The sequence below is a fragment of the Silurus meridionalis genome, chromosome 29 (genome assembly GCF_014805685.1).
Source record: "Silurus meridionalis isolate SWU-2019-XX chromosome 29, ASM1480568v1, whole genome shotgun sequence".
Classification (NCBI taxonomy): Eukaryota; Metazoa; Chordata; class Actinopteri; order Siluriformes; family Siluridae; genus Silurus; species Silurus meridionalis.
In genome coordinates, this window is record NC_060912.1 from 4794371 (window position 1) to 4928373 (window position 134003).

General features: G+C 37.1%; 7 protein-coding genes across 20 annotated transcripts; 4 read left to right on the forward strand and 3 right to left on the reverse strand.

The window, feature by feature from the left end:
* Positions 1-2104: 2104 nt before the first annotated feature.
* Positions 2105-5965, reverse strand: tpbga (trophoblast glycoprotein a). Of its 3 annotated transcripts, none has more exons than XM_046843673.1 (3): positions 5889-5965; positions 4601-5148; positions 2105-4316 (listed from the first exon to the last, which is right to left on the reverse strand). In XM_046843673.1, the coding sequence occupies exons 2-3, from the start codon at positions 4858-4860 to the stop codon at positions 3467-3469; spliced, it is 1110 nt and encodes a 369-aa protein (XP_046699629.1). In that variant the 5' UTR covers positions 4861-5148; positions 5889-5965; the 3' UTR covers positions 2105-3466. The 3 variants fall into 3 exon arrangements, with proteins under 3 accessions (XP_046699629.1, XP_046699630.1, XP_046699628.1); XM_046843674.1 differs by lacking the exon at positions 5889-5965 and having other exon boundaries at positions 4601-4784; positions 4955-5257; XM_046843672.1 differs by lacking the exon at positions 5889-5965 and having other exon boundaries at positions 4601-5256.
* A 1803-nt stretch (positions 5966-7768) lies between these two features.
* On the reverse strand, positions 7769-16620 carry tmem222b (transmembrane protein 222b). Its single transcript, XM_046844422.1, has 6 exons — positions 16454-16620; positions 14952-15036; positions 14408-14439; positions 12186-12282; positions 11939-12069; positions 7769-8916 (listed from the first exon to the last, which is right to left on the reverse strand). Exons 1-6 carry the CDS (start codon positions 16570-16572, stop codon positions 8829-8831), a joined length of 552 nt encoding a protein of 183 aa, XP_046700378.1. The 5' UTR covers positions 16573-16620; the 3' UTR covers positions 7769-8828.
* Positions 16621-17756: 1136 nt separating this feature from the next.
* Positions 17757-28986, forward strand: sh3bgrl3 (SH3 domain binding glutamate-rich protein like 3). Its single transcript, XM_046844269.1, has 3 exons — positions 17757-18040; positions 24729-24896; positions 27115-28986. The coding sequence occupies exons 1-3, from the start codon at positions 17996-17998 to the stop codon at positions 27178-27180; spliced, it is 279 nt and encodes a 92-aa protein (XP_046700225.1). The 5' UTR covers positions 17757-17995; the 3' UTR covers positions 27181-28986.
* A 981-nt stretch (positions 28987-29967) lies between these two features.
* On the forward strand, positions 29968-38092 carry tmem200b (transmembrane protein 200B). The gene is made up of 2 exons (XM_046843725.1): positions 29968-30243; positions 34700-38092. Exon 2 carries the CDS (start codon positions 34712-34714, stop codon positions 35798-35800), a length of 1089 nt encoding a protein of 362 aa, XP_046699681.1. The 5' UTR covers positions 29968-30243; positions 34700-34711; the 3' UTR covers positions 35801-38092.
* Positions 38093-52276: 14184 nt separating this feature from the next.
* epb41a (erythrocyte membrane protein band 4.1a) lies at positions 52277-88966 on the reverse strand. 12 transcript variants are annotated; one of them, XM_046844075.1, is made up of 24 exons: positions 88815-88966; positions 88621-88699; positions 85934-85985; positions 82370-82770; positions 81501-81923; positions 81276-81380; positions 81064-81106; positions 80897-80972; positions 80535-80753; positions 78860-78947; positions 71058-71210; positions 70849-70946; positions 70544-70719; positions 67619-67866; positions 65338-65412; positions 64652-64681; positions 62393-62455; positions 62182-62220; positions 59960-60133; positions 57471-57599; positions 57179-57265; positions 57003-57083; positions 56711-56827; positions 52277-54881 (listed from the first exon to the last, which is right to left on the reverse strand). In XM_046844075.1, the coding sequence occupies exons 3-23, from the start codon at positions 85941-85943 to the stop codon at positions 56729-56731; spliced, it is 2817 nt and encodes a 938-aa protein (XP_046700031.1). In that variant the 5' UTR covers positions 85944-85985; positions 88621-88699; positions 88815-88966; the 3' UTR covers positions 52277-54881; positions 56711-56728. The 12 variants fall into 12 exon arrangements, with proteins under 12 accessions (XP_046700031.1, XP_046700033.1, XP_046700032.1 ...); XM_046844077.1 differs by having other exon boundaries at positions 88586-88699; XM_046844076.1 differs by lacking the exon at positions 88621-88699.
* Positions 88967-102585: 13619 nt separating this feature from the next.
* ctdp1 (CTD (carboxy-terminal domain, RNA polymerase II, polypeptide A) phosphatase, subunit 1) lies at positions 102586-118037 on the forward strand. Its single transcript, XM_046844288.1, has 13 exons — positions 102586-103074; positions 105136-105219; positions 105318-105411; positions 106654-106782; positions 107735-107885; positions 108832-108922; positions 109172-109344; positions 110003-110914; positions 112227-112368; positions 113660-113854; positions 114366-114519; positions 115630-115829; positions 116959-118037. Exons 1-13 carry the CDS (start codon positions 102773-102775, stop codon positions 117113-117115), a joined length of 2784 nt encoding a protein of 927 aa, XP_046700244.1. The 5' UTR covers positions 102586-102772; the 3' UTR covers positions 117116-118037.
* Positions 118038-119798: 1761 nt separating this feature from the next.
* Positions 119799-128104, forward strand: zbtb22b (zinc finger and BTB domain containing 22b). The gene is made up of 4 exons (XM_046844384.1): positions 119799-120198; positions 122240-122466; positions 122622-123515; positions 126390-128104. The coding sequence occupies exons 2-4, from the start codon at positions 122242-122244 to the stop codon at positions 127341-127343; spliced, it is 2073 nt and encodes a 690-aa protein (XP_046700340.1). The 5' UTR covers positions 119799-120198; positions 122240-122241; the 3' UTR covers positions 127344-128104.
* Positions 128105-134003: the final 5899 nt, after the last annotated feature.

Consider the following 134003-nt stretch of genomic DNA (forward strand, 5'->3'; position numbering starts at 1 on the left):
CATATCTCCACAATCCTAATTCATAATTCATTACAATAAACCTGGAGGTTTGTGACACAACACAAAACTAGTGAAAAGACAGGATTTTCTGGTCCATTCATTCTCCAAATGCACTAGTCAGAGGTGATGTAATGAGGAACAAACTCTCAGAGAAAAGAAGAATAGAGGAAGAAAACCATGAGAGGAAGCAGACTCAAAAGGGAACCTGGTCCTCATCTGACACCGGATAGTGCCATTATAAATCATTTCACATCTATAACTGTGTTAGCCAAGCAGTGCTCGATGTTAGCAGTTTTTCATCTCTGGTGTATCAAAGTGATTTTATTAACAGAACATTGGTGAAGACTTGAAGGTAAATGTAGTGTTTTTAGCAGTTGCACTCTAAAGTTAAACAAGAAAGACATTTTTATTGTACCATCTTTTGTTCTCATTCTCATTTTCAATGGTACCATTCTCTGTAAATGTTTTATGATCATTAATACATTGACCATGTAGAGTCATAATCAGCCAGTGCAAGTTTTTTCATATAATAAAACCTCTAAGAAGAAATAGTGCATTAAAATATTTTAGGCAGGTATGATATGGTCTGGAATCACAGGTAGGAGTCTGAATCACTGGTATCTCATGTGTAATGTGTAGTGAGAAAGAAAGAGAGGGAAACTCAGAACGTAGGTTACTGAGCCCCTACAGTTGAAATGCTTGACAGAAGTATCATGGCTAATCCAAAACAAAACACAGCTCTGAAAACGAGGGGTCTGGTTTCCATTCCTGTCTTCATGTTTGAGGAAAAAAAGCTGACCACTCAGAAGACTGAAACGGTGTTAAAACACACTGACAAGAATCTTCGGATTTCTGCTTTTTATCTTGTTAGGGACCAAAGAAAAAAGCTGCCCCCCACACTATCTATGGGGCTACCCATTGACCTGTGCTATTGATATGTAAAAGAGTTGGCTTTGAGGTAAATCCATTCCTCTGCTTCCCCTGCAAATGTGGTTTTCTTTGTGGAGAAGGAATACGAGGGGACTTCAAATCCTGCATGGATTACAAGGGACAGAATGCAGTTACCATCAAGTACAGGTCTCCATTATCACCAGATTTAAATTGGGTGAGATCATAGAGCACCAAGCTGGAAACGGACCTGTAAAGCTTGAAGCTGGAAAAATACTATTGTTTGTATTTATCTGCTTTAAAACATTAAAAGGTTAATAATAATAACCTTCACTCTTCTGGGAAGATGTTCCACTAGATTTTAAAGTGTCGTTGTGGAGATTTATTAAGAAAAATTATGATTCCTTCTCAAATTGTATAACTGCATTTAAACACAGTGTTATAAATATGAGCCGAAGATGTGACGGTATAAATGTTACTGACAACCATAAAACTAGCATGAACTTATTGTTGCGTTATTATTACGGAAATCCATGGATTTTAAATTGTTCTGAATTGATATTCTCGTCTTTTATAACTTTGTATAACTTTTATACAAATGTTTGAAATGTGCAAAGACATGAGGATGTTAATTAATCACTTTAGTTTAAATATTTACATATGGTGAGAGTGAGAGAGATAGATAGAGAAAAAGAGAGATTGATAGCTACCAGCTGTGGGTTTTTTACTAGCATATTTAATCAGTGGCAGCTGTGAGGTTAGCTGTTGAAGTATAGAGATGTTTATGATTTTCTATTTAATACTGAGAGTGCACTTTACATTAAATTCAGGCAGATTGGACTTGCAGGATGTTAGGACTGCTGGTCCCTTGGGTCTTCTGAATCTAAAAGTACATTTCAATGGATTCTCAGACTGTGGCTCTACCCAGATACCACAAAGACCACAGAGGTCCTTGAGGTAGAGGCACAAACTTTAGCAAACAAGACTTTTCTCACCGGAGGGGTCAAGGACACAAGCAATGTGCAATTATTTATATTTATAGACTTATATATTCTTGAACAATAATCAGTGGTATGACCGGGGTCTAAGCGCAGAGTTTGATGCAGAAAAAGAAAATAGAGAAATAATAGAGCTTTCACCCAAAACAAGTAAAAGAACACTTAATACTTATATTTCATTATAAACATTTTATTAAGAATGAGAATGAAAATGCATGTATGGAAACCAGTGTTTATTTATTGTTTGTTCAATGCACAGTGTATACACAGACCCAGTACTGGTCTTTACATTTGCAGTTTCATTTTTAAATTCCCATTACGTCTCAGTTTTGGAGGCCTTCATATGTGATTAATAAAGTACAGTTTGACAGCATGTACTCGTTAAATATGTTGTCAAGATCAAAGCAACTCTGGATCTTCAGGTACATATGAATGTTTGAAATCAGAATTAGTAATAGCACAGCTGAATGTACTATCTAATGCTTATGGAGACAGGTCTGTTTCCAAAATACAGACTAAGACTAGTTCTATATTTAAATGTCATTATGAGAGCAGGTAATGATTTCAGTTTTAAAATATCCTAACTATATTTATATCTACTGGATTTTTCAGTTTTTATAAAAAATAAAATAAGTACAGAACCATGACACCCAAGCCTATGCTTTTGGTGATATTCTCTCCCATAAACCTCCCTTGAGAAACATCTGAACCTAAACGTTCCCAAGCTCATCTGCATCTCATCACTGTAAAAAATCCCCAAAGCACAAAAAAACTGCTTAAGTTCCTAGGAGCCTCCACACAGCCAAGTCCACTTGCTTGTCTTTCGACAAGCCGCTCGCAGGGCTGGTTTTCATCACGCAGACAATAAAAATCCGAGGACTAAAAACACAGAACATTTCTTCTGAAAAAAAGGAAGGAGAAGCAGTCCAGAGATTTCCACAGCTGGTCTCATTTTCTCTAAAAGACCCCCCTACACACACACCCTTTTTCAGTTATTTCATTCTGTTTATCTGGCACAAAGGAAGTGTGTTTCTCTGTGGCTCTGTGGTAAGCTTAGAGGAGGTTATCCTCGCACTGGAATGCTTTGTAGAGAAAGGCAACCACATTCTTCACAAGCTCCCCGTGGGTAGAGGGGCACAGTGGGCTCTGTAGCCTTGCTGATTGTGGGTTCAGCTCTTTGATTCGACAAACGTCTGGAAAAAAAATACAGCCGCAGAAAGCACTAGAACAGATTTAGTATGACAGTTACTTCCTCCTAAAGCAGTAAATGCTGATAGGTCTGAATGGAATAGCAGAATGGTCTTAGACACAGCCAAAACCAAGTCACTTGGACCCTGTTCTCCGAGGATACAATAGGGAAAATGGAGTGGTAATGGAGACTACAAAGCAGTGGGATAACATCATTAGTGGATACTGCAGTTGGAGGAGATGGTGGATGTATAAAAAAAGAACTTGTGTGCAGGCTTAAATAGCCAGTAGATTTGCATATTCTTGTAGCAGTTCATACTTACAACACATGTACAGTTCTATTATAAATTTCCTCAGGTATACATTTGAATTAGAAGAACAAGTAGTACAAATTACACTTCTGCATTGGTGGACAGTTGTGACAACCTGGGATCAGAGTCAATCTCATATCGGTAATGATAGCCCTCCCACATCTCCCTGCAAGTGTCACGCATTTCATAAATGCGCTTCTTGATACCTTTCCGGTTCAGGTACAGCACAAAGAGAAACATTAGGCCCACAAAACCCAGTACTATGCAGAGGAAAACATAGGATGTTTGCAGAGCCAGGTTGTTCTCCTCCTCTGTGTGAGAACACCCCAACACCAACTTCCTTGCAAGCAGTAAAGAAATGTTGCGCAGTTCGGCAGGGAAGACACAGACCACATGCTCCACATCTACAACACGTTCCTGTGAGGTGTTTAGCAAGGCAACGAATGGCTCGATTTCACAAGAACACGTGTATGGGTTCTGCCCGAGGTGAAGCTTTGCTTTTCGAATGCGCTCCAACTCCATCAAGCCTTCCTTGTTGAACGTTTTAAATGCATTATGGCTGAGATCTAGGTCTTCTAAGTGCTCCAGACCCAGCAACGTCTCATTGGTGATAGATACAATAGAGTTGTTGGCCAGCTGAAGCCGGCGCAGATTACTCATGTGAAAGAAGATGTGAGGGGGAAGGAAGATCAGGCCGTTGCTTGACAGGTCCAGCCCATGCAGGCTGTCCAGGCTGCTCCAGCGCAGAGCCGTGTCCAGGTTAGTGATGGCGGAGTGGTTGTAGAGTGCTCGGCTGAAATTCAGTTCTCTCAGCGTGTGGTTGTGTATTGTGAAGGCCTCTGGGTGAATTGACACCAGCTGGTTGTTGCTCATGTCCAATGATCTGAGGTTATGCAGGCTGGAGAAGGTGTGAGACTCCACCTCTGATATTCTAAACAGAAAAAAGGAGGATTGGAGGATCAATGATTAGGTTTTGCATTCACAGATTCAAGGTAGCAGAAAGATAATTAATCCAAAGGAGAAAATATTTAGTTCTTCTAAATATAAATAAGAAGAACCACTCTTCACTCTTCGGGAAAGATGTCCCACTGCATTTTGGAGTGGTTGTGGTTTCTTTTCAGGATGCATTACATCACCAGACCAGACTTGATTAGCTAAGCATGATTTTTCTCAAAAAAGCAACCTTTTTTGTTTAAATATTTCTAAATGGTTTACCTGTTGTTGCTGAGTGATAACGTTGTCACATTTTCCAACCCCTTGAAACCCTCTGGACCAATTCGTCTAATGTGGTTGCCAGTGATGAACAAATTCTTCGTGTAACCAGGAATTCCGATCGGTATGTCCTGAAGATCTTTGTAAACACATTTCACAGTCTGTGCAGCTTCGGAACACTCACAGCCTGCAGGACACGACGCAGAGCCCGCAGCGTGAACGCACAGCAGCGCGAACAGGACGCGCGGCACCAACAGGGACATATCGAGGGTGGGGGACAAAAGTGCAGATCTGAGCCAGATGATGCCTTTAAAAAAACCTTCTCTAAAAAAACTTTAGTCGATTACACATACTAACCAAACATGCTTTAAAAAAAGTCTATCGGTGACTGAAGACAAATTCTAGGAAAAGTTGTCTTCTGCTGTCCACGCGTTCCTCCCCGTCTCTCAGAAGAACGTGGATCCTGCGTGGTGTTCTTCTGAACTCATGAATGATCACTCCGCGTTCTCAGGTCCCTCTGCATCCTGGAGAAGCCACGTGTGGTGGAGGATCTGATTATCATAAGAAAGAGAACCATCTGAACTTCTCTACAACAATGAAATGAAAGCAGCAGCGCTGGACACACGTTTGGAGGAGGGGAAGAGGAGGAGGAGGGGGGGGGGGGGTAAAGGCTTCTCATGTCTAAGAGAAACACAGAAACACAAAGTCAAAATCGACTCATCAGAGCAGCTGAAATACAGAAATGTCTGAGGTTAAATGGGGTGTAGGAGATCAGATGAGTACCATGATTTCTGAACACTACTGTTCTTGCTCCTGAATGTTCTGCTGGAGTAACTACACGTTTTAAAGCACACAGATCTCTGAAGCAGTCTACTAATCCTGAAATAAGCAAATAAAAATGTCCTGAATCAAATGATAGTATTTATATCTGTCTGTTTTTTATCAGTCTGGAGTTCTATGTGTTCTCCATGTGCTTTCTCTTGAGTTTTTACAATTTTCCAAATATACTAGTATTTGGTTTGACTGTATATAGTTCAGAATTGAAGTCGATTTTCCATCACCGGATCCCTCCGTTTTACCTTCAATCCTAACCGGATTCCCAGTCCCTGCGGATAAAAACCACCTTCTTTGCATGGATGATGTTGTCAGGGTGATAAGTACCCAACAAATGTTGTGCCAACTATTTTGCCACATGTTTACTTTGTCAAGAATGATGTTAAGTGAGGAGAAAGATCTTCAAGTTTCTTTACAAATTACAAAAAAACAGATTTAGGAAAAGTCCTGGTTGTACCATAATCATCTTCTGTTTCACAATGATGGAGCTCACTGTGCTCCTGGGAACAGCAAAGGCTTAAAAATGGTTCAATTCCACCATTCCTACAGAGTTCTTTATACTCTGGGTTTTTTTTGTTGGTTTTTTTTGGGCGGGGGGGACTGCAGAGGCACACTGGTTAATTATGTTAAAGCTGTTACAAGTGGACACCAGACAATATCATGATAATTAATGCAAACAGGATGCACTAGAAGTCAGTTTGGAGACCCTTAGCTTAGGATCTAAATGACAAACACATATACATACAATATATGTATTTTTTATAATCCTCATTCTCTACACATATTGTGCACCTTACATACATCTGCACTACTATTTTGTTTATGTGTATCTAAATATATATCCCTACTGCACATATATATATATTTAGTGGACTTGTTTATTCATCTTGCACATTTTTTCAATGCTGTAGCTTATAACCTTGTACTTGTTTTAACTTTACAACAGTGTCTGCACATTTTTCACTGCCATAGACTTATAACTATTTACTTGTACTTTTCAACAATGTCCACACATCTATTCATTGCTATAGCCTTTATATTTATTTACTGTACATATGTTTACGTTTATATATATTACATGCTGTACATATTTATCTGCATTTGTTTATTTGCACAATTGCTACTTCTTGCATTTCTGGTAGATGCTAAACTGCATTTCGTTGCTGTGCACCTGTTCTTTCTTTCTTTCTTTCTGTCTGTCTGTCTGTCTTTCTTTCTTTCTTTCTTTCTTTCTGTCTGTCTGTCTATCTATCTATCTATCTGTCTATCTATCTATCTATCTATCTATCTATCTATCTACACACCACAGACACTTAAAACGAAACACTTACAATTATTTAAGATCCAATCAGTTGGCAGACATATGCCTTATTGAAAAAATAACTGCTCTTCACAACCGTGGTGAGCAGACATGCATTGCAGAATATACAGCTCATCAAAACTGGACATGGATGGTCTGCAGAACCAGAAGACCATAACAGGATTAAATCCTGTCAGCCATGTCTGTTGTGGCAGCAAGTTGAAAGAAAAAAAAATATCTGAAGATGAAACCAGGATATAATTAAAAAGATTTATGATTTTTTTTTTTAATATGACTGTCATGGATTTTTTCCATCTTTCGGTTTGAGAGAAAAATGGTGATTCAGTTGACATCAATAATAAGATTATAGTAATCATCTTCAGACTTATAAAGCTGATGTCTAACGAAACCAACTCCAAAGTTAAACATTGACTAGTAAGAAGTTTTCTATATGAGTGTGTGTGTGTGTGTGTGTGTGTGTGTGTGTGTGTGTGTGTGTTAGAGACCAGCAGGGGCCACTCTGCTCACACACTCGAAAAAATTGAGGCTGTGGTGCAGGAATGTCTGTAGAGCCCAGGACCCCTGACTACCTGCTGTTTCAGAGAAGAAGTGTGAAAAAAAGGGGTTATCACTGAAGCCAAAGTGAGGTGAGGATGGAAAGAGCATGGACATTTTGCTGTCTGATTCTAAACAATGGCAGATTTTTTTTTTGTAATGGGCTGCTGCTGTTGTGCTGGAGGTTTAGGACGTCATTCAGGGATTTGTTTGGTGTTTGAAACCGAATGCAAGGTTAATATGTACAGTGGAGAAAAGCAAACAGCAGAGCTTGGCCTAAAGTCTGTATAACACAAAGCACACTTTTCACATATGTGATGGGTTCTAATATATGAATTGTGCAGATTCATTCAGATGTTTTCAGAAATGGCCAAAAAAAAAAACCAAAAAACAAAACAAAAATAAAAACACATTCATTACATGACACACTGGATGTCATCAAAGCAGAACACATGCAACAGAAGGAACAAATACTACAAATATAATATATTGGGTTTTTATTAAAACCAGTTGTGATGTTCCTCTCCTGCATGAAGAACAAAGTTGTGCTTAGAATTCCATTGTAGACATGAGGCATCACAGATCATGAACCAGAATTGTCATTTAATGGGAAGGAATCCTGCTTTAAATACAAATCGGCTCATTAGAATTGATTCAAACATGTATATAAGAATATATTAATATATATTTTTGGTGGTTTGTTGTTTGGCTTCATCAGTGGTTAGTGCGTTTAACAACAGACATAATTCAGAATCAACACGCAGTTTTACCGAAAGTCAAAGGTGACAGTGATGAGAAAAATAAAACCATAGCTTTAATATTAAATAATCAATTCAATCCTGATCAGTTACGGGAAATCTGGAGGTTATCCCGGGAAACACGGGGCATGATTTCGGCATAAATCCTGATTTGAATGCCAGACCGAATACAGCACCATGCACACACAGAGGGGGTAATTGAGTGCAGCCAATCCAGAAAGGACACAATGAGAACATGCACAGAAATACAGACAGAATCCATGTATGTTTAACATTTTGCTCAGAAATGTACCTCAAAAATACAATAAACCTCATATTTGCATTTCAGTATAGTAATCGAGTGCAAAGACCAAATCTGTATAGAAATAGAAAATGACTGAAATGCTTCCATAAACAGGATACATACAATAGGGATGGAAAAAAAAAACTTATGTACGTAGGATGTGGATGTGGTGTTTGTGCGCAGATAGAAAAATTAGTCGCATTAAATTGTCTACACTGAGGTTATGATTGTGGGACCGAATAAAGCACCACTAATTTTATACCTTAGAAGACATTTCAAGTGAGTATACCCTTTCTTATTTTACAGCAAGAAAAGTTGGTTTTCTCCGTCTGTCCTATAAAAAAACAGGTTTATTGTATTAGCTTTCAAGTGTAAAGTTCCTCTTCTGCACGTGGACGAGATTGCTGTTCCCCTGAAGTCCAGTTGACATTCACTGGAGTCCCACTTGATGGTCCAGACCAGGATCTCCATCAGGTCTTCTTTCACTTCATACCCGTGTGATCAGCGCAGGTTCATGTACAGAGCCAAGGACACTGTGATGCTGATTAATATAAGAAACGGCAGCCAGGTCTTTAGAAATCCAGCACAGCTGCAAGGTAGGAGAAAGAGTCAGATCAGCACCTTTCACACATTCACTGTACTCTTACCATTACCATCCACTACATCAGGAAAACTTGTGCAGTTAGTAGAAGTGTATACAATCATGCAGATACAGATTAAGATCTTCAGGTGATCTTCACAACAAACTGAACAAAATGAAGCAAAAGTGTGTAATAAATAAATAAATAAATAAAAAGAAAAAAATCACATTCACAAGGACAAACAAAGCTAACAAATGAAAACACCCCTCAGAAAGGCTTAATAGGTCTAAGCCTGATGGGAGACCCCCCGTTTTAATATCAAGCACACAAATTGGGGGGGAAAAAAAAACACTGTTGTGCTTTTACTTTTTCTCAATACAGAAAAAATTAATAATTAAAAGTATTATTGCATATATGAATGTTTCATGTATGATACAGCGCCTTTTATTTTTAATTCTGATTGGCCAGTGAACATTATTTTTCTATAACATGATAAGATCATTTTTACTGTAACAGCCAATTCACAGGAACTTGTATGGCAGGATATCAGTTGATTGTAAAGTGCAAGTGTTTGTGGAAGGAGTCTCTAATATCACCACAGTTAGTGGTCCATCAGTCAGGTTCCCCTGCTGATCTTCACCTTCACCTTCACCTTGACTAGACTCTGACTCGAATGAAATTAAATCCTCTTCTACTTCCAGCACAATATATTATTGGATTCTACTCTATTATTCACACTCCATATTAAATCTCTATGTACTCTATGTGAACAGTTAATGAACAGTTAATACACGTAATACTAAATCTCTGCTGCGTTCTCACAAACATTTCCATGTACAAAGTAATTTCCTTTACAATACAAGCAACGCCTGGTATTACACATTCTTCTTAATTAATTTTTTAACCATTACACACTATGCTCTATTGGTGGTCTCTATGACACACTAGAAACACTACTGTGAAGCTCTTTCGTGTCTCTCACGACTATTTTTTTAGTAGGGCTGCAACAACTAATTAATAAAATCGTTAATAATCGAAAATAAGATTCTTTGTAAACAAATGCCGTTACCGATTAGTTGGGCTCAAGTTATGGGTTAGCGTGATGGCAAGATAACACAGGCGCTTTGTGAAATGGCTGAGAGTACAGGGTCAACCGTTAGCAGGAAAAAGCGTGTGTTCCAAGTCATCCAATCCATGGAAACATTTTTTATTAAACAGAACAAAGAAGAGTGCAACCTGCAAGTTATGCAAAACTGAGCTTATGTGGCATGAAGGTACTGTGAAAAGAAAACACACTGGTGTCACGCACGGATGAAGGCAAAACATCAGCTCAGTGAGCAAAAACTGTATAATCATCTTAATGTGAAAATGGTGTAGTTTAATGAAGCACTTTTGTGTAAACTGTTTGTTTGTAACTTCGGGACAGTCGCACTGGATCTGTTCTGTGGTGACTCGCGAGCATCAGGTTGCGCGATCAGCTCGCTTATCTGTTTTCAAACGTGATGTACTGCGGCTTTACTACGTTCAAATGTTTGTATATTTAATGTATGCATATTATTTAATTATCAAACCAAATTTTATTAATTATATATTCTAGATGCTTATATCTCCACAAATGTACAAAATGTCTGCTATTATAATTATTATAATATATTTTATATTGATTTTTAAAGCATGGTTGTCAACTTGCCATCTGCAATTATCATTAAAAACAATACAAATGTCGATACCTTGCGTACTCAAATGTTTTTTGTTTTTTCCCCCCAGAAAGAAACAACCCAGCATTAATGAATTTGTTCAAGGAGAAATCCCCATACACTCCTCAACAAGCAGCTACTGTAACCTTTAAAATAGCAAAATTAAAGATAAACTTAATATGTGGCTCTTGCATTTTTTTAGTACACTTTCATACATAAATAAGGTTTTATAAAGTTATGAATCGTTAGTTGAAGCCCTAATCGAATTCATGTTTGTGACTTCTTTAGAAAACATTTAGTGTTTTTATTTAAATGAATTAGTCACATTACACAACTACATTTATCTTCATCTAGTACTGGGATGTTTTAGCAAATTGACGTGCCATAATAAAGACTTTATCAACGCTAATAGCCTTGTACAGGTCATATAGAACAAATTGATGATTAGGATTATTTATAGTTGTAGTGTGTATTTGCATTAGTCAGTCATTTTTAGTAGATTACTTTCCAGAATGTTCCTTTCTGTGGGTTTCCATTCAACCTATTATGTATTAATCTATTTAAATTTAGTTCTCATTATAATTTGAGCCTCTACAAGAAACAAAATAAAATGCAACTGGCCCAATACAATTGTAGAATGTTAACAAACTAAAGAACAGTATTTGTAAACAGCTTTAATAAGGTAATGGTTCTGGCAAAAAAAATAAATCAAACCAGCTTAATGGACAACTGACATTTTCTTTTCTTTTCTACCATTAAGGTAATTCTACCTTCCATTGTGCAATTTTATTCGTTTAGACAGCAGCTGGCTCATGCACCTGCTGTACACTTGTTGACATTGTGTTTAAAGGCCGCATACTGTTGACACAAGAATCCCTTTAATGTCTATTAACCTCATACAACACAGCTACTATATGGTAGGATGCATTTCCTGTAAAACTGAAGCATCGTTAAACATGTAAATGACAAACCTTCACAATTTATTCACCACTTACAAAACCATAACTTTTCTATTCTCATTTATGACCACTGTCTCAAAACTCTCTGATCAAGTCTCTTAATGAATCGATGGAAAGAAATAAACAAAAGATTATGGTGAACAGTATCAAAAGTTTCCAGTTACTGGAAGGAATTGAAATTAACACTGCTGATGCTAATGCTCAAATTAGAAAAGGGGGGTATGAATGAGTGTTTCAGATAATTTAGCTCTTTAGTCTATGCATCAAGAAGTGGTTAATGAATTACAGGTTGAATTCCTTTACAGGATACTAACAGAAAATCCAAAACGAGTCTACTTTATGACATTACATCAAACACTTTCCATTCCACTCACCTGACATGTTTGGCATTAATGAGGGTGAGCAAACAGAGGTTCACCATGTTCCACGTGGTGCTATTGTCATAGCGCATTAGGTTCAACGCCATGGCGACGTGCGAGTGACAATTGTCACAACAGAGGTTGTGCTGAAAAAAGAACAAAATAAAATGTATATTCAGGTCATTTACTGTTGTCAAGTGAAATATTTGTGTTTAGTCAATACAGTTTCCAGAAATATACACCACACAGTAATGAACTTTACCATTCTGTGTTTGTATTCCTCTGAAGCATCGTGAACTGCTCTGTCCCAAGCATTAGTGCCACTGGCATACACTTTGCTGACATCCAGCATCCAGTACCTGAATATAAATATATGGATTACTGAATATCTACAACTGAATATGTCTAAAAATGTTGCATTCCCAACTACTGTACTGCATTTTGCACAACTGACCTTTATTTTGTACAGAACTGCACAGTATTACACACTCAACCGAGTGGTGAATCATTCATTTCCATTTCTCATCACTTGTACTCGGCTGCATTATTTCAGAATATGATCTAAAATTATTGATCTAGAATATTAATAATGTAGCGGATTAATATTCGGATTTAAAAAAGATTCCGATTATTGTTCTCTAAGGAGATTGCTGAAACTACTCACATTTGTTCAAATCTGTTCAATACGTTATTAAAACCTGAAAGAATAGTGGTGAACCATCATCTCTGAGCAAGAAATGTGGTCCGAAAATAATGAAGAATGATCGGGACTGGGGATCGTAATATGAAGAAGTTATCAGTGAGGCTGTTCGGGGAAAAAAAGCTTCAGTTTTCTAAAAAGCACAAAGATTTTACTCTGGAGCAGTGGGAAAAAAAAGTCATGTGGTCTGAGCTTGGATTTGCAGTGTTCCAAAATGATGGGTGCAAGAATTAGGGGAAGAATGAATGGCGGATGAAACCTGTGGGGGCAGCGTTATGATCTGACGTTTGTTCAGATGGTCAGGTCAAAATTTAGAAATAAATAAAGGTCAGCTGACTACCTGAATATGATCAGGTTTTTTAATCAATAGATTTTTTTTTCTTCCCTGATGGCACAAGCACATTCCAAGATGACAATCTCTAGATTCATTGGATTCGTTCATTCACAAAGAGTTGTTCAGGAAGCAGAGTCCAGACCTTAACCACATGAGAATCTTTAGGATGTGCTAATGAAGACTTTACATAGTAATCAGAGTCTCTTATCACCAATATAAGAATATTATTATTGTTATTAAAAATTAGTGCATGCCTTTTTTATTACAGGTTTTTTTTCCTGTAATATACATTGCCTCGCCAAAAAAGTCACACTATTTTATTGGACCACTAGAGGTGATCCGGGTCGCCCCCTATTTTTATGGCTGTTTTTAACCCAGCTTGAGTAGTTTTAGCAATCTCCTTAAGTTCTTTACTTGATGGTCAATAATTTGACCCTTCTGAAAAAGACATATTTTTCAAAAACACAGGATATGTCTTTCCACTGATAGGTTACTCACTGTATCACTGCAAATATGAATCACTGCACTAATTATCCAATAGAAGCCTCTTGGTCCAGGTCGTGATTTATTTTGGTCAGACGTTACAATTAATCTTTACCTGGAGAGCTGTTTTATGTCATTTTTATTCAGAAATGTTTAGTCCTTATTCTTTTATTTTGTTGTACATTGTGAATTTTGTGTGCACTTTGTAAAGTTGTGTGAAGTGTCTCCCTGTTGCTTTTGCTTTATTCGTGGCTGTTTGTGATGCCAAATTCCTTCCTAAGGATGAATAAAGTATTCAACCCTACTACTATATAACGCTTTCTTTCATATTTAAGTGATCACTAGGGATGTGCATCTTTCTGACTTCTAATGCATTACAGAGGCAGACAGGCCTTTGTAGTGCTAAATAAATAAATTAATAAATAAAACCAAGATTCAACAAATTCAGATGTCCTTAAACCGTTCTGTCTGGAGGAAGATGCAGCTCTACCTCTGCCATGTTAATCTATATTCTATGTGACTCTCAGGACAGGTCTTCTTAGAGACTTCATATTCATGTAGCAGTAGTGGTGCTGAGAACAATTTACATGTAAATATTGGTCACAAAATATCAGTCAGTTTATCACACAAATTATTGCACTTTGTAGTTTGAAAGAAAAAGAAGGAAAAAATAAAAAAAAAAATAAAAAAAATTATACACCAAAAAAAAAAAATTTTTTCAAGTATAGCAGATCTACTAATAAGTATATATATATAAATAAATCTTTTTTTTCACTGAGGCAAATATGTTACAAACGATGCATCTGGATTCATGCCAACTTGTATCCGATGCATCACATCACCAACTTTTATCGGAATGCACAAATGGAAATCATTGAATCATAACATCCCTAGTGATCACTGTCCTGTAAAACAAATTTACTCTGAAAACATGCCCCATCAGGTGTATTTAAATGTATTGACTCACTTTGTTGGTCTTCCAAACGCCATGTTGTCTTCCTGCAACAGATCAGTTATTTAGCAATCTATATGTAATAGCCTTTACATTTTTCAGTATTTCATTTTTCCATTTCAAAGTCTTGCTCCAAAATCCTGCCACCAGTCAGCGTTCTGCTAAAGAAGAGTAAACTGGAAGAAGTGAAGGCTTACACGTGCCTCCTCTGAAATACGTTACTGCATCCTTCCTGCTTTTTCCAGCTGTTGAATTTAATGCTTCATTAAAAGTGGTGTAACACACTTACAAGAAAGCGCTATCTACCCTCTTCTGCTTTTATGAGCTTACAGATAGCCATGATGTGCAATTGTCACTTCGATTGACAGGAGCGGGATTATGCCCCTCTCACCTAGTGAACATGGTCAGTTATACTTCCTGGATCTCTTGGATACACAGAAGACTATAAAATTATTGAAAAGCACAAGACCAACAGGCACTAAACTCTATTCTGTTAATACGATTATTCTTACTATAATTAAATATTTAATTCAATTTCATTTCAATCCTACAAACCCACCGATACGAAGTAAGGCCCAGCAAAGTCACGGATCACCCCTGCCGATGTGCAGATCCCCATGTGTCCGATGAATGGAAACAGCCATCTGAAATATCAACCAAAAGGTGTTTTAATTTCAGAGAATCTACAAGATAAAATTTCTATTCAAACTTGCAGTTAAACTCATGGTAGTTGTTACGTAATAAATAGTTACAGGACCTGTAACATGTCTACATATATAAGATATATGTAGTATACACAAACATATGTATGTATATATATATATATATATATATATATATATATATATATATATATATATACACACACACACACACACACACACACACACATATATAAATAATACATTTAATAGTTGCTGCTATTGGCTAATTTAATCAGTGAACAAAAAAGCACTAATGTGGCAGATTTTACAGAAATGTAATCAGGATGCAAGTTAAATAAGATGAACTCCAAAGTATACTTAAGATTTTCAGATGCTACTGAAACAGAAGCAACACATCTTAGGAGGAAGTGGGAGCTCAGTGGTTAAGGCTCTGGGCTACTGATCTGAAGGTTGGGGGTTCAAGTCTAAGGATCTCTAAGAAGCCACTCTTGAAACCTTAATGCTGTCTATGTGTTATTTCCTAACATCGGTCGGATATAAAGAACCAATTTCTATATGACAAGTAAAAAACCTCTGTCACAAACAAGACACTGCTGCAAGATACATCCATACATAATGAACAGTAATTCACCCCAACAATGATAAACGCAGTATACAAATAAAACTAAATAGAATTAAATAGTGTATATATTCATTGGTTTCACTATTAATTATGAGTCAGAATTTGAATTTGTTGTCTGTCTATGGCTGTTTATTGACAAATTTCCAATGGTAGAAAAAAATATTCAGATTAGTTATGCGAGATCCTGCAGCCGTTCTAACAACAGATCCAAACACAAACCTTACTTTAGATTCATATATGTTCAATATTCTGCAACTTTTTAATACTAATAACTAGTTTTAATGCTTAAATACTTAAAATCCAACAAAGCACCTACAAAACTAATCCCACCCAAACAAGGCTTCAGAAAGACTCGGTGGAACTTATTTCTTTTTTATTATTATTTTTTTAGAACATACAGACACAATACAGATGTTTTCATTTCTAAAGAGGGCGTTCTCCCAGACCAGACACCTTTTATGTACACAGGTGGTCTATTCCATACTGTTCCTCCTGTCTGTTTGTGTACAAGTTCCTCCAGATTCTCCCTCGAACATCACTGTTCGCTTCAGGCTTTCTGCTAATTATTATTTCTGCTATATATAATAATTATTTCTGCTATAATTAACAGCTGGGACATGAAAGCTTGAGGAGACTCTGAGGGACACCAGTTTGTGGTAAAGGGAACAGATTAATGCAGGTAGTTTGTGCTAGCTGAAAGCTAGTAGAAACACTCAGTAGTTTTCTCGTCCTATAAGTCAAATAAAGACAAACTCCACTACTAGGAGAACTCACGATAAAACTGGGATTGGTGTCCACACAATACAGTACGGATATCGACTGGTCTTTAGGTCTATCTTCTCAAACGCTATTTGATAATTCTTCACGGACTCTATATCAGCAACATCCGCCATCACAGAGGAACCCAGAGCTACTCTTCCTGCCTGAGCAGACTGGCGGATTGATACTGAAGATGCAGGACCGCCACTGCGGACATTGATTTTAAAAACTTGAGATTGACATAAAAAAAACGATATTATATGTTTGTTTATCAATTTATTTATTAGTCTGAATATATACCTGCATATCTACATTCATTTTGAGAGGAAAATAGAGAAAAGCTTAAGTAGAAGTAGGAACTATTTAATCTCTCTGACTTCCGCCGCGCTCTCTCTCTCTCTCTCTCTCTCTCTCTCTCTCTCTCACATGTTCACACAGTTCTCTGTCAAGGTTTCTTCCTCATACCATCTTGGGGAGTTATTCCTTGCCATGCTGTGTTGCTCATTAAGGATAAGCTTATAAGGAACAAACTTGTAGACACTAAACTTATACAATCCAACCAATTTGACCTCTGTAAACCTACTTTAGGACAATGTCTGTTGTTAAAAGCACAATACAAATAAAACTAAATTGATCTGAAACACCCATTACTGAACACAATGACGGAACTATTATAAATGGACATTCAGATGAGGATGGATTATGGCTGTATAGCAGACTGTTGATATTAATTAATGGCTTTGGACCGGTGCATAATGAATGAACAGTTCTTCATTTAATGATCCATCACTGAACAGCACACCCCAAAAAAGATTAAACTATGATCAATGAACATTTGGTGTTGAGGATGAAGATGGGATCCCTTTTCAATCTTCTTCCTCTCAAGGATTCTTCCTCATACCATCTCAGGGAGTTTTTCCACTTGCTCATTCATTAGTGACAAACTTATAGGCACTAACATAAATTCACATTTTATAACCCATTTATATCTGTAAACCTGCTTTGGGATAATGTCCATAGTTAAAAGCGAATACAATTACATTTAATATAAGTGAAATCAACTGACTGGTTGAGTGATTTTTGTTGGATTTGTTCTGTGGATGTGATGAGTGTTATACTTCTTTCATGAGAAATAAGAAAATTTCCCCATATCCATTCGAATTTGTTAATTAAACCAACTATTTTTTTTAAACTTTTGATTGAAACCTTTATCTCGCTGTCGTTGGTTTTTTTTTTTTATCTTTTCTGCAAGCGCCGTCGCGTTAAAATGACGTCACCCACGTGCGAATAGATAAACTCTGAGCTCCGGAATGGGGGGGCCGACTTTTCATAAAGGAATTGTTAAAGTCTTCATAAAGGAATTTTTAAAGTATTCAATACGGAGTCACATCTTGGAATTTCGTTACATTCCCAAACACAAACAGGATCCTGTGGCTTTAAATTCCCCCAGCGTGTAGTGGTGAAGAGGGAAGTGGGTGTGGGGGAGGAGGGGGAGCGCGCTAACTGTACTCTCTGATATAAACACTGCAGCCAGCACGCAGGAGAGATCTCTGTACAATGGGCGTGAAACTGTACTACACCACCGTGACCGCTTCGAGAGAGGTGAGAAAGTAGCCACGATGAGCTTTATATTCTGCACACTGACACGAATTTGTAGCTTGTTTTTAGGAGAAATGTGGATCGAAGTCCTAATTAGATGAGGGAGACACACCCAATGCTGGAGTATAGTGTTTCGTCTTTTTCAGATCCAGCAGTAGATGTAGGTTCACACCAGGGTTGAACACCACTGATCATCCAGGACACTCAGAAGGAAAGGAAGGGGAGGGAAAGAATTAATGCGAGATTTTTAAGAAAATAAATAAACCAATAAACAAGCTCTTGGGAAGGTCGAGGAGAAGCGGAAGTGTGTGTGTGTGTGTGTGTGTGTGTGTGTGTGTGTGTGTGTGTGTGTGTGTGTGTGTGTAAGTAAAAAAAGTTCGTGCATGTTGCTTCATGCATCACTGTTGGGTAAAGAGCTGCAAAAAAGGCCAATCATTCATCTGCATCATCCGAATAGACCTCAGTCCTGAAGCATGTATCAGTGTGATGAATGGTTCAAGAACATATGTTGGTAGCTCAGTGGTGAAAGCATTGGACTCTGGAACGTCACAAGTTCAAATCCCTGCACCACTAAGTCACTGCTTGGCCCTTTAGCAAGGCCCTTAACCCTCAACTGCTTGGTTATAAGTTGCTCTGGCTAAGAGCATTTGACAAAATGCCATAAATATAAGTGTATTTCTGCTCTCTCCATCAGCCTGGGTGTGTCAGAGGAACTTGTGCTTCAAGGACTTCTCTAATCAGATTACTCACATACCATTTCACAGTGAATCATTAACTAGGCTTTTTACAACCCAGAGAAACCAAGCATGTGCTTTTTATAGTCGAGCCGATTGTTTACACATCTCACAAAACACAGGTCGATTAAATATTCTACTCTTTTTATTACTATTATCGTTATTTCCCATGCACATCAAGAATTAATGTGCACTCCTCCTCTTGTGCATTCCACTAGATTTTGTTGGGCGGATTAGTGTTCCTTTCCACTACATTAGTTACATTAGTACACTGATGTCGACATGTTTTCAGAGACTTCAGCTCATCTTAAAGGTGTTTAGTGTTGATGGGTCGAGGCCAGGGCTCTGTGCAGGAGACTTCATATGCTTTTTCCATTTCAACCTTAACAACAACCACCATGGAGTGTGCTTTGTGCACAGGGGCATTGTCAGGCTAACCCAGTGCATTCAATGAGCAGTAGATGGTAGCACATAACAAACCCTTGTCCTGAATTATTATGATTATTATTAATAGAGGACTAAACAGTGAAGATTGTAAGCACGCAATTGTAGGAAGCAATAGGTGCTTCCTATTTTTTCTTCTTCTTCTGGCTTGGGTATCTATAGCAGACCATCGAAACACATTTGGTAAGTTGTGAAATTTTGCACATTGAGGGATCTGTTCTGAAAGCAGTATTCTGACCAAAATAATGCTAATACTCTACTGCCACCATGAGGTCAAATTTTAGGCCCAATTTGCAAGTATAATTGTTGTACTGTTTTAATTGTGTTTTCAAAATTGCAAAGTTGGGTAACCCTGGATTTTCTGGGACGAGTCAAATAATAAACATCTTTCATCCGAAACCTTTTACCTCTGGATGGAAATCTCTTCAATTAGAGACCACTCTCTGCAACTGGGGATGGTTCCACACGAACAGCCTAAAGATCCATGGAGTTACTGAGCTTTTCAAGAACTATGAGGAAGCATTTGGACTGTCCTTTATATGAACTGTTTACTTTAATGCTTATGATTGCATTTTGTACAGAAAGTTTCTCATTTATGTTTCCATCAATGAACAGTAGTCAAGTTTATTTCTATAGCGCTTTTTACAACGGACATTGTCTCAAAGCAGCTTTACTGAATGTAATAGTTAAGGTGGACGATGTGTATTTTTCCCTGATTAGCAGCCATGGTGAATGCGGCAGGAAAAACTCCCTTAGATGTTATGAGGAAAAAACCTTGAGAGGAATCAGACTCTAAAAGGAACCCATCCTCATTTGGGTGAAATAAAGAGTGTGATTATAGTCTTTAATCATAATCACACACTCCAGTGCTCATGTTAGTTCTTACTCTCCAGTGTTCTGTATTGTTTGATGTCCTTTCTATAGTCTTTTACAGTCATTTGTGGTTATGGAACCAGGAGCTACTAAGCAACTCATAAAATAGCTCAACATTTGAGATCATCACAGATCCAACACCAGCTTCTCCATGCCAGAGCCTTTAAACACTCAAAGGGGTCCAGTGTCCAAACTCCACATGAGGTGGAATCCAAATGGTGCTGGTACGTCTCTAGATGGTTCAGGATGTTTGCAGGGTCGGCATCTACTTCTTGAAAGGTCCACAATCTTCATGCGGTAAACAGTAAACCTCAACAATGATGGAACTATAATGAATGGACATTCGGTGATAAGGATGTTCCCTTTTGAGTCTGGTTCCTCTCAAGGTTTCTTCTTCATACCATCTTAGGAAGTTTGCCACCGTCACCACTGGCTCACTTATTATGGATAAACTTATAAGGAATAAATGTATAGGCACTAAACTTGTACATTCCAAATTCATAACCTCTTTGTCCCAAAGAAGATTTTTAAAAGTGCCACACAAATAAAACTGAATTGAATTTGATTGTCAAAAACAAAATCTCTACTCTATAATGTTGACAAAGGATCCTGAATAATCCAGATGGTTTGCTCTTAATGAACTAATGAATCTGACTGTGAAGACCCCAAAACAAGATAAAGGAGGTATCTCCGGACTAAATCTGGTATTCATCTCAAAACTAAGACCCGAGTCTACGCATGTTAAATTGAATGCAAACGAACATCTGTAATTTAAGTTTTCTTTCTGTAACCACTTTTGGATTCAGTCAGATTTTCTGCTACGAACAGTTTTGCTGAGACTTTTCCTACAAATTAGTTCTAATTGATACAAAATGATTGCATACATTATCTTCAGACCAACCTGGTCTATGTATAATTCAAATGGTTTGCTTGTAATTGGCCAACAAATCAGACAACCACCAAACAGGAATTGAGGCTGTATCACTTTGCAGTCCAGACAATTTTGGTTGACATTTTTCAGGATCAGGACCTGAGGCTATGCAAAAAAATAGTGCCAGAGCCACCATCTGGGCAAATAATATTAAAACTAACTGCCATAATTTCTACTCCTGTTACGCATGTTGTCCATCTTACAAAAATATTTGACTTTTACTTTTAACTGAAGCCACTCGAAAGCTACATTGCAATAAGGTGTCTGTGGAATAATTTGCTTTGATGTTTTTCTGTTATTTGGGATTATCTTAACTTCCTTACCTTAATTGTCTTTTGTCGTTTGTGATCATTCATGGACAGTGATGCACCAGCTGGCTATCATTTCCATATAGCACTTGCAAGCTATCACTAGACATCAGGCCGGCCTGGGGATGATTTCCCATGCAAATAGGTTGAAAGGCTTGCTAATATATTGAGGCATCAATGTTTGGTATAAGTGTTGGGTTTAGCCGCATTATGATATGTTCCAGCTCTGATCCTCTCTGCAGATACTGTGGGCCAACCAATAACTCCATTATCTGGCTGTAGTGTCTAAAAAATAGTAAAAAAAAAACCTTATTTGCATTGTCCAGTGGTTTGTGGCTGTTGTGAATATCCAGAAATGTTCTAAAATGGGTGGGTTTTAGCTTGTTTAAAAGATTGCCAGATTCCTTACCTATATACTAGTATTCTTGTATTGATTTCTGGGGTTAATAGCCATTATTCTAAGCCGTATACCACTGTGTTAGCCTTCTAGGTGGTTCCTGAATAGGTTCCTGTACCAGAAAAATCTATTAATTTCGGACATAAAGAATTCTTACACTTTGAGGTTTTTTTGGCTCCTTGCTGAGTCATCTGTTACTTTTTTCTCTTTTTTGGGGGACAAAATGGGTGTACATGCATGTGTTTGTCAATAGCACTGACACATGTTGTTGCAATTAGTCAGTGAGAATCCTGGTTGAAATAGAAAGTTGTAATGAAATGTTGAGGTGCACTTTTAGTACTCACCTTCTCTTCCAGATGGAGAAAGTTTATGTGGGCAGAGCGTCTTGTAAAGTTGCCTAGCCACTGACATGGAAATGAAATTTTCTACCCACTGTGGCCCTTCTCCAGTAATGTTGGAGTAAGGATCCAATTTCAGCAGCTTCAACACAGTTTAACGCTACTGCTGTTTTCGGTTCTTGTGTTTTAATTCGATCTTCGGTTTGATTCGGTGTCGGATGCAGTCAATGTGAAATCTCTGCTTGATATGCTCTATGCTTTTAAGGCATTGGTGCATTCCTGTTGTTTGCTATAGTTATAGAAAAAGAAAATGCTGTGTATTGTAATTTATTACTTAGATTGTGTTGCATTTCTGCAATCCCAGTAATAAATCAAGTTATCCATAGCAGTAATAATATTAATGATAGCTCATTATTTTTTAAACATTGTAAAGAAATGTATTAAAATATAAATTCATTAGTTGATATGTTCAATGATTAGTTAGTGATTACTGCAGTATATATCAAATATTCCTTACTAGCAAATACTGTAAATAGTTTTTTCTCAGGTAAATGTATATTTATGTGAACTTTTATACTTGTGACATTAAATAAGGGGGTTTGTGACCAGTTATTTTAGGTAGGTGATTTTAAATTTGATTATATTTCACAGGTGTGATGCATAAAGTCATATTCACAAGTTTTTCTACTGTTAGATAAACATAAAATTAGCTAAATGAACCAATAATATACCTATTTTATTATATACAATAATTGAATAGCATTGTTTTTTATGACAGTTTTATGAACTAGTCTGAAGGGATGTTATTGTTTGCATGACAGTTTTGAGACCACATGAATTAAAAATGGTCTAAATGCCTTTGACTGCTGTAAGAAATGGATTTATGGAATGGTGTTTAGGTCAACATTGTAATAATCAGTCAATTTTACCTTGTCTTTGTTTATACATTGTATTTTGCTGATACATTTGAGAAGATTTGTCTTTATAGCAAATAAATTTGCTTTTAAAATTGAGAAAAAGCTTACACATAACAAAGTGCAATAACAGGCTTAAAAAAAACTAGTACATATGTATTTAATTACCAACTTAATAATTACATATATGATGAAAATTTAACTTAACTCCCCATAATGCATAATCAGTAGAAACCTACTTTATTGATGCATAGTAAAAAACTGTAATTTAAACAAATGTGGGAAATTGGCATAGGTGAAAGTGGCCATTAGAAAAAACCTTGCAGACCATTAAAGCTAATCAAATAAAAATAAAATCATCATCATTCAGCTGCTCTCATTAGGGGTCACCACAGCAGATTATCTGTCTCCATGCTATTGTCCTTTACATCTGCCTCTTTCAAACCAACTATCTGCATGTGTTCCCTCACCACATCCATAAACCTCCTCCTTGGCCTTCCTCTTTTCCTTCATGGCCACTCCATCCTCAGCATTCTCATGTCCAAACCATCTCAATCTCACTTCCCTCACCATGTCTATAAATTGTCAATCATGCGCAGTCCATCTAATAAACTTGTTTCTAATCTTGTCCATCCTCGTCACTCCCAATGAAAATCTTAGCATCTTCAGCTCTGCTACCTCCAGCTCCACCTCCTGTCTTTTACTCAATGCCACTGTCTCTAATCCATACAACATCGCAGGTCTCACCACAGTCCTATAAACAAATCACTCCTGCTATCACTCTTCTCCACCCACTCCACCCTGTCTGCAATCTTTCTTCACTTCTCTAACACACTCTCCATTACTTTGCATTGTTGACCCCAGGTACCTGATCTCCTCCACCTTTTCCACCTCTTCTCCTTGCAACCCCCCACTCCACTCCCCTACCTCTCATTTACACACATGTACTCAGTTTTACTCCTACTGACTTTCATTCGCCTTCTCTCCAGAGCGTACCTCCACCTCTCCAGGCTCTTCTCAACCTGCTCCCTACTCTCACCATAAATCACTATCATCTGCAAACATCATAGTCCATGGAGACTCCTGTCTGACCTCGTCTGTCAACATGTCAATCACCACTGCAAACAGGAAAGGGCTCAGAGCCAATCCGTGATGCAGTCCTTAAATCAGTCGTTCCTACTGCACATTTCACTGCTGTCACACTGTCCTCATACATGTCCTGACTTCCTCAGACAATACCACAGCTCCTCTCTTCACCCTGTCGTACGCTTTCTCTAAATCCACAAACACACCATGCAACTCCTTCTGAACTTCTCTATATTTCATCAACATTCTTAAAGCAAATATTGCATCTGTAGTGCTCTCAGAGTGCACTGGCTTGTGCAACCCTAATGGTTGGGTTCTAAAAAGAAATAGATTAAACATAAAAAAAAATATTATTCTTGTTGTATGGTCCAGTGCTGGTCTGCAGTCAGGTGTTTGAGAATCTAAATCTTCTACAGAGATAAAGTACTGCCTTCAGATCACATTGATTTGAATGAATTCAAATAGTTGTGTGTGTGTAAATTACATGCATATGTGTTCAAAAGTTTAAACGTGCACCTTCCTTCTAACAATCAAACAGAATTCAGGCAGAAACCTTATGATATAAATAAACTTACTATGATATAAATAGAAACTTAGTAAGAATTTTGTACCAATGACTGCAGAATATAAGACTAACAGTCGTTCTAAATGTTCTCTCTTTTCTAGGTGAAATCGCAGCAGGCTGAAGTCATGCGCATTTTAGAGAGTAAGAACATCCAGTATGAACTGATTGACATTTCTGTGGGTGGAGACGTCCGGAATGAGATGAGAACCAAGTCGGGTAACCCTACAGCTGCCCCTCCCCAGATTTTCAATGACGATGAGTACTGTGGGGTAAGCAGAAGGTCTTTTCAGTGTGGGTCTTTTTGACATTCAGCAGTTTTATTCAGTTTTCTTTATATACATCATTATTATTATTATTATGCCGTTATTGTACCAGGAACAGTAGAACGGGTCATGAACATCAAAGATACTGTGTTTCAGAGTTACCCAAGGAATATATGTCCATTGAAATATTAATTATGTATATTATTAAATATGTATACAAACTGTGTGAAGTATCCAGGCCCCCTTCCCTTATTAAGATCCCAGAAATAAACTCAAATAATGCAATTTGCATTTTAATTAACATGTAAGTGTTATTTTCTTTGTCAAATTATTATTTCAGGCCCATAATCATTGCTGTATCACATAAGAATGAAATCAACTGACTGCAAATTAAAAAAGAAACATAAATCAGCTAAAATGTTCAGTCAGATTCCAGCTGTAAGAGCTGAGATCATTGGCGCCACCTGGTGGTCGTGTCCTTTCCATTTTCAGCTTTTCAAGCTCCTTCCCTGCTCCTGTGCCTAAAGAAGACTTGCTTTCTTGTTCGCTGCTGAGCAGCATCACCTGACAAGGTCTTGTCTGGTTGAATCCATTCTACATTAAGTGGTGTGATCTGAGATGACTTTCTGCACTCCACTGATAAGATCTACCAGGTCACGATTCGCCTGCTTGCTTGCTTGCACGGTTTCTTGCCATTCTTTCATTAAATTTTTTTCACTCCCGCTTTTATTACAAACCCTAAAAACACACTTACATTTTAAAAAGGATTATATTATAGCTTCTGTATGTAAGATTTAGCCTTTTAGCAGTTTGCACAGAGAACAGTTTTTCTAGATTGTTAACAACTTTTATTTTGCCATTATGGGGTTTTGTATGTAGAATTTTGAGGGAAATAATGAATTTAATCCATTTTGGAAATGAGGCTATAACATAACAAAATGGGGAAAAAATGAAGCGCTGTGATTAATTTCCAGATGCACTGCATATACAGGAAATGTATGTATAATGTCTGTGGGATTATAAAGGGGTCTCTGTGTGGTGCATAGTGTGGAGTATATTAAGTATTTCGTATTCATACCTGGGCAGACATGTATTTTTATTTATTTTTTTGTTTTTTATTATTCTTTCATGGCATTAACTGAAGCATAAAGAAACGTTTTATACTGTACTGATCACACAGTAAAAATCTTTCATATAAGTTGTAGAGTATGTAATTGTGTGCATGGACTGGACCTCAGATACTTGCATCAATTGTGATTTTCGGGTGTCAGTCAATAACTATAACTGTTTTTTTTCTAAATGAAACACTAAATAATTCAATGAACTGCTTCACCTAATTAACAGCATGCTGTGATGTTGAGTTTGGATGAGGATGATGTTTTCTGAGAAACACACTACTCAGTGTGTACAATGTTTAATAATAACACAAATCTCACTGTGTTATAAGTTAATGAATGCTTTGTGGTTTCAGACAAAACCTGGTTTAATTCATTCCCCTTCCTTTTTGAAACCTGTATGCCTGTTTTTTTTTGGTTATAAATAAACTGGATGAAAGATTTCTGCAAACATCGTGCATACATGCTTTTAAACAATACATTTGCTATTCGGGAAAATCTTACTCATGCTCCTGTGTGTATATTTACATGTAAGAAGAAGAATTAATATAAACTAATATAATCTTTAGATCATATAATTTAGATGTATAACATATTCTGAAATGTATTATTTAATAAATTGTTATTTAAGTTAAACTTTTATTGGTGTAAATTAAATACATTTGTGATAACAGAAGGATATATTACGTAACTGTGCCAACAAACATCCATGCATTAATCCATAAGCCATAAACAAACACCTCACTGATGCAAGATTTACAGCTCGCTTATATAAGTATTATATTTAGATTAAACATTATTCAATGGTTTTATTGTTATGGAAGTGAGTAAAAGTAACTTCCAATTAAATTTTCACCTTTACCCAGTTTATTTTGTGCTCTTTCTGTGTGCTTTACCTTTTTCTGTGGGTGGCACTACGTTCTAATGAACGATGTCATTGATAAACTTGGTATTTTACTGGTTATAGACATTTATCAACATACACACACATGAATATGCAGAAAATCTAGAAATGTAAATTTGGTCCTTGCAATATTCACCTAAAATATTGATGAATGTGACCCATTGTTCAGAAACTCATACTCTGGATATTTTTCTCTTCCCGACAGGATTATGAAATGTTTTCCGAGGCAGTAGAAGCAGATACAGTGGAGAAGTTTCTCAAGATTGCATGAGATTCCTACCTTGTAGCATCAACGCCTTTTTTCCGCCGCTTTGCTGGACCATGAGTTGTAAAAGGGAAGCCCTGCCTTGTGTCCTTTGCCCAATGATGATGTCTACTGCTCTTTATAGCTATGCCATTTTAATATGCCAAACACATATTCCTTTCTGCCATGCAGTGACCTAAAAGCACAGAGTAGTCTGCTGGATTTACCTGAATTCTTTTTCACCTGGTTGATTTCATGATTTCAGTATTTCATTTGTGCATGAATCAGCGTTCTCACTGATTTTCTTTTTTTTTTTTTATTCTGAATGTAATTATTTAATTTTACATGCCTGGAATTTCTTGATTGCAATCAGTATATACTTCATCTAAAACTAAGCTGCACTCAAACACAACATAAAACCTGATCTCCTGTGGACCAAAAAATAATAATCTAGCACTTATCTATATATATATTTTTTTTTATCTGTTTGTCTTTACAGCTGCTTGTCTTATCTTGACAACTATGTTGATGTGATTAATGGTCAGCATGTCGTTACTTAAAAAAACGTGGCTGTTTTTGCTGTTGGAGCAGGTGAATAAGACCACCAACTGATCTGAACACAATATTTCATGGCTCTGTATATGTGGCAAACGAATGTTACTAAGGTTCATCGAATGAAAGCATTCCCCTATACTTAATTGTGCCAATAAATGTCCCTGAAAATGCAGTTTCCACATTAATACAGTCTTCTCTTCTGAAACACAAGCTTTGATGTGGTTAGCTCTTGCTTTCCAGACAAGCCTCATCTACAAATGTACTTTTAAAGTGAGAAATAATTGACCTTATAGTTTCCTGTACCCTTTAGTGTCGGAGAATTTTAATAATGCACCAAATGTCTGTGTCCACAGTAAACTTCTTTATCTTTTAGCAGCACACTAGTTGACATCTTTCATAGAACAGCCTTACATTAATCAGAATATTTTCCACTTTATCTACTCTCTAATTGTAAAAATGGTCTGCTATCTTGCATATCTATTTCAGAGCAAGCATTCATTCGTTCGTTCATTTTCAGTAACCACTTACGGTGTAGTGGATCCATGACAGGTAAACGCAGCCGATCAACCTACCTGCATGTTTCTGAACACATCATATGCAACTCAGACCATAACCAGCTGTGCTGCCCAGAAAAACATCTCTCTGTTTATAACAAACAGGCTTTGTATGAACAATCTTTGTCCCTAGCTATAGCATTTATTACTTTGGGTACTAATAAAGAGCCTGCACCTTATGATCAAAATAGACTTTGCAGACTAGAAATGCACTTGGGTACAGCAGGGTGAGATCATTCCATGCTTTAAATAGCAACAGTAGTATTTTATAATCGATGCAACATTATACTGGTAGCCAATGTAGAGTTATACGTCATATAGATTGGAACCAGAGCTCAGGTAGGAGCTGAGAGATGGTAGTGCTGCTCACTCTGCCACCATGCCAACTTTCAACTGAACGTACTTAACCAAAAAGAAATTAAGTAAAATAATCCAAGTGATGGAGTTAATATTATATTTGATTATAATGATAAAAGTTAATTCGGGAAATGTGCCACATTTTCAATCTCATCCAAAAAGTAGTGCTTTACATTGCCAGACCTGTGGACACCTAATGCAACTGAGCTGTTACTTAACCACTTGTGAAGTGTCTCAGGTACATCATACAGCATACAATCATGTAACAAGAACAGAGATTAACAAACACATTGGCCTTTCTTATAATGACTGTATCTGTGTATTCTGTAGTCTTGAATTGAAATAAAACTTAACTTTCAACGATTAATTATGGCTCGTTTTTATTTTCATCGTCTATATATTCCAAGAAATTTTTTTTAATTATTTCTGTTGGACTTCATGGCTTTTGGACCTAGGACCTAAAAAAACAAAAACAAAAACCATTTGTAGGATATGGCATGTTTGTGTTTGGATCAAATAAAAGTAAATGACAAAGCTAACAATGTGTCCAGTATTTTTTTTTTCTCCAGTCTTTTCTTTACTTCATGTTTTTGTACTTTAAACTTAAGTTTATTGTTAGTATTACAATTTTTAGGGAACTGTAGATGAGTTGACTATTTACCTGTGGATCCATTGCCATCTTATGACCTTTAACATCTGGACATGTTCTTGTGCATTTGTGTATTATGCTAAGATCTCCTTTCTGGGTCTTGTAAGGATTTACACGTGATCAGTGACCAGTCGTTTAAAAAAAAAAAGTATTTTATCTTTATATTTGTAGATGCTGCATGGGGCAAACACAGCACTAGATTCAAGGAATAACTCAGTAAATACAATACTTCTCCAGGAGATGTCGCCAAAACAAACAAAATAATCACAAACTAAATAAAGGAACAGGACTAATCTTTTGGTTCATTTAGGGACTAACACTGATAATTATTTTAGTGGAAGTTGCTCTGGCAGTCTGCTTTTATTCTACACCTGCACCTTTTGTTGACACAGTTCTAGTAGAAAGTGTGTATAACTACAAGGGGCTCATATGAAGGTATCATGTAGATTCTTGTACCAAGATATGGTATTAGATGTTTAGTAATAATTTGCTATGCTGTTTTCTACATGTGTGCTAATTACAACTAGACATAGTACACTGTGCAGTCCATAGTTCATATATCCTTAACACTTCTTCATGCACATCCTTCTTGTATTTCCACTTGCACTAATGATCTGAGTGTGAAGGAGGAGAGGAGGTCTCTGGCAGGGGAGGCGCTGTATACCTTCTTTATAATCTGTGCTGCCAAGAGCTGTTTGCCTCAACCACCTCCAGACTGTATGAGAGTGCTTGTGTGTTTTGGGTAGATGTGTTTTTTTCTCCCTTCCCCCATTTATTTTGAATTATCTTTAATACATACTCATTCCTCTGGAGTGGATGACTATGCAACTGGATTTTTTTTGGGGGGGGGGATTTATTGCCCGCTGTGAAACTTGTTTCCAGATGAGATGAGATGAGATCAGATGAGAGACCCTCTGGAGATGCAGTGATCATGTCTGGACACAGTCAACATAGATATAATCCAGCATAGTCAAGGCAAGTATAACATGCTTCAATCACATCTGTTATAGAGCTGGAATTACAGAACAAATAGAGTGTATAGACTGATGCTGCTTAATTAATGGTGTATTGGTGCATTTCATTGTTTTGATTTTAAGGCTGTTAAGTTGTGCCTCATACTGGTTAGTTTTTGGTAATGACTTGAATAAAAGTATTTCTTTGACACGTCACACCTCTCTTCTGCATGTAATAAACTACTCAGTGTAATCAGTCTCCTTTTCAGAACATGATTTTGCACTGAATTCTGAGTGCACATGTTTGGTATGCAGGAATGTGAGGCTGTGACTGAACTACATTAGATGTTTGTTGATAAAGGCTGTATGTGATACACATTCCACCTGACTGCATTACATTTACATTTAATCTGAACGCTGAATCAGTGTTTGGCAAGCTCAGTGTGCTTTTAGCTAAACTAACTCAGTGTGTTCCATCAATGCAGGGATGTTTACTGACATGTAGAGTAGCCGGATAATATATTACAAGTGCACAAATCTTAGTCTTGGTAAAGTCAGTGTGTAGAGTGTTTTGGCTCATTGTCTTTCTGCAGGTTGAAGTTTCTTCACATTAGATTGGATGCATTTCGGTGTAGATTCCTTCTTTTGCCACCATCATAAGTTCAATCGGCAATAAAGATTAACTTCCAGAAGAAGCCCAAGCCATGCTACTACCACCACCATGCTTTACCCATGAGCTTGTATGTTTTAGCTCATGAGCACTTTTCATTACTTTAGCTTCTTTTAGGAGTTTCATCTTGGTTCCAGAAGGGCTGTCGCTCATCTCTGTGTTTCTTTGTGATTTTGTGAATCTGGCATTCTGACTTTTACTGCTGATAAGTTTGTGTCTTGTGGTATTTCTCCAACAGTGGATTTTAATACTTTCAACCCTGCATTGTGGAGATTGGCATTTAAGACAATGTTTTTTTTTTTTTCTTCACAGTTCTTAAGAAGTTTTTCTTAACTGTTTCTGTTGCGTTTGTAAGGCCCAAGGCTATTGCAGTGGCTTTGATTGATTCAGATCATATGATTCATGGTGTGGAAACTTGAGTCATTGCGAATACTAGCCACTCTGTTGTCCCAACATGTGATAAACATTATTAAGCTTTAGTGGTTTAGGTAGGCCCCTGTGAGTGGCTCCATCACTTACTGGCATGCGTAAACTATTACAGACAGGAAATTATCCTCCGAAATGATACCCAGATTTCCACCACGGCTCTTACTTGTGGTTGGAGCTTACTGGGAATCTTTCCACAGGAAGACTTCTTGTCACAGATGAGTAAAAAGGCATGGGCTTTGCCCCTTGATATGAAGACTGATGTGTTTGTCTTAAACAATTCTGGAGCCATAGCACACAGACTTTGTACCCTGCAAGGTTTAAAGCTTATGCATTGTGAATCCCTCAATTTGTCTCTGCATGAACCCACAGAAGGTGTTTGGCTGGAAGGAATGATTATTGCATGTAGCCGTTTGGGATCGTTTCTGAATCACTCAGGACTAAGAGAACTGCATGGCTTGAATATACCAAGGATGACCTCATGGCCTATTTGCTTCAATTCCTGTCTAGAACCTTGTGACTGATTTAAAGACGTTTCATACAACTGTGTTTGGCAAGTTTGGCAAGAAGAAAAAAAAATCACAGTGCAATACACAGTACAAATATTTTCATGTCTTTATAGTGTATCTCTACAATAATTTTTTTTGTCTTAAAATTTCCTTAATTCATGGTTTAAGAAATAAATTAATCATTTAAAGTTTGTTAATCATTTGTTTGGTGTTCATTTTTACAGATACAATTTCACAAAATAAAACAAATACAAGAAACCAGATTTAATTTCATAATGAAATAAGAAAAACAATGGTAATTTTTCTATATTCCATAGAGGTTACTTTGTATAAATTACTGTGCATAGCTCATCTGCACAATATGTTCCACTACAGGTCCCGAGAAGGATGAGATGGTTCATTCTCATTAACACTCATTGACACTGACATGTAAGTGTGTGGTGCTGGTATGAGTCTATCCAACCAAACAATATCTGCTCAGTGGTGGTCCATGTGCGCTGACAGCGAGTACAGGGTGGCTGATACATTGTGCAGAGCAGCAATTAAAGAGATATATATCTAGCCTCCTCTCAGATATTAAGAGGTTCTGTGAATGAACATGAAAAGTGCTAAACTGAAAGCTTGGAAGACATCTCATAAAACACATTTGTATGCTACAAGTTCCTAATTTCTTAAATCATTATTGTTTTTTCCAGCAGAAGTTCATAAAAGCTTATATGTCTTATATTTGTTACTCATCCACCATAGAGGTTAAGGCATTGGACTATGGATCCGAAGGTCCTGAGTTTAAATCCAAACCACGGCAAACTGCCCCTACTGGGCTTCTGAGCAAGGCCCTTTACCTCGTAACTGCTCAGTTGTGTGAATGAGATAAATGTAAGTTCAAGTCAAGAGTCAAGAAGCTTGCTCTGGATAAGGGAGTTTGCCATATGCCATAAATGTAAATGTAAATGTTATCTATTAGAATGCCTTTGATGCCTGCTTCTGAAGAGATTCTGACCAGTCTGGTCTGTTACCACATACACAGTTGTGTATTCAACCTGCCATACTCGAAGATTTGACCAGACCTGTTTAACACCTTTTTTGTTTCTATCTTCAGTAGTATATCAAAATCATTATTTTAGGCATGAAGCAGTATACTTTTTGTTTAAATCAATTATAAAAATGCATACAAGTTTTAAAGTGATTTTCTTTGTTTAGTTTAAGTGATTTATTTGTTAATCGTTGGTTGTTTATCAAACGGTATTTTAATTGGATGCACACAATCACATTTATCACAAATGTCCCATTACATGGAATTTGACCTTGAACACACCAATGGCTTGGGTGGAATTTACACTTTAAACATTTGAGCTTGTTTATCAGCTGCATCTTCTCTCTATTAATGCTGTTCTGGGAGACTGCGTCTGGTCCTCGAACAGCCAACAGCAGCTGCATGCTCAGAACATCTACTCTTCTCCATGGACCAAGATGCAGTTTTGGGTTTAAGTGGGTTGTCTGTTACTAAGAAACCACTCTATAGTTGGGCCCCTGCCCTGTATTGAAGTCTTAGGTGGCACAAACAGAGAAGTAATGTAGTTTAAAACACCCACCAGGTTTACACTTTATTAGGAACACCTCTATACCTGATTATTCATAGTTATCCAATCAGCCAATCACATGGCAGCAGTACAATGACGAAAATCATGCAGATAATTCTTTATTGAAGCACCTTAAGATTCTATTACTCCACTCAATCATAGCATTTGAATTGGCATTCGGTGTTTAAACCAGGAAACACCCAGGATCTAAAAACTGGCCCACTCTCTCCATCATCACCCTTTTTTTTCCCCCTGCACAATCACACTTTTCGTGCTACGGCACATTATACACTGGACTTGCACAGCACAGTGCACTTTACTTTTCATATTTTCATTTTCTTTTTCATATTTATTTCATATTTCTTATATTCTTTTTTTATACCACACCATTCCGCACAAGGACACTTTACACCACACCTTACTGCACACGGACACTTATGGACAATCAAAAACATGCCTAACTTGTTTACTGTTTACTGTTGTTTACTGGTTAACTGCACACTGCCATAAACATTTTCTGTGTATGTGTATATATATGTATATATGTATATGTATGTATATATACATATATATTTAGATATCTTTATTTATCTGCCTTCTTTTTCTTAGTATATTTTTCTTAAATTTTGTTATTATATTTATATTTTTATTCCCCTTTTTACCCTATTTTATTCCCTCATGCCGGACCGTCGTTAAAAGCATTTCACTGCATGTCGTACCCTGTATGTATGTGTATGTGACAAATAAAATTTGATTTGATTTGATTTTTGATTTGATTTTTCAGAAATACACAATCCTATCTACTATCTGCTACAGTTAAAGTTACAGAGACCAGAATTGTATTCTATTGTTTGATGAATGAGCAGATGTTATAGCTGTTGTGTTTCTAACAAAGTGCACAGTGAATGTATAGCAAGTTATCATTAACAATTGAGCAAAACTGACTTCAAGATGAAGTTCATGCCTTTCAGGGAGCTAAAAGATTCACTCTGTTTTATACAGTCTTTGCTTACTTTACTTCAGGGCATTGAATTATTGGGGCAATATTTGATTAATATATAAAATGCAGGCACTGGCTAAATGAGAGAGGGTTTTGTGATGTTTAAAGGTCTAAATAAAAATGTAAGCATTAAAAAGTCATATGAACCTCTTGATAATTGTGCAATTTAATTGCCACTGGTTTTCACTATAGATACTTTACTTGTATACACAATACCCAGCTGTGTGTATCTAAAAAGACTTGTGTGTGGTCTCTGTTAAAACATTTGCTCTTTATTTCATTTTCACACCCAGAGAGTCGGAGGTATGAGGACCCACAAGGCCCAAACCCAGGCTTTAACCTCATCATCTACTCAGCGGTTTCCGTGCTTCAGTCTGAGGAAGAAGAAGAAAGCAGGGGTGGTTCAAGGGAAGTTGCGTATCCGCTCCATGCCAGGGGCATTCCTGGTGCTGGGAATGATAGTGGTGATTGTTGGCACCACGTTGGCAGTGGTGGGGTATTGGCCATACAGGGTGCAACGATCAGCAGCAGGTTCAGTGACTAAAAGCCCCACTCATGGAACCACTTGGGGCCTTGGAGCCAAAGGGCTGTTCTCAACAGCGAGTCTGATTCACACTGACAGGATGAAGCTACTAGGTCCTGTAATCATGGGAGTGGGATTATTTATTTTCATTTGTGCTAACACAGTACTATATGAGAATCGAGACAAGGAGACTCAAATTCTGCTGTCTGAGATGCAGAGTGTGATGTGCACCATGTCTACTGTGCCCTCGGCAGACTTCACCCAAGTAAACTCACTGATCAGGCACTACCACTGGGTTGGCAGCCTGCCTGCAGCCCACTTAAATATCTTGTGCCTTAAAGAACTGGCCTCCTCTGAGCCACTGCTGCAGGACAGGACCACAAAAGAAGAGAGAATGCCACTTCCAAGAGAAGTGATGCACACTAAGGTCCTTCGTCATCAGGAGTCTTTATTCATATCCTCTATTCATCTATCAGACTCCTGCAACTCCAGTAAACGAGATATCAGCACTTACTTGGATGTAGAAAAGGAACTAGTCTGTGTTCAGCAGCCCCAGCTTGAGGGTCACTGCAACCTTAACAAGAACCTGACTTCATCCCTTATGTCTACCCCAGAGAGTCAGGATTGGGAGTTAACCACGGTCCCTCCAAGGCGCTCCCATAGTATGAGTTATAGAACTGACTCACAAACATTATCCAAGCCTTTAGTACAACTTCAGGAAAAGGCAGTATTGCAGATTTCAAGCTGCCCTAAACCAATCCAACAATCCTGCATCTCTGAAGTCTGTGTGAATCAGGAAGGAATTCACATACAAACTCCGAACTCTGACTTTGCATTTGTGGGAGATCAGAAGCACCACAGTTGGCCTTGACCTGACATTGGATATGTTAGAATGCATCTCAGGCTGGAAAGCAATCCAATTATCTGCTGTGTTTTTTTACTCTGGATCTGATTAATATCATTGACCAATCTCAATTAATCTCTCATTGACCAACCGTCAATTGTGCTATAAATTATAAGATCTACAAACATACCTATTGGTCAAACCAACAGTCATGTGTATAGGTTTGGGAATGCAGCACTTTGTCACCGAAAATAACATGAACAATTACATAAAGGACTCATCCTAGCACAGTCTATGCTGTATCAGTACTGATTTTTCACAGCAGGGATTTAGACAGATGGTACTTTTTGTCTTTAGCCTAATGAACTAGCTTCAGGTTTTTTTTTTTTTTTAGAGAGACTACAAACTTAACTGTACAAAACTGTAAGATGCTCTGGATGAGGTGATCTTTCAAATGACATAACTGTATCAATTTGAAAACAATAGATATGATCTAAAAAGAGCTTTCTGTAGATTTCAATGCTACATAGCTACAGGTATGTTCATATAACCAAAGACAAAGATATAAAAAAATAGGGTATGGTCCATTATCAGGTCGTCCACATTTTATTTTACATTTGCAAGGAGGAACACTTTTTTTTATCTCATCCACAGACTTTGATTTTAGCATTTATGACTCATGACTCATTTTCCCAAAGCTACCTCTCTCCCTACTCCACAAGGCAGCAGTAAAAGTACAACATAGAAATTAAGTAAATTATCATACAGTATTGGGTTTGTAACGAAAGTACACCCTGGACATGTTTTGTGGAATTGTTTAATGAGAATATCTTTCAATAGCATCTGTTTTATTCATACTGTATAAAACATTCTTTATACATTAAACACACAACAAAAAATAAATCATAGATCTGTTTTTAATCTCACAAAATATTGAATTTGATATTAATGATTTGTTTTGTGCTTTTAACCAATCGCCATTTTCATAAATCAGTTGGATGATACCAGTGATAGTGGGTTTTTATAAATCATTACTCTTTGGCTATAAAGTCAGACAGTATGGAGTACATTAAAAGTAGAATTTGCAGATGTTAAATTTGCAGATTAGCAGATGAGAGAATTAGAGTCCTGGAATAAGCACAGGAACATCTTTATGATTACAGCAGATCTGTTGCAGGGTCAGAATATCCAATAAAGAAATAGGGAGAGCTGAACTGGCATGTTTTTTTTGGTGTGCGATCTTTAGGGTGTCCGTGTGGGATCAATCAAAGCATCAGAAGAATGATTCAGAAGTGCAGAATGGTCTAATTAAGATGTAACAGAAGTAATTAGAAAGGTCTGAGTGGAGAGCAGAGCGTCATCAGTAGAAATGTGTCAGGACATCACTCTATGCAGCATAAGTAAATGTAAAGAGAGGGAAATTAGGATGTGTTTGTATTATTTATAACCATTTGATCACAGAATACTAAAAAAAGGCTCAAAACTAAAATCTTACTGAATGCCTACCCAAGACCTGTGACTTGACGCATGACTTTGCATGTTTGTGCAGCCTCAATGTAACTGCCTTCTCCTGTGTACTTTATGTATAACTGGAGGATTGAAAGCATCTGCTAGATGGTACAGCAGAGCATCTCTGTGCATCTGGTTTCTAAGTCGAACTGTAATGTTTAGCAATTTGATGCACACTAAGAAGCCCTGCTATAATGTCATGAGCTGTGTCCCACCTTATATGGAAAATCCAGCCACCAGCCATGTACACATATGAAGATTTCAAAGCAAGTTAAATTGAGGGTTCTTCAAGGTTTATGAACCTCATCTCTGGAACTCTTTTAAGGGGAAATGGGTTTAACAATACAATCTTTAAGGATTGAACCCTGTAAGCTTGTTGTTATCTCTTAGGGGTGACAGGAAAATGTGCAGTATTTAAAAAATGTATAATGTCTCTGTTCATGTATGTTCAGGCACTAAAACTGTAGTAAAGCAGTTGTAATAGTTTTGTGGGCATTAAACCATTAATTATTATATTACTCTGATTACTCTTATTGAAATAAAATGCTTTTGCATGCAGAAATGAAGGATATGAAAAATATGAACACCTGAGATTTTTCTGTCTAGTACACAGATTACTTCATTAAAAACTCCTGTTTGCTGGGGAAGGATCCAAGTCAGCTTTGATTATTAGTCCATCTCGGTGTCTGTTGTTCCATGCGTTCTGTATGCTGCATGTGCGTTTTGATTGTAACAACAGCTGTTTTGTAATGGACGGTACCTGTGCACCAACCGCTAAACTGACTTTTCATATCTGTGTTCCAAATAAATGCAAAGCCAAACAAATAAAAATATACAGTTTTTTAATGATCGTTCATTTTAATCACCTGACCATTATCTGACATTCATAGAGCTCACTTTGTGAACAGAGGCATGAAGTGAAATTAAAATTCTACTGCATACATACACATTCTACACAATTGTGTGCTTCCTTTCTGGGAATGTACAGAAAGTATTCAGACCCCCTTCACTTTTTTCCAATTTTGTTATGTTTCAGACCAATGCTACAAAAGTTCAAATGTATACATTTTGGTTTTTTCAAAACCAAAATAAAAACAGAATTTCAGAAATGCCTGTAAATATTTAAAAATAATAATAATAATAATAATAATAATAATAATAATAATAAAAAATAATAATCAGACCCTTTACTCAGTACTTAGTTGAAGTATCTTTGGCAGCAATTACAGCCTCAAGTCTTTTAGAGTCAACAAGCTTTTTTTTTTTTTACTATTTTACATGGCAAATCCTTTAGGATCAGTCAGGTTGGATGGGGGCTGTTGGTGGACAGCCACTTTCAGGTCTCTCCAGAGATGTTCAGTAGGGGTGTAGTCAGGGCAGTAGAGGTGTAGTCAGGATTGCTCAGTTTGCCAGGTTTCTAGCTCTTGGGAGAGTCCTGGTTGTGCTACACTTCCACCATGTGAGAATTACGGAGGCCACTTATGCCTTTTGGGAACCTTCAGTGCAGCAGAAATCTTTGGTAGCCTTCCCTGTGCCTTGCAACAGTCCGGTCTCTGAGCTCTGCAGGCAGTTAATTTGACCTCATAGCATCAGCATTCTCCTACCAATATACCCCATGTCCCTCCTCTGCACATGTCCAAACCATCTTAATCAGGCCTCTCTCACTTTGTTTCTAAAATGTCCTACATGCACTGTGCAACAAGTCCTTAACATCGTTTTATGTGCCAACTACCTTCAAGCAAGCAAGGGTCACTCCTATCTTAAAACAGCTAGCTCTGGATACATCAGACCTCAACAACTACAGACCGGTATCACTTTGCTCTTTTTTTTCTTAATCTCTGGAACGCACTGTTTTTAACCAACTGTGTGCTCACTCACAGAACAACCTCCATGATCGGAGACATGGGCGGAACAGCATGGGATTGGTTTGCTTCCTACCTGAAAGGTCGCTCATACCAGGTAACATGGAGGGGATCCACATCTGTCCCATGCAGACTCACCACTGGTGTCCCACAAGGCTCGGGACTTGGTCCCCTTCTTTTCTCCCTCTATACCCACTCCATTGGTGAAGTCATATCCTCACTTGGGTTTTCTTACCACTGCTACGCAGATGACACTTAACTCAGCTTTTCTTTCCCTCCCTTAGATACCACAGCTTCTGCTTGGATCTCGGCATGCTTGACCCATTTGATTAAAATGATGAATTTGACTCAAATCAGCCTGGCTTCCACTACTCTTTCCCATAACTTCATGGTGTGACTGATCAACTTAATTGGTACCAGCACACTCCTTCTTCATTCCTTAAGGCATCTTCTCACCTTCCAGAATTTTGTTAAACAATCTTGTTAAAAACTCCACTGCATCTCTCCTAAACATCTCCATGCTTCTACCGGTATGTCATCTGGTCCTAACGACTTTCCAATCTTCATCCTCTTAATAGCTGGTCTCACTTCCTCTTATTCCTACTATATACTATACTAATCCTATTCACTTCCTGCTTCACCATCCCCACACCATTCATCCATCAGCTTCTCAAAATACTTCCTCCACCTTCTCAATACACTTTCCTCACTAGTCAACACATTTCCATCTCCATCCTTTATTGCTCTAACTTGCAGCACATCCTTCCCAGATCGGTCCCTCTGACTGGCCAATCGGTATAAATCCTTTTTTCCTTCTTTAGTGTCCAACCTCTCGTACAGCTCCTCGTATGCCTTTTCCTTGGCTTTTGCCACATCCCTTTTTACCTGATGCCACATCTCCTTGTACTCCTGCCTGCTTTTCTCATCACTCTGCCAATCCCAATTATATTTCTCCGTAAGGAAGGGGTCTGAATACTTCTAAATTCAAATGAAAGAGTTCTGAATGCACTGTAACTGGATTAGAAGCACATATGCTGTTATGTTCATAGGTGCACATAGTTTTGGACAAATAGGCATAGGGCCAAATACAGTATATACAAAATATATACTTTTACATTTAAATTAATTTATTTGCATTCAGCACCATTTATAAAAAATTTTTTGACTGATTTTATTGATTTAGAACAGTTTTTAAAGCATTCTAATCTTTATTTAAAGTTTTAATTTACAAAAATATGCAGAGGTAAAAGAAGAAATTCCTCCTCTGTTATTGCCCTCAGTAGTGTACTTCTTTGAGGCCAGCTTGTCCCCTCTTATTTAACTTTATAGATTCTTCCAGGCATTTAAGCCGCCTCTTATGATCTTTTTTCATTAAATCAGTCGTTCATAAGATGGCTTCAGCTGTTCTTACAGCTTGTAAAGCTGACTTGCTAAAGAGTGTGCCTAAAGGAAGATACAAATCTGTGAATGAATTCTCCCACTTATTTCTGTCTAAAAACATGCTAGCTATTGTTCTGAAATATTGTTTGAGTGTTTGAGAGTACCTAATATGGAATACATATTGTCTATCAGTTCTTTTAGATTATATCCAAACCCTAAGCTTTATTCTAGTTCTGTGGGTCATGTAGATCGGTGCATTGGGTGTAAGGATGGTCACATTTATTTTGTAAGTGTTTCTGTGTGTGTGTGTGTGTGTGTGTGTGTGTGTGTGTGTGTGTGTGTGTGTGTGTGTGTCTGCATCTGTGAGCTGGAGATTTGTGTCCTAAAGCTGGTTGTAATTTGTTTTTACTGCTGCCGGTCTCCAAGGCACAGTTTTATTCCCATGTATTTAGCAGTCAATAGAATCCAGGTGTAGACACAAGACACAGCAACAAACTGAAATGCTGAAATCCTGAAATGCTGAAATGCATAGCAAGCATGGTGGATTTTAAATCAGACTTCCTACTTCTGCAACAATATATAAATTTGTGTTTTAGATTCTAGAAACACAGAAGTTTTTAGATATGTAAGTTTCCTGCATCAAATGTCTGAGATGCATAAAGCTTCATGGGAAATTAACCTTACTCTATGGCCTTGAAATAACAACTTATCAATGGAAAACGTTTGTGTGAACATTTTCAGAAAAAATGAAGAGAAAGGTGCTCCAGGGAACAAGCTGCCATTTAAAGAGACACTTCAGACATACAGTGCCCTCCACAATTATTGGCACCCCTGTTTAAGATGTGGTCGTGGACTTCTAAAAATTCTCCTTTTTTTTAAAACAACATAGAACCCAAATGCAAAAAAAGAGAAAAATCCAACCTTTCATTTAAGTACATAACTTTGGTGGTAAAAAAAATCATACATTTAGAAAAAAAAAACTTGAAATCATGTGTCCCACAATTATTGGCACCCCTAACAATTCCTCTGAAAATTTTAATTGTTTTTTTTTTTTTTATATATATTTTTTTGTAGTTGCTAAGGTTGGTCAGGGTATCTAGGGACTTTTAATTAGTAATTCATGATTTCCTGTTTCCTGGGGTATAAATATGACGTGACACAGAGGCCTAATTCTCTTACCCATTTGTCAACATGGCAAAGACAAGAGAACACACCATTCAAGTAAGGCAGATGTGTGTCGACCTTCATAAGTCAGGCAATGGCTACAAGAAAATAGCCACTCGCCTTAACTTGCCGGTATCTACAGTCAGAGGAATCATTAAGAAGTTTAAAACAACTGGAACAGTGACAAACAAGGCTGGAAGAGGTCCCAAGTTTATCTTGCCACAACGCACAGTGAGGAGGATGGTAAGAGAAGTAAAAAAATTTCCCAAGCTCACCGTCACAGAATTGCATCAAAGAGTGGCATCTTGGGGTCACAGAGTCTCCAAAACAACCATCAGACGCTCTCTACATGCCAACAAGCTGTTTGGGAGGCATGCAAGGAAAAAGCCTTTTCTCACTAACACTCACAAACGTAAACGCCTGGAGTTTGCTAAGCGGTACTGGGACTTCAACTGGGATCGTGTGCTTTGGTCAGATGAGACTAAGATTGAGCTTTTTGGCAACAAACACTCTAAGTGGGTCTGGCGTAAAACAAAAGATGAGTATGCCGAAAAGCACCTCATGCCCACCGTGAAGTATGGTGGAGGATCTGTGATGCTGTGGGCCTGTTTCTCTTCCAAAGGCCCTGGGAACCTTGTTAGGGTGCATGGCATTATGAACGCTTTGAAGTACCAGGATATTTTAAATAAAACCTGATGGCCTCTGCCAGAAAGCTGAAGATGGGTCGTCATTGGGTCTTTCAGCAGGATAATGATCCAAAACATGTGGCAAAATCTACACAAAAGTGGTTCAGCAGTCACAAACTCAAGGTCCTCCCATGGCCATCTCAGTCCCCAGACCTCAACCCAATCGAAAACCTGTGGGGCGGGCTAAAGAGAAGAGTGCATAAGAGAGGACCCAGGACACTGGATGATCTAGAAAGATTGTGCAAAGAAGAATGGTCAAAATCCTCTCTGTGTTCTCCAATCTTGTGAAATGTTATAGGAGGAGATTAAGTGCTGTCTTGTTGGCAAAAGGAGGTTGTACAAAGTATTAACATCAGGGTGCCAATAATTGTGGCACACATGATTTCAAGTTTTTTTTTTTCTAAATGTGTGATTTTTTACCACCAAAGTAATGTACTTAAATAAAAGGTTGGATTTTTCTCTTTTTTTGCATTTGGGTTCTATGTTGTTTTAAAAAAAAGGAGAACTTTTTTGAAGTCCACGACCACATCTTAAACAGGGGTGCCATTAATTGTGGAGGGCACTGTAATTCGCTCGCTCGCTCGCTCGCTCGCTCGCTCGCTCGCTCGCTCGCTCGCTCGCTCATTCATTCATTCATTCATTCATTCAATCCAAAGGGCACACCCTGAATCTCACTCTATGTGAGAACATCTCAGTGCATTATGGGCACCACATACTTTCACACACTGTTTTACACTTTGGGGCAAAGTAGATAATTAGATTTTTATCCAGAGCTAACCCACCTGCAATGCTACCGTCATCATGCCACCCATGTTCTTATTCCAATTAACTATTTTAACTATGTAAGGAAATGTGTCCTTTCTTATATTTCTTGTCTCCTGTCTGCATAAAACATGTGATTATAAAGGAGCTGATTGGTGCAAATGAAACAGAAACAAGACTGAACAAGACATGGTGTTGAGGCTGAATACGGCATTTATTCTTTAAAACGGATATAACTAGCTTGTGAACGATTTGAATGAAGTGGTAATTGCCAGTTGTGAACGAAATGAACAAACCAATCATCCAATAAGAGCAGAAGGGGCGGAGCTATATGACATGTAGCCCTGAGAGAAGTTTTATACCATTGCATGATGCAAAATCCAAATGTAGGAATATATAATGAGATTGATTAAAGGTTTAATGCATTATGCAACTGTGACTTCTATGTATTTATTTATTTTTTTAAATCAGGCCATTAACAAAATATAGTAAAATATAATACATTATCATTTTCCAAATCTCAGTATATTTGCTAAACACCTCAAAATTGTATAGGTCCTTCCTGAATGAACTGAATGAGAATAAATAAATTAACAATGATCTGCTGACTCACTGATGTTTGGCTCGACTGATGGATGCATGTGGTACTCATTTGTCCACTCTGATGTAGCAACAGAACATTTAAAAAGTGATTAAGAAAAAGCCTAATACTTGACTAACCTCATGTGGTGGTGTTGTGTTATTCTAAATGAATATGCAAAATGTTTTTTTTATTATTGTACAGTTAGTCACCAACTTACAATGGAGATGCATTACAATGAGACAATCGTAACATGAAAATATCGTAAGTCGAGAATGGAGATCAGTATGGGGTATTATACTGTAATTTGTTAATAATGAAAAAAAAATTATACTGCGTAATTTAGCAAAACAGATCAATTTACAGTACCATAATGTATAAAGTTTATAGTGTATATATGTATGTGCAAAAGCACCGGTTTCATGAGTGGAGGGAAAAGCCGGATGTGCTCTGTTCAGCCGGTGATGCAGATAAATAGGAGAAAACACAAGAGATGAAATTCGCCATTGAAACGCCAAAAACACATACTCTGGCGAGACTAAGGCATCTCACAAGGCAGGAGAGTGGTACATCCTGGCAGTCCTAACGAATCATACGAAAATGTAAATGCTGAGCAAAAATCATAAGATCCAAAAATTCGTTGGTCGAACCATTGTAACTCGAGGACTATTATTATTAAAGTACTAATATTATTAAAAATTACTTTATACAAGTATGTACATTTTTTTAATGTTTTTTTTTTTCTTTTGTGCCCACTCTTTTAAAACTAGCCTCTAATGATGTAACTTATGAAAAGAGTTGGACTGAACTGGTGAACAGAATCAAAATATTCACATTTGCCCCGGTCCCAAGCAAATTTTCAATTCTGAGCAAAACTGAGAAGCAAATCCTCTCTGCTGGCCTAAACACTGCTAAGCTCTGAAAAAAATACATTGACCATCAATATCCAATTAACCAAGACAGGCTAGTATCTTCACAATCAAGTTGTGACTAATGAGGAAGTATTGCACGTGCCCTCGAGCGTATGATATAAACGAATTCTCAGAGAGCTATCTCTAATCTGGACGATCCAGTGAGGATCGTATGACACTCAGGTTGGCTAATAAAATGCTGTAAGGTACATGTAGTGTAGAAGATTGAGACTGCATTATGAAACCTTCTAGTTAATTTGAATTAACTTTATATAGATTTAAAGATTAGTCTGTATGAGTCCTCCAGAGATTTCCTCCTCAGAAGAAGCTAATTAGCGTTGTGAATTGAGAGCAGTACAATTTAAATGCTGTATTGTTTTATTATGATGGTGGAAAATACTATTGAATTAATTTCAATAATTGAGGGATTCTCAAAATTCTGAAGCAGCTGACAGTCAGTGATTAAATGCAAATTGATTGCAGTTTCAGTCCTCATGGACTTACATGAATAAAAAATAAACATACAAAGAGTAAGGCCTCACATCCTGCTGCACTTCTACAATATTCAGGGTGATTTCTTTCAGAACTTTTTAAATGTTCCCTTTTGTTCATATCAATGGAGATTAAAAGTCAGCACCTTGACTAAGACTTCACATGGGTAGTCTAAAAAAATGTATCTATCTTTTTTCTATCCTCATCCTACATTTCATTTCTTTCTTTCGGCTTCTCCCGTTAGGGGTCGCCACAGCGGATCCTCCGCACGTTTTGATTTGGCACATGTTTTTACGCTGGATATCCTCATCCTACATGAAGGGCATTAAAAAAAATATTAATACATAGTAGTAATATTGCTGTTTGGTTCCTCTTTTTTACAGCAGACTCTCTACTTTTGTCAAGAACAAATGAATAGATTAATGCCATAACCAGTTCCCAACGCATTTCCGACAGACATTATGGAGCTGTGCCATAACTTCGGCATTATAGCTGTTCGAATCTTCCAGACTATGAGAATAATGATCTACTTTCTCCTGATTGTCGCAGCATGGAGTTTTTCCTACAAAGAAAAAAGGTAAGTGCTTTTGCTGCAGCAGAGAGCAGAGAGCTTGGCAGCTCAGCCTTTGACAAAAAAAATGAGCACTTTTACTGCATATTAAAGAGCAATATATAGGAATTGGCAGCAGGTACCAGCCAAAAGCAAACGTTGTTCAATAATTCAAAAAAGTAATGCATAGCAGAACTCAGGGAAGCTTAAAACTGCTTATGACTAGCTGGGATGCCAAGCACACTCTGGAAGTTACACAGAGACGTTCCTGTCTAAGAGCTGCCTACCTGACACGAATAGTGGGAATGTTGTTTTGCAGCAGTCCGGTTACCAAAATTGTATCTATAGAAGTACTGAAGCTGAACTGGCAGCGAACAGACGGCTGACTGTCCAATATTCAACTTCCATTACTTTTTATTGAAGTATTTCCAATGGTTAATTTACATACCTAGTACCAATCTGCAAAACTATCTCTTGATTATGACTGGGTAAAGTAAAATTTTACTTATATAAGGGAAAAAAGCTTTAAAAAACAGATTTAATATATAGATTTAAATGTATCCATAATTAACCAGCCAAAGGTAAAGAAAATAGTCTATGTAGAAAAAAGAACGAAACCTGGAACCAGACCCTGAAAGGAACCTCATGTATCTGGGTGACACTGGATAGTGCCATCAATAACTAATTTCTCATACAATTGACACATATCTTTATTTCTAATTTAATATGAACATTTTTAAGCTGCAGAACCATCTGCAGGACCTCCCTGTGTGAGTAGACCTTTAGTCTGATCAACTTTAACAAGTGTAAACGGAAAAGTAAACTAACTGACTCTCATCTAAATAATATCTGGAGTTTGCCAAGTCAGCTGCAGCCCAATGTAGAAAAACATCTGCAAAATAATGACCAGGTTTGTGTCTCATCAGAAATGACTGATATTTGTTTTCAATTACTAAATATTTTAAAATTATAAATGAGGGGAAACATGCCAACTGAAATATAGTTTTATATAATGTATTATTTCAGCCCACAGCCCTAAGTCAAGTCTGTTTTTTGTTCATTCATAGAATAAAGTTATTTTCTGTAAGCTACAGAAGTCCTATGAGGCCATGCATTATAATATGTTTTCTTTCTTGTTTTCTCATGATCACAACTTATATATTGTTGCAGAAGAATTTTCTCATTATCGCATGATCTGAACGTAAAAACCAACAGAATGACCTTCTCAAGTGCCAGACACTTATGTGTAAGTTGTCAATCACTGACAATCACAAAGCTATTTCACTTTAAGTGAGTCCCTGATCAAAGTAAAAGCGAATGCTATCATCCATGATGCTGTGATGATGCTACCTCTAGAACGTGCTCTTATGCTGAATATACAGAAAAATTAAGTACTAATCATGAGGAAACAATGTTTTTTACAGGAAGATCATTAGAAAATTAAGTTGTGATAATGAGAAAAACAACTTTTGTTATGTTAAGATCATATGAAAACAACTCATGAGAAAATTAATTTGTGTTTACGAGAAAGCAAAAAAGAAAGAAATATTAGAATGCCTGGTAATTCTTTACAGGTAGCAGAATAGATTGATTGGATTAATGATAGGAAGGCTGGGAGATGTATTTTCATAGGTTTAAAATGCTCACTTGCTCCATATGAATGTTCAAACAGGAGCAGATTTACAGTGCTTTGGGCAACCGAACTCCATTTGTCTGACACTTATGAGAAGCAAGAGTTGAGTGCTGGTACTGTGAGAAATCTTCTGATTAGTGATATTTCACTATTGATTTTTCATGATGCTAATATGCTGGTATGCAGTTTTCTTCAGAACATAGTGTTGCTGTTGTTTACATGGGCAATCAAGACACTCTGCTTAGGAAGTACAAAGTTTTACAGGAACATTTTCAAACTTAGGTAAAGATTGTGCTGGGTCAAGTTTTAAACTTGATGGTGTCTGGCTCATTGCCCTGTCCTTAAAAGGCCTGTGGAGTCAGTTAGTAAACAATCCCACCCAGGGGGAACCTCTGCCTAATACCCAGTGTTCCTGGGATACATTTACCATGTCCTTGATCACGATTAAGTGTTAACAGTAAAGTGAGTAAAGTTTAGCTTGAAATAAACAAAAGCTGCATTTGTAAGAGCATGAATGACATAAATGCGTAGAATGTCGAGAGTAGGGTGTAGAGAGTAACCTTTATCTTTCTGATAATAAGCATAGATTTAATAACCATCTGACTAATTTCTCTGTTATGGATAAGTAACAAAATTATTTTTTAATCATATTAAAAATAAAAACTTGATCTATCTCTCTCTCTCTCTCTCTCTCTCTCTCTCTCTATATATATATATATATATATATATATATATATATATATATATATATATATATATATATATTTTTTTTTTTTGTTTGTTTTTGCTTAAAAATATAAATTAAATATAGATTTTGCCTATTTATTTAATATAAAACAGCAGTTAGTTCTAAACAGTTATTTCATATACAGGTTGATTGGGTTAAAATTCCACTGCTCTAAATTCATTCACAGAGATAAATTAATGGCAATAGATTATAGATTTATTTGAATGTATTTTAATAAATAGTTATTCGAGAGAGTGTGTTTTCTGAGTGTGTGTGTTTTGTGTGTGTATGTTTACATGAGTCTGTGCTGTGTTATATTGCTCATTGTAATGTTCTCTTTGCCAGGTTTGTCAAATTCATCTTGTGCCTTGATCCATTTATGTCAATCACCATATCAACATATAAATTAAACAACATGCAGAAATCCTCTATTCAGCTCAGCAAATCTATTAGGAAATGTTAACAATTGCTATCACTATGTATGAAACTGGTTACAGTTGTTTATAAGATAGCACATTAATATGAACCCTAACATTAATGAATGATAAAAAATGTCATTAAATATTATTTAAAAATGCACAAGCTGACAACCGCATGCCAATCGTAATTTAGGGCTTCTAGCCATGTTTATTCACATAGAAAAAGTTGTGTATGAGGTTAGTTTATAAATTACACATGGATTTTTTATTTCTAGTGTGATTTACAAAATGATCCTCAGGTTCATAACTAAACAGTGGTTTCCTGCTTCGATTGACATACATCTCTATGGCTTTTGTGGAATCGAACTAAGGAATTAAGGCGCGAGGCGCTACTAATTAAATGCCCTCGATTAACTGATCGTCAATGATTGTAACCACCTCTATAAAAGCCAAGGAGGATCGACATCAGCAATGAGCTCAGAGAAACAATTGTTACTGCCCATAAATCTGAGACCTGTTATAAGGCCATTTCCAAACAATTTTAACTCATTCTACAGTGAGAAACATTATTTACAAGTGGAAAATATTCAAGAGAGTTGCCAGGTCCACGTAAATTTACCCCAAACCCAAAAGTTACATCTCAGACTCTACTGGCCTCAGTTAGCATGGTAAATCTCATGACAGTACCATTAGAAAATAGTTCATTTGGGAGGGTTGCCAGGAAAGCCTTTTCTCTCTAAAAAGAAATGGGGTCATGCAACATTACAGTAATCCCAATCATGCCAGGAAGTCAACAACAGAGTGGCTTAAAAAAGAATCAAGGTGTTGCAATGGCTCAGTCCAGACCTTTATCTGAATGAAATGCTGTGGCAGAACCTTCAAAGAGCTGCAGGAAGCAAAATGCCTGCAAATCCCAATGCACTGAAGCAAACACTATACACTGTGACAAGAGTGAACCAAAACACAATGACTTGAGAAAATGATATTATGACAGACATATAGAATTGCACACACACACACACACACACACACACACACACACACACACACACACACACACACACACACACACATATTTCTAGAAGCTACTGAATCATAAGGTGTATAATGTGTTGTGTTGTTATTTATCTGAGGTTGTATTTACCTAATTTTAGGACCTGCTAAGGATTTTTTTATGCCCTGGTATGTAAAGCCATATAATTCTAATAGGGTGTACTTTAATTTTCACATGACTGTACTATATTTTACTTATTCTGCTTTAAATGTATTTAAAATTGCTTATCTTATGCTGGTGTTTTCACATGCAGCAGTCTCTAGAGTTTATACAGAATATTGCAAAAAACATCCTGTAAGCAGAGAATCTGTAGTTTGAAACACCTTGTTGATGAAAGAGATCGGAGGAGAATGATCAGGTTAGTCTGAGCTGACAGGAAGGCTATAATAATCACTCTTTATACCATGATGATCTGAAAAGCTGTAGATTTCCAGAAACCAGATTTCACCCGAACTGAATGGGTAAAGACTGACAAATAAACAGTGTGATTTTTTTTTTCCTTTTGAATTGGTGTGCATTGTATAGATATGTAGATATTATATCTTAAAGTTACACAAGTGACCAGATTATGGTAAAGATCAATATGGGCACTACATGTTTATAATTTTTTCCATTCATTAATTGAGCTATTTGTATATTGTTATCCATTACATGTATAAATCAATCTGATTTTTACAGCTCTTGGTAAAGGAGGAGTGAGGAATTTTCTTCTACAGATTTATAGAATGGATGCGATTGTCAAGCAGTATTCCATGTTTGTGGGTAAACCACCTTGAACCTTAGAATCCAGTGCGAGGTGTTTGACATCTTGGTGTTAAGCTCTTGCAACTTTGCTCAAAACTACAGAATGCATTATAGTTTTCTCGAACTCAAGTTCAAAATGAACTGACCCTGGTATTGGAATGGTATAATTTCCCTGTATAAATAATACAGTAGATGTTTCAGTAGCCTCTGGCATTTTTTTCTATTAAAAAAGAGAGATTTCACAGCTTCTCACAGCATACTTGTAAAGATAATAGGAGTAAACAGTTTGCAACACTCCTACAGAGAAGCCTGTTATCAATCAACATGGACAAGGTCTGGCTGCACTGATCTTTGTGACGAGAAAGCTGCAAAAAAATTGATGAATAGGGCAAGAAAAAAGTTAAAGAACAAGACAGGGTGCAGAAAGCTTGATGATGATGAAGAGATGGACAGCTCTTATTAACATTTAATTGTAGATTAAGTGTATTGTTTCTTTAAAGGGTTCCGGAAGAACGTTGTCTTGTTTTTACTGTGTACTGTGTACCACTGTGTATAGTAGAAATGACAATAAAAGCCTCTTGACTTGACTTGACTTGACTAAATTCAGACGTTACATAAAGTGCTTATAGTTAAAAAGAAAACCCTAAACGAAAACACTAATTGCACCCCAGAACTACTTACCTACCTCCAAATGAAGACTAACCCCCAAAGCCACAATCTTGCTAAAGACCTTCCCAGAAGAGGAAAGTTGATATTATTATATGAGCAAAGCGAGAATAAATTTGCAATGAGGTGTTCAACATTCGCAATGAGGTCATATGGGTGTGATGATATGGGTTGCACCTACATTTGCTTATAATAATGCTCATAATGTCATAATACAAAGAATAAATATAAGAAACTAAAACTTAATGTGATGCAGACTTTCCTCAGGACTGTCTGAGCCAAAATTCTAATGTTTTCAAATTTTATATGTAGTCCTAGATCAGACACATGTGGACATGTAGCCTGAAAGACAATGCTTGGATTGAAATTCATGTGGTTATTTTTTCTTCAAAAAGCACTTTATTGCAAACACACAAAGCAGCATTAACTGTGGGAATTCGTGGAAATCGCTCATTTTACTTGATATTTGGGAATTGATCCAAGCAAAAATGAAAAAGAAACCAATTGGCGAAAAAATTTCCATGTGCTCTTGTTTCAGGAAACAAGTAAACCACATTAAAGACTGACATGGATCACTTGCTGTTATGACTGTGTGCTGAAAGCTAAATTTAAAACAAATCTGATTTAAAAACATGAGATCATAATTGTGCTCAAAAACTTGAATGAGATGAGAATGATTATATTGGCACTGGATATAGGCCAGCATTTTATCCATTTATCGACAGAATTATTGTATTTTTATGATAGAATTTCATTTAACAGATGTAAATAAAACGTCTCACTCAAATGTGCTAAGCATTAAGGCTGACTTCTTTTTTTTGTCTCCATTCAGAACAATTTATTTGCTATTTTTTATATAAAAATGTGAATCATTCTATACAACATCACAGAGCAATCAAAACACATTTATGGGAAATTTAAACAAAAAAACACATGAAAATGTTTAGGATTCTTATTAAAATATGAAGTAATAGGTTTCAAAGTAATAAAAGAGCTATATTTACAATAAGCTGCAAGTATTCAATAAACCTGCATGAGATTAGCTTTCAGATGAGCTTCACATGAAGAGAAGAGGATCTGATGTATATCTGTGTATCACATCTATAGGGGAAAAATACAGGTTTGTTGTGTGAGAAAATATAGACCGTATTTATAAGTCAATAGCTGTACAGAAGCCAATCAATAAGATAAATCCTTCTTCAGTCAGCTCTTACTGCTCCATTACAGCATTAAATATTATGTATACATGAGGTCAGTTTATAACCATATAGGAGATGTCAACTTATTGATTTGTAGACACGTGGACAGCAGTGAAATGAGACAGTCACACTGTTGGTAACAATATTTAACACAGAGACATAGAATGGGACTGAATTTGAATTTATTCAGTGTACAAGCTAAATAAGAAGGAATAGAAAAATTACATTAAAATTGTAAAATACAAGGAGTGGAAAGGTAGGAGCATCACAATGAAAAGACAAAACACTGAAAAGTACATAACACTTTTTTAATACAAAATCCTATTTATATCATAATATAAAAAAAAACTGTGTTGGATTTTAATTCATTTTCAGGGGCAGCAACAGAAAGGACAAAAATAGAGGATGTCAGAATAACAAGTGGCCAAGGTGTGTACATAAATTATAGTGGAAAAGATTTTATACACAAGGAACACTGAGCACCATTGAGTTGCTTTAATCAAAACACGACTCTAATTCTGCTAATTTGAGGTTTAGTGAACACATTTTTTGATCTCTAACGCTCAGGGGCGGTCAGTATAAAGTGTGCATGTGCACATGCTAGGGGTTGAACAGACCAGAAATGTTCATAACAAAAAAAAACACTGAGCTGGTTGTGTAGTATTTGTTCATTGAAAGTATTTCAAAGACGATAAAGCCAATGCTAAACATTTTTTTTTTTGCTTTACTGTAATGGAAAGAAAATGCAGCATTATGATGTAAACAGTACTGTGTGAAAAAGTACTTTTGGAGCCACAGGCTGCTCTTGACTTTATCCAATCCCGTAAGCCGTTTTTTGAGTAAATTCACTGGCACATTAGCTTAAAGAGTGATAATCCACTGATCATCCAAACTCCTAAGAAAGACTAAGATTCAAGCTCATTTACTGCTGCTACAGGCCTGAATCTCCCAGGCCCTGCTATAGATATTACATCCAGCATTGTTCAGAGCTTCCATTATGTAATGAATCAACATTTTCAGCTTGTTCACAAACTGTTACACCATTCAAAACAGAATCAATTCGTGAATAAGCTAAAAACGTTGATTCTATATTATGCACAGGTTTTACACATTAATTGTAGCCATCAATTTTCTAAACAGTAAAGCCAAAAAACACTGAATCCTGAAATTCCTGAAATTTGCTCATTTATTTTGTAATGACAAACTATAAGTAAAATATTGTATTTGAATGAATAAATGAAACTATACCATTTGGCCAGAAGCATATGCATGAGTACTCATTCAAGTCCCTAGCACATCACTGCTGAGACTTTCCAACACAGACATGAAGACATACAGCCATCATTTCTTTGATTCTTCTTCCGAGCACAGAATGAAATCTCCGAATAGTAAAATTCAGAAAGTGTGCGTCCTTGGGGAGCACTGTCTTAGCATGCAAAAGGGGAAGGCTTTGAGGGACCTTTCTGGCCTAGTCAATTTACAAAAAGAACAAGATTCTGGACAATACAGAATACAGATGAGAACACTTTGTCCTGATAATATATTCTACTGCCAAACTGGGTAAGAGGGGTCAGTTTCTAATCATGCAAAAGTGGTCAGAGGGTCACAGATTAAATATTTTCAGCTGTCTCATCAATGGCCCCTGCCTTTAATGGGCAAATTCTGTGTACCTAGTGGTGTGGGGCAATGTTTAAGAGGTGAATGTGGAGGGCTCAGGTGTACGAATCATTTGATTTATACGAGGTCAATGGCAAAAACTGTCCCAAAGACACCTGGATTTGTACATGAACCAGTTCCTATGGCTGGTGAAAAAGTACACTCTTGCGCAGCCGACGTTCACTTGTCTGTCATCAGCTTTAAAGGAGAGAGGACATGTATGTAGCTCTGAATACCTTCATAATGTTGATGATGTCAAGAAGAAGAGATGAAATGATGGCTATACAACAATTATATAGCAAATATTCACATCCTGAGTGTTGGAAGGTCTCAGCGTGTGAGTGTGTGTGCACATGCACACTGGTCTATCCAAATGATGTTCATCGCATTTGTTAGTTAGGAGAGGTAAAATACATCTTACATAAAAACTGCATGTAAAAAAAACAGAGGAGAATCTAAAGCACACACAAATGGGTACAGAAAATACACAGAAAAATAGTTTCACTGTTTGTCTGCTTTCTTCTGTCCCAATAAACAATACTATTTGTGACAAAAGAGTTTGAGTTGACGTGAAGTGAAACCTAAAGAGAAGACATGTTTTTTCAATGATCATAATTATTAACAAGAAGAAAGAGAAGAAGAAGGAGAAGAATGTGTTCACAATAATTAATAATCCGTAAAAGAAGAAAAAAAGACACAAAATTGATTTCAGATGCTGCTGTCCTGTGAAGAAGCCCACACAAAACCCCACAGTACATGTCTCGAAAAATTGTTTTAAAAACCTACGGTATTATCAAACCCACTAAAATCTACATTTAAAATGTCAATAAAAGCCACGTCGGCGCTTCACTAGAACAATTTGAGAACAATGAAAGAACTAGTTGCAATCTGGAGAAAGAGAGGGAAAAGGAGAGAGAGTGGGGTGCTACAGAAAAATGGTGCTATAGGAAAATAATTCCAGTAGACGGTCAAATGCAGTGGAACAGGCAGGAGATGTGTCATCAATAATGCTCATCCTGCTGGTTAATCTGCTGTCCTGTCAGGGGGAGAGGCCCGGAAACAGTCTGGATATTCAGCATGCAGTCTGGTGAGTGTGTGAATCAGGGATGGATTTCTACGGGGGAAAAGAGGCAGGACGCTGAGGTCACCGGGGCCGTATGTTACTTACCATTCTATGGGAAAGGTTTCAAAATGTCCTTGTACATTAACAAACTTAAAACACTGTTCTCAGACATGTAAGGCACTGGAGCTAAAAAATGCGACACATCTGGAAACAGAGGATGAAAGTCTAGACGCAAGACTTGCTCCAACAACAGGAATGATAAAATCCTCTGCACATCCTGAGACTAAAGCACTAAAGTAAACAACACATGTTTGATTAAGAGTAGAAGTCATCCAAAACCATGTCTTTGCACGCACAGCAGAGCCAGCCTCTGCGATCAGCCTGAGACACTTAAGTGTATACAAACCACCATGGCAGGGCACTAAACCATGCCAGACACACCGCACCTCACACAAACAGTTCCGCAATTACACACACATGGCTCTACTACCACCAATTTCTTTCTTTCTTTCTTTCTTTCTTTCTTTCTTTCTTTCTTTCTTTCTTTCTTTCTTTCTCTCTTTCTTTCTTTTTCTTTCTTTCTTTCTTGCAATTCATGCACTTGTTATTTATATCATCACAGGACCCTGTGAGGCGTTCATATAGCTTTCTTTACTGAGAGTCAGTGAGGGAGTCAATGAGTGAATCAGTGAGCGAGTCAGTAAACAGGGGAATGAGAAAGTCAGTGAGAGGCAGTGAGTGAATCAGTAAGAGCGTCAGTAAGCAGGTGAATGACGGAGTCAGTGAGGAAGCCAGTGAAGGAGTCAGTGAGAGAGTCAATGAGGGAATCAATAAGAGAGTCAATGAAAATAAATGTAAAAGTGGAGTGATGAAGTCATTTAGAGTCAGTGAGTGAATTAGTGAAAGAGTGAGTGAGGAAGTCCATGAGAAGCAATGAGTGAATCAGTGAAAGAATCGATAAGTGAGTCACTGAGTGGGGAGTGATGGAGTCAGTGAAAAGCAGTGAGTGAAAGAATCAATCAGCATGTCAGTGAGTAAGGGAGTGAGGGAGTCTGTGAGAGGCAGTGAGTAAATCAGTGAGAGTGAGCAAGTTAGTGAGAGTCAATGAGTGAATCAGTGAGCGAGTCAGTGAGAGTGAATGAATTGGTGAGAGAGTCAGTGAGGGAGTCAGTGAGAGAGCCAATGAGGGAATCAGTGAGAGATTCAATGAAAGTAAACGTAAACGTAAACGGTGGAGTGAGGGAGTCAGTGAGAGTCAGAGAGTGAATTAGTGAAAGAGTGAGTGAGGAAATCTGTGAGAAGCAGTGATTAAATCAGGGAAAGAATCAATGAGCAAGTCAGCAAGTAAGGGAGTGAGGGAGTCTGTGAGAGGCAGTGAGTGAATCGGTGAGAGTATGCAAGTTAGTGAGAAAGTCAATAAGTTAATCATTAAGAGAATCAGTGAGGGAGTCATTGAAAGGTTCACTAAGAGTCAGTAAGTAAGTGGCTCAGTGAGAAAGTCAGTCAATGAGTCAATTGGGGGGTCAGTGAGGAAACCCACACCTCACTCAAACAGTTCCTCAATTACATGCACATGGTTCTACCATAAATTAACTTTTTTCCTTTTTTTCCTTTTTTCTTCCTCCTAGAACATTACACATTAACATTACCTGCCTTAACACAAACCATGTGACTTTAAAGCTCAGTAATGATCACAGATGTAAAACGTGTTGTTTAAATCGCCACAGAACCAAGGCACAGCGTTAGGGGTTTAAAGAGATTTCTTAACTTGTAATTTGGATTTCTAAACACACTGTGTACAATATACAACATTTTGTGGTATTGTATTAAAAACATTACAATCATGAGTCAGTGATACAGGAATATAAGACAATTCTGACCTGCATGAAGGTAAAATGTTACTCTGGAGTGATCTCAGTTTCCTGATGCACTACTACTTTAGTAACAGACATGTCTGGGTGCTGTTCCTTCGCTTCCTTTATCGCCTGAGCCAAAGCCTGGAGACCAGAGGGTAGATCATAAACAACAGGGTTAATATTTTACATATATATTAATAAATATTAGCATTGCAACAGCACTTGGATTCACATGAGGAGTAATTAAATAGTAACTTGTGTGACACAACACAGATACATGATCATGACAGAAATGGATCATAATCATTCCCTATACCTTATCATGGTCGATTTCAGAGTCACCAGTAATCACAATTCTCTTCTCAATCCGGGTTTCTGAGATTCCTCCTTTCACCATCTGAGAAAACAAGGAGGTTATCTACAGAAAGAAATGGCCCTAAAACAACAATATCCTGTGATTCCTCACTTCTAAAAACAAACGAAGCAGCTCACTTTTGTGATCTGTGTAGTGGTTGTGGTGCTCAAAGTCTCAGAGGTGATAGTTTGGGCATTGAGCAGCATCCCAACATTCTCATCTGGCTAAAAGACACACGTCATATTTCTTCTCATAGTATTCGCAAAAAAAATGCAAAAGCAGATATATTGACCAAACACACTCACAGCCTAATGAGGCACACAAATCTAAAGAGAACAGCCACAAACATCTGTCAATTCTCAAACAAACACACAAAAAATAAACACAAACCAGGCGAAAAGAAGGAAAAGATATCAGAATTTCTCTTACCTGAGCAGATTCATATGTAATGGTTTTCATTTCGGTGTGCACTATCGGGCCCTCATTGGTGGCAGTTTCGCTGACTGGGGAGTGGGTCACATCAGAAACTGTAATGGTATGTGTCTTCACAACTGGAGTCTGGAGAAAACAGTCCACAAAGTATGAGATGCTGTGAGCATCATATCACCTCATTACAGTATCTTTGCCCCAACACTGAAACACCATTTTTACATTTACATTTATGGCATTTGGCAGAGGCACCTTATCCAGAGCATTTGATAGTTCAGATCCTTGCTCAAAAGCCCAGCGGAGGCAGCTTGGTGATGCTGGGATTTGATTTTGTGACCATCTGATCCAAAGCCCAATGCCATCACCACTAAGCTACCACCTCCCTTTTTTGATTACATTGCACACATGTAAACACATGTAGTGTTATTATAGCTTAGATGTTTCTAACACAATGCAACACACACACTTCAAATAAAGAAGGGAAGATAATCAACTTAGTATTTCAGTAAAATGTGCAGATGAGGACATTCTTTTGGACCAGGTTTTGGACTCTACCTAAACAATATTTTATTGCATTTTAACATTCTGGTAACCATAGAAACTTCTGAATGTGTAAAATCATTAAATGTTAAAATACATCTATAATAAAATATGTATATAAAATTTAACATATGTTGCACCAAGCAGTTTCTCTCAAAGAAAAATGCTGTACAATATACAAATGCTCGATACATTAATAAATACAGCGCTTCCCCCAGCTTAGGTCTGCAAGTGGGTTTTTTGGGTTGGGTTTATGAGCTGAATTAACTGTAGAGAACACCCTTTAGGAAGTAAAAGAAGCAAACAACTGAAAGCAGAACCACATTTTGCAGTCTCCGTGCAGTCATTACTGATAGTGTATAAGCCCAGAGGGAAAAATAACTCAGAGGCCACATTTAAGGTCTATACCGCCACCTATTGTACAGCTGATATGAGTGCATTCTGATCTGTGTTTTAAAACTAAGGGGTTAATAAGTGAGTGTCAGTGCAAGGGGAAAGGAAGTCGCAGAGTGAGTCATCTAATGATTGGGAGAGCGAGTGAATGAGTCAGTGAGGGTCAGTCAATAAAAATATAGATGATAGATAGATTTTGTTGCCTAAATAATAGTTCTATGAATTGCAAAGTAATTGAGAGTCAGTGAGTGAGCCAGTGTGTGTCAGTGAGAGAATCAGTGAGCAAGTCAGAGAGAGAGAGAGAGAGAGAGAGAGAGAGAGAGAGAGAGAGAGACTGTTAGCGAAACAGTGAGAGAGACAGTGTGAGAATCAGTGATCAAGTCAGTCAGAGTAAGTGAGCATGTTAGTGAGAAAGACAGTAAGTGTCAGTGAGAGAGACAGTGAATGAGACAGTGAGAAAGACAATTAGAGACAGTGAGAGAGAGTCAGTAACAGAGACAGTGAGAGAGTTAATGAGAGGGACAGTGACAGGGATAGTCTGTTGTGTAGACACATGTAGGTGTTCTATTAAAACTATGGATTGTTCTGTGGGATTAAATAAAGAAAAACACACTAGGAAATGTATTTTAACAGTAAGACACTGTAAGTTTCAGCAAACTGTAAAAAAAACCCAGTAGATTGCCGTAAAATCAAGAAAAAACAGCAAAATACTGTAAACCAGTCAAATTCCTGTTGTATATTTTGTCAGTTATCATTGTTAGGAGAGAAGAGCCTGTGTTTAAGTCAAGGATGAACAGAGACCTATTAATAGAGTTAAAAGAGACCTATGCATGTTCCTTTATATAAAGGTAGTAACTGTGTAACTGATATTATCTACAAGAGATTTGACTTGATTTGATGCTTTTAATGATTTTGCATAATTCTGTAAGTATTTGTGTCATGTACTTAAATAACATACATTCTGAGTATTAATATGCTCACATTATTTAAATATTATAAATATTAGTTTTATAAACAAATGTAAAGTTCCACTTTAACTGTTTTTTAACAGTAGATTTCTGGCAACTACAGCTGCCAGGTTTTTGTTTCGTAAATTTTACAGGATTTATTTTTACAGAGTAGGACTTTTAAGGCAGACACAATGTTAGGAATTATCTTATCCTTTAGGAATCAAAATGAAATGATCCAGATTGAACAGAGAATACATTCTAAATGATTATAAATACAGATGTCAAGGACAGGACAAAAACCCTGTCTGAAAGCATCACACGATAAACAAATAAACAAATAAATAAGCATTTGGGAAGTTAGAGAAAGTACATATACTGTATTAATCAGTGGGTATCAGTATGCTGTTCCTATCTCTGCAGGGCTCTGATTAAAACATAATTATATATATGTAATTATTTATATGAATATTGTGAATTCTGTTAGTCACAATAATAAAAGAGCAACAGTACCTGTCTTCTGCCTCTCAAAATAAACTCAATCATATTAGAATAGCATAATATAGCTTTCTTTATATATGAACTTAACAGCAAAATCATTGTCCTCACCAGATCAGGCTGCATCTGACCATTAATGTTAGCAGTGCGGAAAGGCGAGTGTGTGGACAGACGTTTGTCCCATTCACTGGGCCGTGGTGCTGGGACAGACTCCATGAAGCTGCGCTTGAGCTCGCTGATACTGCTGTGGTGACGCATAATCCCTGATTGAGTCTTATCCAGGTCCTATCAACACCAAAGGCCATTATGAGAAAACAAAATGAAAGAACAACATTTGAAAAGTGGGAGGAAGGGTGAGGAAGAGGAGGAGATGAAGAAGACTGTTCTGGATTGTTAAACTGACAGGGTTGGCAGACTGTGCTAGTTTAAGTAAAAGATTGTTTTGTCATTTTTTTTTTTTTAGAAAAATCATTGGAATTAAATCTGATAAAAAAAGAACAAGTGCAGAGAGCCTGAATGTGATTTCTTGTTTTCCAATGCTGAATGTTTTTAGACTAAGATCAGGTGGGGTGCATTTTTTGTGATGACGAAACCTGGCAACCCTGGTTAATTACTCTATCTTTATCACTTCTGTGTGTGCTTTAATTCCTTTTAGTGTTAATAAAAACAGTCACACAGAAGCAGACACAGAAAGAGACAAAAAATAAATGAGGAAATGTGTTGTATAAGAACATTTTCTGGGGAATTACGGGCAAATCAAAAAACACTCACATACGTTCCACCACTGTGTTTCTCTCCTGCTTCATTTAAATTTCCTTTATCCTCATCATCATCAGTTTTGTTAAAGACTTTCTTTTTAATGCTAGTGTGTTCTGTTGCATTACGATGCAGTGTTTCAAAATATCTGCATTATCTATCATACGTTTTTGTATTACAATATTAAATATGCATCTAAATTGCTTTAATAAAATGCTATAATACGAAGCAGGAGAAGGAAAACATGTAATATGCATGTGAGTGTCCTGGAAGCATGAATGTAAAGACGTCCTCATGCACACAAACCTTGTGCCCTGGCTTTTTAGTTTAACTATGAAGAAAATGTTCTCTCAAGAGATACATCCACAACAGAGTTCTCTAAATCTGTAAAACGGAACCAGCTCACAGATAAAAAAAATTGATTTATTAAAGCACTCCAGGTTTGACAGAGGACGTGTGACTGTAAGTGACGTGATAAAGTTTGGATAAAGAGTGGAAATCTTTTAATTAACTCAGAGATGGGAGCACAATCACAGGGATCAGGCGTGTTGTCAGTTTCATTTCTGTCAATCATTTAAAAAATATATGACTGGGCACAATATGAATAGGCAATATACAATAAGAGAGAAGCACCTTGTACCATGCAACCATGTGCATTTAGATCAGAGATCCCCAAACTAGGGTCCATGGGCCAAAGTTGGCCCTTGGTGTTGATTTGGTTCACCATGCCATACAGTATAAAAAGAGGAAAAAAGCCTGAACAAAATGCAATTTGGAAACACTTTCAAATACTAAGGTTTAGCTTCATGTCCTTCATGAGTCTGCTGAATGGATAAATTATACATCAAACTCTATGGTACTATATACTGGATTGTCTTCCATCATTCAATAAGTTTCACCGAACTAGAACTTTGAAAATAAATCTGCTTTAGGAAGAAGAAGAAGAAGAAGAAGAAGAAGAAGAAGAAGAAGAAGAAGAAGAAGAAGAAGAAGAAGAAGAAGAAGTGGTAGCAAAGGAGTGGTAGCTCAGTGATTAAGGCCCTGGGTTACTGATCAGAAGGTCAGGGGTTCAAGCCCCAGTTTCGCCAAGCTTCCACTCTTGGGCCCTTGAACAAGTGCTACAGGTGTGCCGTATCATGGCTGACCCTGTGCTCTGACTCCAGCTTCTAAATAAGCTGGGAAATGTGAAGAAAGAATTTCATTGTGCTGTAATGTATATGTGACAAATAAAGGCTATATTAAGATTTCTATTTATTTATTTTTAAACATTATACACTTTCATTTCAATATAATGGTTCGGATAATGCAGCATTATTTCTAGTCCATGGTTCTCAATAAAGTGTGGGTTTTGGGCCCCTCTGATTTACATGGTCCATGGTCACTGTTATAGTGCCCTCTTGTGGAAAATAAAAGTTTGCCTCCAATTCAATTAAAAAGTAAAAATAAAAGAAAAAGATTTTTATTAAAATACATTTATTAAATAAGACAAATGAAAAAATCCCAATCAGATATTTAAGCAACTTCTATTTGAGATTTGAATGTAAAATAAATTTTAAGAAAGGAGAAGATATACTTGCTTTGGAATGACTGAGATAAATTGTGCATGCAAAGTGATTCTATAATTGAAAATAGAAAATAAAGAACAAAACACACACACACACACACACACACACACACACACACACACACACACACACACACACACAGATATAGAGATATATGAAATCAGAAATCTCCATGCATTTAAACATGCAACAAAGGGAGAAGTATAAATCTCCATATACAAACCTCCAACATTAAATTACTATGTCTGGTATAAAGAGTTTCACCCTCCAGTTTTTTGGCCCTTTTCTGCAAAGAACAAAAAGAAAAAGAAAAAAAGAAGAAGTGTTAAGGGCTTGTTATAATAAATAAACAGAGTCATTACAGAGAAATCGCTTGCTGTTTGACCTGCAGGAGCATTCAGTGGGATAATGTAGAAGAGAGATGTGGTCACACGTATCAGATGAAATGCAAATGTGCAGGAACGCGGAGTGAAATGGTGTATGGGTGCAGAGGCAGGAGGGAAAACTGGATCATTGTGTAGTGATCAGTGGTGGACAGTTACAAAGTAAATGTAATTCTTTACTGTACTTAAGTAGTTTTTTGTGAATGTGTACTTTACTGAAGTATTTCCATTTTGGGAAACTTTTACTTTAACTTCAGTACGATTCAAAGTCAAATATATTACTTTAAGTAAAAAGTAAATATATTTGACTTTGAATATATTACTATCACAAACATACAGTGTCTGGTCAACACCAAGCAGAACATTTTGAGAGTAATAAATGATGAAAGAATTTACTGACTCTAACTCGCCACAACACCTGTGGTCTTATTTGTGTGTTTTTTTAAAGTAGTTGAAAAGAAGGGTTTTTTTGGGTTCATGATAATTTTATTAGATATCAATCTGTGCTTGACTCATTAATATCATTCTATTAATAGATTGTGTGCTAAGAGTAAGATTAGATTCTTTTTACATAAACTGAATAGACTGTGATGAAAATAATAATAGGAACATTCTAGCTATAATAAATCATAGTACTTTGGAATCTTAAGTACATTTAAAGGCAAATACTTTTGTACTTTTACTCAAATGAAATTTAAATGGTGCAATTTACTGAAGTAATATTTTACCTACTGTATATCTACTTTAAGTACATGGTTTGTGTACTTTGTCCACCACTGGTAGTGATTAAAGTGTCGATAAAGTCTAATTAGGTAGGGATTAGGTCCAGGATAAATGCTAGAGGTGAAACATTTCTACTGCTTATTGTTTAAGGATCAAATGCCTTATTTTATTTATCATTGAACAGATGGTCAGACAGTAGCTAACTAATATTACAGCCCTACTGTGAAAGACTTCTCTTACTCTCTCTTACTTGACTAAAAAGTATGTGCAATCTTGACCATTACACCCATATATGTTTCTTCTTCAACTCTTCAGTAAGAGACCCAAACACTGTTCCAGCAGGACATTGCCTCTGCGCACAAAACAAGGACCATTAAGACATGGTTGTTGGTGTTAAGGTTGGAGTGGAAGAACATTGGCATGTGTCCTGCACAGAACCCTGACCTCAACCCCCATTAACACTGTACATCTTTGGGATAAACTGGAGTCTTTTTAACATTCTCACATCAGTGTCTGATCTCATTAATTGATCAATTAATTAAAAAAAAAGAGTGGAACTTATAATAACAGCAAAAAAGATGATGTTCAACTAGAACGTGATAGTCAAGGGTGCACATACTTTTGGTCATGCAGAGTATCTCATATAATTTACCTAATTCGTTTTTTCTATTAGGTTTATTTATTTCCAGCTAAACACTTGTCAGAAACGAAATAAATTTACATTCTACATTATTGTACAGTTCTACAGTATTATTGATAGGCTGCAAAAAAATGCACATATTAAGTGACTTCTTATCACATGACTGCTTTTCAGCAACATTACGAAGGTAATAATATTAAAGACTTCAAATGATCCTCCTAACCCCAGCCCCAGAAGAACATGCTTAATTTGATCCAAGAACATATCTAGAAGCAAAACAAACATTCTAAGGGCCAACATTTTATATGGAGGCAGGCAATATATATAAGCACATGCAGAGATCATTCCCAGCACTTTTCATTCATTCTTTAATTTATCCATCCATCCATCCATCCATCCATCCATCCATCCATCCGTCCATCCATCCGTCCATTCATTTCATTTTAGCCACAATGAAGATCCATAACGTACCAGCCATGAAGAGTTAGCTTAACACACACACACACACACACACACACACACACACACACACACACACACACACACACACACACACACACACACACACACACACACACACTATACAAGCAATAACAAAGCCAGACACAGCCAGGGCAGATACCAAACAAACAAAAAAGACAAGTCAATTGCTGTATAATCTCAAAGAGTAACAGTAAGGATGTGGAAAATGGCTATTTTGTCATGCTGTAACCCTGAAATCTGAATAAGTTCCAACCTTGCGCATTCGCACCGTCACTTCTGGGGGCTGTGCATGCCCCAAAGAAGAGGGAACAGAAAGTCATATTAGAGCCCCTCACATACATTGAACCATTAACACTTTGTGTACATACTAAGGAGAGTCATGTAGTCAAGATTTAAATTGTGTTAAACAAACAAACGTCGAATAGTTTACAGCACTGTGCAAAAGTCTAAGTCATATATAAAGAAATGCTGTAAATCAAAGATGCCTTTAAAAATTAAGATCACTAAGCAGTAATAAACAAACTCAGTCCCTTGCCTTTAAAAATACATGTATAGCTTCACGTACATGTTCTGTAGTTTTATAAGAAAAATGGCTGATATGGTCAAATTAGAGCATCTTAGAGAACTATTTATCGAGAGAATTCTTTATCTGATTATCCGACTTTATCTTCAACACTCAATTTCTTTTATTTAAAATAAAAATTGGTCTATAAGCTATTATGTTATTATGTCTTTACTGAAATAAAAATATATTACTGCACAAAAATTTCATTGTTGGGAAAAATAAATGCTTGGCCCCAATAAAAGACACTGTGAAGAACTTCTAAGACATTGAATATTAAAAAAAAAATACAAAGGTTTTGGTACAATACTGTATAAAGGTCGCATTGTTAATGCTTGCTCGACATCCGGTGTAGCTTCTGAAACTGAAGCACACACCTGATTCATTTTCTCCCCTTTAGTGGTCTTCACTGCCAAGGCATCACGGTGCCGCCACTCACGCCGGAGAACCATCTGCAGGGGCACATAATTACCCACCCTGGTATAAGTTACCCATGTCTCTCTCTGTTTCTCATATACAATCACATGACTTAAGTAGAACCCTTCCGCTTGATCATTAACTGCTGTGTAGTGTGGATTGAATTTGTGAAGGATGTAGGATATATACAACAGGAAACATGGTTGCTTTCAGAAAAGCTGACTGTATATGAACACTGTCATATTAACTCACTGCAGGTAGGCAGGAACTTGAGGGTCACCCAGGCCACCCTCATTTCATAAGATGTTTTCTTTTTGTAATTAAAAAAAATCCTTATGCCAAAGCTTGTAATCCCCACAATGCATGTAACCTACTGACTGAACCAAGGATTGGTTGCATTTCTCCCTGTGCAATTCCAGGTTTAGTTGCACACACTGGGGATATAATAGCTGTAGTTCAAGTTTTATTTCAAGTTTCCTTCTATAGTGCTTTTACAGTGGACATTGTCTTAAAACAATTATAGAATTATAGAACAAAAAAATGTTTATATAAGTAAATTATGTGTATTAATCCCCGATGAGTAAGACTGGGGTGACTGGTGGAAGAAAAAACTCCCTTAGATGGTATGAGGAAGAAACCTTGAGAGGAACCAGACTCAAAGGATGAGGAACCAATCCTCATTTGGGTGGTATCAAGAGTGTGATTATAAATCTTTACTTCTAAAGAACTACCACAGTTTCCAATGAGGTGGCAGCTCAGTGTATAAGATTGTGGGATTTCTGATTGAAAGGGTGTGAGCTCATTTGGAATGCTTGCTTCTGATAGACAAATTTCAAAACAGTTTTGGCACCTGATAGGTGCTTTGCAAAGATTTACAGAGTCTGTGGTTGAATGATAAAAGTACCCCTTTAATAGCCATATACAAAATGATGATAAATATGTCCACCATCCTTTTTCACAACAAAAAAGTATGTGGAGTTTAGGTTTGTGTTTTGGGGAAGGGGGTCTAATCTTTCCCATTGTGCCTCTGTACAAGTGAGTGAAACAGTGTGGCCTATTGATGGGATTGGAAATTTGCTAGCGCCTCAACACTGTGACCATGAATACGCCTGCAGATTTCTCATCAGGTTCCACTGGTATAATGTAGGTCCCCCACCTCCTAAATTGGTAATGGATTAATCTTTCTTGTTGCTATCAATAAACTATATTAGTGGAGAGCCACCCTGCATCCAGGCCTATGTGTCCCACTACCAGGGCTGTGGTTATAATCAGTTATGTCCCAGAGGCCTCAATATCTGTTAATTGAAGTCACTGCTCTAATGTGAATGGCAAAATATGATAATTGCCTGTGCATTGCCATGTGCTAGACAATCTTGTAAGACCTAATAATGTTACTCTGGATTCCGGTGTTTGGGCATCATGGCGGATGTCTGACCTGAAGGCTAAAGCCACCAAAGACATGCTGCAGTATTCATACTTCGCAAACAAATATGCCCACAAGCCATTATATTAGCTGAAGATTTGGCAGGGTGTGGTAGAGTGGCTGCAAGATGCTCATCAGCCAACCCAGGCCTTTCAGATGGTAGCTATGCCAGGCTGTTTGGAGAATGCCAGCAGCACATGCATTCTGATAAAAGCTAGATCACAATTACTCCTGGATGCTGCAGTCAGAATTGAACTAGGTGTTTTAACTGTTGAATAATTGTCAGAAAATATGTCTTAGATGGGGCTATAACCTTATAGAGCCTCTGATCTCTTTCTTAACCCAGAAGGATCCAAACCTGCCAGTCTGAGTATAATCATGACGAGTATGCATTATACTGTGAAACGAAAATGGCGTTTTAGACCCACTAGTCAGGGGGTGGCAAAAAAAAAAAAGTACAGAAAGTTAATTGTTCAGCAGAGAATGTGGGATTAGCAGAGAATATGTGGTACAGTATATCAATGTGATTTCAAGACTTTTTATGAGTGATCAACATAGTGCAACTGCACACTCTAAATGTACATGTGTAAAGCATTGCATATGATGGTTAAGAGGAGTGAAAGAAACTCTGACTAGCATAAGAATGTAACACATCAACAATTCTACTTTTTATTAGCTAAATAAATAGTAGTTTTATTTTATTTCCTAATGCTATTCCTACAGAATACATTGATTGAAATCCTTTGAATATGCATTTTAAAAAATAAGCATTACACCTCAACAGGAATTTGCATCTAGTGAAACTAAGTTAAATGTACCTTGATCTCAGATGTGTCCTCAAGTGCAACACTTTGCATTTTGAAGCTCCCAGTCACATAGCTCTCTGCTTTTACCTCAACCTTGTTCTCTCCTGAGTGAGATGGTAGACTTGTGGGTGTCACCAAGTCTTTGTGCTCCACCTGTATGGCTGATGTCAATATGGAAGGACTTGGATCACCAATAGAAATAGGAGACATGATTGGAGCACTGACAGGACGTGCTGCCTTGTTCAAGGTGGAAACCATTGCTGAATGAAGAAGGTAGAAAGACAGAGAAGGAAAGAATGTTAAACCATTATTTTATATATTCAATCACATGCATATGTGTGAATTTATTTAGCTTAAGGCAGATCATTGGACCAGAGACTACAACCCCAATATAAAAAATAATTTGTGATTCTGTGTAAAATGTAAATAAAAACAGAATGCAATGGCTTGAAAATTTCATAAACCCATATTTTATTAAAAACAGAACATAGACAAGAAATCAAGAAATAATTTGATGCTGCAACATGTCACAAAAAAGGACAGGGTCATGTTTAACACTGTGTAGTATCCCCTCTTGCTTTAAAAAACACTATGTACATCTGGAAACAGGGGAGAACAGTTCCTGAAGTTTGGGAAAAGGAACATTGTCCCATTCACATCTGGTACAATCCTGGGCCTTTTTTTTGTTTACCTATTTTACATTTCATGGTGCTCCAAATGTTTTCAAAAGTGAAAGATCTGGAATAAAGGCAGATCAGTTCAGCACCCGGACTCTTCTACTACGAAGCCATGCTGTATTAAAAGACGTGTAAGCTGCCCATTTTATAGGCAATAGTGTATAGAATGGGCAGTCATCAGAGTCATCAGTCCCCCTATCATCAGAGAAACAGGCTTTTGAACTGAGTTCTCATAACAAGCTGGATCGTCCCTCTCCTCTTTAGCCTAGAGGATGTAGCATTTATGGTCTGCAAAAAGAATTGAAAATTTGTATTCATCTGACCATAATACACAGTTTTAAAATTTCTTTCAGTCAATTTTGAATGAGCTTTGGCCCAAAGAAGATGGCAGCGTTTCTTGATCATATTCACATATAGCTTCTTCTCTGCATGGTAAAGCTTTAACTTTAATTTGTAGATGACACAGCAAACTGTGTTAACAGACAGTGATTTCTGGAGGCATTTCTAAACTTATGCAATGATTTTTATTACAGAATCATGCCTAAATGTAATGCAGTGCTGCCAGAGGGCCTAAAGATCACGAGTATCCAATATTGATTTTTTACCTCTGTCCCTTACACACAAAGATTCCTTTACATGTTCTAAATCTTTTGATGATATTTTGTTCTGGAAATAATGATTTATTTAGTCTTCACCATTGTATGTTAAGGAACATTATTCTGAAATTATTCTCTATTATACTATTTTTTATACCCAATAATCTTATTGACATTTTGCCAGTTAACTTAATTAGTTGGCAAATGTTCCTTGAGCTGTTTCTTTCAATTTCTTTTCCAGCCTTTTTTCTGTCTATGTCCCAACTTTTTTAAGACGTGTTTTGGCATCAATTTCAAAATGACCTTTTCCCCTTTAAAATAGTACATTTTCTCAGTTTAAACATTTGATCACGTTTTATACGTACCAACAAAATATGGGTTATGATATTTGCAAATCATTGCATTCTGTTTTTATTTACAGTTTACACAGCCTCCCAACTTTTTTGGAATTGGGGTTGTAGTTACTGGGCAAACACCAATGAGTATATATTGATTATATGTACATATGATGTAGGGTCAGCCACACCTGCATATCAGCCACAACTTTCATTAATGCAGGGTTGTTCAGATTTATAATTAGCTGTATTTTTCAGCTGAACAACAAAACAGCAAATGTTTAGCAAAAAGTTGGCTAGAGCTATGGGTTTTTTCCATCCCAAATGAAGCAACTTTTGGAGCACGTTTGAAGATGGAAAAAGAAATTTCATGTACTGTTTTTTGGGCTAGCTGAAAAATTTGGTAACAGCCAAGATTTTGTTTTAAAGCAAATAAATAATAAAGTAAAACTTCAAAAGGAAAATCTTTTTTGTGTTGAGTTTGAAAAGTGTCTCTCCAAAACAGAATATAGTATAATTTCTGTTTGCAAAATTGCATCTGAACAAACCATCAAATTTTGGTAACAAGGTAAAGCAAGTTGGAGATGTTTGGCATGTTTGGCATTCATGCACAGTGTAATGTTTTGTGAAAACCAAACACAGCGAATCACAGCAAACACCCCATACCAACTGGTGGTTGTGTTAGAACAATGGTGATTTGGGTTTGTTTTGCCACAAAACATGGAAAACTTTCAGTCACTAAAACAATGATAATCTCCACTTTATACCAGATTATGAATTTTTTGAGGACTGTCTGTCCTGTGGCTTAAGCTTGACTAAAATTGGGTCATGCAACAGGAGAGTTATTTTCCATGTGGTACCAAATGATGTGGTACAAAAAATGTTGTAGCTATATCATTCTACACTGAAGTATAAAATGTACTTACTTTTTTCATGTACATACTTGAATATGATGCATGCTATATAGGATAACTTTACATTTACGCCATTCGGCACACAATTCATTCAAATGAACAGGTGAGGGTTAAAGGCCCAGCAGTGGGATTTAAATTTACAACCTTCTGATCAGAAGTCCAACATAAACACTGAGCTATCCCTGTGCAATGCATAGTTTTTTTGTTAATATTTGTTTTCCTTACATTTAATTGTTCTCTATCCAATATGTATGGAGATAAAACCTTTTTATTTACCTTTAAAGTGGATCAAGTGTTATGTTACCATATTAGCTTCTTTACTAATTGTTTAATGCCAAAACATTTATAAAGAGGGAGTGAGAGTAAGAGAAAGAGATAGATAGAGACAGAGGGAGAGGGAGGAAAGAAAACAAACCTCCATCTAAGCTGTGAGAGGCCATTTTACCGGCAAAGCGCTTGAAGTGAGGTGCGGGGCGGTTGATCATGGAGCTAGCCTGCCGTGTTTGAGCCTGAGTACGGCCACTATACCTGAATTTGGAACCCAGGGCCAGGAGCTTTCTGGGTGTGGTTGCAGCTTCAGTAGACGTCAACCTGGGAAGGACAGACAATATATATAGTGGCTCCTCTAGCTTGCCTTGTTCATTTATATCCACAGAAAAGATACTCAAGTATTGTGATACAAATAATTAAAAAAAGAATAGTACTAAATTTACTTATTACCTGAAAAAGGTGTGGTGTTCTACACACACCTTCCAAAGCTTCTTAGAAGCTTTGTAACTGGGCAGCTTGAAGCCGATGGCACTCTCATAATGCTCCAGCTAGGACAGAGTTTAAGAACATATCAAAAAGAGTGCAGACCTTGGTGGAACACTAGCTGAACTATATATTATTAAAAAAAAATCATGCAAAAGTGTGCGAACTTGGTGCACCTCAGATGGACGTATCTTGATGAAAAAGCTGCTACGTTTGTAGGAGACTTTCAGCACTTTTGGCCATGGGAAACGATTAATCCGCAGCTTGTCTTTATAAACCATGAGACCACTGGAGCACACACCTAGCATGATATCCACTCCATTTAGATCCTGAAAAACAGACAAAACATCTCTATGTGATATACTCTCTAGGCAGAGGTGTACATATAATCCAAAATGTACATTTACAAAATGTACAAACATATAATCCATCTAGACACTTCATTCAGATTATATTGTTGTTCATAATATAAAATCCATCTTGAGTGCAAATTGATGAGACTTAACAGATCACAATGCATCACAGGAACTCTTTAGCCTGCAGGGTCTAGGGTTAACACCAAACATTGCGGATCTAAAAGAGGGGTGCCAATATGTCAATCGCAATTGGCCAGTGGATTGCAAATGTAGTATGGGTAGATTGTCTGTCATTCAAAAAAAAAGTCTGAGATCTCTTTTAATACACTGGTCACCATGAAAAAAGTGACTTCACTTATTTATATAAGTCAACATTTTCCCAAATAAATTAAGTACAAATACCATTCCACCATGATTGATCATCATTTGGTATTCTGATGGAGGCTGCATCCATTTAGTGCAAATCATCAAAGTAAGTTAAACCATAAATGTATTGGATTGAATTGTATTGTTCTATAAGGTTTCATGCTATTATGCGATATATGCTAATGTATATTAAAGTAAAACTTAAGTTAAGTTATATTAAACTATATATATATATATATATATATATATATATATATATATATATATATATATATATATATATAAGTATACTCTTTTCTCATTTCAACAGATTTAACTCCAGGTTTAGTCATGTCTTTTTCATTTATAAAATCCACTTTGTGAGGGTCATCTGCAAACTTTAATTCAGTTAATTTTCATTTTTATTTGAAAAATGCTTTTAAGCTTTGCATATCAATTCTGCAGTGAGGAAAACTAACACAAAATGGCCTGCTCATATTACTCCTATATTAAGCTTCACTGGCTTCCAGTTGCATCCTGTATCGTCTACAAAATTCTTCAGTACACATTTAATTCACCCCATTGGTCTTGCTCCCTTCTACCAATCTGAGCCAGGTTTTTATATTCCCACCCAAACACTTTCAACTTCTGAGTGTGAAATACTTAGTCAGGGTACAGGAATGTACCTAAAAGAGTATAAATATGTTGTTGCTCCAGCTGTACCCTAGCAGGATACAACAATGCACCTCTGAACATTGGTACATTTATGTACCTTCTTGTTTGTTCCTGTAAAAGAACATTTATGTACCCCTAGTGATAGAAATGTACCTCTGTGTCCTGGTTTAAAATTACATCCTGATCACACATCCTGTGCACAAAACATCAGTAAAATCCTATGGAAAAATATCAGGATGTAATTTTAAACCATACAAGGACACAGGTATAGTAAGAAAAATGGCCACATTCTGACAGTAACATGCTAACTTTTAATAAAACTGTAAAATCCCATATAAAACAATGCATTTTGAATCATTTTGTTGTTTTCAAGAAAGTATAAACAGTGTACAGTATACATTGAATTAAAAGCGTTCGGAGTCGACACAGGCTTAGATTAAATCAACTGAATTACAACAGAAGATGATTAAACAACTTAAAATCTGCATTACCAGCATCAATTATTACAGTTTGACTTTATTTCTGTCATATACCTACAAAACATTAACCAAGCCATTAGGGTTGCACAATCCAGTGCACTCTTAGTGCCGGTCCCAAACTTGTATAAATAGGGAGGGTTGCGTTAAGAAGGGCAACCAGCGGTAAACGTGCCAAATCAAATATGTGTATCACAAACCTCGGTCACGGCCCGGGTTACCAACAACCGCCACAGGTATTGTTAGCCAACAGGGTACCGGTGGAAATTGGGCTACTGTTGGCCAAGAGAGGAGAAAGAGAGGAGTAAGACGTCTACAGAGACGACAGGGAAAAGTGAAGTGTAGGAGAGTGGAGGTTCGGGGTTGGTACTTTAAATGTGGGCTCTATGACTGGTAAAGGGAGAGAGGTAGCTGATATGATGGAGAGGAGAAAGGTAGATATGTTGTGTGTTCAGGAGACCAAGTGGAAAGGGAGTAAGGCCAGGAACATTAAAGAAGAGTTTATACTGTTCTACAACAGTGTGGATGGAAAGAGCAATGGTGTAGTGGTGATCCTAAAGGAAGAGTACAATAAGAGTGTAGTGGACTTGAAGAGAGTTTCTGATAGGGTGGCGAATGTGAAGTTGGAAGTTGAAGGGGTGATTGTAAATATTATCTGTGCTTATGCTCCACAAGTAGGTTATGAGATGGAGGAGAAAGAAAGAATCTGGAGTGAGTTAGATGAAGTAGTGGAGAGTATACCTAGGAATGAAAGATTGGTGATTAGCGCATATTGGGCATGTTGGTAAAGAGAACAGAGGTGATGAAGTGGTGATGGTATGGCTTTAGGGAGAGGAATGTGGAAGGACAGATTATGGTAGATTTTGCCAAAATAATTGAAATGGCAAAGGTAAATACTTATTTTAAGAAGAAGCAGTTAAGACATTCTTCAAGTCTTACCTGAGGATTATATTTGATTTTCTTATATTTGTTTAAATGGTTTGTTTGACCTCACCATTTTTGAGATTAGTGGTTGCTTTAGTTGGGCTCTTGACCCTTGAGTTGACCCTTGGCAGTTTTGGTTAAATATTGATAATGAAATAATCAATAGCTAATGATCTTCTTTAGTTTTGATGTGTGGTATCTAACTAGTTTGAAAAACGATTAATGATTTAAAAAACATTTTATGCACAAATCTTTAGCGCAATAACACCATGTAGACTTAGGAATCAGCACATGAAACTCAATTGTTTGTAAAGTACATTTGTTTTGAAAGGAATAGTCAGAGAAATGGCAATTAAGCGGTTTTGTTTTATTGCAGATGGTGATATAATTTATTAAACATTTTTGCTGATATCAATCAGGATTAGCAATATTGTTTGCATTGATAAACCTCTATAAAACCTTTAGATTTTAAAACTATGAGGAAGCGTTTTAAAAACATTTTATACACAACACCTTAGGGCTACAGCACTATTTAGATACACCAGAGGTGTGAAGTATCGGAGTACAAATACTTCGTTACTGTACTTAAGTAGATTTTTCTGGTATCAATACTTTACTCCACTATTTATTTTTTAGACAACTTTTTACTTTTACTCATTACATTTTTACACAAATATCTGTACTTTTTACTTTTTACATTTTCAAAACCGGCTCGTTAATTTAGTTTTACTCCACTGATTTGGTGAAAAAAATTTTTTTTTATTTTCACTGCGCGCTGATTTCAGCCGAACAACCGATTTCCTGTTACTGCGCATCTTTTACAATCCGCTGGTGTATAAAGTCCTGACTCTCACTCTTTATGAAGATAAGAATCAGCAGTCAGAAGGCAGTGAGAAGTTTGGGGTTAACGTGGATGAGACAGAGGGAGTCAGTGATTAAACATGACTGAGAACAGACACATTCATGATCATCATCATCTTTTCTCTGCTTGTGTTCTATATGTGGATCTTCAGCCTGGACACATTCATTCGGTAACAACATTTTTAATTGGTTTTGTATTAATATATATATATATATATATATATATATATATATATATATATATATATATATATATATATTGCTGTCAAAATTATTGTAAACGGCACTAAATGTTATTAACGCGCTATCAATTCAGCGCGCATTTCAGTTTTTAGGGGAGATTAAAACCTTCAGAAAAAAATAAATTTATCCACGACGTCCTTTCTTTACTTAGATATAAAATAAACTCCACATAAAAATATTTTTAATCAGTAAACTTTTGTTTTATTTATGCGCCAAGTCTCAAATCAAACACTAAATCCGCCATATTTTACACAATTAACCCTCTAGGTGGCGTTTTGTGGGTTTTTCCTTCATAATGGCGACACAAGCTACTTTTTACTTAAGTACATGTCAGAGCCAAGACTTCTTTACTTCCACTTGAGTAAAAAAGTTTAATCAGTACTTCAACTTTTACCCGAGTATTTCAAAACATGAGTATCTGTACTTCTACTTAAGTAAAGGATGTGTGTACTTTTGCCACCTCTGAGATACACACATCAAGAATCAGCACATGAAACTCAACAATGGTGACTATTAACAAACTTCATGTCTCAATGCGGGCTGGGGTCCAAAATACTACACTTTTTTCAGTAAACATTTTTGTGAAGTTCAGAGTTTTTTGTTTTCCATTCTTGATTGTCGCCAATGTTAAAACTCATACACTGATTGTTGATATCTTTGATCTGCTATAAGTATAAAGAATTGACTGAAATCCATGAATTATACTCATGATGGATTTGACATCTCCAACACATAGCAAACCACATTTGACTACACTTATATAAAAAAAAAAAAAAGAAAAAGAAAAAAGCTGTACCTAATAAACACAACTAATTTTAAAGTTCAAGAGCCCAATTAGAACAAACACTGATCACCATTATGGTGACTTCAAATGAACGTACAACAACTAAAATCTCCATTACAGCTTTTGTACAAATATGACAGAAATAAAGTAACATCGGTTGGTAATTGAAGTGAAGCTGGTAATTCTGGTTTGGGGTTATTTAATAATACTCTGCTAAGATCATGAGAGATTTAATATTTTTACTTTTCAGTTCATTTCATTTATGGCTTTGGCTGTAAGTTGTGTTTCTCTGCTCTTGTTTCCCTTTCGTTTATTAATTCTGCTTGTTCACAAATGTTATCACTAACGCTTAATCCTGATTTAATTAATTACTTCATGATCTTATTAACTTCATCACTGATTCAGTGTTACTTCACCACTCTGCAGTGTGAACACATAAGTGCTCTTTTAAAAGTGAGAATTTGCTCTAGGATTAAAGGGGATAAATGTGTGGGGGGAAAATGCACTGAAATGTATTTCAACAGTAACATACTGTATATAAATTTAACAAAAGCAAACTGTAAAAGAGAAATTTAAAACAGTAGATTACTGGCAACTCTGCTCCCAGTAGTTTACCATAAAATCACAAAAAAACTGCAAAGCCTGGACAGAGAAGGAAAGAGAAACAAGAGCAAGAAAAGCCAGAAGAAACCATGGCCAGATAAAGCTGGGTATATGTTTGTGATGTAAACTCTATCATGAACAAATTTACTGCCCTCGCTCAACATCTCTTATTAAAAGTATAAGAACAATGACAGAATTTAAACACACACAGACATCAACAATCAGTGTATGAGTCTAAATCCAAAATGGAAAACAAAAAACTCTGAACATCACAAAAAAAATCTACTTAATAAGTCACAACAAACTGAACACCACCAAAATAAAAGCAAATTAAGAAAATAATAAGAACATTCAGCTGCATATTGTATTCATGCTGCAATGTACAGAATGGTACCATTGTACTATTCTTGCACCCAGCATGCATTGTGACATAAAAGTTTTTGTTAACTGTTACCATTGTTGAGTTTTATGTGCTGATTCTTGATGTTTAAATAGTGCTGTAGCTTTAATAGTTTGGTGCAAAACTTTTTGGAGTCATTGCTATAATGAATAACAAAATTAATTAAAAAATACCTTTAAAATCACAGATTAAACTCTGATATCATGAAAATAAGGTCATAATATGACAATGATTTCATCATGATCAATAGTTGACCTAGAAAAATTAACTTAATTATAATTTCTCTTGACTTTTCTTATCATAAACCATATGTTTTACAAACACAATTAAAACAACCAGAGACAAACTAATGTTAAAGAGTGTGAAGGGTCAAGAGCCCAACTAATTTTCAATCAAATTTTTAATCAAATGTAAACCCAGTGCTAGAATTGAAGGGGGGCTTGGGGGGAATCTGGGACAAAAAAAAATTATTTTATTAAAATATATGATTTACTCATCAACTGGCAACCCTCTATAAAACTTGACTCGATTTGAGCACTGGGTAAACTGTTAATCCTCAAAGAATGTTTTATAGATATATGACAGAAATAAAGTCAAAGTTTAATGGAAGCTGGTGATGCTGTTTTTGGAGTTATTTAATCATCCTGTTTTAATTTAGTTGATTTCTTCTAAGCAGCTGTTTGTCAGTTGTAGTTTTTTCTTGTTCTTTACTTTAGTGATTCTGCTTGTTAACAGCAGATGTTCATCAGTGTCTGAATTTGCTCATTTGTTTTCACTTACTCTGTCAAGTGGACTATACTAGTAAACTAATGTAGGGGAATAGTGTACGAGGGTGTAAGGTGTGATTTCAGATACAGTATTTGAGTGTCGACTCTGAATGCTGTTAAATCACAGTGTACTGTAATCTGTTTATACTTTCTAGAAAACAACAAAATTACTCAGAACGCATTGTTTTATAGGAGATTTTACTGCTTTAATGAAAATGAATGTAGGTGTTTTTCAGTTTAAAATTACATCCTGATATTTTCCATAGCACTTCCCTGATGTTCTGTGTGCAGGATGGGTGATCAGGATGTAATTTTTACCATACCAGGACACAAATCTACATTTCTAATAATAGGGGTGCATAAATATTCTTTTAGAGGTACAACCAATAAGATACAAAAATGTACCAATGTTTAGAGGTACATTGCTTATTCCCCCGATATTATCAGTCATAATGTTTCATCTTCTTTTTGTTTTATGTACTGTTTATTGTGTTTACATGCCTGTATTGCTTATGCTTTAAGCCTCTATATGAAATTGTTTTTCTATGGATTTCATTATCGGTAGGCTTTAATACAACTGCTTCATTCACCTGCATTGACTTTAGTTTTAGTCTGGAAAAAAGGCTATGACCATATGTTTTACTATCTTTACTATCTATTGTATTATATTATTCCTTATTGTGAAGCCAGTTTGTGAATAGAGAGTGGAGCTGGAGGAAACAGGTGGTAAGGAGCACACACCTGATGGTGGTTTTTGACTAATTAGTGTTCCCAGTGAGCAGCAGAGAGGGGAAAAGGCAGAGGGAGACAAAAGCCTGATGGACACGTAGAGCTGTGTGTCTGTCTCTGTGTGTGTGTGTGGCTTTATAAAAAGACTCGCCGAAAAGTGGCAAATAAATCCACAAAATGTTTGGGTTGAACTGTTGCCTGACTTCCATATTCTCTGTGAGCAAGAAAGATCTCTTCATTGCTATATAAATCAATATAAATATAAATTCAACATATTATTATTATTAATTATTATTATTATTATTATAACTATGGGAGTTGTTACAAAGCAGCTTTATAGAAATGTATTGTAGAGACAGAAAATCTGGGATTCTTTTCTTTTTCATGTAAACTTGGAAATTAAATAAAAAATAGTATTAAATATTATTAAATATTAGGAAAGAGATTTTTTTTGTAAAAGAGAAAGAGTATTTATATGTCAAATTTAAGATTCTGCCATTTGGTCTCTATTTCCAATGTAAGCACATATCTACTATGGGCCCTGCTACCTACCTTGTAAAAAAAAAGCTCTGATTTTTTCCCCATGTCCAATTCCTTCTATTGATGTGTGTGCTCATATGACATTCTGATAAATATGTGTATCTATATGCCTTTTTTACTCTTTTTTACTTATGAATATTTATTATTTTTGTAAGCTAGGATGTTTTGTTGAATGTGTTTTGCTGTACTGTACAGAAGGGAGAATTTCTCCTTTGAGCCTGAAACATTGCCTCCTGTATCTTTTATAGAGAAGAGAAGTCATTCTAGGAGAGTACCTTAGCCTGGTGCAGGTCTACACCATACATGGACAGCTTTTTAGCATTCTCCAGGAACATCATGTCAGCCTGAGCAGGACTCATGGTTCTAGGGACAAAGTACACATGAATAAATGCTCATAGTATGGTACTATCAACAGAGGTGGAAAAATTATTAAGATGTTCTAATCAATTAAAAGTACTGTTACTTCAATGAAATTTGACTTAAGTACAAGAAAGTTACAAGGTTAAAAATCTACTCAGGTAAAAGCAAAAAGCAGCTCATTTAAAATATACTCAGAGTAAAATTTTCCAAGTTTAACAGTGGGGGAGTGTGGTGTAGTGTAGTTTAAAAGGGTATATAAATCTCAAACTAGTTGTTTTTATTGAAGGAACACCTTCACAAATTAAAATGTATTAAAACAAAACTAACAAAAAAAACCCCACTACAGTTCATGACTTAAATCTAATGTGAGTTATGCTCTTTCACAGCAAAACATAAAAATCTGTTATGATTTCATTTATGATAATGAGAGAAATCACAAATGCAGATTCAATATTCAGACAAGGAGGACAACCACGTTAAGACAATCAGACAACCACGTTAAATTCGTTTAAAGTTTCTCTTTTAGCTGGGTCTGCATTACTGGTGTACAATACTTCAAACTTAGGTTAAAGTAAAATTACAGAGTTTAAAAACTACTTTAAAAAGTGGAAGTACACAAATAAAAAATACTCAATTTCTATAACTTGAGCAAATGTAATTTGTTACTTTCCACCTCTGACTATCAGTACGCAATATTGCGAGATTGGGCAGTTCACCAAGATTGAAAAAAAGAGGAGAGGGAAATTGTGTTTCTATTAAATAAGTTGGGAATGCACTGATTGTCTGTCATAGAGTTCTCTAACAGATTCAATGTCTGTTTCTACAACCTCATCTTTTTCTCTGATACCAACATTTGATGTTAAGGATGTATATATATTTAATAAATGAGTGTTAATAAATACATTTTAATGTTGGCATAGCTCCAAATATCAGGTACATTTATTTATCCAACCTAAACTGCCTTTTTTTTCTCCTTACTTTCCAAGAAAAAAAAATAAGAAGAATAGAGAGGAAATGACTGTTTAGGATGTAAAAATTAACAGAAACCAAGTTAGTTTATACTTAGAGATATTCTGTATAAACATTCACATTTACAGAAACACTGGAAACAATTTAATTCAAAACATTGTACATAGTCTTTAAATAAACAAAAAATGCTGGTCATTTAAAGGTTGTGTTACATTTTTGCCCCCTGAGTTTATTGTTTTTGTGTGTTTTATTTTTGCTGCTTTCTTGAAAAAAAAAAATCTTGTTGAATGCTTTTGGCATGCTTGCATGCTTGCATTTTGATGAGTGGAAATTCTTGCCTTGAAATACTTCATATCAGCCAAATGATTACATCAAAATTAATTAATATCACATTAATCCGCACAGCAATCTGATGTGTCAATATAAGATCAAAAAATAAATCGAAATAAATTATGGAGATTATGTACCTGGTCTCAGTATAAAAAAAGGTATTGAAGCATTGCCTAAAAGTGTAACTTGTATTCAATACTTTTTATATCCTAGTGTTATTTTAGAAAATTAGTCAAAAAAGAGAGAGAAAAAAAAAAAGCAAATATTGTGTAATGAACACTAAATAGCTACCTGTACGTGCGATGGAGTTCCATGACTTTGTCCTCAAGTTCCTTTGTCTGATTTGGGATAAGTCTGAGCTCCTTGGCATAGTCTGTTCCGTGGACCTCAGGGTCATACTCCCCCAGTTCAGACTGCAGTGCATAAGAACCCAGCAACGTTAGAGTGACGAATGAGCAGGGCAAACGGCCACTCATGATGTCCTTGCGCAGCTGGAGACACACATAATACCTGTAACCCAAAGCAATAACATAAAGGCTGGTAAGTTATACAATTAAAGGCTGATTTATACCATATAACACAGAAATTATAAATATATATTCTAAAAAGTATGTGTGTGTTAAAGAGAGGCAAGAGAGAGAGAGATGAATTACCTTGTGATATCCTCGGATAACTGGGCAGGATCAGGTGGATAAAACTTCACATTGAACGTAAACTCGTAGCTGATTCCTAACAATAATAATGATTACCATTAGATCATTAAAATGGTCTACTTGGCATTAATAAACATATAAATGTTTAATTATTTAAAATTTCTCACCTCGCACTTGCCTTCTGATCTCCTTGGTAAAGTCGAGCCATGTCTAGAATAGCGAGAAAGAAACAGATAGCAAGAGAGAGTTAGTATAACTATCACATTCTCACAGACGTGTAGGGATGTAACAAAGGGACAGCCAGTCATCTCTTACAGTAGCTTTTATTTCATTAAATAACAGTTGATGTACAGTATAAATGAATAAAACAAATTTTCACCTTAATCGCTTGTGTTTCCCAGATAGCAAGGCCATAGTAGTCCTTCTCGAGCAGATTCAGGTGGTCACATACTTTTGCAAACAGCTCCTGACCTTTGGCGTGTTTCTGTATACAAATGCATTGTATGCTTTATCTCCATTTTATGTATCTTATTGTGTGTGTGTGTGTGTGTGTGTGTGTGTGTGTGTGTGTGTGTGTGTGTTTCTGGATGAGAGAGATTCTTACCTCCAGTTCACATTCAAAAAGGGTGTCATCCAGTAGCGTGACTTTGCAGTGCAAGACCCTGGGTCTGCGTTGACCTTTAAGAGCCTTTCCTTCCTCCTCAGCAGTCTTTTCCTTTCTCCCTCGTTCTCCCTCCCTGTCCATTTTTCCTGCTCCTGCTGCTTCCACCTCCTCATCCCCAGCTTCAAGCTGCTCCACTACCTCTTTATCTTCTTCTGAGTCATTCTCCTTTTTCTCTTTCTTCAGCTTGTCTTTGTTCTTTTTCTCCTTCTTCTCTTTTTTCTCAATAGTTTTTGCTTTCTCCATTTTCTTTTTCTTGTCTCTGTGTTTATTCGTCTCTTCTTTCTTTTGCTTCTTTTCTTTCTTTTCCTGTTTCTCCACCTTTAATTCGTCACCCTCGATTGTGTCTTTTTGGTCCACTTTAACCTGTTGAAAAAAATAAACTCCACAGTGTCAGAGAACATATAACCTTTCACCAAGTTGGAACACTTATATAGAAAATTCTTCAACAAAAATGGTCTCAAAAAGAGAGTCGTTAGTTATTATTAGTTATTTTTTATTATTATTACTTTTTTTGTATAATAATAAAAAAGCCCATTCTTTCCAGGCAATTAAACTGCCAAATATTTGAAGTATAAAAAAAAAAACTTTTTTTGATATTGTGCTACACTTTTTGTGTAGAACAGTATTAACAGTTAAATTAGGCCACACAAACTTTTTTTAAGGTTCTTTTGATCTTTTGCAGAAACAAACTAAAACACTAGGATTTTGGGAAGCTTTTGGTAATAGTAAAATTACCTCTCCCTAGCATGAAGCAAAGCTGAGACGTTCCCCCCGATTAAACCCTCTGTTTCTTCCTATCTCACCCTCACCTGGTTCTCAGAACTGCTGATGGAGTGCAGATCCAGCGCTGCATCTCCTTCAATGCGCAGCTCAGGTTCGGGGTCTGCAATCGGAGCTTTGGGGTCCAACTGACTATCTTTCTCTTGACCTTGTTCCACCTTGACCCCCTCGTCATCTGAGCACTGCGATCGTCGCTTCAGGATAGAAGAGAACAGGCGTGAGAGGCCACGCCCACTCGAGTTGTGCTGCCGTGATTTTGACTGCTGAGCTTCCTCCAAGCCTCCCGGAATTAATGGTGGGCTGGAGGGTCTGTCTGGAAGGGGTTGTATAGGGTCAGGCTCTTGCACTCCAGCCTCTCCATCTTCTTGCTGCTGCTCACAGACCTGCTTCTTCTGTCCACTACTTGCTTTGTCTGTCGTCATGGTAACCACTGAGAACAAATGACAACCACACAAAACTATTATTGTGAGACAGTGAGAATCCAAGCAGCACTGTTCTGACAAAATAGTCATGCTGTCAGGGCAGTGTAAAAGTGTGGGTAATATGTTTGCAGTGTGGACTGGTTCATTCCATTTTATGGAACATTTTGTGGCAGCTAATGTAGTTCTTCCCTGTAAATAACTAATGTCAACACTGGCTTGCTCATTATGGATAAACATAGAGACTAATTTTAATTTAAATTTTTTTTTATATTTGTAAAGCTGCTTTGGAACAGTCTACTCTTAAAAGTGCTGTACAATTGAAATTAAATTTAATTAAATTTAATTAAAGTACTGGTTTAGCAAAATATTGGACAGACAGAAAAAAATATTTTGCTAAAAAAGGAAGATAACATGCTAACATGTAATGGCTGAAGCAATCAATTTACTTAATTGGACAGTCGATGCATAATAAACTGTCTACAAGTTTACTGTCAACCCACTCACACATTTGCCACCACTCCTAGCCAACACTAGCCATCTCATCCACTGAGCTACTTCCACTGAGCCATCTTCCACTAAACAGCTTGCATAGAATGCATTTAAAAAAGCCTTTCGTTTTTCTCACATCTTACTTACATAAAAAAAAAAAATTGTGCTAAGTGGAGCATCTGTCCATTCCACTCTGACATAAAGCCCAGACGGGAGCCCCAACAGAATATATTTTGGTCACCTCTTTTCCTGAAGCCTTTCACCAACAATTGCTCAGTTTAGGTAGGGGAATCAGCTCTAGTAAGTGAGTCTGCTGTACTTTCTGGAATGTTAAATGGTGTAGAAATATTGTTGTAGCTTTCCTCAGATTAGTGCCTTAATCCTGACACAACCATGTCTCTCAGCCCTGCAGCTAGTTCCTTTCACTTCCTCATAGCTTTGTTTCTGCTCTGATCTGCATTTTCAACTTTTGGACATTATGTATGTACCTACAAGTATGTACTGCATGTAGACTCCAATCAAAGTGTAGGAAAACACCATCTGGTGACCACCAACAGTATGCAGAGGAAGAGCATTACAGATGCAATATTTGCTTTGAACATGTTGATGGAGAAGTATAGAGGGGGTCAGAAGGAGTTGCAATGTGTGTTTGTGGATCTAGAGAAAGCGTCCGACAGGGTGCAAAGAGAGGAGTTGTGGTATTGTATGAGGAAGTCGAGTGTGGCACAGGAGTATTTAAGGGTGGTGCAGGACATGTATTAGGACAGTGTGACAGCAGGAATGACAGACTGGTTTAAGGTGGAGGTGGGACTGCATCAAGGATCGGCTCTGAGCCCTTTTCTGTTTGCAGTGGTGAGATCAGACTTGAGTCTTAATGGACTATGATGTTTTGCAGATGATATTGTGATTTGTGGTGAGAGTAGGTAGCAGAGAAGAGCCTGAAGAGGTGGAGGTATGTGCTGGAGAGAAGGGAAATGAAAGTCAGTAGGAGTAAGACAGAGTACATATGTGTGAATGAGAAGGTGGGACGTTGAGTGGTGTGGTTGCAGGGAGAAGAGGTAGTGAGGGTGGATGAGTTTAAGTACCTGGGGTCAACAGTGCAAAGTAATGGAGAGTGTGTTAGAGAAGTGAAAAAAAGAGTGCAGGCAGGGTGGAGTGGGTAGAGAAAAGTGGCAGGAGTGATTTATGATAGAAGAGTATATACAATAATGAAAGGAAACTTTTATAGGACTGTGGTGGGACCTGCTATGTTGTATGGTTTAGAGACAGTTGCAGTGACAAAAAGGAAGGAGGCGGAGCTGGAAGTGGCAGAGTTGAAGATGCTGAGATTTTAACTGGGAGTGATGAGGATGGACAGGATTTGAAATAAGTTTATTAAAGGGACAGTGCATGTAGGGCATTTTGTGGACAAGGTGAGGGAGGCACGATTGAGATGGTTTGGAGAAGTGCTCTGTTTGCCAGCTCTCCACCTCGAACTGTTTCGGACTCCTCGCTCTCTCCCACCCCCCTGCTTCGAACTCCCGGTGTCTCGGACTATCGGAATTAATATCATGCAGGCCGGGACCTTGTATTTATAAGTAATAGGACAGACACTTTTTCTCTCCCTGTTATATACATTTTGTCAAATTATTATCTAGACCTGGATGGTAAAGCAAATTTAGATTAAGATTTCACAAATTATTTTACTTAATTTAAGATTTATTTACACAAAATTTTACAGGCTTTTTCAGTGCTACATTCTGAGTGCAAAGAATTGAGCATGTTCATCCACATTGATTGGGAATACATTCAATTATCTGTTTCACAAAAACCATAAACCAGATCAAGCTGAACTTTGGTGTGCATTAGTCGTTAATACCCCCCTAATGCAACCGAAAGAAGAATGAGATATAAAGATAGAATTGTCATATCAAACAAGCCTAAACCAGACTTTTCTGCATGAAGCTAATATAATAGTTATTTTTAATTGGGTTTCTAATTATTTCTTCATAAAATATAGCCACTATTAGCTAATAAACTTTTCAGAACCATTTAGTAAGAAATGTGTATTTGGTATTTAATGATTATAATAATAATTATAATTGATGTCCCCCCTTCCTCGCATAGTAAGTGAAGAATGTGTAAACAAAGTGTTAATGACAAAAAATATCCATCAATCAATGCTAAATGCAGATAACATTAGAAAAGTATATATTCAACATTAGCTATGTTTATTACGGATGTCATATAAAAATGTCATCTGAATAAAGTCCAAAATGACTTTCTGTTTTCCTACACAATTATAATAAAAGCTAATTTCATCTAACAATCTGAAGGCTTGGTTGGTGTGGTGGGGTTGCAAATACACATTACTCCCATTCACATGCATCAATTCTGCACAGTTGCATATTTCTAGTATCTTTAAATTTTCAACAGAAACACCTTGAAACACTGTGACAGCAGAAACACAATAAAAACAGTCTTTTTTTTTTGTTGTTAAAATTACTTTGTCCAAACAGCAATGATTAATGAAAAATTTGACATTTGGAAAGACATGAAAAAAGTGCAAGAGGTTGTGGCAATGCAAGCTGCAAAAATTTTTCCAATCACAGTGTGGCGAAAAAGCTAAGCAGGTTGAGAACTCCATGCAAATTACAAGCGGCAGCCACGCAGCAGTGTCCAATCAGACACAAGACGTCTTACCATTGTCCATACGTGACTGTGTCCTTTCACATCGCACCTCCTACAGTTCCATCTGGACAACATGGACAAAAAAATGACTAAGTGTGACAACCCACTTTTTCTTCTGCTGTGTGTTACAGATAACTCTGAGTGTTTTGTGTCTGTATTTATAGATGGGTCATGTTTTAAAAGAATATTTGAGCTGGATGTTCAGCAATTATGTCATTAGATGCTCCTAAAAATAGACTATTTATATAAAAATAAATGAATAGGACTATTTGTGATCTACCATACCATACTACCATACAAAACTTACTCATGTTTCTTTTTTTTGCATTCCTTGTTTTGACATAGTGACATACCACAAACAGAGATGCATTGGAAAACGCATATATTATTGGATCGATCAATATATATTTGTTTTTGGGTTTTTTTGGTTTTTGGTTACCTTTTTAGACATTTAAGGGACATTACTGTAAAAAACGTGTGATTTTAAAAAGTTTTGCCATTTTTCAGTCTACTAAACTTAATATGGCCCTTTAGCTCACATTACAAAGCTTTAATCATTTTAATGTACTTCAACTTCTATCCCTGAAACAAGTTTGCAATACTGAACAGTGTGGCCAACAACAGACTCTATTAATAAATTTGGTGACTTTGTAGACATCTTTAGCAACTTCATTTAAAGCCAAGAACCTAGTGACAAACCTAGCAACATTTTAAGCAGAAGTGTCCTGAACTTGAACCTTCTCATGGCAAACAATTTGAGAGCAAAGTTTGTTCATAAATTCTCACTGTGTTACACTTACAACCAATTAGCAATCTCTATTGTTCCCACCAACTAAATGAATGATTATTATTCCCAACAACCAATCACTGATCACAATTGTGCCTAACAACCTATCACTGATCATATCTATTCCCAAAACTAATCTCAGATTACCATTGTTTTCAACCACCAATCACTTTATCACCATTAAATCACAACTCTTCCCACCAACCAATTACTGATCAGAACTGTTCCCACCAACCAATTACTCATCACAACTGTCCTAACAACCAATTACTGATCACAATTGTTCACACCAACCAATCACTGATCACAATTGTTCCCACCAACCAATTACTGATCACAACTGTTCCCAACAACCAATCACTGATCACAGTTGTTCCCAACAACCAATTACTTATCACAACTTTTCCCACCAACCAAATACTGATCACAACTGTTCCCAACAACCAAGTGCTGATCATAACTGTTCTCAACAACTAATTACTAATCAAAATTGTTCCAATCAAGCATTTACTGATCACAACTGTTCCTACCAAACAGTCACTGATCACAACCTTTCCCAAAAAAACAATCACTGATCACAATTGTTCCCAACAACTGATCACTGATCATGACCATTTCCACAAACCAATCAATAATCACAACTTTTTCTAACAAGTAATTATTGATCACAATTGATCCCCCCCAACCAATCACTAATCACAACAGTTTGTTATTAAACACTCATTAATATTTGCTGCACTTCTTGCCATATTTACAATTATTAAACTGAGAAAATCCATGTGTAAAATGTCCTTACTATTACTGCTCTTTCTCTTTCTGCATATCCTATAAATGCATAAAAGGTGGGTTTGTCAACAAAGACAATTTCTTTCTGCTACAAATACATTCTAATTTGCTGTTTTCATTTTGGATCAAATGAGATATTTTCTCTAGTTATTATATTACAAAAATTTTCTCTTCAGAAAATCTTATTTCTTACAATTATAGATCACAACTGTTTCCACCAGCGAATCACTGATTACAGCTTCATCCAACAATCACAACTGTTCCCAACAACTATTTACTGATCAGAACTGTTCACACCAACCAGTCAATGATTACAACTGTTCTCAACAAACCATTTACTGATTAACTGATACAAAAAAAAGATTAGTTTGTGACCAAAGACAACTTCTTTCTGTTCAAAATCAATTCTAATATTACCTTTACATAAAAAATATATTTACTATTTTTTATTATATCTCAATTAAATTCTCTTCAGAAAATCTTCAGCGTTAATTTATTTTTATTTTGCAAATGATATCAATAGATCCGTACAGGCCGTCAGAAGACTTCTAGTGAATTCTGAGATGAGGTTTGGATTTACCATCATCAGTTGCGTGAGATCAGTTGTGTCTGAGATGTGATGTACGTGAAATGCGGTGTGTATGAGATGAGATCATGTGTGTGTGAGATGCGGGGAGAGAGTTTGAGACGCGGTGTGTACAGTATGAGATGAGATCAGGTGTGTGTGTGTGTGTGTGTGTGTGTGTGTGTGTGTGTGTGTGTGTGTGAGAGAGAGATGCGGGGGGAGAGAGACGGAGTTGCGGGCGGTGTGTGTAAAATGCGGGGAAAGACGGAAATGTGAGATGAGATGGTGTGTGTGTGTGTGTGTGTGTGTGTGTGTGTGTGTGTGTGTGTGTGTGAGATGCAAGAAGAAAAAGATGCGGTGCACGAGATGCGAGGTGTGTGTTTGTCTGTGTGTGTGTGTGTGTGTGTGCACGCGCGTTTATTATAGCCCCTTTCTTCTGTGTGTCGTTCATGTTTATCCCCGCCGTTTAAAGAGCAGCACAGCGTAAAGCGCATAACCACAACAAAGCAAACCCGGAGACACGAACACGCCCACGGAGGAGACACCGAGCACCGGACTCACTGCTTCACCGGGGATAATCTCCCAATTCATAATCCTCACTCATCACCATCTGCCGAAGTGCAGGCATTGAAAATGGCGCCTAATATGGAAAAAAATGTCAACAGAATCCCTTTCCATCATCATCATCATCATCATCATCATCATCATCCCATCACACAATGCCCTAACCCAGCCTGGAGCACGGTCCGACTTACCTGTCCTTTTAATTCCTCCAGGAGGACAAAAACAGTTCACATAAAACTTCAAAACACTGTCTCCTTGAACAGCTTGAGACACTGGAGCCCAGGTGTAAAACAATCTTCACCCCTTTATCACACTCGGTGTTTTGGTTCTAGTAAAAACAGGACACGACGTGGACAATGACGTGTGGTACACAGTAGTAGTAACCAATCGAGAACGAGCAGGAGCAGGGATCATCCAATCAGAAGCCGAGCTCTCCCTGCAGCAGCATCCTCAACGAAGATACAGAGAAGCCTCTGATTTACCTCTGATATCAGTGTGCTTCTTCTGATTGGTCAGAAATTGTTGAATAATTTTATAATACAGCAGCTTTGAGAATAGTGCAATTTTAAATGACTGCACTCTTTTTAACGACTCTATCTTTATAGAAACAGCCTATTCTATATAAAACCTGTGTAACTGAGTATACTACATATACATACACACACACACACACACACACACACACACACACGCACAGACGCACACACAAAATTAATTTAAATCAAGTTGTATTTGTAGAGTGCTTTTAACAATGGAAATTGTCCCTAAGCAGCTATACAGAAATAAATGGGTTATAAGATATAAGTATATAGATTAGTTCTTATAAGTTTAACTGTGAGTAATGAGTAGGCCAGTGGCAACAGTGGCAAAGAAAATCTCCATTAGAAGGAACCAGACTCAAAAGGGAACTATCTCCAGCTGCGCAGAGTGCTTTAAAATTGACTTGAGCTCCATCCAGAGGTTAAATCAGTTGAATCCAGAGAGAAGAGGCAAAAAACTTTACACTTCTCTTTTTTCAGCAAAATGAAAAGCTTACTAACTTTCTTCAACAGCAAGAAATAAATGGTGGCCAATGTGGAATTAGCTACTATAACTCAAGTGAAAACTTGAATCAGCATAGTAGAATAGACCTGTGTACCCTGTTAAAGTGGTATTGAAATAAAAAAATATATGGACCCCATCTAACCAAATACATTAATTTGAATATTTAGATTAACATTGAAACGTGTACACAACATTTTGCTATTTATTGTAGCTATGTTGTTTTTCATTTGTCAGTTTTCCTTCTTTATTAATTTCTTGAAGTTTGAATAAAACCCATATGATATTACTGACCAATCAGATGTACTGTATTTAAAGAATATCACATACTATAAACATGAGCATGGCCTAAAAAAACATATTACTGTTGTGAAATTACTATTATACAACAACATCTACAAACATGAAATTAATATGAACTTAAAATAAAAAAAAACACATTTCTTGAGTAACTGTGCATTGTAGGTGTACTAAACATTTCATTGTTATGAACCATTGCTAGAACTGAAGATTTATTAAGCAAACAGAGATGAGCAAAAATGCAGTGAACTAGTGCTGTGAAATAAATGCTTAAATATAATTATACACCATATATACCGTATGTACTATATACAATATTTATTCTGTATACTGGAACTATAAGACATGGACAGTCAATACCACCCAGATGAGGATGGGTTATCTTTTGATTCTGGTTTCTCTCAAGGTTTTTTTTCCTCATACCATCTCAAGAAGTTTGCAATAGTCACCACTAGCTCACTCATTAGGGATACATTTATAAGGAATAAAATTATAGCCATTAAACCTGCTGTGGGACAATGTATGGGTATGGAACTGTATACTATATATATATATATATATATATATATATATATATATATATATATATATATATATATATATATATATATAAAATCATAGTGTGGTAACAATGACAGTAACAGTAATGTTCAAATAGCAATGGATTTGTTTATATCTCAAGCTAAGAACTAGTGGAACCCATTTAATTAATATAATTTGTATGTTGAGGCTGTGATCTCAGCTCTTTAATAACATTAACAATCACAGACCGCTTAAGACCCCAATAAATAAATATATTGTACTGTATATTGTCTTGTTTTCATTCCATTGTTGCACTTCCCTCCCCCAAAGACCCTCTATGGCACTAAATGAAAAGAGCAGGTGGTGCACCGTCTGGTAATCCGAGCTGACAGGAGCAACCAGACAGGCATGGTCCCAGGAGATCAGGAGAACAGAAGAGGAGAGCTCACACTCTTTAGCCTCGCCTACTCATTTCCATTCACAGATCATTTACGGCAGCCCCTCCCCTTTCTACAAGGTCCCTATTGACATCCCGGGCACCAACTGGCCACGAGGCCTCCAATTACTGCTCCTTCCCCATCACTAGAGCTTTACACTCACTATAAACAAATTTTAATTATTTCTTTTTTGTTTCATAAATACATTTAATAAATGTGGAGGGTAAAATCAATGAAGAAAGTTGTATTCATTTTGTACAGGACAAATAGAATTTCGTTTTTTAAATTTTTTTTTAATTTTAGCATGCTATTTAGAAAATGTTTGTGATTGCTTGATCTTTAAATATATAATATAATAAATAGATTTTATATACTTGAATCATAAATTATATTTCTAGCATCATTTCTGAAAGTTCTGTTTCATGTACCCTCATAGTACCTGAGTAATTTATCATTTGGCTTCACATAATTATAGGAAGGAAATACTTAAATGTACTTCTTTATTATATGTTATTTCTGTGTTCTTCTGAAATACTGCTTTGCTTATGTGTTATTAAAACTGAATATGTGTACTGATTATGAAAAATATATATAAAAAACATTTGCTCAATTCTTAAATGACAAATTATATATTTTTCAAAATAATTCCAAATTTTTACATTTTACTAAATATCAGCACCTTGAACATTCCCAGAACATTCTAAGAATCTACTGACTAGTTTTACAATTAAGCTGCATCTTCAACAAGGGTCCATGTTTTATTTAAAATTAATTTTCCAGTAAGCTTTTTTACAGAGAAGTAATTATTTTTGTTGGCTCCAGCCCCACCTGGGTCTGGACATGAGTCTTGTCATGAGATGCATGAGTTGATGCATGATTGCATGATTACCAACATAAACAGCAAAAATAAGAAGGAAGCTTGATATTGATATTGATATATATATATATATATATATATATATATATATATATATATATATATATATATATATATAATGTGATATAGATATGATATATTGTTATAATTGTTTTAATCAGTCTACACTGGCTCCCAATCAAATCTCGCATTGACTATAAAATATTACTACTGACGATAAAGCACTTAACGGTTTCGCACCGCAGTATCTGAGTGAACTTCTGTACCAGTATGATCCTCCACGCCTACTTAGATCAAAAGGTGCTGGCTATCTGTTGGTTTCTCAAATAATGAAGACTACAGCAGGGGGCAGATCTTTCTCTTATAAAGCCCCACAGTTATGGAACAGCCTTCCAATCAGTGTTCGGGACTCAGACACAGTCTCAGTGTTCAAGTCGAGGTTGAAAACTTATTTATTTAGTCAAGCCTTTTATCAGTAGATTTCTCTTAGGTAAAGGCACAGATCTGAGGAACATGGATATAGAGTGTTTGGTGAACTGGTATATTTGTATGCTGTCGCCCCTCACATTCACACGCTCACTCAGGTTTGTTGACGGTGGTGTGGTGGGTCGCCTCATCCCAGAGATCCCTCATGTCTGTGTTACCTTCTGGTTCTCCCTTTTAGTTATGCTGCCATAGCGAGTCTTGCCGGAGTCCAAACTGCACAGTGACATTAACTTTCGTACACCAATAGTTACACTTAATAATCCATATCCTTCTCTTCCGTCACCCTCTCTCTCTCTCTCTCTCTCTCTCTCTCTCTCTCTCTCTCTCTTCGGTCGAGTTAAACATGCTCCTGAGGCTCCAGTGACCAGTGTTCCTGCCCCTCTCCCTCCTTGGATCTTCACACTTCTGTACAGCTCGGGACGGTCTCTTAATTCCGGAGTAGAACGGGTGCTTTGAGGACGGATTGACTGTAGTTGGTGTCGGCGGTCTGCTGCACTGACTCGGGAGTGCAGTTTGCTTCTGATCATCATCACTGTACCCCACAACATTGTATATCTGCTTCAAATGGACATTTGGTGCAACCCAGATGAGGATGGGTTCCCTCTTGAGTCTGGTTCCTCTCAAGGTTTCTTCCTTATGCCATCTCGGGGAGTTTTTCCTTGCCACAGTTGCTCATCAGGGACAAACATACTTACAAAGAACATATTTATGTTTAATCACCACATTATCTGTGTAAAGCTGCTTTGAGACAATGTTCATTGTTAAAAGCGCTATACGAATAAAAATGAATTGAATTGAATTGAATTGAATTGAATTGAATTGAATTGAAATTGAATTGAATTGAATTATACTTTACTTTTGCACTTTATAGTTTACTTTCACTCATTACATTTTTCTACACAAATATCTGTACTTTCTACTTCTTACTTTTTTAAAACAGGCTCATTACTTTACTGAATTCTATCTGCTGTAATGTCAATATTTTTTCTTGTCACTGCACACTGTTTTTCAGCCCATCAACCTATTTCCTGTCATTGCACGGCTTTTTCAACCTACTGCTGTTGTATCATTTCCTGGCTCTCACACACCACAGACGTAGACTAGTTTATGAAGTTAACAATGAGCAGGCAGTAGGCAACAAGAAGTCTGGGGTTAACGTGGATGAGACAGAAGGAGTCGGTGATGTAAACATGACTGAGAACAGAGACATTCCTGATCACCTGATCATCATCATCTTTTCTCTGCTTGTGTTCTATATGATGGCTGTTCAGTCTGGATACATTCATTAGGTAACAACATTTTAAATTTGATTTGTATTAATATATTAATATTATGTGAGGTCCAGTTACCAATGTGACAATTAAACAGTTAGTAGTTATGACTACTTGTTACTTAAATACAAGTAAAAGCCCAAACTTCTTTACTTTAACTTGAGAAAAACAGTATAGACAGTACTTTAACCAGAGTCTTTTAAAACATAAGTATCTGTACTTCTACTTGAGTGAAGTATGTGTGTACTTTTGTCAACTCTGCTACATTTTATCTACAAGAATATTTGCTCTTTTCACTATACAGTGAGTCCTGAAGAGACATATTCTTTAGCATTATTGGTGAACATCTGTTAGAGGAGATTATATGAAAACCAAATCATCAATCATTTTAGTCAACCACTGTGGCTGCTTAAATAAAAGGAACACTCCCATGCAATCTTCCGTAAATGCAAACCAGCTATTTTTTAAACCAATGAACTCTGCTACAGTGAAACATAGAACTCTCCAAAAAATTAAACACAGAACTCTCCTACACTGAAACATAGATCTCTCTTACAGTGAAACATGGAACTCTCCTACACTGAAAAACAGAACTTTTCTACAATAAAATGGAACTCTCCTACAATAACAAATAGAATTCCTACAATGAAACACATAACTTACCTACATTGTAACATAGATTTCTACTACACAAAAATAAATGGAACTCTCGTACTTTGAAACAAGAAATGTCATACACTGAAAAATATAACTTTTCTACACTTAAACATGGAACATTTCTACATTAAAACATGGAACAATTTTGCAGTAAAACAGAACAATTTTTCACTGAAATATAAAACATTTCTACACTTAAAGATGAAGCCTTTTTACACTGAAACATGGAACATTTCTCCAATTAAACATAGAACTCTCCTACATTAAAACATTATACTCTCCTACACTGAAACATGGAACTCTCTTACACTGAAATATGGAACATTTCTACATTGAAATATTGAACTGTCCTACATTAAAACATGAAACATTTCCACATTGAATCATAGAACTCTCATGTATGGAAACATGGATCTTACCTACACTGAATCATGGAACTCTCCTACACTGAAACATGTAACATTTCTACACTGAAACATGTAACATTTTGTTTCAATGAAACATGGAACATTTTTCCAATGAAACATAGAACTCTCCTACACTGAAACATAGAAAATTTCTACACTGAAACATGGAACTCTCATACACTGAAACATTAAATTCTTCTGCACTGAAACATGGAATTTGTCTGCACTGAAACAATTTAATTCAATTCAATTCAATTCAATTAAATTTAATTCAATTCATTTTTATTTGTACAAAATGAACATTGTCTCAAAGCATATTTACACATATAATGTGGTGATAAAAATAAATAAGATATTCTTTGTAAGTGTAAGTTTGTCCCTAATGGGCAAGTCAGTGGCAACTGTCGCAAGGAAAAACTCCCGGAGATGGCATAAGGAAGAAACCTTGAGAGGAACCAGACTCAAGAGGGAACCCATCCTCATCTGGGTTGCACCGAATGTCCATTTATTACAGATAAGCGATGTTGCAGGGTGCAGTGTTGGTGATAAGAAGCAAAATGTAGTCCTGAGTCAATGTAGCATTCTGTTGGCGTTAACCACAGTCCAAATCCATCCTCAAAGCTCCTGTACTTAATCCGTAATTTCATGGAGCCCCAGGGCGTTGATGAGAAACCATCCCCAGCTGCACAGAATGGCCTCCAGTTGAAGAGAACACTATACAGAGGCAGGACAGGATAAAAAACATAGAACTCTCCTACACTGAAACATAGAATATTTCTAAACTGCAAAATTGAATTTTTCTGCACTGAAACATAGAAACATGAAACATTTCTACATTAAATCATGTAACTCCCCTACACTGAACTAATGAAACTCTCCTACATTGAAACATTGAACTCTCATATGCTGAAAAATTTAACGTTTCTGCACTGAAACATAGAACTCTAATTTAGCGAAACATTAAACATTTAAATACCAAAACATAGAACATTTCTACACTGAAACATAGAGCTCTCCTACACTAAAACATAGAACATTTCTACATGGAAACATGGAACATTTCTACACTGAAACATAGAACAGTTCTACACTGAAACATAGATCTCTCCTACACTGAAACATAGAACATTTCTACATGGAAACATAGAACATTTCTACACTGAAACATGGAACATTTCTACACTAAAACACGGAACTCTTCTAAACTGAAACATGAAACTTTCCTACACTGAAACATGGACTTTTTCTGCACTAAAACATAGAACTCTCCTTCAGTGAAACATGGAACCCTACTACACTGAAACATGCAACGTTTCTACACTAAAACATGGAACTTTCCTACACTGAAAAATAGAACTGCCCTACACTGAAACATAGAACATTTCTACATGGAAACATAGAACATTTCTACACTGAAACATGGAGCATTTCTACACTAAAACATAGAACTCTCTACACTGAAAAATAGAACTGCCTTACACTGAAACATTATACATTTCTACACTGAAACATTGGAACTCTTATACACTGAAACATGAAACATTTCTGCACTGAAACATGGACTATTTCTACCATGAAACATGGAATATTTCTACCATTAAACATGGAATGCGCCTATATTGAAACATGGAACATTTCTACACTGAAACATGTAACATTTCTACATTGACACATGGAATGTCTCTAGGTTACGTATATAACCCTAGTTCCCTATGGGAATGAGATGCTGCATCGGAATGCTTTGGGAATGTGACTGCGTTGTCCATGCTCTGAATAATGAGTCTAATCAGTCGAAATTTAAAGGCAAGCTGTCACCGGCAGGGTGACATCACGACCAGGAAGTATAAAACGCACATGGCGAGAAGCTGGCTTCAACTTCTGTAACCGAGAAGGAAGCGCTGATGGGATGCCGGAGGTTCCCTTATTGTTCCATTAGAGAACTAGGGTTACATACGTAACGTAGATACGTTTCCTTTCAGGAACTCAAGCTGCGTCAGAAAGCTTTGGGAACAAGAGTCCAATACCACCACACCGACTAGTCAGGGACTAGTAAATGAGAACAGCTAGGGAGTGGCACAGAGGTCAAGGTTGTAAAACCTGACAAAGGTGAGCAAGGTGGACCAGCCTGCAACGTCGCAGAGGTCTTGGAGGGACGCTCCAGAGGACCAAGCCTTGAAGGCTGCCACACTCTGGGTCGAGTGTGCTCTGACCCAGAATGGAGCAGGGAGACCAGAGGACCCGTAAGAAGACGCTATAGTGTCAATAATCCATCTACTGGGCATCTGCTTATGAGCAAGAAGGCCTCTCCTCGGAGGGCCGTAGCAGATGAACAATTGTTTTGACTTCCTCCAGTCCAGGGGACATAACAGTCCAGTGTTAGGACCAGGCACAGCCGGTTTAAACTCTCCTGGTCTGGGATCTGGAATGGAGGAGGATTGAATGCTTGAAACCTAACAGGTCGTTGGAGGACTGAGGGCACCTTGGGGACGTAACTCGCTCTAGGGTGCAGGAAGGCACTGGCCATGCCTGGAGTGAACTCCAGGAAAGAGGGGCCCACAGAAAGGGACTGTAAATCACCTCCTCTCCTCAGAATGCAGATAGCCAGCAAGAACAGGGTCTTAATGGACAAGTGCCTCCACGAAATCTCGGCCAAGGGCTCGAAGGGGGGCTCAGACAGTACCTCCAACACTACGGCCAGGTCCCACCCAGGCACTCTAGATGGACAGAGCCAACCCTTTCACAAACTGTTCCTGCAGAAACTCCAAGACTGACCCAAATGGGCAGTGGACTGGGTCAAATTGGTGCCGGGAGTACCACGGAGTGAACAGGTGCAATCTCGCGGCATACAACCTCCTCGTGGAGGGAGCTCTGGATTGGAGAAGTCCCAGCGGGGCTGGTGGATATCAGGAGAACTCTAAAACACTGAAACATGGAACAGTTCTACACTAAACCAAGGAAATCTCCTACACTAAAACATGGAACATTTCTAAACTGAACATGGAACATTTCTACACTGAAAAAATAACTCTCCTACACTGAAACATGGAACTTTCCTACACAGAAAGATTGAACTCTACTACACTGAAACATTTAACTCTCCTACACTAAAACATAGAAGTCTCCTACACTGAAACATGGAACATTTCTACACTGAAACATGGAACTCACTTACACTGAAACATAGATCTCTCCTATACTGAAACATAGAACATTTCTACATGGAAACATGGAAAAATTTCTGCGCTACAACATGGAACTCTCCGACACTGAAACATGGACCATTTCTACACTAAAACATTAAACTCTCCTACACTAAAACTTAGAACTCTCCTACAGTAAAACATAGAACTTTCCTACACTAAAACATGGAACATTTCTTCACTGAAACATAGAAAATTTCCAAATTGAATCCTTGAACTCTCACATACGAAAACATAAACCTCTCCTACACTGAAACATTTAATATTTCTACACTGAAACATGGTACTCTCTTACACTAAAACATGGAACTCTACTTCACTGAAACATAGAACTCTCCTACATTGAAACATAGAACGTTCCTACACTGAATCATGAACCATTTCTACACTGAAACATTGAACTCTCCAACACTGAAACATGAGACAGACTGAAACATTTCCACATTTAAACATGAAACTCTCCTACAATGAAACACAGAACTCTACTTAACTAAGACATAGAACATTTCTACACTAGTACATGGAACTGTCATACACGGAAACAAAGATCTTACCTACACTGAAACATTGAACTCTCCTATACTGAAACATGGAACTCTCCTGCAATAAAACATAGAACTTTCTTACAATAAAACAGTTATCTCCTAGACAAAAACACAGAACTCTCCTACACTAAAACACGGAAGTCTCCTACACTGAAACACGGAAGTCAAACACTGAAGCATAGAACTCTCCTACACTTAAGCATGGAACATTTCCACATTGAATCATAGAACACACATACACGGAAACATAGATCAGTCAAACACTAAAGCATAGAACTCTCGTACACTGAAACATGGAACATTTTTAAACTGAATCATGGAAATCTCATACACTGAAACATAGCTCTCTCCTACACTGATACATGGATCTCTCCTACACTCAAACATGGGATTTTCACGAGGCTGCTCGGCGGGCACAGCCCCAACCCCAAACCAGTACCTCACACAGGAAAGCCCAGAAGCAGAGTGTCGCGTCACGTACTCCCCCGGTTAGGGATCCTGCGTGGCGCTCTGGGTCGAAGCCCCGGAAAATTACAGATCTGAGGACTGTCATTTTCAATAAAAGGGCTTCAACCAAAAAATCTAAACATACGATGATCTGAGGATTTAGCCTGAAGGGGTGTGGGGTTGCCTGCCGTGTCCTGGCACCCCCCGGGACCTGCCACGGAATGTGTTTCAGGCCACGGCCAGCTCCAGCAAATCTCCTTCTTATTCTTCTTTAAGTCCTCACCCTCCTCCTCTTCTTCTTCACCTCCCAAGCCATCCTACAGACCACCATTCGATGCTGTCTCGCTACACTGTCCCCTGACAACACCTTACAGTTTCCAATCTCCTTTAGGTTGCATATCATACATGAAACATAGTTCACCTGTGTGCACCTTTCTCCACTCTTATACACCATCCTATGCCCCTCCTTCTTTTTTAAATAAGTATTTACCACTGCCATTTCCATCCTTTTAGCAAAATTTTCCTTTATCTGCCCTTCCACGTTTCTCTCCTTAAGGCCATACCTACCCATCACTTCCTCATCACCTCTGTTCCCTTCACCAACATGGCCATTGAAGTCTGCCCCAATCACCAATTGTTCATTCCTAGGTACACCTTCTACCACTTCATCTAACTCAATTCAGAATCTCCTCCATCTTACAACCCACTTGTGGAGCATAAGCACTGATGACATTTATCATCACCCCTTCAACTTCCAGCTTCACGTTCATCAACCTATCAGAAACTCCCTTCACCTCCACTACACTCTTACTAAACTCTTCCTTCATTTTCATCCACACCATGATAGAACAGTTTAAACCCACCTCCAATGTTCCTTGCCTTACTCCCTTTACACTTGGTCTCATGAACATCTATCTTTTTCTGCTCCATCATATCAGCTACCTCTCCTCCTTTACCAGTCATAGTACCAACATTTAAAGTGCTCACCATAACCTTCACTCTCCCACACTTCTTGTTTCCTGCTGTTTAATATCCATATAAATAATTGCATTCATGGTTTATTTGCATAGCACTTTTAACAATGAACATTATAGTAAAGAATACCTGTTTGTTTTAGTCTAATCTTTATGAAATAACTTTGTTAGTAAGTTTCCTACCAAGCCGTTTCTTTCATGTCTCTCGTCTGATTTTTGATTTTGATTTGTTTTGTCATTCATGTTCTAATTTTCATATTTCACATTGTTTGCCAATATCCCAAACTTGCCTGTCTCATTTTGTTTACTTATTTAAAATTAAATTATTATTTAATTTGAATATATTAATAAAACCTTTTAACCCTGCACTTGCATACATTTCTGCTACCATTTCAGTGCCTGACATGACTTCTTTGACATCATTCTGTGACTGATGAACCTGCTATCATGTTTACCTTTTTCTACATGAAAAAATAAGGCCAGACTCCATGACCAGCTCAAGCCTAAGGTCAATTATGAAGATCTTCATTAATCATGTTCCTCAACTGTCCATCACTGTCTTGGTCTCTCTCTCACTCTCTCTCTCTCTCTCTCTCTCTCTCTCTCTCTCTCTCTTTTAATCATTATTAAAAGGTTTTTTTTTTTTTTGCAATAGCATATATGCTATATCAAGAACTAATAAATATGGATTGTTTAACAATTCCAAAAACTTATAATGATTAAGAGAGAGAGAGAGAGAGAGAGAGAGAGAGAGAGAGAGAGAGAGAGAGAGATGGTGATGGAGAGAGGGAGAGAGTGCCAGCTGTTTTATATTTGTCTATAAAATTAAATAAAGACTGTTGTGTGATTGACTGTACTTAAACCTGATATCTAATTTAGGAAGACATAAATTAAAGGATATGGTAAGATATTTTTAACTTCTGTTTCTTGAGTTCTATTCAAACCCGTAGCGAGTATAAATCTATTCTATGTATGTTGATACAAAAGTTTCGATTTGTAAAAAAGGCAAATAGAGTAATTTATTTGTGATCAATGATCAGGCTGGTTGCATTGAATGTGTTTAAATCACTAAAACAAAGTAGTTAATAAGTGTTGTTTATTTAGTCTATGCTTTAGTGGAAAGGAGAGATTTCTTGCAAATTCTTTACGGGTATATGTTTTTTTTTATGTTATCACACTGAAGCTGCTGTTAATCAGTTGTGGAAACTGATTAAATTTACATTTTATACATTATGATACCAGTGCTGGGGCAATGCTTTTTCTTAAGGTGGCAATTGCTACCCCCTGCCACAAATGTAGATCCTCTTCTGGATGAATAGATTCGATGGATTCAATAGATTCGATAGATAGATAGATAGATAGATAGATAGATAGATAGATAGATAGATAGATAGATAGATAGATAGATAGATAGATAGATAGATAGATAGATAGATAGATAGATAGATAGATAGATAGATTTACATTGGATCGATCATATTTCAGCCGTCACATCACATGAAATGAAACAGACAGAAATGAACAGCACAGACTTTTGTGAGCTTCAAATCCATGTTGCTTGAAGATGTTCTTTAAAGAATTAAACTCTTTAAAAAGTTCTTTAAAGCCTCCATTCGAAAGGACACTATCCAGAGGCAGGCCTGGACGAAGTGGGAAGATCCGTGGAGGGAAGAGGGGCAGGAACAGTGGTCACTGGAACCTCAGGAGCATGTTTAACTCATCAGAGAGAGAGAGAGGGAGAGAGAGGGGGGACAGGAAGAGAAGGATATGGATTATTATGTGTCCTTATTGTTGTATGAAAGTTAAGGACACTGTGTTCTTAATCTTTTTCATGAACCGTTTATACTTTTGTGTTTTCTTTCCTATAGTATGTGCAAAAAAAACCCCAAACAATTTGCTTTTCAGATTGTCAGGAAAGCCAGAATGCATATAGAAAATGCACACAAATGCATGGAAAACTGGGGGCCATTTAATGAGGTTAATGTTGATGCCTCTGCTAGAGATGATGTATGTGGGTGGTGCAGGTGTGGGTGCAGTAAACGGAGACTTGGTGAATTGTGTTTATCGGGTTTCTTGCTTTAGTAATGACATTGTATGAGATCCTGTCTGTGATGCATTGCTCTGTTATACTGCATTTATCTATAATATTGATGGTTTCTACAGCCATAGAATCATAATTAAGACTTTAAGAGGTGTTTTGATTGAGGTAGGACACCACTGAAGGCCTGGATGTTAAATTCACGGACCGCCACTGATTAAGTGTAGAACAAGAATATTAGGGCTGGTTTAAATTAAAAGATCACATTAAGAAAGACAGTAAAAGTTTTATTTAATTAAAAACAAAGCATATGCACTGTTTGCAGTAGTGCTTTTAAAGAACTGCACATTAAGGTATGGGATTTATTCAAACATTTGTATTAACTTGGTGAGGTATTTATTAGAATAGGTCAGCAGTATTTGTATAAAAATATCTTGGGGAGAAAACAAGCACAAACAAACAAACAACAATAACAACAACAACAGTAAAAACACGAATACGCTTTTAGATTACTGGATCCACAAGTGCAGCAATAATGTCTGTGATTGGTTGGGCTGGGCTAAAGTATTCTGGGAAATGTAGTATTCAAGGAACTTCCGCATGCTTATTAAAATGAAATAATTAAGCTCAAACTACAACGATTTGCAATTTCATGGCCTGTAAATGATAAGAAAATAATATAATGATAATAATAATTATTGTTGTTGTAAAAAATAAACAACAAAAAAAGAAAAAAAAAGAATGCGTTGTTGACTTCCGGAAACGGACATGTGTGTTTCCGGTTTACGGCGGGAAGAGTAAAGTGATGGTAGGCGCAGTGTGTGGAGAAATCATGTCCCTCAGGTGTCCCGTTTGCGCGGCTTATTGAGTTTGGTTTGTTCCTGGAGCTGTGTTTGAAGGCGACGCGCCCGGCAGCGAGGCTCTGCGAGGGAGTCGCGTTGTGGCGCATGGAGAAGCCCGCGGACTCCGGGGCTGCAGCACCTGCGGGCCACAGGATGGAGGTGTCGGAGATCCGGCTGCCGGCGGGAGCGCGCGCTGTGCGCCTGCGGGAGTGGAAGGTAGAGCCCGGGGCTCTGGTGAAGGTGGACTCAGTGGTGGCGTTATGCGTGGTGATCCCTACAGACACGGAGTGCGGCTCGGAGGACCGAGAGCAGCCGAAGAGGCGGTTGACGGAGAAGAAGGTTAAGTCGGATCGTGCTGGAGTCGTGAGAGAGCTGTGTTACCAGCTCGGAGAGACCATATCTCCCGGGTAAGAGCTGCAGACTGCGACCAAAAAAAACACCAACACATATGACGCACTAACATTTACACACTGCATGCAGTAGTTAAAGCTCAGATCAGAAGATTAAGGGTTCAAATCCCACCTCTGGGCTCCTGAGCAAGGCCCCAACCCTCTCTGCTCTAGGGCTTCTGTATCATAGCTGACCCTGTGCTGATCCCTGCTTCCTAACAAACTGGGATGAGCAAAGAAAAAAAATCACTGTGCTGTAATGTACATGTGACAATTAAAAGCCTCTTGCTTGGACCCCCCCCTTTTTTTGGGCCCCTAAGAAAGGCCCTTAACCCTCTCTGCTCCTGAGGGTGCTGTATCATAGCTGACCCTGCACTCTGACTCCTAAATGTAGAGAAATAATTATGGAGACACATGTAGCATTTAGTAAGATTATGTTGGTCATTTTTGCTTTTCCTGAAAACATTTACGTTTATGCCAATTAAATATGAATCGGGTTCAGGGATCTGCTGCACGTGAGAGTGCACGAGTTCTTTCGAATGCTTTGTGGCGATTTAATTGAAATTTAATCCAGTTTTATTTGTATAGTGCATTTATGTCCCAAAGCAGCTTTCCAGAGATAAAGTGTTTATAAAGTTGTATAAAATGTTGTTTAAGTTGATCAGTTTGTTCATTATAATTGTACGTTTATCCCTAATGAGCGAGCAAGTGGCGAATGTGACAGAGGGAAAAACTCCCTGAGATTGTATTAGGAAGAAACTTCGAGAGGAACCAGACTCAAAAGGAAACTGATCCTCATCTGGGTGTCACCGAATGTCCATTTATTACAGTTCCACTAATGTTACGGTGTTCTGTTCAGTGATGGGCACTTCAATGCAGAACAGTTCATACAAACTGCGGTCCTAAACCATTGTAGCAGCCTGTTGATATTAATTACAGTCCAAATTAAAGGTTGACCGACAGTGGATTTTACCGATAGTCAAGTTTATTTCTATAGCTCTTTTTACAACGGACATTATCTCAAAGCAGCTTTACAGAATTAAAGAGTTTAGGTGAACGATGTGCATTTATCCCTGATGAGCAGCCATGGAGACTGTGGCAAAGAAAAACTCTCTTAGATGTTAAGAGGAAGAAACCTTGAGAGGAACCAGACTGTAAATGTTACCCATCCTTATTTGGGTGATATCAAGAAGGTGATTATAGTCTTTAAACAATACAAACACTGGAGAGTGAGAACATAAGCACTGGAATGTAAGATTATAAGTAAAGTCCTTTTTACAGTCTTATACAGTCCAAAGTCGATAGCTGGGGTGGATCGTAACAGTCGTAATCAATCAATCGATATAAAAAAAAAAAATGGATACTGGATTAAAAAAAAAACAATGAAATAAAACATAAAACTCCATGTAAAATAGTACTGAACTTTATTACAAAAATAAATGTCATTTAAATGCTCTGGACTTTGTGAATGCATTGCCATTTTAAGCATAAATGGATTTATGTGAAATTGTAGCACATTAAGTAAGACTCAGTTTGTAACTGAAGTTAATACATGCTTTAGAAGTGTATATATATATATATATATATATATATATATATATATATATATATATATATATTTTTTTAATTATTATTTCAACATTTACGAATACATTTTTAAGTAAGTTAATGTTAGTTAATGCACTATAAACTAACATGAATAGTGTACAGTGCCCAGTCTCTTGTTAAAACCGACAGCACGTGGTGTCAGTGATTAGCCTCTAGAGGGCGCGCTCTACTAGAATGACAGTGGACCTTCTCAGTCGCAACACTGAAAAACTATTGGTATGGTTTTTTTCTTGATATTTCCAGCAATTAATTCTCAGTGCAGATTAATTGACCAAGAGTCCAAATCCATCCTTATAGTTTTTGAGGTGCTCAGTAACTTTATGGATCTTTGGACTGTTTGTGTGAAACCATCAAGATTACTCAAATACATTTTTTAAATATCTGATATCACGCTTTATCATCAGATCGTTCAAACAAGATGATCCATAATTAATTGCACACACGTTTTTGCTTGTTTTTTGTCTGTCACAGGGACGTTATAGCCAGAATAGAAGAATGCAGCCATCCCATAGTGATGAAGGGTCTGTGTGCTGAGTGTGGCCAAGACTTAACACAGTGAGTAGAAGCGAACTCAATAAAAGCACAGACTGCTTTTACATTTCAGCTGGAGATTTAATACTGTAAGGCTTGTGATGTGTTTCTGGATTTCACAGGCTGCAGAACAGGAATGGGAAGCAGCAAAACCCCATCTCTACTGCCATGGTTTCCATGGTGCACAGTGTTCCTGAGCTGATGGTTAGCTCAGAGGTGAGCTCCATCGTTTTTATGTTAGATTTTTTGTAAGCTGGCAAGAACGTTTTTACAAAATGTGATGAATGAATCATAAAGCATTAACAATGTAGGAATGCTTTAGTACTGAAATGCACAGGCATATTATTAAACGCACCAGAAATTGTTCAGCACATAGTCAACATGCTCCAGCTCATCTTTGAATAGATCAGAGGTGCCTGAACTTTTCCTATATAGAGCCAAATATCAAACTCGGTCGTGGGCCGAAAGTAAATGTTTCATTATACCAAACTGTGTCATATTAAAATTGAAGTCACCTTGTTGTTAATTTCATAATATTTATATAAATATGTTCAAAGTTTTTCAATTCAATGAAACTTATAGTACAATAATATTAATGAAACAGTCCTGTTTATAGAATAATAGAATTTATTGCCTGTTAATGTTTTTCATGCTTTAAGAATATTTATAATAATATATAAGTAAAAATTTTATTTATATTTATATTACCAGTTTAACGGTACACATATTTGTAGTATTTAAAATTTTTTGGTATAGGGCTTTCCTCACATGTACCGAATACAATTCCTTTTTCACGTGCAGAACAGTTACAATCTGAGATCCCTCATACACACATTCCGTAACAAGTTTGTTTAGTGTCTGCCTCACACTGATTTTTTTGTTTATTATTAAACTTAAAAATACACAACAATACAATTAAACAACAATAAAGAAACTAGCGTTAGCGCAGTGTCACTTTGGTTACTCGCTCCGTACTGGAAATACGATTTGTTTTGCATGTGCATGAAAACACTAAAGAATCCAGAGCGCTATGGATTCTTTAGTGTTTTCTGTCCAGCTTCAAGATTTTCACTTAAAAGGAGAAAATCCTGACGATTCCACATATCGAGGGAGTGAATGAATAAAGACATTTGTTGTAGTATGTTGAAATAAGTAGAACAGTTAAGCAGATCATATTTTTAGAAAATTAAATATTAAACACACACACTTACATACATACACATCTATATAACTTAAATTGGGTCAAACGTAAACCATTTAATTTGTAACTCTTAAATTAATAAGATATTTTGCATTTATTTAATTTTATTTAATAAATTTAATTGTGCTCATTTAATTGATGATTAAATTTAAACAATATTTGTGGCAGCTATAGTATAGATAGTACTAATATATGTGTGTGTGTGTGTGTGTGTGTGTGTGTGTGTGTGTGTGTGTGTGTGTGTGTTTCGAGAGCAGCAAGCAGAGCAGCTTGGTCGAGAAGACCAGAAGAGGCTCCACAGAAACAGAAAGTTGGTTCTGATGGTGGATCTGGATCAGACTCTAATCCACACCACAGAGCAGCATTATCAGCACATGTCAACCAAAGTAAGACTATTAACTAAGCTTCCGCCACCACCTTGTGCGCAAGAAGTGTTAGAGTTCATGATGATTAAAATCAGAAAAATCACAATATATTTTAGAGAAGGAAAATTCACTGTGAATGTGTTTTGTGTAACTAAGAGCTAAGAGCCAACACTAAATACATGAAGTCGAATTTACAGCGCAGCAGATGCACAGATTTGTCAGAAATACAAAAAACAAAGATCATTCAAATCAGTTCAGTTTAATTCGTATTGCTCTTTTAACAAGGGACATCTTCCAAAAGCAGCTGTACAGAGATAGAGGTTATACAGTTTGAGTTGATATGTTTATATCAGCTTAGAATTAATTTCTAAAGAGCAAAAAAAAACTTCTTGAGATAGTGTGAGACAGAAACCTTGAGAGGAACCAGACTAGATCGTGACATGTTTTAAAAAAACTTATTCATATGGAATATATTTTAGATACCATGAAACTGTTAAAACTATTGTTTTAACAGTTGACAGACAGACAGAAAGTGCACAACAGTGTGTATATAGAAATAATTTAAACAGACTGTCAGTGCCTGTGTGTCTGGCATGGCTTAAAGAGTCAGGTAGAGCTCTTATGGTTTTCTTCACTACCACAGAATCCTAATAAAAATCCCAAACATCTGCCCAGGACATCTCTATCATCCAAAACCAAATCCAGCACTAATTACAGCACACATTATAGGTGTAGGTCACATTAGATGGAGAATGTGACCTACACCTATAATTTCAATCATGCTCTACCTACATGGTTATTACCATGAAATGAGATCACATATTGTTAAACACGCTCATGTGAATAGACATTTAGAAATTAATAGCATTATGTTAATTGGTGTGTAAACATGCCTCACAATTCCATTCAAAAAATAAGTTCTTATTATACCATGTTTTTATCTGTGCCATTGGTTTCTTTTGTATTATCTCAGGGAATTTTACATTTCCAACTGGGAAGAGGGGAGCCCATGCTGCACACACGTCTCAGGCCTTACTGCAAAGAGTTCTTGGAGAAGATTTCCAAGATGTATGAACTGCACGTGTTTACGTTTGGAAGTCGGCTGTATGCGCACACCATTGCAGGTAACCGCATCAAAACACTGACACGGTAACAAAAACACAGAAAACAAAACACGAGTATCCCTGATGCTGCATTTATAATTTCCTTATAAAAGATGTGAACATTCAGATCTGTGTATATTTACTTTGAAATAATAGTTCATCTAAAAGAAAGATGGACGGATGGATTGATAGACAGACGGACAGACAGATCTTTTATTGTCAATGCATTGTACAGGTACACAGCAACAAAATGCATTTTAGCATCAACTAGAAGTACAAAAAAAAAGAAGAAAAAGCTCTTAAAAAAAAAAAAAAAAAAAAAAAGGGCTAAAAAGCTGCTTTTTACGTGTCACGTGTACTTTACAGCACAGTGAAATTCTTTGGGTCTGAGCACAGCCTTATACAATCCCCCTGAAGCACAGACCAGAGGGTCAAAGGCTCCAAGATTGGCAGCTTGGCTTGAGTTACCGTAACTACTGAGCTACCAGCCCCCAAACAAATAGCAGCTTTGTGCAAATTGACAAAAATGTAAGTTGTAAATGTAATATGCAGATAAATATTTACATACATGTACAAAAAATCAGAATATACAGAATTATTTATCTATATTTATTCCGGCACTTACTCTGTACTTTATTTTGCGCGTGCATGAAAATGCTAAAGAATCAATAGGGCTAGCCGCTAAACAGGAAGTGCATTGCACAAATGGGGTCTAACAAATGCAAACTATTTAATAAAAAACATTTTTGTTTATGTTGATGACTCAATTTAATCAATATATAATATATATATATATATTTCTGGTGCATATGTTCCTATATTTCCTAGATTGAGTGTTTGGCACTTCTGAGAGATCAAAACAGAAACTTTGATCTGGTGAAAAATGTATTGTGTACTTGTTGATCACAATATCAATATAATTCCCAGCCCTATTTCATATTTTTACCTCTTTTGTCTTCTAAAAAAGGCTTTTTGGATCCTGAAAAGAAACTTTTCTCGCATAGAATCCTGTCAAGAGATGAGTGCATTGACCCCTACTCCAAGACAGGAAATCTGAGGTATTGTGAAGTTTTTATTATTTTTTTTATTTGATCCAGTGGCATTGTTTATTGTGTTATTTATTGTCTTCTGTTTTAATTAGAAGTGCTTGCGAAGCAGCACTACTAATATAATCCTGCATACTTATTATTATTTGGTACTACTGTTGCTGGCAAAGGTCACATCTAAATTAGTGTATGTGCTATGAAAGATGATCACATATGATATGTTGAGTCTGTAGTCTATAACTAAACCAACATTTTCTGAAGAAATTTGTTCCCGTGTGGAGACTCCATGGTGTGCATCATTGATGATCGAGAGGATGTGTGGAAGTTTGCCCCAAACCTCATTACAGTGAAAAAATACGTCTACTTCAAGGGAACGGGTGACATCAATGCCCCTCCTGGGTCACGAGAGGCCCAGATATCCAAAAAAAGTGCAGGTAATTGTGTCTGTGTGCATTTGTTTCCAACAAATTTTGTTTCGATTGTTTGTAATTATGTAATAATATAGGATTTTTTAAAAAAATATATTTTTAGAGTAATGAAGTCTAAGTACATTACAATTAGAGGTCAATCGATTAATCAGTACTGATAGTTGATTGCTGAAACTATAAGCTATCAGCAAAAATCCATACCGGTAGTTTTTCCGGCTTCTGGTATGCTGTAATTACAAGAGAAGCCTCTAGGGGCGAATCACTGACGCCACTTGCTGTCTGTTTTTACACACGAGACATGCACTGCTCGGAAAGAGCACAGTGCACAGAGATCGCTATATTATATTTATTATTTATAATTAAATATCAAATTATATTTATTTATTAATATATTCATATTTTTTCCTTTAGCTTATTTTCATGATTCACTATTTATTACTTTTTTTTGTAGCAAAGTTCATTTTTTTTTTCATGGAGTGAGTATTTTATCCAGTATTCATTTTAAAAACAATCGTTTAATTAATTGGTTATCGGCAAGTACGATCCAACGTAGCTATCGGTACAATCCACGATCGGTCGACCTCTAATTACAATTACATTTAAATACAGCACTTGTGTGTGATGTGTCACAGAACTTCTGATTCTAAAGACCGTCTCGCTGTAGGTGGCCTGGCGAGTCAACCTGTAGAAACCACCAATCCATCTGAATCATCATCATCAGACGAGGGGAAGAATAACTGCTGCAAAAAACAGGAGAAGGATAAAAAGTGTCCGCAAGACGAAACATCAGTCTGTGGCTCTGACGTTCAAGGAGCATCAGCCAGTCAGAAAACTTCTGATGGAAAGAGGACAGAAAAGTCACACACGAGTAATAAATCTGACGTTAAAGAAGAGACGTGTGTTTCAGATAAGACGAGGCAGTCAGGTGAAAGCATAGACTGTGAGAATGTAGCCGCAAGCACCGACTCGGGAAAAAACGGCCATAAAAACGATGGTCCTTTAGAAACTGAAAAACTTAAAGACGTGAGCATGGAGGAGGAGTGCTGTGGTACGGAGGAAAACGGAGATAAAGGAGTGCACGCGGTCACCATGTGTGATCCGGATGAAGAGTGTTTTGCCGATAACGGATGTTCTGACAAGAAAGAAACCGAGACCGAGTCTCAAAACAGCGAGCAGTCGGGCGTCACCATGGGGGAGGAGTCTTTAGACCACAGCATGGTGGATGATGAGGAGGAGGAGGAGGAAGAGGAAGAAGACATGGATCAGGACGACCACTTGATTTACCTACAAGAGATCTTGATGCGTATTCACAACGAGTATTACTCACGCTACGAGGTTTACCTGCGAGGGGACTGCTCCGAGATGCCAGACATTCGGAAAATCGTCCCTGAGCTGAAGGGTAGTTCGCTTGCTGGTACCACCATTGTGTTCAGTGGTTTGTATCCTACAAACTACCCCATGGATCGAACACGGGAGAACTACCACGCTAAAGCACTGGGTGCCAAAATTTGCAAGAACCTCATCTTCAATTCTGAAGATCCTGACTGCACCACCCACCTAATCGCTGCACGTGCTGGTAAGTTACATACTTTTTATACGGCTGTCAGTTCCAGTTCACTCGTCTGATTGGGTGTCCAGTGAAAGCTGACATTTAGTAGAACAGCACTGGAACATCTGTGTACCAGTATTTATCCATGGTATCCATTTGCTGTTCTAAGTCTTAAATCATTTGAAACAGGTTTTTATTTTCCAGTGTCCATGTAACTCTAAGGCGAATGTTCATTGAAATGCTTCCGCAGCACTTTGGAGTGTTTTTGTTTGTTAGTTTGCTTGGTGATGCAGATCTTTCTTTTGATAGTCCAATTATAATTTGCTGTATTACGAATACAAATGAGACCGACACGCAACATCCAATTAGCTTTCTGTTATTGGGGCAAATCGAATTAATTGTACTACAGGCATAAAACATTTTATTTTTCCGCCATGTGGAGGTGCAGATTTAGCGATAACTGGCCTTAAAATAATAATAATTTTAGGGCTCGGGTTAAGGCTAACAACATATTTGTGTGTGTCTGTGTTGATGTTGTGATATAGGTGTTAAATTTTACTCTTAAATGTATCTTTGTGAAACTCAAACTCAAACCATTACTATACTTACTGCAGGCTGTCAGTCAACTGAGTAAATATCAAACTAGAAACCAGCTAGAAACAGTAACCACCAAGCAACTATCAAGAAACACCACAACAATGGTTGGCCAAAGATTCATCATAATGCATTTTAAAATAAAATACCAAATACCTTAACTTTAAGAGTATCAAAATAAACTATACAATACAGCAGCCACACCATGTATCAAAATAAACTACTGTATTTTTCAATTTTTTTTTTTAAATGCGAGAAAAAAAAAACTTTAAATCTCGAATAAATAAACAATGTTTGATAGCAACAGCTTTTCTCTGGTCGAGTCATGCAATTATTCTGACATATGCAACCAGTTAACAGAGCAAATATTTACATACATAATCCCTGTGATCTGGCAGATGAAGGTAAGTGCCTAAAAGCTTTTGCACAGAACTGTACAGTGGCTAATTAATGCGCAGTTAGAGGTTACAGTGTTGATCATAAACTAGAGCAGATGAACTTTTTCACTGTTTCATGTCACATATTTGAATTGTATTTATGCTGTAACTGTTCTGAACACAGCTTTTGAGGACGTGTTTTTATGCAATAGTACAGTTTTTGTAGAAGTTTGATTAAGCGCTCACACTGAACCACGTTTTGTATAATAAATTCATTTTTCTCACACAACTGTTCATTTCAGTTTGATATTTACAGCTCTTAATCTCTGTGTGTGTGTGTGTGTGTGTGTGTGTGTGTGTGTGTGAAGGTACGGAGAAGGTCCGGCAGGCCCAGGCCTGTAAACACCTGCATGTAGTGAATCCTGATTGGCTTTGGGGATGTTTGGAGCGATGGGAAAGAGTGGAGGAGCAACTGTTCCCTCTGAAAGAAGACTACACAAAATCACAGAGGTCTTCCTCAACTCCTCTATGTATCTGAACTGTTTTATTAATCTCTCTTCCTCTCTGTCATTTTCTCTCTCTTTTCACTTTATATTTGTCTGTCTATCATTACTCTTACTCGATCTGTGTTTGTCTTTCTCACTCTACTCTCACACAAACTGTCTGCCTCTCCACTTTCATTCAGCCATTGTCTCTCTCTCTCTCTCTCTCTCTCTCTCTCTCTCTCTCTCTCTCTTACACTCTGTCTCTCTCATTTTCTCTCTTTCTCTCTCTTTCTCTCTCATACTCTGTCTCTCTCTCATTCTCTCTGTCTCTCTCTCTCTCTCTCTCACACACTGTCTTTCTACTCTCACTTTGTCTGTCTCTCGCTTCTCTTACTCTCTCTCTCTTTCCATCTCTGTCTACTCTCATGCTCAAGATTTAAAGGTTGCTTTATTGTCTTGACAAATATGGACATTCATATTGCCAAAGCATAGAACATACAGACAAATAACACCAGAAAAACAGTACTCCATTTAATCTCTCTCTCTCTCTCTCTCTCTCTCTCTCTCTCTCAGGCCAAAATGACTTTTGGCCTAATTTACATTAGACCTTCATTTTTTACGTTTTAAAATATGTGGTTATTAGTGTTCAGAAAACCATGAGTTCCCATCTTGGTTCGACTTGCAATTTTTCGATCCTATGATGACGATAGCGATATGACACAATTGTACACATTTTGCGCACCAGGCAGCAGCATACGATGTACGATACGTCGGATGCCCCTGTCGTCGTAACGTATCTCCATCATAAGTAGAGGACTACCTGTTTATAAAATATTATTTAATACACTCTAAAAAGTATGTTGTTCATACGGACAAGCTTGCATTTTAATAACGTGCACCATTCCTCCTAAGTGATACTGAAACTAACAAATCTTTATTCTTTAGAGAGTAGATGAAATGGTCTGTTACTGATACTTTTTAGAATCTTTTAACAAATCATAATTTTTATGAAGCTTTAAATTGTCTGCCGTTTTAAATGTTTACACTAATAATAAGCTTGTATGTGAATAAGTACTCACATTGGCCTGTTCAGTATTTCACATTTCCAAAATTGAAATACTTTTGTCAGCCTCCAAGCTCCATAAACATCTAAGTTTTATTTATATCCAATTTTATATCTGTCATCAGTTACTGTTACCTGATGAGGAATGTTAGATTTCTAAATTATGATTTTAGATGAGTACAAGCTAGTGTTTATTTCCTTTTATGGTTGTTTATTTATTCATTTATTTTTTATTATATATATATTTTTTCAGGAGTAGTAGCCCATCATCATTTCCTGATATTCAAGACTCCTTCCCAGCGCCTGTTATTGACCCTGTTTTCGTCCAGCCCAAAAGCTCACTGGCTCCCGAGGTGCACACGTATGATTCAGTAACTGGGAAGTTGATCCGAAGAGGCCCTCAAGTGCCACGTCAACCCCAAAAATCATCTGTCAACTTAAACTTCAGGTAGCCGAGATTATAGTGTCTGTGTATTATAACCTCTACTACAATTATTATGCCTTTATTAATATATTGTTGCTTATTTTTGCTAATTCATATGTCCAGGTTTAACCTTTTAATGATTTTTCTTGTCTGACTGATACATAAACGAAATAGTAAATTAAATCTCTATTTTTTTAATTAAATGTAACATTCTGAAATTGTTCTATAATTTGTAGACTTTCACGGATTTGTGAAGCTCTGCCCATCATTACTTAGAAAAGACTCTGCCTCTCTCAGATACATTATTTATTCCCAATCATCTTACTGACCTGTTGGGAAATAACCTAATTAATAGATTTTTCTAGAATGTTGTTTTATCAAAAGGTTGAATGAAGGTTGAATGAAGTTTTATCAAAATCCCTGAAGTTTGGCTTCACTCGTTTTCAGAATCACTGTACATTTGGTTTTGCTGCAGTTTCTCTTGTGCCATGTGGAAAGTGTTGAATATTATTATTATAAATTTTTTTTGTTTCAGGGATTTGAGATTTCTGCAGCAGGACGACCCTGACAGCTCAAGAGCTGATGATGAGCAGCCTACACCATCACGCAGGAAACGCCAGCCGAGCCTGTCTGAAACCATGCCTCTCTACACGCTTTGCAAAGAGGATCTGGACAGTATGGACAGAGAGGTGAAACTCTGACCTTTAGATGCACTGACCTTTTAATCCACTGTCATAAAACACTTGTTCGGGTTCTGAAGCACAATGTGTGTGGAGCATTACATCACTTCATTTCCACTAAAACACGCCTGGGACAAAATGCTAGTGCTTTGACACCTCAAGGGACTGAACATGATTTCCATGATTCATTTATTTATAAGAAAAACTTTTTCTCACTTTAATTTCTTCCTTTCTTAGCATATTATTTGTTATCAATTAACCTGTAAATCAGGGTTCTCCAACCACCGGGCTGTGGACCAGTAACATGCTGTGGATCATTTGTTACTGGCCGGAGAAAGAAAACATTTTATTGACTTTCATGGTCTGCAGGGTTTTATTAAAAAAATTGTCCGCTATGCCAATATCCCACAATTGTTTTTGTCAGTTTTTGTTTATTAATAAATTATAAATTAAGCTCCTTCTAAATGTATATTACATATTATTATTATTATTATTATTATTATTATTACAATTATACTTTTATTGTATATGTAAGAAAAATAACAATTGAATCATATATGTATAATATAATAGTAATGGAACCCCTGCTGCCCAGCACTGGTCCGTGAAAACATTGTCTTGAGTGACACTGGTCCGTGCTGAAAAAAAGGTTGGGGACCACAGATTTAAAACCATGGGGATGGGTTCCCTTTTTAGTCTGGCTCCTCTCAAGGTTTTTTTCATACCATCTCAGGGAGTTCCTCCTTGTCACAGTCACCAGTGACTCACATAAAGTATAAAGAACAAACTTATAGGCACTAAACATACATTCTTTCATACAAATTTAGAACAAGAAATAGTGCATATTTAGACAATATCCATTGTTAAAAAAACACCATCAAAAAAAAAATTTATTAAAAGTGCTGAACAGATAAAACCGACGTTATTTTTGTTCAGTATTTTTCGCCTAAATTCAATTCCATTGTTTTACTCAACATTTAAATCCTAACTCTAAACTTGCGCTTTAAATTATTTAATACTTGTAATTGTAATAAATGTAACCATAGTTGTGTATTTATAAACACTTCTGCAGGACCTGACTGACAAGTAAATAGATGTTTTGTATTGTGGGGGGAGCAGGTGGATGATATTCTTGGAGAAGAAAGTGAAAATGAAAGTGAGGGAAAAGAGAAAGAGGAGCGAGTGGAGGGAGAGGAAGATGAGGAGACCAGCAGGCAGAATGCTGAACCAGGACATTCCCAACAGGCCCCGAGTACATCTGTTAAAGACGCTACATCAGCATCCAAAGAAGATAGGAGTCAGCCTGGAAGCATATCGAGGTACTGCTTCTCAATTCCATTTAGAGAAACTACAGAAGGTAGTAATTTGAAGGAACTTTCAATCAAGTTTCACCTTGATTTTTTTGGTTATGTAGTTAACTAAAAATATATATATATATATATATATATATATATATATTTTTTTTTTTTTTTTTTTTTATTTGATTGGCTACAATTTGCTAATATACTGTATGGCCAAAAGTATGTGCACCCCTGACTATAACAGATGAGTGTTAAAATGATGCGGACGTGAACGATTCTGCATCGATGCAGTAATAGACCATAATCGATTATAGTCGTGACACATATTTTGAAATAGTGGACTGAGGCCAAAAACTAAAGCAACTGATTAAAGTTGCACCGGTATGTTAAAATCAGAGAGCTGGGCATATTTTGGCTTATATGAACAAACTGGTAAGCACGAACTGGACAAGATACACTGTGTGTAAAGCCTATCGTGCACAAATAAAATATGTATGGAATAACTTATAACACAATTTCTTTTCACCCTGAGATGCTGACACCTGCCAGTGCCAAGACGGACTTAGTTCAGGCTATATATATATATATATATATATATATATATATATATATATATATATATATATATATATATATATATATATATATATATATATAAAATGTATAATGGAGCACTACAGAATGTTTTGTTTTTAATAATTGACAAGGTGCTTTTAGTATTTTCTAGTGTTTATTCCTTTTAAAGGCTCCTGCTATCCGCTGTGTTCTGCAGTTTTGTTTGAAGTTTGCTACATACAGGAAATGTATTTTCTTGCAGATCAAATAAAAAATTTATAAATGAATATATTATAGTCAATAGAGTTAATATATCTGACTGCTTGTATTCATGGATAAAAACTAAATGTAGCCATTTGCTGTAATATAAAAAATTTGAGGCTGCACAGACTCTGTTTGTGCCTCTTGGTACAAAGGGAGACTGCTGGATGAAGGACGTAGATTTGTGCTAATCAGAGGTGTGAATACTTTTAACCTATACTTTATATTTGTTGCTAGTTGATCATTTGTGGTAAATCCTCATTTGGGCCGATACTGAAGAATACAGAAATGCTTCAATATGTAACCAATACGCACCAACGTTGTTTTCTAGAGGCCACAAGAGAAAACTGCAGGACACCAGAGACGACGACGACAAAGACGGAGACATGGCTAGCCAGTCCAGTAAGGAGTCCAACGAGGACGGTAGCAGCTCAGAAGCTGACGAGATGGCTGCTGCTCTGGATGCGGAGTTAAATGACTTCATTTGATGTCCGTGAGAAAAATGACAATGAACTGACCTTTCGATTTCCATCATTTTCTACGTTTTTACGGCTCGACTCGTGGAAGTCACCTCTGATGTGTCAATAAGCGTGTGTGCTACGTTCGTGCGTGCGTGCGTGCGTGCGAGAGAGTGCGCGTGCATGTTTATTGCACATATGACAGCAGGTGAATATATATATATTTACACAAGGTATGATTTATTAAGGTGTGATGAAGCTGTTGAACATTTTATTGCATTTTATTCGAGCGATGGAATGTTAGATCTAGTTTCACTTTCACTTTAAAGGTTTTACACAAAATAAATAAACAAAAAGAAATGAATTTTTGATAACTGCCAAAGACGATGACAGGCAGCTATATTTTTTTCTTTTTCTTTTTTTTTTTCTTTCCCCACTTTTTGTCTCTGCACAAAAAAAGTCTTTTGGCACATTACAGTGTTTAACGAGAAGATTTTTTTATGGTAAATACTTTGCCAAACTGGGGTGTTCAGTAAACCTTTCTGTTATCAAAATCAGCTTCCTTTACAGTATTTAGCTTTTTTTGTGCTTTTATTTTTCTAAATTTAAAAGTCGATGTATGTTATTATGCTTGTATATGACATTTCATGCTGCCTTTCCTTTCTAAACAAATTGAACAAGGAAATCTACTGGTAGTCACTAGAAATGGGGGAAGGGGGGGATAGATGAAACTTGGACAATGAAAATGCCATTAATATTCTTTAAAACGTCTATGAAAACATAAATCTATTTTAAAAAATGATGAACATTGTTTTTTAGGTTACTCTGCTGTGTATGTTAACAAGCGATGCTGAATGCAGTTTTGCTAAAAGATGTCTAAAATCGTTCTGTACAGTTGACAGCAGACAAAGTTTGAAGATGTTTAAATGACAATAAAAAAAGGATTTGAAAAGCTTTTTTAATGAACAGCTTTTTTAATTTCTACATGGACAGTGACTTAGTGTTACTCCTGGAAAGGAAAAACAAACAAATATACAATATATGAATAAAAGTATTTGGACACCTGACTTTCCAGTCATATGTGTTTCTTCCCCGAAGTTGGATCTTTGGATGCAGCTGGCAGTAAATTTTTCTTTGAAACTAGGAGATCCAAACCTGTTCCAGCATGACAGTATTACAAGCTACACGAACATATGGTTTACATGGGTTGGAGTGGAAGATCTCAAGTGTCCTGCTCTGATCTCAACCCAGTTGAACACGTGACCTGGAATGAATTGGAACGCTGACTGCACCCCAGTAAGTACCTGACTTTTCACTGCATGTCGTACTCTGTATGTATGTGTATGTGACAAATAAAACTTGATTTTTGATTTGACTTTATTAACAACCTTACCAAAAGCTATTGCACAAACATTGGCCAGAATCAATACAATAATTTGGAAAGAAAACAACAACAGCTGATGATAGAGACATTGGTTTAATGCATCAGTCAGTGACATCAACAACAACCTCCAGAGCTCTGACTATAAACTGTTTGGAGAAATCTTTAGAGACATTTAGAGGCCATACTACAAGATACAAACCAATCATCAGCAGTAAGAATCTGAAGTCCAGTTTGGAATTCAAATATTAGACAACATCAGTTTTTCCCTTTGCACTGGTTGCTCCCTGAAAATCATAAATCTATGGATCTTTTATCCAACCACGGATTAAAAACCTGACAAAAACAATTAGCCCTCCTTGGGCTGGGGACAGAGCAAGATCACTCCTTCCGGCCTAAAAAAAGGATTGACTGAAGAATTGATTGATTGATTGATTGATTGAAAGGTTGTTACTTCTCCGCCTCTTATATACTTCTTATAGCCTCGACATCTTTGTGCAGAGCAACAATTCTAATTTAAAAATCCTCAGAGGGTCTTTACTATGAGGTCCATGTTGAAAATCCAGTAGTCGGTGTGAGAGAATTGTGCTCAAAGCACCAGATTTTATCTGCTCAAACACAAGATACAGATTTGTATGGTCCTGTCAAAACATGAACATGATGAATAGGACATGTGGCTTTGCACGGTTACACGACATACAGCTGTCATCACTTAGGGTGTACTCACTTTTGTTGCCGGCTAATTTCACAGTAATGGCTGTATGTTTAGTAATTTTCAGATGACAGTAAATCTGTACTGCTATACAAGCTGCAGATAGACTACTCTAAAATATATCTAAGTTTCATTTCTATAGTATTGTCCCTGAGAAGACACTATACCGGTTGCTAAAATGTGAAGGGTGTACTCACTTTTGTAAGATGCTGTATGTATGTGGCAGCAGGCGAGTGGACTGAAATGTACTCAGTTTTAATGTTCAACTCTGTTGACCGCTGGTGAGACCAAAGCATCCAGCTAGCGTCCCAATGTATTTGTATATTTTCTTATCGCTATCGCCATCATAAGATCGAAAAAGTCAAACCATTGTAACTCTGGGACTACCTGTGTGTGTGTGTGTGTGTGTGTGTGTGTGTGTGTGTGTGTGTGTGTATATATATATATATATATATATATATATATATATGCTTTTGACAATATAGATTTCTTTTTTTTTTTCTTGGCATGAATGATCAGTCTAAAAAGTACAAGATGTGTATAAAAGAATGCATATTTAATACAAATTTAGCTTTTTTTTATTATTATTATTAAGATGATAACATTATAATGTGCTAATTTACTGGTAAAGGTAAAGTGGAAAAGCCCTTTCTGGTAGTGTGTCATTTTCTGTATGAACTTGCCTTAATGATTAGATATAAGACATGTTTATTTAACTATTTGCTAATCCATGGAACCTAGTTCAAATCTAGAAAGGACAAGAACTCTTGAGATGGAGCTCTGGATTGAGATGGTTCTCTCCTCCAGACACCACTCTATCTCCTCGCTTTCTATTTTTAGTCGGCCAAATGACCCCGAATCATCCAGTCTGGGCTTTCTTAAAGGGATCATCCGCAGCTGGGTCTGCTGGAACGAAGCGCGCATTTTATTCCAAATGCTCGCTTTTCACATGTGCTGAGGAGATGGAGATTTTACGACGCGAATATACTCATGGTGGTCCTTGAAAAAGATTTAGCAGGGGTAAGGCTGATCTGATGAATGTCTATTCCCGATTCTAGAGGTTTATAATATTGCTGGCTACTACACTGGGCTGTTTGCATGCAATCGCGATGCATGATAAAGGAAGGAAGGAATGGAAGAAGGAAGGAAGATAGTCTCATCAGAGACATGTGTCTGTCTTCTTCTCTTTACATCCTGTTGATTTTGACAGCCCCACGCCATGTTCCTGCTCTTCATCTGATGTAGACTCGATACGCCATTATTGGCTTCCTGCTTTAAATCACATTTCACAGCAGTAGTATTGTCGCTGGGTTGCTGAATGGGCTAAATTATACTCTTATAATATTTACAGCCAGGTGGAGGGATTGAAAAGGTTTTAAATTTGTGATTAAAAAAATAAAACCCGTCCGTATTTGACTGCATTCGGCTCGAATGTGATCGCGGCGTCTTCTTCCTTGTGATCCGCCATTTTGACATTTGGTCCCTCATCTCTTCCACAGAGCAGGAGTTGGGAAACTTTTTTTTTAGCTAGAAATTGTCAAAGAAACTCCAACAGAAACTTCATGTCCTTGGAACCAACACCCAAAGTTTTCAATAATAACAAAAATAATAATTATTCTTATTTGTGTAGTTACTGTTTAACTCTCCTCAAACACTATACTCTGTATAAAGGTGCGGTGGGCAAATGTTTACTTGCTACTTCACATAACCTGGAAATGATCTGGCACAGGATTTAAAATAATAATATCAATTAAAAAAAATGTTTTAACCACAGCTTTAGGACACATGTTCTGTCTTAGTTTGCTGGGAAATGTGTGTTCCTGGCCGGAAAGCTTGTTTGTGTTTACATGCACTTCCTGTATATCTCAGGGGTGCCAAAACTTTTTTGGGCCATGAAAGTCCACAGAATCAAACGTACATTGATCCCTGCTGTAATCACTGATGGCAAAAAACAACAGTACATCACCTGGCTAATAACATACTGAGAGTGAAGCATGGTGGTGGCAGCATCATGTTATGGGGCTGCTTCTCAGCGATAACAGTTGATGAACCCGACGGAAAAACAACACGAGTGGCTCAGACAAAATAAAACATTAAACATGTGGAGAGACCTGGAGATCAGTTTATAGACATTAGACAACCAATCTGAGGGAGCGTTAGAGCATCTGCTAGGAAAAATGGGAGAATGTGCAAAGCTTTTGAATTTGAAAGTTTGTGAAGACGCATGCGAGATGCCAAATGGGCAGCAGTAACAGTAACAACAGCATTTTAAAATGAATTATTTATGAGATAACAAGTACTTGCTGAATAGATATTATGATCACCATGAGATTTCACCTGGAGAAAGATAAAATAGTTATTAAAAAAATGAGAGTGGGATTTAATGCAATTTATTAGTAGCGAAGTTTTTCCTCAGAAATAAAATAGCTTTATTATTTTATTATTAATATTGAAAACACAAACTGCTTATTTTAAAGATGATAAATGAAAGTACATCTGTTCAGCAAAGAAAACTAAATGTGCAAAAATAAAGTAGAGACATAATAAAAATATATATTTCACAGTGTATAAATGCAAAAAAAAAAAAAACAAACAATACAGTAGTTTCACGTTGAAACAAAATGCACATTGTTATTATTGCACAGTTACAATAAGTGTTAGCAGTGTGTTTTATATGTATATACAGTATATATAATATCTATAATCTTTGCTTTAGGGTGTCAGTGTTAGGTAATGTTTCCATGTGGAGCTATGTTTGTTTAATATTGTTATAGAAATTACTTGTTTGCTCAGTAACACTAAATAAAATAGGAAAACAAATGGATTGCTTCAAGCTGATAGGATGCAGCGGGAATGCAGTTGGAATGCTGGAATGCTACATAACCACTCTTTAAGTTCAAGTTTATTTATATAGCGCTTTTCACAATGGACAATGGACAATATTTACCACTGTGCTGAGCAGAAAAGCGTGCAGTCACTAACCAGTGGATGAAATATGTCAGATTTTGGATGTGTGTACAGGATGTTACAGGGCATTAATTTGTTTCTGGCGTTTTTTTAGGAATGCAGTCAGCAGCGGAGGAGAACAGTTGTGATGGCGCCTCTGGTGTGCCCACGGGTTCGATGGTGCAGGTGTGTTTCCCCCACGTGCAGACATCTGTGCTGGACAGCCTCAATCGCCAACGTGAGGATGGACAGCTGTGTGACCTCTCCATACATGTACAGGGACACGTGTTTAAAGCCCATCGCTGCGTCTTAGCAGCCTCTTCACCTTACTTTCATGATCAGGTGTGTTCACAGAAGTCTCTCTTTTTCTTTTATTCCTGTTAAGAATGAAAAATGTGGAAAAAGCGAAATATGGAGTGGCTTTTAAAGATATAGACAGAAATATAAAGAAACGTTCTATCGTGTAAACTGTAGTCTTACAGATGTCTTTCTTGTAGGTGCTACTAAAGAACATGTCCACAGTGTCCATCCCAGCTGTAATGGACCCCCTGGCCTTCGAGAGAGTCCTAAGCTGTGCCTACACTGGCCAGCTGCAAATGCTGCGTGAAGACATCGTCAACTACCTCACCATCGGGAGTGTGCTCCAGATGTGGCACATTGTGGACAAGTGCACGGAACTACTCAAAGAGGACCGAGGGGGTTCGTCGGGGCCGCAGGGAACGACTCCTTCCTCAGAGAGCACCAGATGCGGCGGTATAACGAACAGGGATTCCTACGGAGGAGAAGGACACACGCTGTCCACAGTGCAGCCTCAGAACCGTCCCTCGCTGATCGAGAGCCAGTCTCCCAGCAGTACAAACTACTTCAGCCCTAAAGATGCTAGCTTTGGTGGCGCGATGACGAGTACTGGGACAGTGGGAGACGTAGGAGTACATTCCACTCCTAACTACTGCATGCCGTCCAGTCGGGACGACGCCTTCCTAATTGACGAGGACGAGGAGGAAGAGGATGACGATGAGCTTGTGTACCCAAGGAAACAGGATCAAGGGAGCGGAAGGAGGAAGAAGTCTGCGGCCACCTCGGATCAAGAAATGGGAGTGAGTGACAGTTTCGGGGTTTCGTCCTACCAAGACATGGAGACCTCTCCACCGCAGAAGCGCCCCATGTACAGTCAGCCAAGCATCATGCCGCGGAAGCAGTGGGTGGTGGTCAAAACCGAGCGCTCCAAGGACGACGACTTCATCGTAGTCTCTGGAGAAGAAGGGGGCGAAAATGAAGACGAGCAGGAGTTTGATATCGCCAAGGAGAGAGAACGGGAGAGGACGTTCAATATTTCAAATGTTAGGACTCTTTCTGCAGACCTCAGCAGCAGGGAGGAAATTGAAGCACAGGTGAGGGTTTGTGTGTATTGCTTACTTTATATCTTACTGCCATTGTTGGAGTTGGTGCTTAATATTCAGTCTGAGCTCCGACTAGAAAAAAAAATCAAAATAAATCCCAGGTCTCCTCAAACCCCAAGTTCAGCAAGTGACATCAAATTAACATAGATGCTCTTTAAATGATTTATATTGGAAATTCTGCTGGTGCCCGAGTTACGACTTCTGATTTTTCGTTCTGACGATAACGATATGACATAATCGTAAAAATATGTAACATTTTGTGCTGCAGGCAAATGCAGGAGCGCATGCTCCACCCTCCACTCACCAACCGATCCACGCACCCACACTGCTGCTCGTCCATGCACCGGCGGTCACATACATACACACGTGGACAAAATTGTTGGTACCCTTCGGTCAATGAAAGAAAAACTCACAATGGTCACAGAAAAAACTTTAATCTGACAAAAGTAATAATAAATAAAAATTCTATGAATGTTAACCAATGGAAGTTGGACATTGCTTTTCAACCATGCTTCAACGGAATTATTTAAAAAAATAAACTCATGGAACAGGCCTGGACAAAAATTATGGTACCCCTAGAAAAGACTGAAAATAATGTGACCAAAGGGACATGTTAATTCAAGGTGTGTCCAGTAATTAGCATCACAGGTGTCTACAATCTTGTAATCAGTCAGTGGGCCTATATATGGGGCTCCAGGTAGTCACTGTGTCGTCTGGTGACATGGTGTGTACCACACTCAACATGGACCAGAGAAGGTGAAGGAAAGAGTTGTCTCAGGAGATTAGAAAGAAAATTATAGACAAGCATGATAAAGGTAAAGGCTATAAGACCATCTCAAAGCAGCTAGATGTTCCTGTGACTACAGTTGCACATATTATTCAGAAATTTAATATCCATGGGACTGTAGCCAACCTCCCTGGACATGGCTGCAGGAGGAAAATTGATGATAAAATCAAAGAGACGGATAATCCGAATGGTAACAAAAGAGCCCAGAAAGACTTCTAAAGAGATCCAAGGTGAACTCCATGCTCAAGGAACATCAGTGTCAGATCGCACCATCCGTCGTTGTTTGAGCCAAAGTGGACTACATGGGAACCGACCAAGGAGGACACCATTGTTGAAAACAAATCATAAAAAAGCTAGACTGGAATATGCCAAAGCTTCTGGAAGAATGTCCTATGGACAGATGAGACAAAAATGCAACTTTTTGCCAAGGCACATCAGCTCTATGTTCACAGAAGGAAAAATGAAGCATATCAAGAAAAGAACACTGTCCCTACTGTGAAACATGGAGGAGACTCTGTTATGCTCTGGGGCTGCTTTGCTGCATCTGACACAGGGTTTCTTGAATCTGTGCAGGGTACAATAAAATCTGAAGACTATCAAGGGATTCTAGAGAGAAATGTGCTGGCCAGTGTCAGAAAGCTTCGTCTCAGTCGCAGACCATTGTGAGTTTTTCTTCCATTGACCGAAGGGTACCAACAATTTTGTCCACATGTGTATATACTGAATAGTTTATACAGTACGGTTCTGTAAAATTACTTTTTTTGCTAAATTACATAGTGTAATTTGTTAAATTATTAATACCCAATGTGCATTTTTTAATGCGCAGAGCAGAGGTGAATAACAGCCATGAGTTAATCCACTTTACTGTTTTTGATATTCACAGTAAAAAAATCTAACTGAATGGATAAAAATAGCGTGCCATTTCTTGTTAAAAAAAACAAACAAAACAAGGTGTAAAACATAGAACATCTGTCCATGTCTCTACTAATAGTGAAGCTGTTTGTGTTAAATCTTTGTGCCGTTTTTCATTCTATTTCCCATTTTAACCTTTTCTTTTACAGTTTGTTAAATCTCTTTTATCTCAATAAGGTCATTAGGAAATGTTAACAATAGCTGTTACTTTTAGAAAACTAATTAAACTGACCACAACTGCCTTTGGGTTCATTGGTTCAAACTCACACCTTCCTTCCAGCCAATCAGAATCCATAAAAAGTTTTATTTAGAAATCTAAGAATCTAAATCAGAAATGTGCAGTGGTGATTAATAGAGTTAGACCAATTAGTGGATTTTATCAACACTGATAGTTTGGATCGTACTTTGCCGATTAATCAAATGTTTTTTTAAACGGATAATGGATAAAAATAAAAATAATATTACTGAACATCATTATAAAAATTAAAAGAAGCACTGAATCATGAAAATGTGCTAAATTTAAATATTGGTTACTTTAATAAATATTAAGGAAAATAAAAGACGCATTCAAAATGAAACAAAAAGTTAACACTCTAAATAAATAAAAACAGTTTTATTAAAAATTAATAAACAAACAGCGCAGTTATTCGCCTCTAGAGGCCGCTCTCGTACTGTATAACGCAACCAGAACCACTGGGATGGATTTTGGCGATAGTTCCAGGTGAAAGTTAAAGAATCGCTCGCCCTGTAATAATTAATTATTTCTACTAAAGACTACGGAGGAAGAAAAATGTTTTTGCTGTGTTTTTATTTGTCTAAATATTTGGTGCCAAGTTTTGTGTCCCATTGCACATTTTTCAACCTGAAAACGGGGTTGAAAAAATGTAGCAACCTTCACTTGAGATATAAAGAACTAAATCAGAAATGTACAGTGATGTTTATTCATTTCCTTTTTGAAAAGACTGGGGGAAAAAGAAGATTTTTTTTTTCCTGTGCCTGAATCAGGCCTGAATTGATGTCAAGTTTAATGTCTCATTGTGTGTTTTTTAACCTGCAAATGGAGTGGACCTTGTGCAGAAACTTGGCAACCTTCGATTGAGACATTTCCTATCACTCATACGTAATCGATTTCACATCTTAATTACACTTTGTGGTTATTTCTACAGGTTGACTACTGCCAATCCCCTGAAGACTACCTCAAGTTTGAAAGTGGTATGATGGACCAAACATCATCGCAGCACTCTATGGAGAACCCGAGCCAGAGTCGAGCGGTTACTGCGTTACTGAGCTCGGTGCAGACAGCTGCTTCTAGGACACAGCTCTTCCCGCTGGATATGCAAGGGAACCAGATTCTTTTGTATAACCAAGCTTCCCCTAGCGTTGGCCTACAAGAAGGTTTGCCTGGGGTGTCGTTAAAAGGCACTTCAGAGCACGGGACAGTCCACTTGCCCGGACAGGGTGGAATGGACGGCGGTTTAGAGGGCTTAGACGGCAGCGGGGCAGGCACCACGGGCAAAGTCTTCATGTGCCACTGTGGCAAAAGGTTTACTCACAAGAGCATGCGGGACCGCCACATCAACATGCACCTCGATTTACGGCCTTTCCACTGCCCTGTATGCTCCAAGAAATTCAAGATGAAGCACCATCTCACCGAGCACATGAAGACACACACTGGTTTGAAGCCGTATGACTGCCTTAGCTGTGGGAAAAAGTTCATGTGGCGTGACAGTTTCATGAGGCATCGCTCTCACTGCGAAAGGCACGGCGGCAGTGGTGGTGGTGGAGGAGGAGGTACGGGCGACTCCCCAGGTTCAGAAGGGGCACTTGTTTCCCCTCAGCACCTGCCTTCCGGGAGCAAAGGTACACAAGGCAACGTTGGAATTGGAGGCAGAAGCGGAATTCCGGTTTTGTCTCCTCACCACTCCAGCAGTAGCAGCAGCAGCAGTAGTAGTAGAAGTGGTTTGAGCATGGCAGTGCCTGGGGCTCTGTTAGGCATCAATCCCCAGAGCGGAATGTATGGCCACGGCCATGGATCTGGCGTTCTCGGGTTAGACGTGAGCCAGAGTGAATGTGCGGAAGACATTAGCGAGGTTTGTATAGGTGAAAACAGCGTCACTTAGCTAAACGTCACCACGCGTGGGACCGTGTGTACAGTCGTGAGATTGTGATCGTGTCTGTGAGCATGATTCATCCCGAGTAACAAGATAGGAGAACAACTCATTTATCAATCTTAAGCATTTTATAGTGTGTCCATATTAGCAAGAGCACCTTTTTGTTGCACACCGTACACAGGATAAGGAACTTATTAAAGATGAAATGAGTCGATCTTTTGGACTTTGGAAGAAAGAAAAAAAAAAACAAGTTCTGGATTATTGCAGGGCAACACAGTACATTACCTCAAAGAGAGAAATATCATATCCCACAAATGGCCACTTATATACAAGTTTCCCAACCTCGGATTAGACTCACATGTATAACGAGAGGACGAATCTTCTCATTTATTTCATCATTTAATCTCCCCAGAAAAAAAATCAGGGATAGAAAATGAAGACAGAAAAGAATAAGGTTTTCCCCTACGTCTATGATGTACCATAAAAGCAAGAAAGAATAAAAAAAAATAGGCTAATATACTGTAGTTTTGGCAGCCTGGAGACCTGGTGATAATTTGACAATTTTTTTTTTTTTTACCTAATTTATAAAAAAAAATAATTTAAAAAAATTCTGGAGAAAATTTAATCTTTAAATGTTTTATTTCAAGATTTAATTGAAATTCGTGTCCACTAAAAGATGCCTGGTATTACTGAGAATTGATCACCTACTCACACGTCCCAAAATATTGTTACTCTTCTACGTTAAAACAACAACAAAAATATATATATATATATATATATATATATATATATATATATATATATATATATATATATATATATATATATATATATATACTTTACTGTAAATTGACCAAGTGCATGTTATTCAATATTATTGATTTTACAGTGAAACAAAAACAAATCTTTATTTTTGGTTTATGCCTCATACAGGGATCCCGTTTCCCTGCGCCACCTGTAAATATTTAAAATAAGAAAAACTAAAAACGAAATGGACAAAAGTACCGGTAGCCTTAACCTAATATTTTTGGATTTAGATCAGGACTCATGGAAAGGCCGCCTCAGAAAACTTTTTCTTCGTATGCTTTTTGATGTAGGCTTCAGTTTGTTATCCTGCTGAAAGTATTTACATCCATATAAATGTGATTGTAAGACACCAGCTCACCACAATGGCAAAATATTTCGCCACATCCATAATCCACGAATGAAAAGACGACGTGACTGACAAGTTTACAATACAAAATACTAATGATTTAAATATAAGATTCATCCATGTCTGTCCTGGTCTTTTTGACTCGAGGACCAATCAAAACCTTGTCCTTTCTTCACTTGACCGATCCTCTGTACACGCTTGCATCTGAGAAATAATCTCTGTTTCGTTGTGTCAGTTATCTTCTTTCTTTAGTGAATCAAATTTTACACATTGCATCCGTGCCATTTGTACAGACCAAACAAACCATCTTTGTTTTGGTTTTATTTTAATGTCAAAAATGTTCATATGTGTTCAGAAACGGGATTCATTTTTCAAAGAAAAAGTAAAATCTTTAAGAACTCACGTCCTTAGGAAGGTATTAAACATCAGTTTTTTAATTTATTTATTTATTACTTTGCATTATTTTATTATTGTGCTGATATTAATACAACAAAAACTTTTCTTAAATCCCAATTTTTGTTTTTTTGTCTTTTCGATTTTTAACATTTTTCTAGCTGTGACTTTTAGCAAGTTTTTATAGCGGTTGTATAAATCGGTTCACGTTTGAGTGTGTATGACAGCATGAATAGTCCTTAGTGTCATCACAGGGCTTCCACACTTAAAACTATCACTTGTTCCAGCGCATCGTGTTGTTCAAGTTAATTTTTTATGTTGTACTCAGACAGGACGGTGTCGTTTGTCATGTGACTACATAGTCTCTGTACAGGAAAAGGAAACGAGCGACTCGGGAGGGAATCATTTCTGTTGCCTGTTCAGTGAGCTGTGAGCTCCCGAGGCCAACAGAGAATGAACAAATCACTCAGTTGTGTGGTGAATGAATCTGTTTCTCATTTAGTTTTGGCTGCACTGTAATTTCTTTCTTTTTTTTCCAGAATATATCAAAGCATGTAAATGTGGAATCTGGCTACTGAAAAGATCAACCCATTTAATATAATTTTGCTTAAATGACTGTTTATTTTGCTAAACAAGTTTTAAGTCCAACTCAATTAAATGATCCGATCTTCCCATCTGTTTGGATGCTGGTGTAAAGCCTTAATAGGTACGCAGCACAGAAATATCCTGTTATTACACACATGAGCGTCTGTGTTTGATTTCTCATAACCTCATACATTCTCTACGACTGCTCTACGGTCTATATTACACTCAGCACTGGAGGTTTTACCTGTCCCCCACATTCCTGTAATAAATATTAAAAAGATTCTAAATGTTTTTACATTCTGAATGTAATTTAACCAGCCTGGGACTCGGCCATGCCTTTGATACGGACGCTTCTGGAGATTTGTACAGTTTATCCCATATAGTGTTAAGCCATTGGCTCGATGTTAGTATTATTTTGTTTGTGTTTTTTTTTTGTACTGGGAAAAAGAATATCAATTCCACAATTCCTCACACTACTCAGTAAAATCCTCATGTGATTTTAAACAGGAAGTAATTCTTATTTGTGAGCTTTAGGAAGTGAACAACCTTTTTTTTTTTTTTTTATTCCATTCGTTTTTCTTTTTCAAAAAAAGAAGGAACACAAGGTATTCTGTACGTTAAAGGATCCACTGCATTCCAAATCCTGTTTCTGTGAACTGAACCGCGGAGCTCGCTGTGTTATAATAATAATAATAATAATAATAATAATAATGGCCTATTGAATAATTCAAGAGTTGGGAATGCGATTTCTTGGTTTGAGAAGGTTTGCCTTCTGTGAAGGCTCCGTAAATGATGCACCATGTTTTTGAAATGGACCTGTAGCACTTTTGAAGTTGAACGAATGTGGACTTGACGAGCAACGGTGTAGAGAAACGTAGATATTTTGAACGACGAGTTCAGTCGGTACTCTGATGGTAAACTCCCGTTCTCCATGTCAAGGACGGTTTTAATTGTCGTGGTTTAAATGGACCAAATCAACTCTGTTACACATTTGTCAACAATAAAGTTTCACTCAGAAAAAGAAATGTATTATGGTTTTTTTGTGTGTTTTGTTTTGCTTTATTAAAAAAAGAAAGTAAAATCAGTTAAAGGGATATTTTTCTTGTATATTATAAAATATACAAGAAAAAAAATTATAAGTAAGACATTAATTAAAATAAAGAAAGTGAAGAAATATGTACATGCTCATGTACTCACACAGGGACACCCCATTTAACACAGCTGGGATACGAGTACACCTGTTTTAAAGCACACAGGAGATATCAGTGCTGTGAGTGCTATAGCACCGCGGTCCCCAACCTTTTTTGTGCCACAGACCGTTTTAATGTGGGACAATATCTTCACGGACTGGTATTTTCTCAATATAATAATAAACAAAAAATAAATAATAATTTTTTGTTCATTTTGCTCGTTTGGGGGTTTCAATTTAGCGGTAATGTTTTATATGTAAGTAGCCAGAGCAGCTTCTTTAAGAAGGAGAGTGGATGTTGGTAAGACATGTGACCGAGGCATCATGACATGCATCAAGAGTGAGTCATAGACAGATGTGGCGGAGAGAATCCGGTAATTTTCCAAAATAAAACATTGTTCAGAATCAGATAATAAATAAAACGGAAATACCGTAAGTTGTGTATTCTTTCTGTGCAGCCCGGTGCCGGTCCACAGCCCGGGGGTTGGGGACCACTGCTATAGCACACTGCACTTTCAAGCTTTTTTTCAAAGAAGACTTTATTGATCCCACATGGAAATTGATATTTCTTCACATATAGCAGCAAATTAGGAAGATGGTGATCAGAGTGCAGGCTCAGCCATGTTACAGCACCCCTGGAAAGTTAAGGGCCTTGCTCAAGGGCCCCAAGAGTGGCAGCTTGGTGATATAGGGATCTTGAACCCCAATAGTTTGACCAGTAATACAAAACCACTTAAGACTTAACCACTGACCTACCACCTCTGCGTTAATGGTCATTAATAGTAGAGTAAAAATCTAATTAGAAAAAAGCTTTTAAATGAAGTATTTTATGTATTGTATGTCAGAGATGATGTCTTTATGACAGTGTACATGTTCCAGTTTATCAGTGGTTTTGCAGTGTTTTTCTCATTATGTTCAGGAGAGAGACAGACCAGAGAAAAAGAGAGAGAAAGTTGAGAACCAGGTGAGGGAAAGGCTGTTCAGCGCTACTATAATGTCCTCAATAACCTCTGATATGGGAAACTCAGTCTCCTTCCATGAATGTAAAAGAAATGTCTGGTGGAAACATCATGATATCATCTATGATGTGCTTTTTGTTTGTTAATTACCACATTTTAATTGGTATTGCAATAAGACAGACCACTTGCTTAAAAATAAACCATGAATATAAATATTTGGGCTATTATTCAGCACTGTGGTGTTATCGAAAATGTGTCAGCCGCTTCTGATTGGATATTTGAGCACACGCCATGTGTATGCTGCTTAAAAAAATCCAGAAAACAGCTTTATCGGAACATCAGAATTGGGAGATCATGTGAACTTGGTAGCTTTGCGCCATAATGGAGGTCATGGCAACTTGACTAACCACTGCACATCTGTGATTTGGCAGAAAAACAGCGGTTGACCAACTGTTGTCACCCTAGAGCAGTGTGCTGGTGTGGTGAAAGTCCTGGTACAGATCGGTTCGTCTAAGCATTGTTGACCACACGTCTTTATGTCCTACAGTTTGGAGTCCAACATGTCTCACAGCACAAGTAATCCTGAAAATGACAGTTATTTTACATGAATGATAGTTCCGTTTAACTACACTGCGACTGCTTCGAGAGTGAAGGACCTTCTCGCCAACCCAGCATCAGCACCACAAACTGATATACTGTATTCATATTATCGTCAGTCTGAACTTTGAAATCTGATTGGCTGAAAGGAAGGTGTGCGTACAAACCAGTGAACACGCAGGTAGTTAGGTTACGTCAGGGTTAGGTTTTGATGATAAATTTAATGTCCTGTAATAGTAGTAACATACAGCTCCAGCTTTGTACAGTCTGCCGAGGCAAGACTGGACCTGGAGAAGAAAATGTTATATTAGTGGTTCTCAAACTTTTTCTGCCATTCCCCACTTTATAGGGTTATTTGGATTTCAAGCCCCACCTGTCCTCCAACACCCCAAAAAATAATAATGAAATACTTAAAGTTAAAAAAATGTTGGTTTATCAAAATATCAATGTAATGTTAAATAGCATCCAGTTTAAAACTAGAGAAAATAAAAGTGTAGTTGTGTTGGGTAGTCTCTTACGGTCGATGTTTTAATTTACTTGCATTAATGGCCTAATTGTTTTCTTGTGGTTGCTTTGAGTGTATGAGCTTCATTTTTAATAGAGAAAATCATAAATGAAGATGAATTTGGGGGCCCCACACATTAAGAACCACTGTTATATAATGAAAAGTCAACACTAACAGCATCATTATTATGTGGCACGGACTCACATAACTGTATCTTTTTCACTAATACTTTATTATAACCCATTCATCTACTTTATCTCTGTATATAATTTACAGCAGCAAAATTCTAGATCTGTATATAAGATATAACATTATAAGATATATATATAAATATAAGAAACTTCTATTTTTATCCATTAACCATTTTACATTGAAAACATCATCGACAGATTTAACATGTCAATGCTGCTACGTGACCATGGTATAAGTTGGAGAATCCACTGCTTTGTGTGTGTTATACCATTTTAATGCACTCAGCTTCACTTCAGATGGGAATTCATCTCCACCTCATGCATTAATGAGGATGGGTTCCCATTTTTATTCTCATTTCTCTCAATGTTTCTTCCTTCAGGGATTTTTCTCTTGGTACAGTTGCTACTGGCTTGCTCATTAGGGAGAAACTTATAAGGAACAAACTAATAGGCACAAAACCTATGCATTCATTTATACCTTTATAACCTTTACATCTCTGTAAAGTTGCTTTGGGACAATGTTCATCCTGGACATGTCACTGTGGATTATTATTTAGATATCATTTTAGCAGTAAAGGAATCCTGAACATCTCAGGTCCTGCAGGTTTTCACTCATTTTGTTGCATATCCATTATGAATCAACAGCTTATAACTTTTGGGGAAAAAGTAAACTTTTTTCAGTATAGAGAAGCTCGAAGTTGGCAAAACTTACATATAAAAAACTTTTCACGCAAAATGTATTACACTTAATATACTTCAAAAGGTGCTACAATTATTTATGTACCATCAACAACAAAGACTTCTAAAGCAGGACGTGTCTATATGGTACTGCACAAAGTTCTCCTTCCCTCACATCCAAAAACAGATGGAGATGTTCCAGCATGGCGATACACATGCTCTTGTTCTCTCTCCGGATGCTGTGTGCAAGCTCTTTCAGGAGAAGAGCCCATAACAAGGAGTTCTGCCCCTAATGATGTCATGTAGGGCCATACTCGAAAACCTTCTGAAACGTATACGAACCTGGAAGTAGTGTATTTGTCACAGAAATACTCTGTCATACATCCAAATCATAAAAAACATGTTTAGCATGAGAATGC

What these genes read in the sequence shown, in the direction of transcription:
- tmem200b (XM_046843725.1), top strand. Translation starts at nt 34,712, where the DNA reads ATGAGGACCCACAAGGCCCAAACCCAGGCTTTAACCTCATCATCTACT.
- epb41a (XM_046844076.1), bottom strand. An exon ending in CTCTCACAGCTTAGATGGAG is followed by an intron (nt 67,867 to 70,543) that starts GTTTGTTTTCTT and finishes TTCTTCATTCAG; the next exon opens with CAATGGTTTCCACCTTGAAC. An exon ending in AGGACACATCTGAGATCAAG is followed by an intron (nt 65,413 to 67,618) that starts GTACATTTAACT and finishes GTGCCCCTGCAG; the next exon opens with ATGGTTCTCCGGCGTGAGTG.
- ctdp1 (XM_046844288.1), top strand. Translation starts at nt 102,773, where the DNA reads ATGGAGAAGCCCGCGGACTCCGGGGCTGCAGCACCTGCGGGCCACAGG. An exon ending in AGCTGATGGTTAGCTCAGAG is followed by an intron (nt 105,412 to 106,653) that starts GTGAGCTCCATC and finishes TTTCGAGAGCAG; the next exon opens with CAAGCAGAGCAGCTTGGTCG. An exon ending in CAGCCTGGAAGCATATCGAG is followed by an intron (nt 115,830 to 116,958) that starts GTACTGCTTCTC and finishes GTTGTTTTCTAG; the next exon opens with AGGCCACAAGAGAAAACTGC.
- zbtb22b (XM_046844384.1), top strand. Translation starts at nt 122,242, where the DNA reads ATGCAGTCAGCAGCGGAGGAGAACAGTTGTGATGGCGCCTCTGGTGTG. An exon ending in CACCTTACTTTCATGATCAG is followed by an intron (nt 122,467 to 122,621) that starts GTGTGTTCACAG and finishes TCTTTCTTGTAG; the next exon opens with GTGCTACTAAAGAACATGTC. An exon ending in GGGAGGAAATTGAAGCACAG is followed by an intron (nt 123,516 to 126,389) that starts GTGAGGGTTTGT and finishes TTATTTCTACAG; the next exon opens with GTTGACTACTGCCAATCCCC.
- sh3bgrl3 (XM_046844269.1), top strand. Translation starts at nt 17,996, where the DNA reads ATGGGCGTGAAACTGTACTACACCACCGTGACCGCTTCGAGAGAG. An exon ending in CCGTGACCGCTTCGAGAGAG is followed by an intron (nt 18,041 to 24,728) that starts GTGAGAAAGTAG and finishes TCTCTTTTCTAG; the next exon opens with GTGAAATCGCAGCAGGCTGA. An exon ending in ATGACGATGAGTACTGTGGG is followed by an intron (nt 24,897 to 27,114) that starts GTAAGCAGAAGG and finishes TCTTCCCGACAG; the next exon opens with GATTATGAAATGTTTTCCGA.
- tpbga (XM_046843673.1), bottom strand. Translation starts at nt 4,860, where the DNA reads ATGTCCCTGTTGGTGCCGCGCGTCCTGTTCGCGCTGCTGTGCGTTCAC. An exon ending in TTATCACTCAGCAACAACAG is followed by an intron (nt 4,317 to 4,600) that starts GTAAACCATTTA and finishes TTTTCTGTTTAG; the next exon opens with AATATCAGAGGTGGAGTCTC.
- tmem222b (XM_046844422.1), bottom strand. Translation starts at nt 16,572, where the DNA reads ATGGCGGATGTTGCTGATATAGAGTCCGTGAAGAATTATCAAATAGCG. An exon ending in ACACCAATCCCAGTTTTATC is followed by an intron (nt 15,037 to 16,453) that starts GTGAGTTCTCCT and finishes TTGATATTTCAG; the next exon opens with ATGGCTGTTTCCATTCATCG. An exon ending in ATTAATGCCAAACATGTCAG is followed by an intron (nt 8,917 to 11,938) that starts GTGAGTGGAATG and finishes CCTACCTTGCAG; the next exon opens with CTGTGCTGGATTTCTAAAGA.